The 144,179-nt window shown below is 39.9% G+C and overlaps 2 protein-coding genes across 8 annotated transcripts; both read right to left on the bottom strand.

Moving 5' to 3' along the window:
* Nucleotides 1–5,283: 5,283 nt before the first annotated feature.
* LOC124112471 (sucrase-isomaltase, intestinal-like) lies at nt 5,284–29,383 on the bottom strand. Its single transcript, XM_048391536.1, has 25 exons — nt 29,262–29,383; nt 26,158–26,302; nt 25,397–25,474; nt 24,899–25,115; nt 24,099–24,262; nt 23,558–23,726; nt 22,832–22,928; nt 21,940–22,058; nt 21,560–21,685; nt 21,055–21,186; nt 20,378–20,515; nt 19,323–19,442; nt 18,219–18,303; nt 16,791–16,920; nt 14,739–14,875; nt 14,322–14,356; nt 13,577–13,708; nt 12,891–13,039; nt 11,536–11,620; nt 9,734–9,790; nt 9,173–9,297; nt 8,379–8,467; nt 7,347–7,396; nt 6,374–6,529; nt 5,284–5,816 (listed from the first exon to the last, which is right to left on the bottom strand). The coding sequence occupies exons 2-25, from the start codon at nt 26,292–26,294 to the stop codon at nt 5,757–5,759; spliced, it is 2,787 nt and encodes a 928-aa protein (XP_048247493.1). The 5' UTR covers nt 26,295–26,302; nt 29,262–29,383; the 3' UTR covers nt 5,284–5,756.
* A 15,656-nt stretch (nt 29,384–45,039) lies between these two features.
* LOC124112470 lies at nt 45,040–140,609 on the bottom strand. 7 transcript variants are annotated; one of them, XM_048391428.1, is made up of 30 exons: nt 140,507–140,609; nt 139,768–139,863; nt 132,908–132,940; nt 132,356–132,457; nt 128,618–128,668; nt 127,501–127,602; nt 123,763–123,813; nt 122,646–122,747; nt 118,908–118,958; nt 117,791–117,892; nt 116,447–116,497; nt 115,802–115,903; nt 114,337–114,387; nt 113,691–113,792; nt 112,972–113,022; nt 112,326–112,427; nt 111,601–111,651; nt 63,698–63,799; nt 62,224–62,274; nt 61,159–61,260; nt 59,685–59,735; nt 58,620–58,721; nt 57,091–57,141; nt 56,444–56,545; nt 54,675–54,725; nt 54,080–54,181; nt 52,809–52,859; nt 47,366–47,455; nt 46,720–46,737; nt 45,040–45,137 (listed from the first exon to the last, which is right to left on the bottom strand). In XM_048391428.1, coding segments are annotated over exons 1-30 (2,154 nt in total). In that variant the 5' UTR covers nt 140,586–140,609; the 3' UTR covers nt 45,040–45,135. The 7 variants fall into 7 exon arrangements, with proteins under 7 accessions (XP_048247385.1, XP_048247386.1, XP_048247390.1 ...); XM_048391429.1 differs by having other exon boundaries at nt 45,055–45,134; XM_048391433.1 differs by lacking the exons at nt 115,802–115,903; nt 116,447–116,497 and having other exon boundaries at nt 45,108–45,137.
* Between the last annotated feature and the right edge of the window lie 3,570 nt (nt 140,610–144,179).

Raw genomic sequence — 144,179 nt, 5'->3', positions numbered from 1 at the left:
CTGGCATCTTTCCTAGCCTGCAAGATGGCTCGTGCCAAAGTCCATGGGCGTCATGAATCACAAGTTAATCACAAGAACCCGACAAGGAATGAGTTATTCTGATAAGTACAATCTCGATCACTTAAACTAATGATTGTAGTACGAGATCGTTTGAACATTTGTGACAATATATTCACCCTGCAACATTCTTGTTGACAATGCTGCTCCAAATTGTAGGGACGTTTAAGCCTAGATTCACACGATAGATCGTTTACTTTAGAAAACCTTATATCTGTTCAATTGAAAATATATCAAACGCATTTAAGTAATTGAAAAAATCATCTCTATCGATCATATATTGTTTATGATACAGATCATATACAGTAAACTACAGTTATAACGAACTCACAGGGTCCACTAATTTAAATGCGTTATAACAGTAGCTCGTTATAAGCATATGTGCAGGATATACACAGCAATTGTCCTGGTCCAACAAACAGTACGTTACCCATCAGTTCGTTATAAGCTTGTTCGTCACAAACGTAGTTTACTGTATTTGTTTAAAGATCGTTATTTGTAGTATACCAAGAATTAAAAAGCTTCAGTATGCACATTAAAAAGCAGAATCAATTATACTTTCAAACTTTAACTCAATCTTAAACGGAAATAACAGATTCTGTAAAATACATATGTAAGAATTGGAAAGGCTTGACGTCTATACGTGACAGAATCATGATCAGCGTGGAGAACCGGTCCCTCAAGGCGGGTAAATTTGATCCAGTGACTTTTATCACATAGTTAATGTGATCCAGTGACCATGCTGTTTGACTCAGCTGATGGCCTGATATCGTTGGATTTGATCGTTGTGCCCTGTATTGTGTGCGGCAGTACAGCAACAATAGCATAGATAAGGGGTTCTACGCCAACTTATGTAAAAGGAGACACAATTGATCTGACCCGTGAAGATTCCGGGGTAGAATAGGTCTTCAGCAACCCATGCTTGCCGTAAAAGGCGACTATGCTTGTCGTAAAAGGCGATTAACGGGATCGAGTGGTCAGGCTCACTGACCTGGTTGATGCATGCTACCGATCCCAATTGCGTGGGTCGATGCTCATGATATCAATCACTGGATTGTCTGGTCCAGACTCGAATATTTTACAGACCGCCGTCATATAGCTGGAATATTGCTGAGTGCGATGTTTAACATCAAACAAACAAACAAACTAAAATGTTATCATACAACATACGATAAACCAACAGAGAGCCTGACCACCCAATCCCGTTAGTCGCCTCTTACGACAAGCACAGTCGACTTTTACGACAAGCATGGGTTGCTGAAGACCTATTCTACCCCGGATCTTCACGGGTAAGACAACATGTAATACATGAAAGAATATAATTTTTAATAACGGCGGTCCTTAGTATCTTGAACATATGAACATCGACAATTTGCAGAACGGTAGTCTTTGTTTTCTGGAATATATAAACAATTGAATATCGACATTTCTCAGGATGGTATTCTTTATACTGGAAGATAAGATAGCTACGCGATAACTCGCAAAGAACAAGGACGAACGAAGCGTGGTCGGGGAGCCTAGTGGTTAAAACGCTCGTCACGTAGAAGACCCGGGTTCGACATTGGTACAATGTGTGAAGCCCACTCCTGGTGTCCCCCGCCGTGATATTGCTGGAATATTGCTAAAAGCGGCGTTAAACCATACTCACTCTAACAATAAAACATTGTTCTATCATGACGTCATTTCTGGAGATTCGTACATGCGCTCGCAACTTGATGACGTCGTAAATTGGACGATGTTATTTTCGAGGGAAGTGTCCAGTGAGTTGTTCCCCATAGATGAAGCTGGGCAACGTAGATCAACGCATAGGCCGAACTATCGCATTCATAAGTGGGCGAGATATCACAATAGGTATTGGGAGAAAAGGTACAGATAATCGAATTGTAAATTGTGCGAATATCTGTGCAATACCAAACGTAATCCCCTGTTAATAGAATGGGGGTCATCATTATTTAAAAACGGGTAAATGTTTTCAAAGCGTTTACATTTTATTGACATAATTTAATTGGCTGTATAAAATGTTGATATTTAACAGAAGAAATAAACGACTCGTGGTCGTTGTTTATCGTACAATAACACACTGCCGGGAGATCAAACCACTCGGGGGTGCGCCTGTAAACAATGCGAATGGAACTAAACATGATGAATGTTGCAAAACAAATTCCATCAATAGAAAACGATTTGTTGAAAACTAAGCTCCGTCTAAATGTTGAATTATTTATGTTGCATGTTTCAAACGGCTATATTCCGTGTGAGGGTCACGTGTAGCCTTCAAATGTTCACACTTGTTAATTCATATAGTACTATGACACCTCCTTGGGTATTCTCCTTGAGTATTTGAATAACTGAAAATAGATATTTTGTAGGGAGATAACCTTTATAATAGAAAATGATAGCTATATGAGGATTCCGGTTTAGAATACGTCCTCAGCATTATATGCTGGTCGAATGAAGGGCCTAAATTAATCTCGTGGTCAACCTCGGCGGCGTGGGTGGATGTTCACAATCACTGGGTTGTACGGTCCAAATTCGATTATTTACATATAGCTGGATTACTGAAACAAACACATTAATAGTCATCAAAAAGATATTTTGATAAAGGCGAAGGTATAAATATTGAATGGATTTTATCGTTTATGTTATTGTTTTAGTCTAGGTCTTCCATATGTCAGGTATATTGAAGACTTAGACTGAAACAATAACGCAAACCATAAAATACAATGAATATTTGTACCTTCGGCCTAATCAAAAGGTCTTTTTCATGACTATTAATGTGCTTGTTCTTTAACGTGTTTTAATCTACGTCTTCAATATGCAAGGATCCGGGAAGATCCTTGGTAGAATAGGTCTTCAGCAACCCATGCTTGCCGTAAATGGCGACTTCGCTTGTCCTAAGAGGCGACTAACGGGATCAGGTGATCAGGCTCGCTGATTTGGTTGATCCATGTAATCGTATCCCGATTGACTTGATCGATGCTCATGATATCAATCACTGGACTGTCTGGTCCAGACTCGATTATTTACAGACCACCGTTATATAGCTGGAGTATTACTTAGTGCGGCGTTAAACAACGAACAAACAATGTGCCAGGTATCACCGAGGCGGTAGGTTAGCTTTCTACATGAAAGCTAGCACTATAAAACCATAAATCTGGACTAGTACAAGCGGTTATTAAAGCACGCACGCGCACATTCATGCACGTGGCTATACAAGTAGAATAATCTTGACTTATCAGACTCAATCATTTAAAGGTCACCGTCATAGACCTGGATGTTTGCTCAGTGCGGCGCTAACAGCAAACATACAAGTGCATTTAGGCCTGTGACATAATTCATCCATACAGTACTGGTCCCTGTTGAATAAGTGTGTGAATTGTGTACTCCAAAATCATAAATAATACAGTATCGTGGCGTGCGTTATTTAGTTATGGCCTGATGAGAGCCGTACGTGGTACGAATTGAAAGTGCTTGCCAATCAACAATACCGTATTCGACTAGCTGGAACGTGTCTTTCTGAGCAGATTCTGAGAGCAACATGCACGCTTTTAATGTTACGGGTAACCACAAAAGCAAAACGGGGCTACAGGCGTTCGTCAGTTCTTTTAGACCGCCTCCGTGGTCTAGTGGTAGAGCGTCCGCCCGGAGAGCGAAAGGTCAGAGAATCGAACACCGCACATCCCTCTCTCCGGGCGGACGCTCTACTACTAGACCACGGAGGCAGTCTTTTCTACGCCGACCTGTAGTCAGCAAAAAACATCGTTTTACCACGACGACATGTAATCTGCAACATGACAGTTATACCACGCCAACTTGTCGTCAGGAACATTGCAGGAATATCACGCCAACTTGTAGTCAGCAACATTACAGTTATACCAAGCCGACATGGAGTCAGCAACATTATAGTTATACCACGCCGACTTGTAGTCAGCAACATTACAGTTATACCACGCAAACGTCTAGTCAGCAACATTTAAGTTATACCACGCCGACCTGTAGTCAGCAACATCACTGTTATACCATGTCGACCTGTAGTCAACGACATTATAGTTATAAAACGATTTGGTGGAGGTACTGTCATGGTGTGGGGAGCCATATCCTACACGGGTAGATCACAGTTAGTGGTTGTCCATGGCAATCTTACAGCAAACCGATACATAGACCAAATTCTGCAAGAGGGGGTGTGACCAGGTACTGACCATGACGCCCCCTTGTGGCTACACATGTGCAATGACTGACCTGAATTAATGCTGACATATAGTCAACAACATTATAGTTCTACCACGCCGACTTGTAGTCAGCAACATTATAGTTATACCACGCCGACATGTAGTCAACAACATTTTAGTCATACCACGACGACATGTAGTCAACAACATAATGGTTATACCATGAGGACATGTAGTCAACAACATTATAGTTATACCACGCCGACTTGTAGTCAACAACATTATAGTTATACCACGCCGACATGTAGTCAACAACATAATAGTTATACCACGCCGACATGTAGTCAACAACATAATGGTTATACCACGCCGACTTGTAGTCAGCAACATTATAGTTATACCACGCCGACATGTAGTCAACAACATTATAGTTATACCACGCCGACTTGTAGTCAGCAACATTATAGTTATACCACGACGACATGTAGTCAGCAACATTATAGTTATACCACGCCGACATGTAGTCAACAACATTATAGTTATACCACGCCGACATGTAGTCAACAACATTATAGTTATACCACGCCGACTTGTAGTCAGCAACATTATAGTTATACCACGCCGACATGTAGTCAGCAACATTATAGTTATACCACGCCGACATGTAGTCAACAACATTATAGTTATACCACGCCGACATGTAGTCAGCAACATTATAGTTATACCACGCCGACTTGTAGTCAGCAACATTATAGTTATACCACGCCGACATGTAGTCAGCAACATTATAGTTATACCACGCCGACATGTAGTCAACAACATTATAGTTATACCACGCCGACTTGTAGTCAGCAACATTATAGTTATACCACGACGACATGTAGTCAACAACATTATAGTTATACCACGCCGACTTGTAGTCAGCAACATTATAGTTATACCACGCCGACATGTAGTCAGCAACATTACAGTTATACCACGCCGACCTCAGATCAGCGCCGTGAAGTCCAGCAAGAAATACAACAAGAAATACAGCAAGAAATTATAACTCCGTCACTTCTTCTTGGTTAGAAATTAATTTATTAGAATATCTACAGAAACAATTGCTTTCTTTTACATGAAGCATGCTTTCGGCACCGGGCTTCAACTTAACATATACTAAACATTCTGAGATAGAGTATGCCCATATAAGGATATGACGTCATGGAGAGTGTTGATTGGTGGGACACAAGCGGGATGGTTTATGTCCTCTTGTATCACATGAAAGTACCACAGAGTGTTATCTGCGAAAAGTGCATAAATGTTCCACACACCTGGAATATTTGACTGTAATACAACCGCTAATAGGTCACTAGGATAATGCATGTTTGCATATTTCGTGGTTTCTGTAGAGGGGAGGGATGAATCATAGATTGAAACAAGTTGCTTTGATGGAATCCGATATGTTCGAAGCCGGTGGTGATTCCGTTATTGAGGCGACAACTGGTTGGCTGACTCGTGTTGGAAGTGAAGCCCATGTCTGATTGGCTACTACTACCACGTGATGGTGTGGTTGGCGGTGAGGGTCATGTTCAAGTTCAGTAGCTGAATGATCTGTGGATGGAGAGTGTGAGATGAAGAAAAGATCGTGTGTCAAACGAATATACGTATAATTCCATACCGTTTGTTTTAAATGTCTTGATTTCTATTCTGTATTGTATTCATACCAATATAAAATATCATTTGTTGTCATTATGAATCACATAAGTTCATCAAATCTTCCATAATATTATTTTTGAGGTGCTAAACAATATTTACCCACTCTATATGTGTGTGTGAAATAAAACTATTTGAAGTAAACTGCCGGGCAAAAGAAAGTAATCACTTTTAAATTGGATTAGACCAAAACATGAGAAACTTTATCAAAACGTCACTAGGCTGAAAACACTGCAAATTTAAGATCCAAAACACAACTATAATTCCCGTATGAAATACATCATCATCGAATAACTATTTCATATTTGTTTCATTTTTAGCGACCATCAAACATGGGTGTATGTTTTCCTTTGACAGACACTTATGTTTTACCCAATTTGACCTAATTTATTGAAAACAAATATAGTTATATATATTACTCTGCATGTACGAAACATGACATCCACGGGACTCACCGCGTATGACTGCCTGATGTTGGTGACGGGCACCTGTTCCCCGTCCAGCGTGACGGTCAGTGGGATGGTCTGGAGGCCGTAGATGTCCAACATGTCCAGCGGTGGCAACGCTGAACCCGACCCTGACACTGCCGGCCCAACGTGTAGTTCACCAGCCTGCAGAAACAAACACGTCCATGATTCAGTCTTGGCTCACCAAATATACTCCACCGACTACAAAAACCCGTCCAGTTTAGTCCCGAGTCACTTCCGCTGTTGAGACACAAATGTGGTTGTATGTGTCCTGTACTTAATACACAGGCCGGAAGCTCGGAAGGGTGGTCAGGAGGCCGTAAAAGTTAAAACAGATGCCTAGTTTCTCTATTTATAGTCAGGTGATAGCGGCATATCTAGCGCATAGAAACAGACTGCCGATTTTCAGATATTTTCCACAAAAGAATGTGGCAGTCAAAGTCTAAAATTAGACTATGTATTTTAAGTTCGAGAAACTTCTTGTATTTGTCCATTTCTTAAAAAGTAATAACCGTATGAGATAAAAAGTATAAGATAGGTTACACCGCAAAACATCTCTTAGAAAGGTGGCCGATTTGATAGTGTTGTTTCCTGTATTTCTACGTCACTTCCTGTTGCCTTAAGATCGGGGTGTGTTGCTGGCAGACATGGGATATGAATCACGGATCAGGCAGCCCACAAAGATGAGAGATTTTACTGGCGCTTCACTAATAATGTCGCCCTGATCTGCTGGTGGCCGTCCGCTCTGGATTTATTTTCAAGTTGGCTGCATAGTTTGTACTGTGATTGAATATAATGCGCCTCACATCACCGAGGTGCAAATCTCCATGTCCTTATGCCCAGGTATCAAGTTTTGATTCTGTATCTACATGTATGCACAGGGATTATATATTCGATCTGAGATCTATTGGTTAACCAATTGATATGACATATGGAGAGTTACTGATCATCAACAACCTACCTTGGTCATACCGAACTTGATCAGTGAATACTGTTTATTCTCGTATGTATCTGAAAAGGTAAATATATCACTTGTTTTTATTTACGTTAACTTACATGTCAAATCTAAAATCTAATGTAGACAGACATTTAGCATACTCTGTGCTCTATATCCTAACGCGTATTGTGAGACCTCTGAAGACAGACATTTAACATACAGCGTGCTCCATACCCTTACGCGAATTATGAGGCCTTAGAGAAAGGGTTTCCCCTCTGAAGCGTGAGGTGCGTTTGGGTAAAAAGTTCGCTTTTGACGGCACAAGTCTGGGTTTAGTTCCAAGGGGGCACAACGTGTGGAGACCATTCCTGGCAATATTGCTTGAGTGTTACTACTATCCACAGGCGCCACGGGTTGCCACGTGGTGTTAGTCGGTACAATTCGCTGTACAGAGTTACGTCCCTCAGATATACCAGAATCCGATGGTCGTTTGTTCGATTCCCACATTCTTCCTAATAATTCTTGGTATGTGCGCACCATACGCGTGCCCGTCGCTTGTACCAAGTGGTAAGTATCTAAAACCTGCATCACGTTGGGATTCACTGACACGTCGTGATACAAAACAAACAGACTGAGAAAAGTAGCTCTTGTACTCACTTCTTCGCAAGGTTAACTTATATGCAAGACAGTACACACGTCCGAAGCGTATCACTTTACCTATCTTCTCCCCGTTATCCGAGAACAACCTCACCTATCTTCTCCCCGTTATCCGAGAATAACCTCAACTATCTTCGTCCCGTTATCCGAGAACAGCCTCACATATCTTCTCCCCGATATCCGTGAACAACCTCACCTATCTTCTCCCCGTTATGCGAGAAGAACCTCACCTATATTCTCCCTGTTATGCGAGAACAGCCTCACATATCTTCTCCCGGTTATGCGAGAACAACCTCACTTATCTTCTCCCCGTTATCCGAGAACAACCTCACCTATCTTCGTCCTGTTATCCAAGAACAACCATACCTATCCTCTCCCCGTATGCGAGAATAACCTCACCTATATTCTCCCCGTCATCCCAGAACAACTCTCCATGTGCCCTTCCTTCTTGGTCTAGGGCAACAATGGCGCCCATCTTGTTCTGTCGGCTGCAATATGAAACAGAGCGATCTAAAATACCCCTACACTTTTGTCAAGTATTCACGTTTGCTTGAAGGGTAAACAAGTATACATGTTTGTTGGACACAGGTATTAAAATTAATAGATCTTGTCCATGTAAAACTGGCTTGTGTTTAAAATTTAACTTGATTATTTGAAATTTAAGATAATAAATCCATATTAATTTTATATTATTCTCTATCTATCTGGATTTGTCTACGGTCGGCGGGGTAGCCTTGTGGTAAAGTCATTGCATCACTACGCCACAGTCCTACTGGGGGCAATATGGAAGCGCGTCTTGGTGTCCACCGCCAGTACTTAAAGCGGCGTTTAACTCAACTCACTCATCCACATCTGATACTTGCATCACTTTCTATCTGCATATAGCTATTTCTCTAGACCCGTGAAAATCCGGGTTAGAATAGCTCTTCAGGAACCCATACTTGCCGTAAAAGGCGACTATGTTTGTCGTAAGCGGCGACTAATGGGATCGGGTGGTCAGGCTCGCTGACTTGGTTGATGCATGTCATCGATCCCAAATGCGTGGATCGATGCTCATGATATCAATCACTTGATTGCCTGGTCCAGACTCGAGTATTTACAGACCGCCGTCATATAGCTGTAATACTGCTGAGTGCGGCGTTAAACAACATACCAACTATTTCTGTAAATCGATTAATTTTCACAGATCAGACCTGGCGTGTGTTGTGTTTGCCGGAACCTGCCAGGGAATCACGTGCCCACCTCGGACGTGAAGGTTGAATTTCTCGAGCGGTGTGTAAAGGTCAAGGTGATCTTTTTTCACCGCTACCTTTTCACCCTATTAAAAGTGAAAACATCGACACGCAGTAAAAACATTTTGCTCCGAAGAGCGTCATTACAGTTATTTGTCACTATTTTAATCTTTAAACAAGTTGTATGATTTATCATAATGCTTCTAGTTGTACGCATTTGTTTTGCAAAGAAATGAACACGCCCTGAACAAGCGTGGAGAAACAATACCCCACAAGGGTCGTACTTACAGCACTTACATGCACGGGGCGTATGAAAAGTGAGGTTCGGTCGGACATTGTACTCCATGCCTAAAAGCTTACGGAAAGTTACGGAAAGGGACGAAGTGGTGGCGAATACTTACGAAGGTTAGCGATGGCGTCGTGTGACTTCAATCTGGAGCACACGGTACTGCACGTTATACAGGTAGTTGTGGGGGAACTAAAGTTAACGAAAGTTATCACAATGATGTATTCGTGACTTACCTTGAAGTAGTCATACCAGTTGGCTTCTGGGAAATATGCTTTCACGGATGTCTTGCCCTGGAGATATGATAACAAGTCAGTAACGTTTATGATTTGCTTGAGTACACCTATAAATGACACGCGTCTTCAAATACCGTCAGTACTATACAGAGCTGGTAACGTTCAAAAACACACCATTTCGTTTACAGTGATCCATCATATATAATGTTTATCACTATTTTGTCTCGTACAACCAAATGGAATATCAACAACACACAGAATTACACAAATATACTGATGAAAGTAAAAAGGGGACATATATAATCATAATCGTTTTTGGAAATGACATCCCGTATGTTTCTCGAAGATGATCACGTGATATCAGCATGTTGCCGTGCATCATGTTTGTTGTGAGGCACTTCTGGCCCAGTCGTCGAGGGAGCTGCAATCCGCAAAATTACGTCCATTCACAGTTCTGTATCTGCCGATCATGGGTTAGAATCCCCGATACACCCTTATTATGATCGCCCGTGGGCACACTTGCCGTCCACATCAGAGTACGAATGTCTCCAACCTACATGTATATAAGTCCACTTTCCACCCTTGCTGAACTAGGCTGGAATTACGGATGGATGAACGTGTCGATGCATAGTTCAATCAAAATCGCCTAAGGAAATCTCCATCCGTTTCATGAACAACATGGCGACTGCAGTACTTGTAAAACATGTGTACCTTCAACTGGCACGGACAGATTTATTGCAAATCTTTGCATGTTATTTTAATCAAGGTGATTTGATGCACTTTGCGGGGTAAAACCCGTTTTCTTACAATATAGATTTTTATTATCGATCAGATCGGTTTGATTTGGCGCCGTTTTGTTAGAAGCAAATACAAGTGATATGAGCGATGGAATATGATTTGTCAGTAGGAGGGACTTAGAAGGGACACAACTCGTAAGAGCCATTGGCGGTGCTACGATCGAATAACGGCATTCCAGCCTACTTTGACAAGAGAAGGAAACAGGACATTTACAACTCCATTGCCTCGGGAATATGTCGAATCCCGGTTCGTCCAGTTAATGTTTCTGGTTCTGTCAGCACCATACCCGTAAACATGGGTTTCGCCAAAGTGGTAAACCTCTGATACCTGCTTCACTCCGGGTTTTCCTCCCACATGGAATAATGTTCAAAGCGGCGTTAAAACCCACTCACTCACTTATTCAACTGGCACGTGATGATATAACCGAAATACTTTTCAAACCGTCGTTAAGCCTACTTACTCTTGCTTCTTGAAACGATACATGTATATTTAAACTCTATCCAGCTATATTTCTATGAATCACTCAGTTCTATCAGTATTTACATCTGTCAATGTTGTTTGTGTTTACGTTAATCACATGCTTCTCTCGTTTCCTGGGATCCAAGTTGGTGTTGTTAGCTATGTTAGGTTACCTCGTACAGGACGGGATCCCAGTATGTGTTGTGTTTACATGTTGTTAGCTATGTGAGGTTACCTCGTACAGGACGGGATCCCAGTTGGTGTTGTGTGTACATGTTGTTAGCTATGTGAGGTTACCTCGTACAGGACGGGATCCCAGTTGGTGTTGTGTGTACATGTTGTTAGCTGTGTGAGGTTACCTCGTACAGGACGGGATCCAAGTATGTGTTGTGTGTACATGTTGTTAGCTATGTGAGGTTACCTCGTACAGGACGGGATCCCAGTTGGTGTTGTGGGTACATGTTGTTAGCTGTGTGAGGTTACCTCGTAAAGGACGGGATCCAAATTGGTGTTGTGTGTACATGTTGTTAGCTGTGTGAGGTTACCTTGTACAGGACGGGAGACACGAGTAGTGCAGAGCCCAACAGGAATTGTTCATCAACACTCAGACAGACTGGGTCGTCGGGAAACCTGTATAACACACAGCATTCAGACAGACTGGGTTGTCAGGAAACCCGTATAACACACAACACTCAGACAGACTGGGTCTCCAGGAAATCTGTATAACACACAACAATCAGGCAGACTGGGTCGCCAGGAAACCTGTAAAACACACAACACTCAGACAGACTGGATGGTCAGGAATACTGTATTACACACAACACTCAGACAGACTGGGTCGCCAGGAAACCTGTATAACACACAACACTCAGACAGACTGGGTCGTCAGAAACCTGTAAAACACACATACTCAGACAGACTGGGTCGCCAGGAAACCTGTATAACACACAACACTCAGACAGACTGGGTCGTCAGAAACCTGTAGAACACACAACACTCAGACAGACTGGGTCGCCAGGAAACCCGTATAACACACAACACTCAGACAGAGTGGGTCGCCAGGAAACCTGTATAACACACAACACTCAGACAGAGTGGGTCTTTAGAAATCTGTATAACACACAACACTCAGACAGACTGGGTCGCCAGGAAATCTGTATAACACACAACACTCAGACAGACTCGATGGTCAGGAATACTGTATAACCCACAACACTCAGACAGACTGGGTCGCCAGGAAACCTGTAAAACACACAACACTCAGACAGACTGGGTCGCCAGGAAACCTGTATAACACACAACACTCTAACAGAGTGGGTCTTTAGAACTCTGTATAACACACAACACTCAGACAGACTGGGTCGTTAGAAATCTGTATAACATACAACACTCAGACAGACTGGGTCGTCGGGAAACCTATATAACACACAGCATTCAGACAGACTGGGTCGTCAGGAAACCTGTATAACACACGACACTCAGACAGACAGGGTCGTCAGAAACCTGTATAACACACAACACCTAGACAGACTAGGTCCTCAGGAAACCTGTATAACACACAACACTCAGACAGACTGGCTTGCTTAGGAAACCTGTATAACACACAACACTCAGACAGACTAACACACACATATTAAGTTAATACTTTTGAGTAAGTTGTGTTCAACTTCTCTTTCATACAGTTTAAGGCTCGGATAAGTATAACTCTGCTCCTAAACATATTGCTCTTGTCTTATAAGCGTAGGTTCTTATTTATAATATTCATCTGCCGCTGCCCGTTTCAGAAAGTTATCGTAGCGCTGCGACTGTTTAAGTATAGGCGTTACGGTAGCAGTAGGGCCACGATCACTTCCCGCAGGTCCCAAGTCTATATGCTGTGACTGTTTGTGTTAGCACTTACTCGAACAGTAGCGGCCTCATGACGGTGTCTCCCCGCGCATGCGCATTGTGCATGAGCGTGTAGAAGTAAGGAAGCAGCCTGTAGCGGGTGACCAGTGCCTCCTTTGCCAGTCGGATGAATCGGGCGTCCCAGGCAGCGGGGTCTTGGGGCTGAGGGAGAGACAGGCGTAGTTTGTTATTGAACAAAACTGAGAATGAACACAAAGTTACCAGAATTTACCGGAATAATTTATATTTTCTGCAAAATAAATGAGATGCAACCCGCTCGCACACACACACACACACACACACACACGCAGGCACGCAGGCACGCACACGCACACACACACACACACACACACACACACACACACACACACACACACACACACACACACACACACACACACACACACACACACACTTCCCCTCGAATATCAGATGGTTGGTCCATATCTGTGTCGTTATTCGTGACTTATGAATCATACCACAACGGTGACATTGGCAAAAAAAAGAGTTTGTGTCAAGCACATCAAACGCTGTTTTTCTTTCATCATCTCGTCCTTCATTTAGTATATTTGAAATTAAACCCATATTATGAAAGAAAATAAGTATATATAATAATTGTGGACAACCAAGGTTACATTATTGTATGTACTGATCGAAATGGAAAAAAAAACCCACCAACATCCTATGGCCAGCACCCACCTTAAAGATGTGAGGGGCGTCCCCGAGGGCGTTGTGGTTGCGGGCGAAGGGGTAGAAGGCGCCGAGCTGATGCCACCTGACACACATCTCATACTCCGCCTCGTACCAGAACCCGCAGATGTCCGCGCCGTTCTGCAACCAAAGGGGAGATAACTCTCTCATGGAGAACACGTCAATGCCGGTTTGCCGGTGTAACGATAATAATTGACTTGCTGCCTGCACAATAACTGGATGGAATTTTGAAACCCGGCTTTGACAGAGACTAGACTGCCATACTGACGTTCCTCAGGGCGTGTACATGTAGAAACACAGGTGCTGACACCATTCAGCATTGGGTTGGTTTGTTGTTTAACGCCGCACTCAGCAATATTTCAGCTATATGACGGCGGTCTGTAAATAATTGAGTGTGGACCAGACAATCAAGTGATCAATATCATGAGCATCGATCCACGCAATTGGGATACGATGACATGCATCAACGAACTCAGCGAGCCTGACCATCGATCCAATCCCGTTAGTCGCCCCTTACGACAAGCAAAGTCGCCTTTTACGGCACGCATGGTCATGGGCTGCTGAAGGCCTGCTCTATCCCGGATCTTCAGGGGTCTCAGCATTGGGAGACTCATTGGACATTATCTGGTGCTGGTCGCTTTATACGAAGGTTGAGTTCGTGTTCACGATCCTCGAGTAAACAGGTGCATTTGTAATGGAAACAGTTAATAGTGTGTAAATCAAGAGTTCTTACCAACGAAAAGCCGAAAAGCCCGAACTCTAGGATACCTGGAGATAATACAAAGATATTCAAATACTTCCAGTGATCCAGACACCTCAGATGGATAATTTATGATATTAGTAGGGAGGGAGTGATAGGGAGAAGATAAGGAGTGTGCCATCTCATCATAGGACGAGCGTCATTCCGTCACATCCATCTAGCCAGGGATGTTTCAAGCCTTGACGTATGACCAGCCTCTCGAATGTCAACCCGTCACGTATAAATAACCATCGATGATTTAATACCTGACGTTCGACTAGCCAGAAGAGTGTAACGCTGTGTAGTACGACTAGCCACTAGAGTACGGTTATCCAGTGTTTCAACCCACTCAACCGACAGCTATATAGTTTAGTTATAGTTATAAGCGATGGCGTTTAACCCGTGACATACCGATAATAGACCACTTCATCTGTTCCCAGCGGGCCTGGTTGTCCCCCATCCACTTGGTGGCGTACTTCCCCGTCCCCGCAAAGGATGATCTGGTCATCGTCCACGGCCGCTTGCCGGGGAACATACTCGCCAAAGCACTGCATGGAAACGACATTCATCAACAGGGAGACAACTCATTTGTACGTGCGTATGTCCTGTTTACTCACGTGTATGTCTGTATGTCATGTGTATTTACTTGTATGTATGCTTGTCATGTGTACTCACTTGTATGTATGTATATCCTGTATGGTCTGTTTACTGACTTGTATGTCAGTATGGCCTGTTTACTCATTTGTATGTGTGTATGTCCTGTTTACCCACTTGTCTGTCTGTATGGCCTGCTTACCTACATGTCTGTCTGTATGTTCTGTTTACTCACTTGCATGTCTGTATGTCCTGTTTACTCACTCGTATGTCTGTACGGCCTGTTTACTCACCTGTGTGTCTGTATGGCTTGTTTACTCACTTGTATGTCTGTATGTCCTGTTTACTCACTCGTATGTCTGTATGGCCTGTTTACTCACTTGTGTGTCTGTATGGCTTGTTTACTCACTTGTATGTCTGTATGGCCTGTTCACTCACGCGTATGTCCTGGTACTCACTTGTATGTCTGTATGGCTTGTTTACTCACTTGTATGTCTGTATGGCCTGTTCACTCACGTGTATGGCCTGTTTACTCACTTGTAGGTCTGTATGGCTTGGTTACTCACTTGTATGACTGTATGGCCTGTTTACTCACTCGTATGTCTGTATGGCCTGTTTACTCGCTTGTATGTCTGTATGGTCTGTTTCCTTGTATGTCTGTTTGGCCTGTTTACTCAAGTGTATGTCTGTATGGCCTGCTCACTCACTTGTATGTCTGTATGGCCTGTTTACTTGTATGTCTGTATAGCCTGTTTACTCACGTGTATGTCTGTATGGCCTGTTTACTCACTTGTATGTCTGTATGGTCTGTTTACTTGTATGTCTGTATGGCCTGTTCACTCACGTGTATGACTGTATGGCCTGTTCACTCACTTGTATGTCTGTATGGCCTGTTTACTTGTATGTCTGTATGGCCTGTTTACTCACGTGTATGACTCTATGGCCTGTTTACTCACTTGTATGTCTGTATGGCCTGTTTACTCAAGTGTAAGTCTGTATGGCCTGTTTACTCACTTGTATGTCTGTATGGCCGGTTTTTCTTTTATGTCTGTATGGCCTGTTTACTCACGTGTATGTCTGTATGGCCTGTTTACTCACTTGTATGTCTGTATGACCTGTTTACTCAAGTGTATGTCTGTATGGCCTGTTTACTCACTTGTATGTCTGTATGGCCTGTTTACTCAAGTGTAAGTCTGTATGGCCTGTTCACTCACTTGTATGTCTGTATGGCCTGTTTACTTGTATGTCTGTATGGCCTGTTTACTCAAGTGTATGTCTGTATGGCCTGTTCACTCACTTGTTTGTCGGTATGGCCTGTTTACTCAAGTGTATGTCTGTATGGCCTGTTTACTTGTATGTCTGTATGGCCTGTTTACTCAAGTGTATGTCTGTATGGCCTGTTCACTCACTTGTATGTCTGTAAGGCCTGTTTACTTGTATGTCTGTATGGCCTGTTTACTCAAGTGTATGTCTGTATGGCCTGTTTACTCACTTGTGTGTCTGTATGGCCTGTTTACTCAAGTGTAAGTCTGTATGGCCTGTTTACTCACTTGTATGTCTGTATGGCCTGTTTACTCACTTGTATGTCTGTATGGCCTGTTCACTCACTTGTGTGTCTGTATGGCCTGTTTACTCACGTGTATGTCTGTATGGCCTGTTTACTCAATTGTATGTCTGTATGGCCTGTTTACTCATTTGTATGTCTGTATGTCCTGTTTACTCACTTGTATGTCTGTATGGCCTGTTTACTCAAGTGTATGTCTGTATGGCCTGTTAACTCACTTGTATGTCTGTATGGCCTGTTTACTCACTTGTATGTCTGTATGGCCTGTTTACTCAAGTGTAAGTCTGTATGGCCTGTTCACTCACTTGTATGTCTGTATGGCCTGTGTGTGGGCATACAGACTGTGGACGTTGTAGTGGCTGTCGAGGTGGTGTCTTGAATCCATGCAGAGAGTCTTGTCATACATACGCCCGTCCTTTCCGCGGCCCAAGATGTCTGCAATGATTACATTATTATCCTATGCTGTAAGGCGGGTATACCATATTACGGGTTGTTCCACTTGCTTGGGGCGTTTTGCGGGTTGTTGAACTTACTTGGGGCGTGTGGTGGGTTGTTCCATTTACATTGGGTGTATGGCACGTTTTTCCACTTACTTTGGGTATATGGCGGGCTGTTTCCCTTATTTGGGGTATATGACGGAGTGTTCCACTTATTTGGGGTATATATCGGGATGTTCCACTTACTTGGGGTATATGTCGGGATGTTCCACTTACGTGGGGTATATGTCGGGATGTTCCACTGACTAGGGGTATATGACGGAGTGTTCCACTTACTTGGGGTATTAGTCGGGATGTTCCACTGACTAGGGGTATATGACGGAGTGTTCCACTTACTTGGGGTATTAGTCGGGATATTCAACTTACTAGGGCTATATGACGGAGTGTTCCATTTACTTGGGGTATATGTCGGGATATTCCACTTACTAGGGCTATATGACGGAGTGTTCCATTTACTTGGGGTATATGTCGGGATATTCCACTTACTTGGGCTATATGACGGAGTGTTCCATTTACTTGGGGTATGTATCGGGATGTTCCACTTACGTGGGGTATATTTCGGGATGTTCCACTTACTAGGGGTAAATGACGGAGTGTTCCACTTACTTGGGGTATGTATCGGGATGTTCCACTTACGTGGGGTATATGTCGGGATGTTCCACTGACTAGGGGTATATGACGGAGTGTTCCACTTACTTGGGGTATTAGTCGGGATGTTCCACTGACTAGGGGTATATGACGGAGTGTTCCACTTACTTGGGGTATAGGACGGGATATTCCACTTACTAGGGCTATATGACGGAGTGTTCCATTTACTTGGGGTATATGTCGGGATGTTCCATTTACGTGGGGTATATGTCGGGATGTTCCACTGACTAGGGGTATATGACGGAGTGTTCCACTTACTTGGGGTATTAGTCGGGATGTTCCACTGACTAGGGGTATATGACGGAGTGTTCCACTTACTTGGGGTATAGGACGGGATATTCCACTTACTAGGGCTATATGACGGAGTGTTCCATTTACTTGGGGTATATGTCGGGATGTTCCATTTACTTGGGGTATATGTCGGGATGTTCCACTTACTTGGGGTATATGACGGAGTGTTCCACTTACTAGGGGTATATGTCGGGATGTTCCACTTACTTGGGGTATATGACGGGGTGTTCCACTTACTAGGGGTATATGACGGAGTGTTCCACTTACTTGGGGTATATGACGGGGTGTTCCACTTACTTGGGGTATATGGCGGGTTGTTCCACTTGTTTTTCTCACACCCGTCTACAGATCCGGGGATAAAACTTGACGGTTCGTTCATGTCCTGAAGAATGTATGAATGGGCACTTTACTTCGTAACATTGAAACCGTCATGTAAGCAAATCAGCTATAATTTCTCACTCACTGTTCCAGGATAAATGCCGTAGTACAGTTGCTACATCACAAAATACATCACACCACTCAAGCTAATGGTAACAATACTGGTCTATGTGGATGCCAGAACTCTGTGTGTTCTATGTGAAGTCTCTGGCCCAAGTACCGAGTCTATGTGGATGCCAGAACTCTGTGTGGTCTATGTGAGGTCTCTGGCCCAAGTACCGAGTGTATGTGGATGCCAGAACTCTGGGTGGTCTATGTGAAGTCTATGTGGTGTTGTAAATAGTCGACATCCATACACAGTAGTGTTAAAGAAACTGCATCCTATTGAGATGAATACTTGAGATTTGCTTCCTACATTTAAGGAACATTGTACATTTTAAGGTACAATTGAACATCCTTTTTACGTATATTTCAAAGAGCGTCATACGATTCCAGCGTTGTTTGATCAGGGTTACAGCATTCCCTGCCTTAGTCAGGTATTATGGTAGACATGTGGAGGACATTTCCACATCTGAGGCATCAGTGACCAAACCCATGTCCAAATGAATTCCCCATTTTCCCCCTTTTACCATATGTTTCCCCGTCTGTTCAGATGGACATTTGGCTGTGCGTGTGTTTGTGTCACCGGTGGGGGCAGGAATCGCTCATGTTTTCGAGGTCTCTTGTTATCATCGTTAGTGGGGCATAGTCGGAATCTTACAGTGCCTTTATTTACAGCCAGAGAACGACAAGAAAGAAGTTGTTTTCAAGCTACTGAGATGCGTGAGTGGCTGTATAATTGTCTGATATGAAGTTCTGAAAAGGATCTGATTATACATGTAAATTGGAAAACATGAAGTTTATTTCACTAAAAGACCTATGTTTTAAACCCAACAACAGGGAGGGGCATTCGAAGGTCAAGTGGGGTCACTGGGGCCCCCAGCCCATTATGGGGAGATAATATGGTTGCATTGCACTACTCACGATCCAGAGGGCATCAAACAAGATACTCTCCTTGTTACGGAAATACCGTGCCCACTTCTCCCACCAGGCCTCCGTCTTTGGGTTGGTGAAGTCAGGGTACCCGGTGGTGCCTGGCCATACCTGAAACAACGGCACACAACTGAGTTGGTAACACACAGCAGTCACCCACCTCATCTCACGATGAGTGAGTGATTGAGTTGGGTTTAACGCCGCTTTAAACATTATTCCTGTTATATCGCGGCGTGTCAGCTTAATGTGGGAGGAAAGCCCGAAGTGATGCAGGTCTCAGACGTTTACCACTTCGGTGAAACCCACGAACACGTGTATGGTGCTGACAAACCTAGAAACATAATCGGGGCGAACCGGGATTCGAACCCACAATCATAGGTTTCTGGCGTGTCCAAGGGACGCAACTCTGCACAGCGAATCGCGGCGCCTTTGACGACTGGGCACAGCCATTTGCGGCGCCTTTGACGACTTGGCCACCCGTACCCTCTCACGATGACACCAACTATAATACGTACGATACCACGTGAGCGCACGCGTGCATTTTATTACGCACACCTGTGTGCATTTGGTATGTGCCTGTGTAAGCTCTTTGTGCGTGTGGGTGTGTGTTGATGTGTTGGTGTGTTGGTGTGAGTGTGTGTGCTTGTGTGTGTGTCTTTTTAGTATGTATTGTGTTGTGTATATTATTATTATCAGTATCATTTTATTTATTTTTTCATTTTTTTATCATTTTTTTCATGTCTTACGATATGTATTTTAATGTTCATGTCTTATAAGCCCAAGAAGGCTGGAAATATATTTATGTCTTGTATGTGTTTATATGTAAATGCCATCTTAAGACAAATAAACAATTATCACTATACACGACAACCTGATCCATTTTAATCACCTCTCATGACAATCTGAAGCTAACCTATACCAGTTCATGGGTTACGAAAGAATAGGCTGTCTCCAGCTATATCTCCTGAGAATAAGAGTAAGACTGCCGGCAAATCAAGGGTGCTCCGTTGTTTCAGCCATTACAAGTGACCATCCCACATACATACTTCGGCTATGAGGGGGCCTGAGTTGTTCGGAGTCATCACCAGCACCCCCTCCCTGACGCCGTCGTTGAAGACGTCGTAACCGGGACTATTGTTTTGTATGTCTCTGCTGATGTTGGGGTCGTTGCCCAGTCCAGGGTCCTGCAGAAGAAATGCGAGTATATTGTGATATGTGTTTTTAACAAAGTTACATGGGACTATATATCTAGACGAGTAGTTAGGAGATATCGACATTGCTCAATACTAAAGTTATGCTAATCTCCTCCTTCCTTAACTCCTACAATTGTGACGCGGACGTCACGCTGGAGGAGTATGACGTCATAATACATGGATACTTCCGTGACAACTGAATCCGCCTCGTTAGCAATGTGGAGAAAAGTCAGTTAAATTATAGTACATTAAAATAAATATATGTTACACTGTTGATAATAAATGTGGTATCGAGTTTTCCCTGCCGAATACACAATTTTAATCACCACCATGTCACGTGCACTCACAACGAAGACAAGTCTTGTAACGGTAAACAAAGTCACCACGATGACAGGTCTATTCATAACAACGACGCGTGTACCAACCAGGATGACAGGTTTACACAACACGACAACACGTGTACTCACAACGTCGACACGTCTACTCATCGCGATGACACGTCAAACCACCAAGACCACACGTCTACTCACCACGATGACAACGAACTTCTGGTTGTGGTCGTGAAGGTCCCTCACGAGGTCCGGGAGTCCGTCGAAGGTGTCGCGGTCGTAGCTGAAGACGAACTTGTTGTACATGTATTCCAGGTCGGCCCACTGGGCGTCCTGCGGAGACAGAGACGGATCAATTTGACATTTGGACATATCGATTAGGCAGATCGCCTCCCTATAAAATGACATTGTCCCTACTGTCATCAGTCGCTTTACATATAGTAATAGCATCAACATCTGTTGACTTCACAATATCGTCATCGCTATCATCATCCTCCTCATCATCATCATAACTATCAGCCAAATGTTTGTTTTGCATGACGGTACCTATCACCAACAACGTCGTTATTAGCATCATCATCACACTAATTATTATCATGTATATCATCATTGTCTTCATCAATAAAATATCAGCAATATATCCATCATTGTCATAATTATTACTATCATCATCGTTGTCATCACCATTATTGCTATTATTACTCACATATGGTATCCCGGCTTCCCTGTTCCTGTCGATGACCACCCTCAGGTCGGTGATGTTAGTGTAGCCCCAGCGGCAGAGGTGGAAGCCCAGCGTCCAGTAGGGGGGCATGACGGGTCTACCCACAGCCTATACACATGACATAAGCATCATATTGTAACATAATACACAAAGTTATATACAAGAAAACACTAAATGTGAATAAACGATATCTTTTTCATCACACATACAATACAATATAGCACTACAGTGACTTCAAATGTAATATTAGAAATTGGAATCACAAATTGTATAAACGTGGGGATTCTTTTCTGACTTAACGGGCGCTTTAACTACTAGGCTACCCCATTGACAGGAGTAAGCGACAATTTAGGTTCAGATACCTCCGTGTACTGTTGTACTGCCTCCCCAGGTGAGGGGCCGAGGAAGATGTAGAAGTCGAGGACGCCGCCGATAGTTCTAAACGTGATGGCCGGGTGTGGAGACGGCTGCAGGAACACCTCTGTTGAGAGTAAGGAAGTCGTTAAACAATAAGTAGATCAACAGGGCGACCTGCTAAACAGTATCAAACCCGTGGGAGGTGAACCTGTGGTTGAGCACCGGCTTACGCCACACGTTCAATCAGTCACACCATTGGTGAGTAGTAGTAAGCATAAGTCTCATAGGAAATATACATTTCCCTCTTCTTTTACGACGTACATTGGATATGTTTTAACACAAAACGTTGGACAAAATATTTCATTTTTTTCTTTGGGACAAAGGGATATTTGGAATGTGGCAACTACCACGGGAATATAGTGTTTTGATTAAAATGACGAATGTTGGGGCTTTCCTACCCTAAAACGTCCCTGGATTTCTTCTTATTAAAGTTATGAAAATTTGAGAGTGAGTTTTTTCATAATAGATAGTATGGGTGTTTGATATATGCTGAACCTCAAAACAACCCCTATTTCTTAAGCGTGTACTCAGGTAGTCGTGTCACTTGTGTGTTTGACATCAGGGCTTATTTTAATTTGGTGTTCGATGGTAATAGAAAAAAAATCATTACAGCAACTACGGTTTTAACGAACACGCTTATAACGAGCTGACGGATATAACGAACTATTTTTTTGGTCCTGTCTATTTGCTGTATATATTCCGTACATTTGCTTACAACGAACTACGGTTATAACGAATTAAAATTAGTGGTCCCTTTGAGTTCGTTTTAACCGTAGTTTACTTGTTTTGATCAGAACATAAAATATTTTCATCATTCATAGAAAATGTGTTTCTTACCCATGGCGTTGCTGTTCTTGAGGAAGACCATGTGGGCACTACCGCCGTCCTCCACGTTCATGTAGGTGGGGTGAGCGCCGTACAGGTTCCACCCATCCTGGAAGTAATGTGCCCCATTATAACGTTACATATCTGCGTTATAGCGTGTCACGAACGCCTGTACACGCACGTTACTTCGTGGCACAGTCTGCACATATTCCAAAGATATTAATTATGTTCACATTAGTTGTGCAGAAACAAAATACTGTGAACTCGCAGCTGGAAATTCGCAGTGCAGAGTTGCGTCCCTTGGTCACATAAGTCTGCACGTATTCCATAGATAATAATTATGTTCACATTAAGTTGTGCAGAAAGAAAATACTGTGAACTCGAAGCTGGGAATTCGATGTGCAGAGTTGCGTCCCTTTGGCACACTAGAAACCTATGATTAGTATGGTGGTCGAGATGGGACATCGCTTTCTCGCCTTCGTCTCGTGCTATCGCTTTCTCGTCTCCTGTTATCGTTTACCCGTCTCGCGTTATCGCTTTAGCGCTTTCTCGCTGCCCCTCTCGGCCACCATAGATTCGACCTGATTATGTTTCTAGGTTTGTCCATGGTTGTGGCTTTCAAGCGTTAGAGCTGAAAACATTCCCCTGAAGCAATAAGCCAGAGCTTTCATAGAGCTAAAGCTGTCGTAAGTAGACGATAAACTAGAACAATCGTTGTTCAGCGGACCTACGACTTACAACGGGCGCGACATCCCTGGTGAAGATGCTCCACGTCTTCCAGCTGAGGTCATGGCGGAGTTGGCGATGGTTGTGTTCTCCGAAGCCGTACACGTTGTCGGACGCCAGGCGGGTGGTCAGCTGCAGGTACTGGTCGGAGTAGACGAACCCTGGCAGAGTTGTGTTGAATCTGGAGACGGATGAGGAGACATTGAGATATCTTACACAGGAGAGTGCAGGAGATATATGCATTACGGTGTAACTGCCTAGGAACTGGACATGATACAATAAGGCATATAGCACAGTTGGATACGGAGATGTCTCAGATGAGGCTTTGATATTACTACCGCACATGACAGAGAAAGAGGTAAATTAGCTTCTGGTCCGATTGAGATTTGAAACCTCTGATTGACCAGTCGGAATCGATTATTCCAAAATTCATAGAAGAATGGAGTTGGGTACAGTTTCCTGTTGCTGAAATAACAGCTACATGTTTGACGTTTGTATGAAACGTGTTTAATCAACAATACCAATGTGTAGAGGTTTGCCTTTTCTGACTCACACTGTCTGGTTGTCAGACGTCCGGGTGACGAGGACGCCAAACACGGGATCATCCACGATGGTCACGTTGTACAGCCGCGATGTCTCGCTCGCCTTGGTGCTAGGAGACGCAATGTTCAGAACGCTATCCGGTATCTCCCATCTTGTCCCATTCTTGGGATAGAACTGGGGGAAAATCACAGGAGCATAGTACATGTGTGGGTCACACGTGTGTAGGTTTGAAGTGGTTGTTGAGATAGTTACCATGTTTCTAATTATTGCGTGAGTGAGTGAGTGAGTTCGGTTTAACGCCGCTTTTAACAGTTTTCCAGTTATATCACGGCGTGTCATCTTAATGTGGGAGGAAAGCCCGAAGTGATGCAGGTCTCAGACGTTTACCACTTCGGTGAAACCCACGAGCACGGGTATGGTGCTGACAAACCTAGAAACATAATCGGGGCGAACCGGGATTCGAACCCACAATCATAGGTTTCTGGCGTGCTCAAGGGACGCAACTCTGCACATCGAATCGCGGCGCCTTAGACGACTGGGCCACCCGTGCCCCCTTCTAATTATTGAGAGACAGTAAGCTCATAAAGTTCTACATTTACATTAAGCTAAAGGGGGGCACGGGCGGCTTTATCTTCGAGACAACAGTACGTTCGACACATCAAAGTTCGACACATCGGTGTTTGACTGGATATGTATATTACCAATGGGTGTATACCAATGGGCAATATTCGTTCGTAATATATAGAATCTTCCATACATCATTGCATAAGCGTATTCCAGAAAGTATCTATGACGAAGTCGTCAACGTACCCTGAACCTGAGGCGGGCGTCGGTTTGGAACTCCACGTCGAGGTAGATGTTGTCAATAGACGCCGACCCATTCAGGTACTGAGGATGAGGTGTCCGCGCCAGTTCAATGCGCATGCCCATCGGTGTCTCCTTCACGTCACCCACAATCCTGTAGCCATATCCAGCGGGGAACTTGCACTTGGGGGCGCGGTCGTCAGACACCGGTGCCCATACACAGCTGTACGGAAAGAGAGTCCAAATGGAGTATGGGTCTTTATTAGTGTGAACGCGTGACATAACGCCACCTTGAACTGTAGCTCAGTCATATAATGCTCAATCATTTTAAGTTAAAGGAAATATTTAGATCTTATATTTTTCAATATAATCATTCATTATATGTCATCATCAATGATTTTAATATCTGGTCATAGAAGTATGATTATTTATGCAGTTGAATTATGTATCTCTGAAAATGTAGCCTATGACTGTATTTGAGCCTATTTGAATCCAACTACATACCCCCTTGTTTTGCACTTCTCCTCTGAAGCGTCAGACTCTGGATGACAATCAACGATGACATCTGAACGCTTGCGGATCCTGAAACGAATCAACCAAACGCAGACATTGCAAGAATAATCGTTACCCGGTAAACATCTGAGGATCTTACTTAAGCACCATCCACAGACTACTTCGCTAGTGTTTGTTTGGTTTGTTGATGGTTGTTTAATTCCACATTCAACAATATGCCAGCTATATGAGGGTGTAAATAATCAAGTCTGGACCAGACAATCCAGTGACTGACAACAACTTAAAATTCTACGCTTTATCTGGGCAACACACTTTCTTTCATTCGTATACAAAAGCCGGGACATTGATACTTTGAGCAACGATCCATGTAACTCTGAAACGTTGACGTGCAACCCACCACCCGATCCATTTGGTCGCCTTACAACAAGCATGGGTTGTTGGGGAGAGGGAAAACAAAGTGGACGTGACCGTGAAAAGGAACTGGAGAGTGAAAGACAGAGAAAGTAACGAGTAACGACTTAAGTGGAGGAAAAGGAGATGGGGACAAAAGCTGGCACAGAGAAGGGGTGAAGGAAAGAGTATTAACAGAAGAGACGGAGAGAGAAGAGGAGGTAAAATTGGGAAGGGAAAAGGGATGGGGAGAAATTAGGATAAAAGGGGAAAAGAAAATAAAGGTGTGAAAGAATATATTTGAAGGACCGCGGAAGTGACGGAAGGAGACAGGAGTGTTAGAATATGATTGAGGCACCTACTCGGCTGGTTTTACTTCCTCCTTTGTGAAATTACGGACGAGTCCCACAGTGGGAGCGACAGCCAGGCACACGACAAGGAACCCAGCAAACGCGATCTTCCTCTTGGCTGTGGAGCCCCCAACAGCATTGCCAGTCATATCTCAACCTGAAACATAAACAGGAGTTCTTGTAATGAGATACAGCAGACCCGTTGACGTAGTCTTGTAGTGAGATGTAACAAAGACCCGTTGACGTAGTCTTGTAGTTAGATGTAACAAAAACCAGTTGACGTAGTCTTGTAGTGAGATGTTACACAGACCCGTTGACGTAGTCTTGTAGTGAGATGTAACAAAGACCCGTTGACGTAGTCGTTATGAGATGTAACAAAGACCCGTTGACGTAGTCTTGCAATGAGATTTAACAAAGACCCGTTGACGTAGTCTTGTAGTGAGATGTAAGTAAGACCAGTTGACGTAGTCTTGGAGTGAGATGTAACAAAGACCCGTTCATGTAGTCTTGTAGTGAGATGTTACAAAACCCATTGACGTAGTCTTGTAGTGAGATGTAACAAAACCCGTTGACGTAGTCTTGTAGTGAGATGTTACAAAACCCGTTGACGTAGTCTTGTAGTGAGATGTAACAAAGACCCGTTGACGTAGTCTTGTAGTGAGATGTAACAAAACCAGTTGACGTAGTCTTGTAGTGAGATGTTACAAAACCCGTTGACGTAGTCTTGCAATGAGATTTAACAAAGACCCGTTGACGTAGTATTGTAGTGAGATGTAACAAAGACCCGTTGACGTAGTCTTGTAGTGAGATGTAACAAAGACCCGTTGACGTAGTCTTGCAATGAGATTTAACAAAGACCCGTTGACGTAGTCTTGTAGTGAGATGTAAGTAAGACACGTTGAGGTAGTATTGTAGTGAGATGTAACAAAGACCCGTTAACGTAGTCTTGTAGTGAGATGTAACAAAGACCCGTTGACGTAGTCTTGTAGTGAGATGTAACAAAGACCCGTTGACGTAGTCTTGTAGTGAGATGTAACAAAGACCCGTTGACGTAGTCTTGTAGTGAGATGTAAGTAAGACCCGTTGACATAGTCTTGTACTGAGATGTAACAAAGACCCGTTGACGTAGTCGTGTTGTGAGATGTAACAAGACCCCTTGACGTAGTCTTGTAGTGAGATGTAATAATGACCCGTTGACGTAGTCTTGTAGTGAGATGTAATAATGACCCGTTGACGTAGTCTTGTAGTGAGATGTAACAAAGACCCGTTTACGTAGTCGTTATGAGATGTAACAAAGACCCGTTGAGGTAATCAATAACCTTGAACATGACGTTATATCTCATATCACATACACCTCTGCTTGACTACGTGCCACTGGACAAGCTGCTACTGTTGATTTCGGCTCACGTCAGGAATGTGTTATCATGGAGCACCTGTATTTATCTAAATTGGTGCACAACAACTACTTCGGTGCACATGTTAAGATGACCTTATGATGACCTGATTTACCTCTTATCTTCAAAGGTAAAAGGGGCGCTGGCGCAGCCTAGTTAAACAGTTTATAGTGTTCCATATGATGTTATTGCTAGTATATTGCTAAAAGCGGGTAAAGCCAAACTTACTGACATTCAGTATCTCGAACCTAGCGGGACCGTGTTGCAACCTCGAGATATCCGGAATTTTGAGATACCTCACAGTTACGCGAAATGATTATATGCGCTTCTCATTACTGTGAATGAGGCAGATGCCAACTTCGAGATAAAGGTTCAAGGTTCGAGATAACGCCATGTATTGTTTATCTCGATTTTGAAAAAGCGGTTTGGGACCGAGAATATGTTCGAGATATCGATACCTTAAGACAACGGGATCCGACTGTGTATATAAATATTAAACTTGGTCGACAATTTGCTTCCTCTAGTATACGCTATCCGCGTTATAATGATCAGTATGTCTAACTAGTTACAAGTTCACACATGGTGATCGGTATTCGATATGAAATAATTTGTTATTTCATATTTATTTATTGTCAGGCTAACCTATGATGTACAAAGGTGTCATCGAGTCATTTGTTCGGCCATTTCGTTTAAGCGTTGACCAAATCGGGGTTTCCATGCCTTGTTAATAATATCATATTTTCTATGAAAAGTTCACGCGTCCCAGTAACCGCAAATCCATTGACATATAATCAGGTATTCGTTCTCGATTAGTTTGGTAAACTTGCCAATGAACAAATGAAGAATGAAAGAATGAATCAATCAATCAGAAGAAGTACGAATTTGCTTTTCAGTAAAACAAATCCACCACAAGTGTCATGCAACACGTGTTTTACACAGACACAGTTAACAAATGCATCCCCGTGCATATGCAAGATATCTATCTACTTATCTAGTGGTACTACAAGTGGGTACAAAGAGACTTCTTGACAACAGACAAGATGGATAGTTGTTGCTATGACAACGTGCACGCGCCTCTTCGGAATCCAGGATGAGGGATACAAGGGTTGTTCAGGTGCATTTTTCATCTCAGATGTTCAGAGGCATGTATAATGTCAGCGTATATGAATACAGGTGAATCCTGTCGACATGCAGATGAAGCACACCTCGTCGTGCCCTTTAGGTATAACTCGTACAAGCATTACACAAGACACTGTTCTGCGTGTATATCCCCGCGACATAGACACACTGAGGGCTTGTGGCATGGCAGTCACTTACCTTGTTGTATACCGGCTATATTACACGGACGGTAGACCCCCTGGTGGCGTTGTGGTACGACAGTCACTTACCTTGTTGTATACCGGCTATATTACACGGACGGTAGACCCACTGGTGGCGTTGTGGTACAAGAGTCACTAATCTTGTTGTATACCGGCTATATTACACGGACGGTAGACCCACTGGTGGCGTTGTGGCACGACAGTCCCTTACCTTGTTGTATACCGGCTATATTACACGGACGGTAGACCCACTGGTGGCGTTGTGTCACTTACCTTGGTGTACAACGGCTATATCTGTTGGGCGTTGTGGCATGGCAGTAGACCCACTCGTGGCGTTGTGTCACTTACCTTGGTGTATAACGGCTATATCTGTTGGGCGAGAAAAAAAATCCTTTTGGAATACCTTTCAGTCTCGGCTCAGCCGGTCGTAGTGACGTCGTGGTGTGGAGCAATGCACTCCCAAACCCGGTGTGTTTGTCAGTTAACATGTTCTGACATACGACCCTCGCTATACTGAAGCAATGCTGCACAGCCTAAAAAATAATGCTATAAATAATGTACATAAAATCAATTATAAATAAATAATGTAGTGACATAACTACAGCAGTGAATAAACAAGGCCTTTGTAGAAAGTGGTCAAATGTAGCATATGTTATATGTTATATATCACGCATTGGTCCTCCACTTAACACTCGGTGTCAGGGTAACCTATAAGAAGTATATAAAGGTTCTCGTCAGTTGTCATATGTGTCTAACAGCTGCAGTTATAGAATATATGTTATATTTGGGACAACACTTCATAGTAAAGTACAAATTCGAGTACTTTTCGTCGATTAGATGCCTTACACTGAGAAGTGTTGGTTCGAATCCCGGATGGTACTCAAAAAGTATCAGAATGTATACTTTACTAAGAAAGTGTAATCCCCAAAATAACATATATTCTATAACTGCAGCTCTTAGACACATATAACAACTGACGAGAACTTTTTATATACTTCTTATAGGTTATCATGACACCGAGTGATAAGTACGGGACCAATGCGTGACCTGACTGCACAGTCCCTGCCCGTTGTTGTCATGTATTGGTTTTGACAATCGTGATTGTATTATTGCTCCCTTTAACATACATGGATCATGCTAGCCGGGTTGCCTGCGTGGACACACAGGCCTCATGTGTCTCATCCGCATCCCGCTGCATCCAGGAGCCTCGGGCCACACACCTCGGTAGCTGATCAGGAAACACGACGTGACGGTAATAATAGTTCTAGCCTGGCAACCATCCAATTGCATGTCAGCCACATGCTCCTGTACATATGTCAGACCAGATTGGACCACCTCCTTGGACTAGTGGTAGAGAGCGGAAGGTCCGGTGTTCGATCCCGGCCTCGTCATACCAAAAGACGTTTAAAGATGGTACTTGTTGTTACCCTGTCTGGCGCTGGGTATTAAGGGGTTAAAACAAGGACTGGTCGGCTAGGAGTCAGTATACTGTGTTTGAGTGGGGTATTCATGTGTAACTGCGGCATGGTATCTCAGTGAGCTAGCACTATAAATCGGCATCAGTCCGGACTACTCCAAGAAGCCACACACACACACACATACGTGCACGCACGTCGCTTTAGAAGTGCAATAATCTTGGACGCGACAGTGGACATTTTTTAGATCCCTGGACGCAACGTATATTTGAGGCAGCCGCCATTTCAATAATGGCATTTATTTACGGTTTTACGGTATAGAGTCACCCAGGTCAGGAACTGGGCCAGCCGCACCTTTTCCCTCTGCCGGTTTCAAATCTGCATGTGTATTTGTTACTGTTATCCTTGAGATCCAATATACTCACTGACAACATTTTTTAGGTACACACTTTAGATATCATGAATACACAATGTATTTGATTCAAATCGAGATGGTATAATTATTATCCTGTTTTTAATAAATTAACAAAACATCGTCAATCAATACAAGGCGATTTCCGGTAAATAATACTCCAAACAATATAAATATATATGTTATAAATGTTAAGCTGTTTATGCTGTATGTTTCAAACGGCCCTGGTCCGTGTGAGCTTCACGTATAGCCTTCTAAAGTACATCTTAGTTTAGTCATGGTCATGCTGTTCTATGATAAATCGACAAACTAACACTACATTTGTCACATTCTACATGGAGGTGTCAGCCATTTATTAGCGGGTTCCTGAGTTCCACATCGGCTGTGAGAGAATATTTCATAAAAAGCAATAACGAAAATAGGTCTTCAGCCAGCCATGCTTGACGTAAGAGTCGACTATGTTTGTCGTAAGAGGCTACTATGTTTGTCGTAAAAGGCGACTATGTTTGTCGTAAGAGGCGACTTTGTTTGTCGTTAGAGGCGACTATGTTTGTCGTAAGAGGCGACTATGTTTGTCGTAAGAGGCTACTATGTTTGTCGTAAGAGGCGACTATGTTTGTCGTTAGAGGCGACTATGTTTGTCGTAAGAGGTGACTACGTTTGTCGTAAGAGGCGACTATGTTTGTCGCAAGAGGCGACTTACGAGTGGTCGGGCTCATTGACTTGTCATCGTATCCCAATTGCGTATACGTAGATCGATGCTCATGATGTCAATCACTGGACTGTTTGGTCTAGCCATATAGCTGGTACATTGGTGAGTGTGGTTTAAAACAACAAACAAACAACAAACAAAGCAATAACATGTTTTTCAATTAATTCAAAGTAGTGAATAGGGACTACTGTTTGGTAGTATTAATTGGAGTGAGATAACACAACGTGAAGCCTTTTTCAGCTACATCACGGTGTGTCAGCTTAATGAGGAAGACATGACCGACATGACACATGTCACACGTGTTTATCGTATCATCCAGGAGAATTGGTTATTGGTCATATTCAGGGCGAATCTGGGACCTGAACAAATGGCCAGCGGATCCTGGCGCTGCTAAGGGACACAACTATTTACACATTATGGCGCTCTACGCCACCAGGTTACAGGCATATGTGATTCCATACCCTATATAGCATATTCATAAATTTTGAAAAATACACATACAAAGATGTCTACGGATTTAGGTACTCTTCATACACATGGTATGAGTGAGTGGGTATGGTTTTACGCCGCTTTTAGCAGTATTGCAGCAATATCACGGCGGGGGACACCAGAAATGGGCTTCATACATTGTACCCATGTCGGGAATCGAACCCCGTCATCGGCGTGACGAGCGAACGCTTTAACCACTAGGCTACCCGACCGCCCTCATACACATGGTCCACAATTACAATTGTACAGATCCAACTGCAGAAGTCATCTAACTGAAGTATAACATATTTTGGAGAGGGAAGAATGTCAAGAAGGATGCTAAAACAAATGTATTTACACCATCACCATCCCGCCGACAAATCTACACTTCAACACAAATTTTCTTTTAAGCATTTGCATCAACAGTAAGGATGTTTATTAAGCGAACACATATAATTTATTTGACTAACATCAAGTTGGGGAATAGTGAGTGAGTGAGTGAGTTGGGTTTAACGCCGCTTTTAACATTATTCTAGTTATATCACAGCGATCAGCTAAATGTGGGAGGAAAGCCCGAAGTGATGCAGGTCCCAGACGTTTACCACTTCGGTGAAACCCACGAGCACGGGTATGGTGCTGACAAACCTAGAAACATAATCAGGGCGAACCGGGATTCGAACCTACGATCATAGATTTCCGGCATCAGCAGAACAGCTTGTTGTAACTGTATAGACATGTCTCGCTAGCTGTCCAGTTGAACACGGTCATTCCCCTGTTGTAAATACTGTTGAAGGCGGCGTTTAGCCAAACTCATTATCAGTCAGATATTCACAGATACTTTCTGAGACCAACACTTACAGAGTTGCCAGTATGACAAATCAATCGTATTCCACACTCTCCACATTCTACGAATCTATTGTCCCGATTCTTTGCACTTGAACTTTATAAATAAGAAATATCATGCCTAAAGTACACGTTCGCACGACATAGTTCAACCAACTAAACGATACTCTTTAACCAGTAAATATTTAAGATGTCGTGCCTGATTTGTATGTCAATGTTTTGATCTGTGACACTTAATATTTTAACTTCATACAAAGAGTGGTCAAGTGGTCAATACATCGATGTTGTTCGCACGTATCCGTTAAGGTAAAAACCTTGGAGATAGGTGTCCAAAGCGTATGCTCTCTGCACCTACAGTCATGGGCAGAGCCACCATTCTTACACGGCTTTTGTTTCATATTGTTATACATGAAACCATGTCAGCAAGGATGACGTTACCTGGTGCTACGGGCATCTTGTTATGTAAAGATAAATGTGGAGGTATCAGTGGTTGCGACGGTGTCATCTTCTTCTGGGAGCTACTCCGGTGCGACGTCTTCGCAGGCCTGGCTCATCACGTCCAGATGTCAGACGGGAAAAGGTTCAATGTCACCGCAATGGCAAACGTAATTATTGTTGAATGATAATTTTATTTGGATTTGAACATAAATATTGAGTATGTATTATATAAAATGTGTTTCTGTTGAAGAGTTCAAATAAAAAGAGAGCATGCAATAAAGATTTAGGACTTCATTTTTACGAGACAGTGAAATACATGCGTATTGTACTAGCAGGATCAGCCAGTCTTGAAAGACTCTTCTGTTATCGTGGGCCTCCAACTCCCATATCAGGACATACCATCCCATCATATATTAATCTAAAGATTTATATGCCATTTGTTATTTTGTTTGATTGTTGTTCGGCACATATTATGTTTTGTAAATGTAAATTTTCTGTTTTTAACACAGGTATGTAGTGGAAAATGTCCTGTGAAGTCCCGAGGCATTGCCACACGGAGAGGGTTATGCGCATGCGTGACACCTGGTACTGCCGTAAACACGGTTACCAGAAGCAGAAGTGCAGCTGTCACGATAACACGCTTTCGGGCTGGTAAGTGGGCTGGAATATTGCTGAGTGAGGCATCAAACAAACAACACTCATACTAAAGTACTCATTACTCAGTATGGTAGGTAGCAACCATGTTGAAGTCGTTGGTTGGTTGGTTGTTTCACGCCGCACTCAGCAATCATCCAGCTATATGACGGCGGTCTGTAAATAATCGAGTCTGGACCAGATAACTCAGTGATTGACATCATGAGCATCGATCAATGCAATTGGGATACGATGACATGCAACAACCAAGTCAGCGAGCCTGACCATCCGATCCCGTTAGTCGCCTTTTACGACAAGCATAGTCTCCTTGTACGGCAAGTATGGGTTGCTTAAGACCTATTCTACCCCGGAATCTTCACGGGTCTGTAGTCATTAATAAAGGAGCGATAACAACCGAAAGAATGAAACACAAATCACTTCGTCGCTTTCGTCGTTTTGATATTCAAGTTTAATGGGAAACTGGTTTGTGAATGAAGTTCAGTGTAGATTTTAGGCTAACGATACAAATAACGAACTTATAATTATATATATGTTTACCTTATATACCGGAACACCTAAACATTGCAATACGTATCGTTTGAGAAGCGTTTTACAGTATGCAGGTACACATAAAATAACTTTCTAGTTGCTGTTGCAGAGTTCCAGAACTATAAACACTCGTCCAGAATACGAGGTAAGTCTGGATCCTTTGTTTTTTCTGATGAGTAAATATTAATCATGAACGGAAAGCAGGATAACATCGGTGAATCTGAATGTCAATGGTGTCATAAACTTTTATTAAATTACTGTCGTCATTGGCATTTCTCTTCGTTGACTCCATATCCAGCTTATCCAATGTTGTGGCTCTATTTTATAAATACGGTTTTCAAGACGATGTTGTTCAACATATAAGGTGCTTACGTTCCTAAGACTGTATGACAAGAGGGATGACTAATCTTGATCTTTCCAACAGTCAACTTTCCCTTCATGTCTAGCAGTATTCCAGCAGCTATAGACTTTGGTGTTTATATTTCATAACTTTTGAGGTACAATCGAGTATGCTCTTTCTACGAAGATTTTAAAGAGCGTCAAACGCTTGATCAAGGTTACAACATTCAATGCCCCAGTAACGCTTTCACAAAGTTTTATGGTAGACATGTGAATGACCTTTCCAAATTCCATCAGTGACAAAAATAATTCCCTATTTTGACTTATGTCAATATGTTCCCGTGTTTCATCAGGTGAAAATGTGACTTCCTTTGCATGTGTTTGTGCCTGTGCTACTACTGGGGCAGAATACGGTCACCTTTCTGTAATCATATATAGCTATTCCATAGTAAAACGTTGGGCAGCTATTTTAAAGGCTGGGATGACAAGCCTTGATGATGACCCTAGGTCTGCATGTGTCTCAACTTTAAGATTCGATCAAAGAGATAGAAAGACCTACACTGTCAGATAGCACATATTATCATTGCTGAACTTGAGGAAGTCACAGGAATAAGCCACGGATCCACTGAACTAGTAATTATGAAAATTTACAGATGAATAAGACATCTGCTCGTTGGGTGCCAAAGTTTCTAAATTCTGATCTCCACTTGCAAAGGCTGCTGTGCGACAATGTCGGTACGAAGAACTTCCCCACCCTCCATACTCGCCAGACCAAGCACCAAGTGAATTCCACCTGTTTCCTAAACTGAAAGAACACCTTCATGGAAAGCACAAGGACGACAACGATGACCCCAAAGACGCCGTGAATGTTTTTTTCAGGCTTCAGTAAACTTCTTCCTGACTGGAATTGAAAACGTAGCTTCATCATCGATATGAGAAGTGTATTGAAAAGTAGAGAGATGATGTTAAAACTAAAATTAAAAACACCCTTAAAATTTTGGGCTTTGTTTGTTAGGCTTAGGACCTTTTGACCAGCCCTTGTATAAAAATGACACAACAATACTTGAAACCCCTCCACCCACCATCCACCACCCACATTTGCAGTGATATGGCTGAAGTAAATAACCATTGATTGTATTCAGGTGTAACCGGGAGTAGGAGGCAACATTCCTCGCAAAAGGTTCTCACAGTGTCCCTTACAAACACGTCAACACCAGTCCAACCCACCAGCGCCATGTACGCCCTCCACCTTGGGTCTTACAAGTGGGAGACTATTGGTCAGTTTGAAGGAGCGGTGGTCAGTGTGGACTATTCCGATAATGTTCTCTATCGATGTCAGAAACACCCCAGCGGGTTGTACAAAACCATTCTAAAGGCTGGGAAGTTCGACATGATATCTGAAAGACGACTGTCTTCTGGTAAGAGAATACTAAGCACAACTACTATCCTCTTTATTCTAAGTCTGACCCTTTGCGTTTTTTAAATAAGGTTTATTGCTTCTTAACGAAACCTAGTACATGCACATTTTGTATGTTTTTAAATAAAATGTATTTTTTAATTTTGGGTGGGTATTTGACACAGCCTCTTTGCGACAAGGTCATCAATTTATGGATTGAAATGTACCAATTATGGTTACAAAGACGCATTCTTTTGACGGTAAATGTAAAATTGCTCTTGAGTAGAGTTTATGTCCACCGAAAGATTACAATATCGATTCAGTTTGTGTTGATTAAAATTTTATTTTCACACATAAATAAGAACAATACGCTTTCGCAAGTGCATTATCATGTAGATACCATTCGGCACAAAAAAACCTTCAGAAACTTCCAACATCTTATAATATCAAAAATGTGATATACAAATGTATAGTTACAGTTTACCGTTTTCTTTACAAGGACCCTGTTTTGACGTTGCGGGATTCCCCCACATTTCCACGGTGCTGTTCTTCAAGAACAAGGGGTTGTGGCGATACAATGAGGAGGTGGACACAATGATGCAGTTTCCCTTTTCTGTTGACGGAAAGGAGTCTGACGAGCGGATCGTAGCTGACAAGAAAAACTTGTTGGTGACATTAATACGTTTTTCTTAGATGTTTACGACGATGCATCCGCGTGAAGGATTGTGTTCCCTAGCCCTGGCATGATCCGCTGGTCATCGCTTGGAATTCCAGATTCGCTCCGATAATGAACCCTGCACCATGGCCGTGCTCAGAAATAGATTACTCACAGTGATAACTTCCAACAACCTTTTCTCGCTCATTAAGCTCAAGGGGCGTAAAGCCTACTATTTCATTTAAACGTTCAATAAGAACATAATAGTCGTAATTAATATAATGTGCCAATGTGCATATACAAGAGATTTGAATTTAAGCAAGTTTAGCAAAGTTTGACCTTACATGGGACTTGTGGGAATGGAACATTCATAGCACACCATGATTCCAAGATTAAAATTGGTCCCATGAACCTATGCCTTTGGTCAGATTCGAGAGAATGTATCGGGTGGACATGCTTGGGATTTCAGGTCATTGTACGGCGAATATTATTCACTGTATGGTCTGGTTTAGATTACAGCATGTTGTATTATTAAACTTCAACACCAGTGAATAGTTAGTCTCAGTTTTTTGCCGAGACAGATACCATTGGGAGTAAAAGGGAAAATAATATGAATGGATCGCTGAAAATCAGTGATGTCAGCAGGTGTTCGCTAAAACGTAAATGTGTTCTGATTTGTGTCGAGAATTTCTGCCTAGTACGGCGTTAACAGCAATCAATAAATGTATTCACTTGTGTTCCAGAGTGTTCTACTTGTATTCCCGGGTCAGAAACATCGTGATGAAGATGGACCTGAACGGAACACAACTGCTGACCTTCAGAATTCCAGCCCCGATCAGCGAAATGGTCATACTTCAACGTTCAACAAGTAGGCTCAGTTTTTGTACTGTGGGGTGTACAATTATCCTGTAGCGGCTCTTTGTGGACACACATAAAAGTCTAAGCAACCACAGATCACAGTGATTACTCATTCAGTTCTCAGCTTCAATGTTACCTGTCCTGAATCATCTGAATAATACTAATTCTAGTGAATGTTTACATCGCCGTCATCAATATTCCAGCTTCATCACGGCGATCTGTAAGTATTTGAGTCTGGGGTCGGCGGGGTAGCCTAATAGTTAAAGCTTTTACTCGTCACGCCAAAGACCTGGGTTCGCTTCACGACATGGGTACAATGTGTGAAGAACATTTTTAGTGTCCCCCGCCGTGATATTGCTGTAATATTGCTAAAAACGGCGTAAAACCATACTCACTCAACCACTTGTCTCGATCAGACAAATCAGTTAATGAAATAGTTACGCCATTATCATTGGTTTCAGAAAATACCTTCTGGTACATCTATATGAACGACATGAAGACTATGACGGGTGGAAGTCTCCGACGTGGTTTGCAGGCGTTTAAACGCTTTACATGGAAAACGATTACAGCATTTGCATTAACGGAATTCAAGATACTTTTGGCCCATAACAGGTGAGGCACTGCCATGTGTTTCATTGCAACTATTCTTTTGCAAAGGTAGTATCGACGGCCTTGGGGATACGTAGAGGGCTCTTCGCTAATTACATGTTAATTTTTAAGTTTACAATTTCATGAACAGGACAACTGAGTTGACGAGCTGTGACAAACATTGAAGTGATTTATTCATATGTATGCTGTTATTGAGGTTAGTTTGAAAACCACAATGTCATTGAATGTAGTTAGAAGAACTTAAGTGAAATATCCATTTTGTCTTTTTCAAAATAAATGTAGTAACTTTATTTCATCACATTGTGAACCTGTCTATTCAATCTCATGACTTGCCTCACTTTGACCATCATGGCTAATCACACTGGCCAACTTTAGCCTTCACACTTGACAGGTGTTACCGCTAGGGCAGGACATAGAGTCAACTTCTCGGAAACAACTGGTACAGATATATATGATTTTGCTTTTAATTTCCATATGAGAATGTTCAATCGTTGGGAACAAAAATGAAATGCCCGTCGAGAAAAGAAGTAGAAACTGTGATCGTTACTTTTACATGTGAGGTAACAACGCTTTACTGGTTGCCTGTTTAGACACCTTTACCGTTACTATGATATTGTATAAAAACGTGTTTGTTTGTTTGTTGTTTAACGCCGCACTCAGCAATATTCCAGCTATATGACGGCGGTCTGTAAATAATCGAGTCAGGACCAGACAACTCAGTGATTGACATCATGAGCATCGATCAATGCAATTGGGATACGATGACATGCAACAACCAAGTCAGCGAGCCTGACCACCCGGTCCCGTTAGACGCCTCTTACGACAAGCATAGTCGCCTTTCACAGCAAGCATGGGTTGCTGAAGTCCTATCCTACCCCAGATCTTGGGGTCCGTTACTTATAGACAACAGTACTTAACACGCTGTCCGCACAGACACTGTGTCTCTACCTCTCTTGAACAATGCTTCACAGAATGCCAGTACAGGCACAGTGCCTGTTACGTATAGGTAACAATGCTTCACAGAATGCCAGTACAGGCACAGTGCCTGTTACGTATAGGCAACAATGCTTCACAGAATGCCAGTAAAGGCACAGTGCCTGTTACGTATAGGAAACAAGGCTTCACAGAATGCTAGTACAGGCACAGTGCCTGTTACGTATAGATAACAATGATTTACAGAATGCCAGTACAGGCACAGTGCCTGTTATGTATAGGCAACAATGCTTCACAGAATGCCAGTACAAATACAGTGCCTGTTACGTGTAGGCAACAATGCTTCACAAAATGCCAGTACAGGCACAGTGCCTGTTACGTACAGGCAACAATGCTTCACAAAATGCAAGTACAGGCACAGTGCCTGTTACGTACAGGCAACAATGCTTCAGAGAATGCTAGTACAAGCACAGTGCCTGTTACGTATAGGCAACAATGCTTCACAGAATGCCAGTACAGGCACAGTGCCTGTTACGTATAGGCAACAATGCTTCACAGAATGCCAGTACAGGCACAGTGCCTGTTACGTATAGGCAACAATGCTTCACAGAATGCTAGTACAGGCACAGTGCCTGTTACGTATAGGTAACAATGCTTCACAGAATGCCAGTACAGGCACAGTGCCTGTTACGTATAGGCAACAATGTTTCACAGAATGCCAGTACAGGCACAGTGCCTGTTACGTACAGGCAACAATGCTTCACAACATGCCAGTACAGGCACAGTGCCTGTTATGTACTGGCACCAATGCTTCACCGAATGCTAGTACAGGCACAGTGCCTGTAACGTACATGCAACAATGCTTCACAGAATGCTAGTACAGGCACAGTGCCTGTTACGTATAGGCAACAATACTTCACAGAATGCCAGTACAGGCACAGTGCCTGTTATGTACTGGCACCAATGCTTCACAGAATGCTAGTACAGGCACAGTGCCTGTAGCGTACAGGCAACAGTGCTTCACAGAATGCCAGTACAGGCACAGTGCCTGTTACGTACAGGCAACAATGCTTCACAGAATGCCAGTACAGGCACAGTGCCTGTTATGTATAGGCAACAATTCTTCACAGAATGCCAGTACAGGCACAGTGCCTGTTACGTACAGGCAACAATGCTTCACAGAATGCCAGTACAGGCACAGTGCCTGTTATGTATAGGCAACAATGCTTCACAGAATGCCAGTACAGGCACAGTGCCTGTTACGTGTAGGCAACAATGCGTCACAGAATGCCAGTACAGGCACAGTGCCTGTTACGTATAGGCAACGGTGTTTCAGAGACTGTGATCATTACTTATAGACAGCAATGAGTAGACAGACCGCCATCAGACGAGGATACAAGTATGACTCATTTACAGACACCCCCCACCATCCACCCCACCCCACACCCCACACCCCACACATACACCTGTTTTGTCGTATGATCGAGGTTGTTCTCTGGCGTTGACGTCAAGGTTACATTAGAATGTTGTTGTTTCAGGTCCATCAAAATTTGGGACCTGAGGACTCTTCACTCTCAAGTATCAGTTAAATCATTTGATACAGAAATGTCACAGCCATTTTCAAATCTTAATTTTCTTGATGCATAGAGTGAGTGAGTGAGTTGGGTTTAACGCCGCTTTAACAGTATTCCAGTTATATCACGGCGTGTCAGCTTAATGTAGGAGGAAAGCCCGAAGTGATGCAAGTCTCAGACGTTTACCACTTCGGTGAAACCCACGAGCACGGGTATGGTGCTGACAAACCTAGAAACATAATCGGGGCGAACCGGGATTCGAACCTACAATCATAGGTTTCTGGCGTGCCCAAGTGACGCAACTCTGCACAGCGAATCGCGGCGCCTTAGACGACTGGGCCACCCGTGCCCCCTCTTGATGCATAGAAGAGAATGGATTTCAATAAAGATATAACATTGTCATCTTTCAAGAATATGGATTTTGTATAGATTTGTTTTTTTTACATTTGCTAATGTGTGACTATAATTATTGGAACGTACAATATGTAGGAGGAGGTTCATTATTTATTTGTGGATGAAGTGACGGGGGTGCCATGCCAACAGGATTTCCCAGCAATGACTCATAATGATCTTCATTAATAAAATGCAATAGTGGAACTTCGTCTTTCAGTATTTATCTGTACTATGACTGTGCTCGTGTGGCCCACAGGGCTGAGGCAGTATACTGTGTTGTGCAATGTTGCGTGTTAAGGGTTTCACTATTCAAGAATCTACGATTCGCCCTTAGGCTTCGTGTTTGTCAGCGCCAAAACCATGCGCGTGGGTTTCACCAAACACATACCACTGTTGTTGCTTGCAACTGTCCTCCCACATTAAGCTAAAATGACGTTAGTTTCCTCTTGTAGTGAAGCCATTTGAATTTGCGGTCGTTTGATGTCCTTTTGCGTTATGGAGACATAATTGTATTTATTGAATATTTAGGTTCACGTGATATGTTGAATCAAGTAGGCTTATGACCATCCTATCACTTAACAAAACACGCGAACTTAGATTTTGCCGAGAATATAAATCTCAAGTATGTAGAAACCAGTCGACGTATTCGGGCACCTAAATAGACCCGTGAAGATCCGGGGTAGAATAGGTCTTCAGCAACCTATGCTTGCTGTAAAAGGCCACTATGCGTTCGCAAGAGACGACTTACGGCATCGGGTGGTCAGGCTAGTTGACTTGATCGATGCATGTCATCGTATCCCAATTGCGTGGATCGATAATCATGATATCAATCACTGGCATCTTTCCGTGACCTCGTTTGACTCAGCTGATGACCTGATAACGTTGGATTTGATCGTTGTGCCTTGATATGTATTGTGTGCGGCTGTACAGCAACAATAGCATAGATAAGGGGTTCTACGCCAACTGATATAAAAGGAGACACAATGGATCTGACCCGTGTAGATTCCGGGGTAGAATAGGTCTTCAGCAACCCATGCTTGCCGTAAAAGGCGACTATGCTTGTCGTAAAAGGCGATTAACGGGATCGGGTGGTCAGGTTCGCTGACCTGGTTGATGCATGCCATCGATCCCAATTGCGTGGGCCGATGCTCATGATATCAATCACTGGATTGTCTGGTCCAGACTCGAATATTTTACAGACCGCCGTCATATATCTGGAATATTGCTGAGTGCGTTTTAAAACAACAAACAAACAAACAAACTAAAGTGTCATCATACAACATACGATCAACCAACAGCGAGCCTGACCACCCAAAACCCGTTAGTCGCCTCTTACGACAAGCACAGTCGCCTTTTACGACAAGCATGGGTAGCTGAAGACCTATTCTACCCCGGATCTTCACGGGTAAGATAACATGTAATACATAAAAGAATATATAACGGCGGACCTTAGTATCTTGAACATATGAACATCGACAATTTGCAAAACGGTCTTTGTTTTCTGGAATATATAAACAATTGAATATCGACATTTCTCAGGATGGTATTCTTTATACTAGAAGATAAGATAGCTACGCGATAACTAAGAACAAGTAGGAACGAAGCGTCGTCGGGTAGCCTAGTGGTTAAGGCGTTCGCTCGTCACGCCGAAGACCCAGGTTCGATTCCCGACATGGGCACGTGTGAAGCCCACTTCTGGTGTCTCCCGCCGTGATATTGCTGGAATATTGCTAAAAGCGGCGTTAAACCATACTCACTCTTACAATAAAACATTGTTCTATTATGACGTCATTTCTGGATATTCGTACATGCGCTCGCAACTTGATGACGTCGTAAATTGGACGATGTTATTTTCGAGGGAAGTGTCCAGTGAGTTGTTCCCCATAGATGTAGCTCGGCAACGTAGATCAACGCATAGGCCGAACTATCGCATTCATAAGTGGGCGAGATATGACAATCGGTATTGGGAAAAAAGGTTCAGATAATCGAATTGTAAATTGTGCGAATATCTGGGCAATACCAAACGTAATCCCCTGTTAATAGAATGGGAGTCATCATTATTTAAAAACGGGTAAATGTTTTCAAAGCGTTAACATTTTTTTGACATCATTTAATAGGCTGTATAAAATGTTGATATTAAAATAAGAAATAAACGACTCGTGGTCGTTGTTTATCGTACAATAACACACTGGCGGGAGATCAAACCACTCGGGGGTGCGCCGGAAACAATGCGAATGGAACTAAACATGACATGCAAAACACATTCCATCAATAGAAAACGATTTGTTGAAAACTAAACTTCGTCTCAATGTTGAAATGTTCATGCTGCATGTTTCAAACGGCTGTATTCCGTGTGAGGGTCACGTGTAGCCTTCAAATGTTCACACTTGTTAATTCATATAGTACTATGACACCTCCTTGGGTATTCTTCTTGAGTATTTGAATAATTGAAAAAGGATATTTTGTAGGGCGATAACCTTTATAATAGAAAATGATAGCTAGTGAGGATTCCGGTTTAGAATAGGCCCTCAGTATTATATGCTGGTCGAAAGAAGGGCCTAAATTAATCTCGTGGTCAACCTCGGTGGCTTGGTTGATGTCGTGCCATCGTGCACCAACGGCGTGGGTGGATGTTCACAATCACTGGTTTGTCTGGTCCAAATTCGATTATTGAGACATAGCTGCATTACTGAAACAAACACATTAATAGTCATCAAAAAGATATTTTGATAAAGGCGAAGGTATAAATATTGAATGGATTTTATCGTTTATGTTATTGTTTAAGTCTAGGTCTTCCATATGCAAGGTATATTAGACTTAGACTGAAACAATAACGCAAACCATATAATACAATGAATACTTGTACCCTCGGCCTAATCTATTAAACCGGCATAAATCTGGACTAGTACACGCTGTCACTAAAGCACGCACGCGCACATGCATGCACGTGGTTATACAAGTAGAATAATCTTGACTTATCAGACTCAATCATTTAAAGGTTACCGTCATAGACCTGGATGTTTGCGCAGTACAGTACAGCAAACATACAAATGCATTCAGTCCTGTTTCATAATTCATCCATACAGTACTGTCCCTGTTGAATAAGTGTGTGAATTGTGTACTCCAAAATCATAAATAATACAACAGTATCGGGACGTGCGTTATTTAGTTATGGCCTGTTGAGAGTCGTACGTGGTACGAATTGAAAGTGCTAGCCAATCAACAATACCGTATTCGACTAGCTGGAACGTGTCTTTCCGAGCAGATGCTGAGAGCAACATGCACGCTTTTAATGTTGCGGGTAACCACAAAAGCAAAACGGGGCTACAGGCGTCCGTCAGTTCTTTTAGACCGCCTCCGTGGCCTAGTGGTAGAGCGTCCGCCCGGAGAGCGAAAGGTCCGGGGTTCGATCCCCGGTCGCGTCATACCAAAAGACGTTAAAAGATGGTACTTGTTGTTACCCTGTCTGGCGCTCGACATTAAGGGGCTAAAACAAGGACTGGTCGGCTCGGAGTCAGTATACTGACAATATTATGGTATATTGTTTGTTTTGTTTATTTATTTGTTGTTTTACGCCGCTCTCAGGAATATTCCAGCTATATGACGACGGTCTGTAAATAATCGAGCCTGACAAGCATAGTCACCGATTCCGGCAAGCATGGGTTGCTGAAGACCTATTCTCTTCCCGGATCTTCACGGGTTCATGTTTGAAGTAACCCTACCTTTTGCTTCAGTGGACAACATCGCTGAAGCTCACATCAGACTGGGTTTAGCAGAAATTCGTATTGGGATTGGCAGAACAGTGGGTGGTTCGAGACTGAAGCCTATTCTCAAAATGCTGACGAGACATACTCTTATGACGGATAGGCTGCACTGCCGCCCAAGGTCTTTGTGACATTCACTCGGTAATCGACTTCATCTCAGTCGTTGTGTCATACTGAACAAGGCATAGTAGTGCTACCTTTTTATTCACATGAGTGTTTATACAGACAATGACGCGTGATCTCGGGCTTCGTACTCTGTGTCGGTTAATCCTCATCCTTGGAGTTCTTCTGAAAAAGAAAGAAATGGCTATCAGTTCGAAAGGTGAGTAGGCACAGATTGATAGGTTCTTCTCCTTATTTACAAGCGAACGTGGCAAAAATTAGACTGCTGTGATCATAAACATATTAATAATAAATTAAAATAATATATTGCACTGCATTCACCCATAGGTTTTGCTCTGGTGTTGTAGTATTACTGCGGTCAACAGTTATTTTATTTATACCGTTGGGTATTGTCACTGAACAGGACCCAATCATTCCATGCTGGTCATAACAGCCAACGTAAATAAGACATCGGGTGGGAAGAATGTGTACCGTGAGTCATCATATTCTAATGACTGGGATATTTGCTCATGATATCAGTCATATCTGTGCATTTTACAAGTACGATTATTAGCAGGCTGTAGCTGGATACTCGCAACAGGAACCTTGTTGCATGTACCATATGGTAATATGACGAAATCACCAATATTACCAGGGTGGTTTGAATATTTACCTCTATATTTCAGTCTGTTAGTATTCTGAAGAAATGACAAAGCAGCTGTCACTAGAGTAGGATGTCTAAGCATTCTGTAATACTACCTGTCTCACATAGGCTTTAATGTGTCGCAATAATAATTTGCATTCAGGTTTTACCCAAATGTGAAGCTAATAATCATGCTGAAAATAATTTGTTGTGGGTCACAAGAACAGATTTTGACTCTTTCAGTGAACAAACATGTCTTGGTGTGCTGACTAAAAATATATCTGTCAAGAAACGAAACTTCCAAGTTCCCACAACCCAGAACGTTAAATCGTCGGTCTTAAAGACATAATACTTAGCGATCGTGTTTGTTGTCCAACCATATTGCCAAACATACGAACGTTATCTCTACAAAATGTACATATATGTTTCTGTCATCGCGAAATAATCCTTCTCACAAACTCTGTTCACTCTGAATTATGCTTATCATTAACACTGACCACTCAGACAATTTTTTATCACAAATACTGATTACTCAGAATAATGCTTATCACAAACACTGTTAACTCTTAATAATGCTTATCACAAACACTGTTAACCCTGAATAATGCTTATCACAAACACTGTTAACTCTGAATAATGCTGATCACAAACACTGTTAACTCTGAATAATGCATATCTCTCTTACGGTCATGTATTCATGTCATCACAATCAATGTGGTTCTATTGTGACTGTAAGATGTTTCGATTTTCAATCATCAAGGATAAGGTATCAAATAGGAAACACAAATTCTACTCTTTGTTATAATTTTCATTCTGTCAAACCTATTTATTCAAATTTATTTAATAGTTTAATTCGCAAAACAACATATCAGATTCTTGCCAAATGTGGTAATATCAGTGATATATCATTTAGCTACTATTTCAAGAATGAATCATTTCCTCTTAACCCTGTGGGTACCGATTCCAACATCTGAACTTGGGACCTTTAATTTTAAAAGGGTGTTGTGCATTTGTGTTTAGCTTTAACACATCACACGACACCTTGCCTCGATGAAAGGCTGAACATACCCAGATGCCTCTCTATAATAGAACCCATGAAAGATAAATAGATATATTTTTACTTACATTGAGTGACTATAACATCTGAAAAGATAAAATTGATGTTATGAAAACACGGAGCATATTAATTAGGTTGTTTGATTTTGTTAGCATATTGCCACAAGTCTAAAGAATAATCAGCCTGACACAGATCTATCAATAGATTATCACCAAGTACACATCTTGGTTTTTAATTGGTTTGTATGTTTAGCCCAAGCAAATGTGTTTATGTTGACTGAATCAAACCTGTGTAAACATTAACATTTTGCAATTTCCATGTTAATGCATTTAACATAACAGAAGAGAACGCACAAACACATCACGTACAGAGCAAATAACTTCTTTCTCTAACTTTTGTGGTACAGTAGCCTAATGATAAAAGAATTCCTCGTCAGGCTGAAAGCTCACCTTTGATCCCCTTTTTTGTTTTGTCAGTCTGAGGATCTAATTATTCATAAGATCAGTTTGGCATTTTCACCTGAAACCCAGTTCTTTATTACATATATGCATGGCAAAACCGTTGTACCCTTGTTACACGCGTTGCATGTGTCATCTAATATTTATACATTCGGGCCCAAACCACTTGGACACTACAAACCTATATTGTTGTTGTGTTATAGGTATATCAAAGCATTATACACACGTTTTAGTTTTAAAAGGACGAATTACTTACTGGTACAGCACACCTGCTGTCCAATTGGACACTGTCTTCCAGGTAGAACTGCTATGGGAGGACATCTGTTAGGCAAAACACACGAGCACGCTGAAAGGAGCATTTTCATAAAAGACAATTCATTATGTTGAAGCTAAATGGGAAGTATAATCTCAATATATCGCTTTAACTGAAAAACAAGTGAATTTAAACCAAACTGATTCAAACTACATTACATATTGCAGAATAAAATGTACTGCTCAGTGTTTTGATCAATACAATTGAAATACCCCCGCTGTTCGAGCGAAATTAGTTATACCAGGGTTTGGAGGTTCCATGGTATTACCTTACCAACATCTACGATTATGAGGGAATAACCGAAAGATATTCAACATTTCCTTTTTGAAGATCCGCGAACCATATGTGGGTGGAAACATATTAACAAGGTAAGATGATGTTTGAGGGACGAACATACATATGTGTTCTATTTCTTCCCTGTTAACAACTGACAACTGGTAGTCTAGATCACGTACTTTGAGTACCCACCTGACAAGTGTAAATTGGTAGTCTAGATCATTTTTGTTGAAGCCTCGGTGGCTGAGTGGGTTAGATCGCTGACTTTGTGTGCTGGCGATTAGGTGCCTCATTAGTTACATTTGACCACTTTCTAAATGGCATTGGGTATTCATAGCTTTCGGCCATGGGAGCCGTGCCAATTTACACTTGTCAGGTGGGTACTCAAAGTACGTGATCTAGACTACCAGTTGTCAGACTTTCATTTTTGTGGAAGCCTCGGTGGCTGAGTGGGTTAGATCGCTGACTTTGTGTGCAGGCGATTAAGTGCCTCACCCTGGCAGGTGTGGGTTCGAATCCCGGACGGGACTCAACCCCAAAAAGTACTAGAATCTGTACTTTACTAAGAAAGTGTTATCCCAAATATTACATTAGTTGCTGTCAGTTGTTTGCATGGTTTGTAATTGATGTGTGTCATACGTTAGCTGTTATTTCTGTTTCATTATCATTTCCCTATTTTATTTGAAGATAAAGGATAGTACTTGTTGTTTCCCTGTCTGGCGCTCGGCCTTAAGGGCCTAAACTGAGGAGTGGTCGGCTCGGCTCGGCTCGGCTCGTTTAACTGCTGCATGGTATCTCAGTAGGCTCGTACCATAAACTCGTCATTGGCGGGACTAGTACAAGCAGCCACACATACACACACGCTATATATAAATGCAATAAGTTTGGACGCGACGTTACATTGGGAATTACATTTGACAAGATTTTTGTCACAGATGCGTCAAATTTGTAAATGTCTTCCAAATGCCTGCCATAAAAATAACTGTTGAAAGTTTAGTAAGACCTGCGTGTTTAACCCTGATAAACAGCGTTGAACAAGAGTCGTATATATATTGTGCTCATTGAAATCCTTGTAGAAAGAACATGCTTGACTGTAAAGACCGGACCTGCTGGAATATTGATTGACAGTTGACATCATCGCTCTTCGAAGCGGTGTCTCTGGTCTCTATATTACCATTTCAAGTGGGTTAGTCAGTGGGGATTTGGATATTTGATCTTTATTTACAATATCAGATCATTCATATACCTGCAGCTTATATTATTCTGTAGTGTCCGGCGGTTCAATAAGAGGAAATGGTCCGTATTTTAAGAAGCGGCAGCAGAAGCAAAAAACGTGATGAGGTTCATGCGCTGTAGACATAATTGATGCTTACGAAATAAATCAAATGTTCTGTCAACACAAGAGCGTTGGTGATAGTTTTCAAGAAACAACAAAACATGATAATAGTGAACGGAAACGGACGAACAGGATAAGCAGTTAAACTACATAACAAACAGAAGACAGGAACAGAAGAACAAAAGCTTCGGTGGGGAATCGAGCATAGACTAGCATCCCGTTTTTTCCACAGTTCATTACTGACTCTGAAAAGTAGAATCGGACAGAGATGGAAGCAATATGTAGACAGGTTGAAAAATGAGTTACTGAGCTAAATAACCTTTGTTTTTGTTTGTTTGTTGTTTTAAACATGTCTGTCAATAATCAAGTCTGGACCAGACAATCCAGTAATTGACATCATGAGCATAGATCAATGCAATTGGGACACGGCGACATGCATCAACCAAGTCAGTGAGCCTGACCACCCGATCCCGTTAGTCGCCTCTTACGACAAGCATAATCGCCTTTAACGGCAAACATGGGTTGCTGAAGACCTATTAGAGAGCCCCACTCACTTTTTGTCTTGTTTCTTATATGTTTATGTTGTTCACTTGTTTGTATGTTTCTGCAGATCATTGCTGCTTTATTGGAGTGATTATGCAGGGTATTTCAACACCAGCTGAAGAACAATTTTGATATTGGAGATATATTCCTCAACGACTGAGCCTGTACTCATAAGAGGCACAAAACATTCACGTAGTAATGGCATGATTCAAGATCGTAGGTCGGGGGTATGAAAATAAAAGTTCAAAATATGAAACAAATCATTTTTTTTCCAAAAAATACTTATATCAAACTTTGCACTGCACCTCTCCTATTAGTATAGGAAGTGTTCCTTAAGTTTTAGTGAGTGAGTGAGTGAGTGAGTTGGTGTTAACGCCGCTTTTAACATTATTCCAGTTATATCACGGCGTGTCAGCTTAATGTAGGAGGAAAGCCCGAAGTGATGCAGGTCTCAGACGTTTACCACTTCGGTGAAACCCACGAGCACGGGTATGGTGCTGACAAACCTAGAAACATAATCGGAGCGAACCGGGATTCGAACCCACAATCATGGGTTTCTGGCGTGCCCAAGGGACGCAACTCTGCACAGCGAATCGCGGCGCCTTAGACGACTGGGCCACCCGTGCCCTCTTAAGTTTGAAAAGAATCCAGGGGGTAGTTCTTAGTTTCTAGGTTGCACCAATGTTGAAGTAAAAACATGTAAAAAACATATTTTAATTCTCTCAAAATCCACATATCAAGTAAAACTCAAAAGTATAAATCAAAATATTGCACCTCTCCTAATGATAAAGAAAGTGTTAATCAAGTTTGACTTCAACCTATGCAGTAGTTTTGAAGATATAGATCGCACACAAAATTGAAAGACGGTAGGACGGAATTCCTTGGTATAACTATATTACCCCGACCTTTTAGGTCGGAGGTATAATAATACAAGAGGACAGTTACACAAACACAGGACAAATACTGCTACATGATCAGCGCGATGAAAAACAACATAATGTTGCAAACATTCAGCTGTTGTGTCAATCCTGATAAACAGCAAAACATGTGAAATCATGATGGGCTTTAGAAAATAATTTTGATGAGGATCTGTATATGCAGTTTGGTAGTTCCAAAATGGACACAAAGGAGAGAGAGAGTTGAATTCATATGGATCCGACGCTGCCTTAAACACTTCAGGGCAGTTGACGTTGCCGTGAAGATAAGCACTAGCATACAGTGTCACACGTTCTTCGTTGCAGAACACTATGGATCATTTTTGAGTAACGAAACGGCTCATTAGCTTGGAAGGGAAAATATCATCAAACATGTACACACACCAATAGATAAGTATCTAGAGTCCAGAGCAACACAACACGGCTTTTCACCGTCGTGGAAAGGTGGAGAAAGATCTCAAAAAGTTAATTGAGGCGGACATTATGCAATAGGGTGGAAGGTGAAGCTTTCACATAGCCTATAGTTACACCACCAAAAAGGAACAGTGACAAGACTTATAAACGGGAGAAACATCATAGTCCTACGAAAATCACTCATAACTGAAACAGTGCAAAGGTCTTCTGCAAATTGAAAATCAGGGCCGGGCTTCCTCAAATACAATTACATCTAGAATTCCGGCAAATCACAACGTTTACTACACACATGGGATTGCACCGCTACAAGAGAGACAGCCTTGGAGTAACATCTGCCTCAGAAGTGTTTCACGAAGAGATGATCAATCATCAGAGACATTCCAAACCTAAAAAACAGCAGCGACGATATAATCATCTATGGCAAAACATGATGTTTTTGAAAGCAATTTTGTCAATACATACTTCGATCTCCAAACTACACAGAGATTGTTGACTCTAGTCCACGTAGACTCATTTTGACACAGGGCTACCAGGGGTTTAAAATGGCAACTGGGTTTCAATAGATACAGAATCAAATAGCAATAGAAGCACATGCTGTGGTGTTGTCCTTCAAGCCAAAACATGTTGGCAGAGAGTGAGTGAGTGTGTTGGGTTTAACGCCGCTTTTAACATTATTCCAGTCATATCGCGGCGTGTCAGCATAATGTGGGAGGAAAGCCGAAGTGATGCAGGTTTCAGACGTTTACCACTTATGTGAAACCCACGAGCACGGGTATGGTACTGACAAACCTAGAAACATAATTTGGGCCAACCGGGATTCGAACCCAAAATCATAGGTTTCTGGCGTGCCCAAGGGACGCAACTCTGCACAGCGAATCGCGGCGCCTTAGACGACTGGGCCACATGTGGCCCCTACATGTTTGTGGAGAACTACATTTCACAATAATCACAGACCATCAACACCTTGAACACATATGGCAGAAATCAAAAGCACAACAATGCTAAGAGCGATAGGAATGGATGATTCAACCCTATTAGATGACAACCCAGCAGACTACTTGTCCAGGCATTCACAACCGCAGGGTGCTGAAGTGCCCAAGAGATTGTAGTAGGTGTAGTGAGATGTCTCGCATGCCCGAGAAGATGTGGGATAATCTCGGCGCAGATTTATGGTAATCAGTGGTCACACCACGGTTAGTAACAAATGCCCCATAGATCAAGTAATTAAGTCTTTGTACCTATCGCTTTCTACCAAAATTTCAAAGAGCTTCTACTGACTCTAGCTTAGAGTTTTGTGATCAAGGGTACAACATTCAAGGCCTCAGTAGAGCTTTCAAAAACATGTCATTACATCCATATGTCACTACTGTTTATACAAGTCGAATACAATCATTTTAGTTCAACTGCATTTAACGCTATGAGAAAGATAGTATTTTTTTCTCCAAGATCCTCATTTTAATGCAAAGGATTGAGTGATTTTCGGAATTGAAGTGTAAGTGGACACAAATAGAATCGTTACATTCAATACCAGAGATTACGTGTCAATGTAACATGGCAGTTTTTCAAGGGTTAATGCAGTAGTATTTTAGCTGTAAAGTCGGATTTGTAAGTAAAGTCAGATATGTAAGTAAAACACGTTCTCACAATTGAACAAATCATACATGTTGTTGGTGTTCAACGAACAAATACTTCTTTCAAACTGATTAATGAAATATGACAGAGCAGATCCTGAGAATGAATCAAGTTAACTCAAATATTTCCTCAAAAGAAGATCTCCAATTGGTAAAACATGGTGACAATTTCAGATGGGCTTGACTTTCCTACTTAAACATAGTGGGTGGACTTTAACACAGTCAACTGCATATCTATTTAAACCACTTACGTTGAAGGGTCGTTGTTGCTAGTGTCGTTGTTGTTGCTAAAGTAAGGGCATCTGAAACAGTACAATTGTTGTCCTGAAAATACAGCTCTATTAAAGAAATAGAGTTTGCTCAACCGCCATGTACAGTTTAATAAGAATAGTTTTGCTGTGTACTATTATAGTTAAAGCACGAATGCACTTTCACCTGTATGCTTTGACGTTATAATAGTACAGGGCAAAACTATTCTTTGTTACAATATACATGGGGCTAGAGAAAACTTGATTACTTTTCTAAGATGCTGAAATTAAGACTCACCTTGTGTTTTATTAGAGGTTTACAAAGAATCCTGTAATAAGCGGTGCACTAAAATTAACGAACCGGGCTAACTGGCGGACTGTTACACCTAATTGCCTGCACCCTTACGTCTAGAGGCATATTTCTGTTTTAAACGCAACACAACACAAATAGAATGAGTTGTTTATTATTTAAATAGGTCCCACTTCATTATTCATTCAATGTGTGGTTGTCCATAAACACATGCAACAATAAGACTTTTTAAAGCCATGAAACAGTGTGCTTACCAAGCTGCTTGCGCAATATAGTACCGTTACCCGTAAACAAATGTCAATCCACGACCAGTGGCTTGTGCAACAGATGTCACCATGGGACAAAACATGGCATAGGAAGAGCAATAGCAGCTGTTTTGTTTGACTTGTGTATATTGCTAAAGGCCGTATGCTGATCAACAAGTGAACATGTGGCTATGAAACATTTCAAGGATTGCTCATTCCTTTGTCTTGAGAGACATACATAATTCGTAGCGCACAAACACCCTCCTCCTACAAGTCTTTTAATCTTAAAATGAAAAACATACCAGCCGACATATAAAGTATCCTTACGATTCACAATATGGCCAACACAAAGAACAATTATCGACAGGTTAATACATACAAACTAGAATTATGGCAAATTATATTATATTCGAAAACAATTGCTGTTTAATGACAATCAGTTTTTTGAAGTTCGCAAAATGACTTCCTTGACAGTTGGAACATAAAGGAGCAGATATTTACAAGTATTCTACATGTTTGTACGAATCGTTTTGCTTTCCTCTAAAATTACTAACATTTCCTTGATCACAGGATCCTAAAAAAACAAATCTGAAAATGGAAATGGACTTCCGACATCTATTTCTTCACATCATCAACCTTCCTTTGCGATTAACAGAAAATAGGTCACTCCCTAAGAAGAATGGCTATGTTTGGAGGTCAAACGAGGTCAGAATACTTACCGATACAGCAAACCTGACCACTTGAACACTGGCGACTAGGAATAATTCCAAAGGAGTTACAGTTACCAGCAACAGTACATGAGATTCCGGCACCAGTGCAGGCTGAAAGAAAACGTTCATCAAAGGAAAAAAATCTGTTTTCTTTTTCTTTGATGGAATGTCCTTTTCATATTTTGTCACTAATGTGGTGATCATGTACACTTTTTTTTTTTTTTGATGTAGTCCCACTTTATTTAAATTTAGAACCAAGCACTTAAGCATTCAGCTGAAAACGTGGTGTATTCAGAAGGCAATTAAAAAGATATGCCTAAATTGAAACCATTTACTAATAATGATACCCATATCTGAATTACCACAGTGTCTATTTTCTGGATTCTTTAAGTAACAATTGCATGTCAAGCCATCCGAAAAATATGTCCATCTACTATGACAGAGCAGATCCTGAGAATGAAACAAGTTAACTCAAATATTTCCACGAAAGAAGATCTCCATTTGGAAAAACATGGTGACAAATTCAGAAGGGCTTGACTTTCCGACTTAAACATAGTCGGTGGACTTTACCACAGTCGACTGCATATTAATTCATACCACTTACGTTGAAGGGTCGTTGTTGCTAAGGTCGTTGTTGTTGCTAAAGTAAGGGCGTCTGAAACAGTACAATTGATGTCGTGAAAATACAGGTCTATTTAAGAATTAAAGTTTGCTCTATCCACATGTACAGTTTAATAAGTATATGTTTGCCATGAACTGTTATAGTTAAAGCACGAGTTCAGATGCACCTGAGTGCTTTGACGTTATAATAGTATAGGGCAAAACTATTCTTTGTTACAATATACATGGGGGTAGAGCAAACTTGATTACTTTTCTAAGATGCTAAAATTAAGACCCACCTTGTGTTTTATTAGAGATGGGTTTACAAAGAATCCTGTATTGAGCTGTGCACTATAATCGACGAACAGGGCTAACTGACGGGATGTTCCACCTAATTGCCTGCACCCTTACGTCTAGAGGCATATTTACGTTTTAAAGACAACACAACACAACACAACACCACTAGAATGGGTTGTTTATTATATAAATAGGTCCCACTTCATTATTCATTCAATGTGTGGTTGTCCATAAACTCATGCAGCAATAAGACTTTTTCCAATTTAATTTTTTATATTAATTTCCTTCAATTTCATGTAACTCGAAACATTCCACAAGTGCACTGTGTGGTTGAGCTAACATGTAAACATAGCTGAAGTTCGGTGTTGCTGGTTATTTTGAGTTGAGTTGATTTGTACAAGTTTCAACTTTGTTTTCGCCACTAATGTTAGCAGACTGCAGCAACTGCAAGCCATCAAACAGTTTGCTTACCAAGCTGCTTGTGCAACATGATACCGTTACCCGTACACCAACGTCAATTCACGACCAGTGGCTTGTGATATGAAGTCACCATGGGACGAACATGGCATAGGAAGAGCAACAGCAACTGTTTTGTTTGACTTGTGTATATTGCTAAAGGCCGTATGCTGATCAACAAGTGAACATGTGGCTATGAAACATTTCAAGGATTGCTCATTCCTTTGTCTTGAAAGACATACATAATTCGTAGCGCACACACACCCGCCTCGGACAAGTCTTTTACTCATAAGGTGAAAAACATACCAGCTGACATATAACACGTCCTTACGATTCACAGGGGGCATGGGTGGCCCAGTCGCCTAAGGCGCCGCGATTCGCTGTGCCGGGTTGCGTCCCTTGGACAGGCCAAAAACTTATGATTGTGGGTTCGAATCCCGGTTCGCCCAAATTATGTTTCTAGGTTTGTCAGTACCATACCGGTGCTCGTGGGTTTCACATAAGTGGTAAACGTCTGAAACCTGCATCACTTCGGGCTTTCCTCCCACATTAAGCTGACAAGCCGTGATATAACTGGAATACTGTTAAAAGTGGCGTTTAAACCCAACTCACTCACTCACTCATTTACGATTCACAATATGGCCAACACAAAGAACGAATATAGACAGGTTTATACATACATACTAGAAATATCGCACATTTTATTATATTCAAAAACAATTGCTGATGAATGACAATCAGTTTTTGGAGGTTCTCAAAATGACTTCCTAGACATTCGGAACATTAAGGAGCAGATATTTACAAGTATTCTACATAATTGTATGGATCGTTTTGCTTTCCTCTAAAACTATTCTCCATTCTTTAAACAATTGATCATAAAAACACAAATCTGAAAATGGAAATGGAGTCCCGACATCTTATTCTTCTCATCATCAACCTTCCTTTGCGATTAACAGAAAATAGGCTATGCCCTAAGAAGAATGGCTATGTTTGGAGGTCAAACGAGGTCAGAATACTTACCGATACAGCAAACCTGACCACTTGGACACTGGCGACTAGGAATAATTCCAAAGGTGTTACAGTTACCAGCAACAGTACATGAGATTCCGGCACCAGTGCAGGCTGAAAGAAAACGTTCGTCAAAGGAAAAAAATCTGTTTTCTTGTTCTTTGATGGAATGTCCTTTTCATATTTTGTCACTAATGTGGTGATCATGTACACTTTTTAAAATAAAACAGTTAGGCGATAATCCTACTGTGTTTTGAAATTTGATGTAGTCCCACTGTAGAATAGATACCTCTTTATTTAAATTTAGAACCAAGCGCTTTAGCATTCAGCTGAAAACGTGGTATATTCAGAAGGCAATTAAAAAGATATGCCTAAATTGAAACCATTTACTAATAATGATACCCATATCTGAATTACCACAGTGTCTATTTTCTGGATTGTTTAAGTAACAATTGCATGTCAAGCCATCCGAAAAATATGTCTATCTACTTTGACAGAGCAGATCCTGAGAATGAATCAAGTTAACTCAAATATTTCCTCAAAAGAAGATCTCCAATTGGAAAAACATGGTGACAAATTCAGAAGGGCTTGACTTTCCGACTTAAACATAGTCGGTGGACTTTACCACAGTCGACTGCATATTAATTCATACCACTTACGTTGAAGGGTCGTTGTTGCTAAGGTCGTTGTTGTTGCTAAAGTTAGGGCATCTGAAACAGTACAATTCATGTCGTGAAAATACAATTCTATTTCAGAAATAAAGTTTGCCCTAACCCAACGTACAGTTTAATGAGTATATTTTTGCCGTGAACTATTATAGTTAAAGCACGAGTGCACTTGCACCTGAGTGCTTTGACGTTATAATAGTTCAGGGCCAAACTATTCTTTGTTACAATATACATGGGGATAGAGCAAACTTGATTACTTTTCTAAGATGCTGAGATTAAGACTCACCTTGTGTTTCATTTGAGATGGGTTTAAAAAGAATCCTGGAATGAGCTGTGCACTAAAATCAACGAACAGGGCTAACTGGCGGACTGTTCCACCTAATTGCCTGCACCCTTATGTCAAGGGGCATATTAACGTTTTAAACACAACACAACACAACACAACACCACTAGAATGGGTTGTTTATTATTTAAATAGGTCCCACTTCATTATTCATGCAATATGTGGTTGTCCATAAACTCATGCAGCAATAAGACTTTTAATTACTTTCAAGTTTTTATATTAAAATGTTTCAGTTTTATGCGACTCGAAACATTTCACAAGTGCACTGTGTGGTTGAGCTAACATGGAAACATAGCCAAAGTTCGGTGTTGCTGGTTATGTTTAGTTGAGTTGATTTGTACAAGTTGCAACTTCGTTTTCGCCACTAATGTTAGCAGACTGCAGCAACTGCCAGCCATCAAACAGTGTGCTTACCAAGCTGCTTGCGCAACATGGTGTCGTAACCCGTAAACCAGCGTCAATCATCGACCAGTGGCTTGTGATATGATGTCACCATGGGACAAAACATGGCATAGGAAGAGCAATAGCAGCTGTTTTGATTGACTTGTGTATATTGCCGAAGGACGTATGCTGATCAACAAGTGAACATGTGGCTTTGAAACTTTTCAAGGATTGCTCATTCCTTTGTCTTGAGAGGCATGCATAATTCGTAGGGCAAAAACAACTGCCTCAGACAAGTCTTTTACTCTTAAAGTGAAAAACATACCAGCTGACATATAACGTATATCCTTACTACTCACAATATGGCCTACACAAAGAACAAATATAGACAGGTTTATACATACATACTAGAAATATGGCAAAGTTTATTATATTCGAAAGCAATTGCTGTTTAATGACAATCAGGTTTTGGAAGTTCTCTAAAATGACTTCCTTGACAGTAGGAACATTTAGGAGCAGACATTTACAAGTATTCTACATGTTTGTATGGATCGTTTTGCTTTCCTCTAAAATTATTCACAATTCCTTGATCACAGGATCATAAAAAAACAAATTCGAAAATGGAAATGGACGTCCGACATCTATTTCTTCACATCATCAACCTTCCTTTGCGATTAACAGAAAATAGGCTACGCCCTAAGATATGAGGTGAAATGGGGTTTAACGTCGCGACCAAGATTATTACGCCCTAAGAAGAATGATATGTTTTGAGGTCAAACGAGGTCAGAATACTTACCGACACAGCAAACCTGACCACTTGGACACTGGCGACTAGGGATGATTCCAAAGGTGTTACAGTTACCAGCAACAGTACATGAGATTCCGGCACCAGTGCAGGCTGAAAGAAAACGTTCATCAAAGGAAATAGATCTGTTTTCTTGTTCTTTGATGGAATGTCCTTTTCATATTTTGTCACTTATGTGTTAAGAATGTACACTTCTTCACAAAAAAACAAGAGATTACATCATCTGTTCTTTAGTTTTCAGATGACTCCCTTTTAAAAATGTCAAAGCTACATAAGGCTTTCGAATGAATGTTCATAAGAACCTTCTTGGGAATGTGAAGAAAAACTCGAAAGCCCTATATTTTTATATGCACTACCGTGCCTGAAGAATGATCATCAGAACTTTTGTTAGAATTATGGGACTCTTATATTCATGCTGGGCTTTAATATTATATTTTTCAACTCGTGAAGATCCGGGCTAAAATAGCTCTTCTGCAACCCATGTTTGCCGTAAAAGATGACTATAATAGTCACAAGAGGCGACGAAAGGGATCTGGGGGTCAGACTCGCTGACTTTGTTGATGCATGTCATCGTGTCCCAATTGCGTTGATCGATGCTCATGATATCAATCACTAGATTGTCCGTTAGAGACTCGATTATTTACAGACAGTGGTCATATAGCTGCAATATTGCTGAGTGTGGCATTAAGCAAGAAACAAACAAATATTATATTTTTGTGCATTCAGCTGAAAAACTGGTATATTCAGAGTGCAATTAAAAGTATATGCACAGATTGAAACCATTTACTGATAATGATACTTCTTTCTGAATTACTACAGTTTCTATTTACTGGATTGTTTAAGTAACAATTGCATGTCAAGCTATCCGAGAAATATGTCCATCTACTATGACAGAGCAGATCCTGAGAATGAATCAAGTTAACTCAAATATTTCCACAAAAGGAGATCTCCCTTGGGGAAAACATGGTGACAAAGTCAGAAGGGCTTGACTTTCCTCCTTAAACATAGTCGGTGGACTTTACCATAGTCGACTGCATATTAATTCATACCACTTACGTTGAAGGGTCGTTGTTGCTAAGGTCGTTGTTGTTGCTAAAGTTAGGGCATCTGAAACAGTACAATTGATATCATGACAATACAGCTCCATTTAAGATATAAAGTTTGCACTACCCCCATGTACAGTTTAATAAGTATAGTGTTGCAATCAACTGTAATAGTAAAAGCACGTGTGCACTTGTACCTGAGTGCTTTGACGTTATAATAGTTCAGGGCCAAACTATTCTTTGTTACAATATACATGGGGGTAGAGCAAACTTGATTACTTTTCTAAGATGCTATAGTTAAGACTCACCTTGTGTTTTATTAGAGATGGGTTTACAAAGAATCCTGGAATGAGCTGTGCACTAAAATCAACGAACAGGGCCAACTGGCGGACCGTTCCACCTAATTGCCTGCACCCTTATGTCAAGGGGCATATTAACGTTTTAAACACAACACAACACAACACAACACCACTAGAATGGGTTGTTTATTATTTAAATAGGTCCCACTTCATTATTCATGCAATATGTGGTTGTCCATAAACTCATGCAGCAATAAGACTTTTAATTACTTTTAAGTTTTTATATTAAAATGCTTCAGTTTTACGCGACTCGAAACATTTCACAAGTGCTGTGTGTGGTTGAGCTAACATGGAAACATAGCCGAAGTTCGGTGTTGCTGGTTATGTTTAGTTGAGTTGATTTGTACAAGTTGCACCTTTGTTTTCGCCACTAATGTTAGCAGACTGCAGGAACTGCCAGCCATCAAACAGTGTGCTTACCAAGCTGCTTGCGCAACATGGTGCCGTAACCCGTAAACCAACGTCAATCATCGACCAATGGCTTGTGATATGATGTCACCATGGGACAAACATGGCATAGGAAGAGCAATAGCAGCTGTTTTGTTTGACTTGTGTATATTGCCGAAGGACGTATGCTGATCAACAAGTGAACATGTGGCTTTGAAACTTCAAGGATTGCTCATTCCTTTGTCTTGAAAGGCATGCATAATTCGTAGGGCAAAAACAACTGCCTCAGACAAGTCTTTTACTCTTAAAGTGAAAACATACCAGCTGACATATAACGTATATCCTTACTACTCACAATATGGCCTACACAAAGAACAAATATAGACAGGTTTATACATACATACTAGAAATATGGCAAAGTTTATTATATTCGAAAGCAATTGCTGTTTAATGACAATCAGGTTTTGGAAGTTCTCTTAAATGACTTCCTTGACAGTAAGAACATTTAGGAGCAGACATTTACAAGTATTCTACATGTTTGTATGGATCGTTTTGCTTTCCTCTAAAATTATTCACAATTCCTTGATCACAGGATCATTAAAAAAACAAATTCGAAAATGGAAATGGACTTCCGACATCTATTTCTACACATCATCAACCTTCCTTTGCGATTAACAGAAAATAGGCTACGCCCTAAGAAGAAGAATATGTTTTGAGGTCAAACGAGGTCAGAATACTTACCGACACAGCAAACCTGACCACTTGGACACTGGCGACTAGGAATAATTCCAAAGGTGTTACAGTTACCAGCAACAGTACATGAGATTCCCGCACCAGTGCAGGCTGAAAGAAAACGTTCATCAAAGGAAATAGATCTGTTTTCTTGTTCTTTGGTGGAATGTCCTTTTCATATTTTGTCACTTATGTGTTAAGAATGTACACTTCTTCACAAAAAAACAAGAGATTACATCATCTGTTCTTTAGTTTTCAGATGACTCCCTTTTAAAAATGTCAAAGCTACATAAGGCTTTCGAATGAATGTTCATAAGAACCTTCTTGGGAATGTGAAGAAAAACTCGAAAGCCCTATATTTTTATATGCACTACCGTGCCTGAAGAATGATCATCAGAACTTTTGTTAGAATTATGGGACTCTTATATTCATGCTGGGCTTTAATATTATATTTTTCAACTCGTGAAGATCCGGGCTAAAATAGCTCTTCTGCAACCCATGTTTGCCGTAAAAGATGACTATAATAGTCACAAGAGGCGACGAAAGGGATCTGGGGGTCAGACTCGCTGACTTTGTTGATGCATGTCATCGTGTCCCAATTGCGTTGATTGATGCTCATGATATCAATCACTGGATTGTCCGGTAGAGACTCGATTATTTACAGACAGTGGTCATATAGCTGCAATATTGCTGAGTGTGGCATTAAGCAAGAAACAAACAAATATTATATTTTTGTGCATTCAGCTGAAAAACTGGTATATTCAGAGTGCAATTAAAAGTATATGCACAGATTGAAACCATTTACTGATAATGATACTTCTTTCTGAATTACTACAGTTTCTATTTACTGGATTGTTTAAGTAACAATTGCATGTCAAGCTATCCGAGAAATATGTCCATCTACTATGACAGAGCAGATCCTGAGAATGAATCAAGTTAACTCAAATATTTCCACAAAAGGAGATCTCTCTTGGGGAAAACATGGTGACAAAGTCAGAAGGGCTTGACTTTCCTCCTTAAACATAGTCGGTGGACTTTACCATAGTCGACTGCATATTAATTCATACCACTTACGTTGAAGGGTCGTTGTTGCTAAGGTCGTTGTTGTTGCTAAAGTTAGGGCATCTGAAACAGTACAATTGATGTCATGACAATACAGCTCCATTTAAGATATAAAGTTTGCACTACCCCCATGTACAGTTTAATAAGTATAGTGTTGCAATCAACTGTAATAGTAAAAGCACGTGTGCACTTGTACCTGAGTGCTTTGACGTTATAATAGTTCAGGGCCAAACTATTCTTTGTTACAATATACATGGGGGTAGAGCAAACTTGATTACTTTTCTAAGATGCTATAGTTAAGACTCACCTTGTGTTTTATTAGAGATGGGTTTACAAAGAATCCTGGAATGAGCTGTGCACTAAAATCAACGAACAGGGCTAACTGGCGGACCGTTCCACCTAATTGCCTGCACCCTTATGTCAAGGGGCATATTAACGTTTTAAACACAACACAACACAACACAACACCACTAGAATGGGTTGTTTATTATTTAAATAGGTCCCACTTCATTATTCATGCAATATGTGGTTGTCCATAAACTCATGCAGCAATAAGACTTTTAATTACTTTTAAGTTTTTATATTAAAATGCTTCAGTTTTATGCGACTCGAAACATTTCACAAGTGCTGTGTGTGGTTGAGCTAACATGGAAACATAGCCAAAGTTCGGTGTTGCTGGTTATGTTTAGTTGAGTTGATTTGTACAAGTTGCACCTTTGTTTTCGCCACTAATGTTAGCAGACTGCAGCAACTGCCAGCCATCAAACAGTGTGCTTACCAAGCTGCTTGCGCAACATGGTGTCGTAACCCGTAAACCAACGTCAATCATCGACCAGTGGCTTGTGATATGATGTCACCATGGGACAAACATGGCATAGGAAGAGCAATAGCAGCTGTTTTGTTTGACTTGTGTATATTGCCGAAGGACGTATGCTGATCAACAAGTGAACATGTGGCTTTGAAACTTCAAGGATTGCTCATTCCTTTGTCTTGAAAGGCATGCATAATTCGTAGGGCAAAAACAACTGCCTCAGACAAGTCTTTTACTCTTAAAGTGAAAACATACCAGCTGACATATAACGTATATCCTTACTACTCACAATATGGCCTACACAAAGAACAAATATAGACAGGTTTATACATACATACTAGAAATATGGCAAAGTTTATTATATTCGAAAGCAATTGCTGTTTAATGACAATCAGGTTTTGGAAGTTCTCTTAAATGACTTCCTTGACAGTAAGAACATTTAGGAGCAGACATTTACAAGTATTCTACATGTTTGTATGGATCGTTTTGCTTTCCTCTAAAATTATTCACAATTCCTTGATCACAGGATCATTAAAAAAACAAATTCGAAAATGGAAATGGACTTCCGACATCTATTTCTACACATCATCAACCTTCCTTTGCGATTAACAGAAAATAGGCTACGCCCTAAGAAGAAGAATATGTTTTGAGGTCAAACGAGGTCAGAATACTTACCGACACAGCAAACCTGACCACTTGGACACTGGCGACTAGGAATAATTCCAAAGGTGTTACAGTTACCAGCAACAGTACATGAGATTCCGGCACCAGTGCAGGCTGAAAGAAAACGTTCATCAAAGGAAATAGATCTGTTTTCTTGTTCTTTGATGGAATGTCCTTTTCATATTTTGTCACTTATGTGTTAAGAATGTACACTTCTTCACAAAAAAACAAGAGATTACATCATCTGTTCTTTAGTTTTCAGATGACTCCCTTTTAAAAATGTCAAAGCTACATAAGGCTTTCGAATGAATGTTCATAAGAACCTTCTTGGGAATGTGAAGAAAAACTCGAAAGCCCTATATTTTTATATGCACTACCGTGCCTGAAGAATGATCATCAGAACTTTTGTTAGAATTATGGGACTCTTATATTCATGCTGGGCTTTAATATTATATTTTTCAACTCGTGAAGATCCGGGCTAAAATAGCTCTTCTGCAACCCATGTTTGCCGTAAAAGATGACTATAATAGTCACAAGAGGCGACGAAAGGGATCTGGGGGTCAGACTCGCTGACTTTGTTGATGCATGTCATCGTGTCCCAATTGCGTTGATCGATGCTCATGATATCAATCACTGGATTGTCCGGTAGAGACTCGATTATTTACAGACAGTGGTCATATAGCTGCAATATTGCTGAGTGTGGCATTAAGCAAGAAACAAACAAATATTATATTTTTGTGCATTCAGCTGAAAAACTGGTATATTCAGAGTGCAATTAAAAGTATATGCACAGATTGAAACCATTTACTGATAATGATACCTCTTTCTGAATTACTACAGTTTCTATTTACTGGATTGTTTAAGTAACAATTGCATGTCAAGCTATCCGAGAAATATGCCCATCTACTATTAATCAAGTTAACTCAAATATTTCCACAAAAGAAGATCTCTCTTGGGAGAAACATGGTGACAAAGTCAGACAGGCTTGACTTTCCTACTTAAACATTGTCGGTGGACTTTACCATAGTCGACTGCATATTAATTCATACCACTTACGTTGAAGGGTCGTTGTTGCTAAGGTCGTTGTTGTTGCTAAAGTAAGGGCATCTGAAACAGTACAATTGATGTCATGACAATACAGCTCCATTTAAGATATAAAGTTTGCACTACCCCCATGTACAGTTTAATAAGTATAGTTTTGCAATCAACTGTAATAGTAAAAGCACGTGTGCACTTGTACCTGAGTGCTTTGACGTTATAATAGTTCAGGGCCAAACTATTCTTTGTTACAATATACATGGGGGTAGAGCAAACTTGATTACTTTTCTGATATGCTGAAATTAAAACTCACCATGTGTTTATTAGAGATGGGTTCAAAAAGAATCTTGTAATGAGTGGTGCACTAAAATCAACGAACAGGGCTAACTGACGGGCTGTTCCACCTAATTGCCTCCACCCTTACATCTCGAGGCATTTTTACGTTTGAAACACAACACAACACCACTAGAATTGGTTGTTTATTATTTAAATAGGTCCCACGTCATCATTAGTCACTCAATGCGTGGTTGTCCGTAAACACATGCAGCAATAAGACTTTTTAAAATGTAAGTTTTTATATTAAAATGCTTCAGTTTTATGTGATTCGAAACATTCCATACGTGCATTGGGTGGTTCAGCTAACATGTAAACATAGCCGAAGTTCTCTGTTGCTGGTTATTTTGAGTTGTGTTGATTTGTACAAGTTGCAACTTTGTTTTTTAGCCACTAATGTTAGCAGACTGCAGCAACAGCAAGCCAAGAAACAGTGTGCTTACCAAGCTGCTTGCGCAACATGGTACCGTAACCTGTAAACCAACGTCAATCCACGACTAGTGGCTTGTGATATGATGTCACCATAGGACGAACATGGCATAGGAAGAGCAACATTAGTTGTTTTGTTTGACTTGTGGATATTGCTGAAGGCCGTATGCTGATCAACAAGTGAACATGTGGCTATGAAAGTTTTTAAGGATTGCTCATTCCTTTGTCTTGAGAACATACATAATTCGTAGGGCACAATCACCCGCCTCGGACAAGTCTTTTACTCTTAAAGTGAAAAACATACCAGCTGACATATAACGTATCCTTACGATTCACAATATGGCCAACACAAAGAACAAATATAGACAGGTTTATTGACCTTTTACACACTTCGCTACTTCCGGTTTGAAAGCGAGGCTTTGAGAGCAGAAGGTGAAGGCTGGATAGCACATGAAACACATGGAGATGTCGACAAGGCACGCAATCGGGACAAACTGTGACAATTTAACCTTCCTGGTACATTTATCGTAAATATTGAAAATTGTTCTTAATCTTATCATTAACAAACTATTCAACTGTTATCTGGTCTCCTTACCGATGTAAATTTGAGTCTCGCCATTCTGTTGTGATTTCATTTTAAAATATCCATGACCACCTGGTAACTCCCAGTGCAGTTTATGGTAGCTGAACAGACTTAATACAAATGCTACTGAGATCTTGTAAGAATTATTCATTGTTTACAGAACATTAAGCCAAACTATTTATTGTGAGTTTAAATAACTTTGCGGGTTGTATTTGAAGTCGAAATATTGACCTTTTGACCATATCTAGATATATGTCAGAAACTAACTAAATTGATATGTTGATATAATGTATCAAATTGTAACCTACTGAGAATTTACAATCGTAACAAATCAGAATTTAACATCAGTTGCGTATTTGATGTAAATTGTAATGGACTCCAATAAAAAAATTAGACCTCTAGATCTACTTGTGCTGTCCATATTGTGAAAGTTGTTATTTTGATTCTCAATGTTGACAGATTAGATACCATGATGTGTAATATTTCAACTGAATTATTACATAAAAGGTGTTTAAATATTTGAAGTATAGTACAGTTTGATCTGCAATTTTGTTAACAATATTTCTATCAAAATTATATTTACTTTACTGTACCAAATTAATTATGTCATGAAATGAACAAAACCCCGCTAATTTATGGCCAGTAAATGTTCAATCTACATGTGATCTTTATATAATTTACACAAACAGATAACTCTTTAACAGTTTGTATTCAAATATTTCATATGCATAAAATGATATTGACATTACTATAAACTTCAAGTATAAAGAGAATTATTTTTAATTCCAATGCGTATTGCAATCATAACTCATTTATTCTCTTTGTTTAATTGTGGAAACCATCTGGCTTTATGTCCACAAACATGTTTTGAAACTTTAAAAAGAAAATGATTTCTTTTGTGTAAGCAATTGCCATGTATTATTAATTATTAATCATATCAATTTATATGTAAGAATATAGATGTGCTTACTGTGTCATTTTGCAATAATTATATTGTTATGATGTTATGCTTTACTATTGTTAACAATCTTTAGAACTTTAGTTTATTTCAATCAAGTCTAGTGGTGTGATCATTTTTATAATTTTTATAATTCAATCAAAACGAGAAATTAAATAAAAAATAAATACAAGGAAGAAATTTGTTTTCCTTGTCAAATAACGATGATAGCATGAATTTATATCATATTGTGATGTGACAAAGTTACTATTTTCAAGTCACGATATCAACTTTAGTAAACAACAAGAAGAGATAAACGTTTTATTTGACAAAATAAATCCAAGTCTTATATTTTCTTTGTGATCTTCATGACCTTACCATAGTGTCAATGATGCAGACTGACTGTAGGGATGACAAAACGTGATATTTTACTGATTTCAATAAAAATCTTATTTTTTTCACTCTAGTGAAAGTATGTTTTCAGCATGGTCAGACTAAACAAAGTATGTCATGATTAAATACATACCGGTAATACAAATATCAAAACGTGTTTCATTAAAACAAGAAGCTTTCTGCTGACAGTAACACACTGGTTACAATGTGCGTCCTGTCAAAGGACGAGGAAGTGAAAAGCCATTTTCTTTCAATCATCAAATGTGTTTCCTGTCACATTTCACTTAAATAGGACGAGGAAGTGAAAAACCTTATTCACTCACAAAACAACATGGCCAATATTTATCAGACACCAAAATAGGACATTGTACCATTTGTTTACAAGCAAGAAATTTATTTTCTCCTGGAATTGAATCAGGTGCTTTTGACTGACAAAGACACCCGGTCCATGTTAAGTTTTGAAAACTTATATTGTGAGAAATAAAGACATGAAAATTTCGGTTTGTGTTTCTTTGTTAAATATAAAAAATCCAGATTGTTCCATCAACATAATTTTTACGATACATATATTTTATCTTGGCTCGATTACCAATTGAAGTTGATTCTTTTTTATCTTTTGTTATTTTAACTGTACTCATATCTGATCAAGACATTTTCAAAATATTCAGGATAAATGTATTGGTAGCTTCCTTTTGATATACAATTACCTATCATCATACAGGGTTAGGTGAGGGTGTTCAAGAAGTTGGTGGTTGTATCAATTCTTATATTTCTTCAATTTCATGCATTATTTATATTTATCAATTTTTAGTTTCCTTTTAACTTATTTTAAACAGTTCACACATTATTACTTTTGTCGTGCACGGTGCAATCTCAATCGGCAATAATCAGTTAAGTAAGTGATGTTTGAAGAACAAGTAAAGTATCATCTGTCATTGTACACACTGAATAGAGTTATCGCCCCTTCTGAATATTTATTTTGACACACGAATTATTTGGTGAACTAATTTCATTTACATCGTAATATGTTAAGATGAAACTCATAGCAGAAAAAGTGTCTTTTGTCAACTGGACTCATGGCAAAACGATAGTGCGTTGTGCAGCAAACACCACTATGAAACGTGAAATAAATATGATCGACGATCTCGAGTTCGCCAAGCCACACACTGACTGAGCAAATTTGCAAAAGTACACTGACGTGTTTCATGTCATGCGGTTCATTTGCAATACAAAACTTCTGTCATTGAACGTACTGTCACATATTGTACCTATATGCCGACGAGGTTATGATAAAACAATCTATTTCTGAAATACGTATCTCGAAATGCACCTTTCGATTCACATCCGGGATCCTGACAGCAAAATGCTAATACCAGTGTATTACAGGCATATTTTAGTTGGACCTCATGATAAAAGGTGAAATATTAGATACAGAGGATACCATTTTTTGTTTGTTTGAAATGTCCATGAGAGAAATGCACAACATGCTGTCTGTTCCCTATCAGCTGATGCGACTCACACTGCATTGAGCTATGCTCTGCAAGCCTCGTTTTCGATCCAAGATGCGAAGTGTGAAAAAGGTCAATACATACATACTAGAAATATGGCAAATTTTATTATACTTATATTTGAAAACAATTGCTGTTTAATGACAATCAGTTTTTGGAAGTTCTCAAAATGACTTCCTTGACAGTTGGAACATTAAGGAGCAGATATTTACAATTATTTCTTCATGTTTGTATGGATCGTTTAGCTATCTTCTAAAATTATTGACAATTCCTTGATAATAGGATCATGAAAAACAAATCTGAAAATCGAAAAGGACTCCCGACATCTATTTCTTCTCATGAATGGCTATGTTTTGAGGTCAAACGATGTCAGAATACTTACCGACACAGCAAACCTGACCACTTGGACACTGGCGTCTAATAATAATTCCAACAGGGCTACAGTCACTTTCGACAATACATGAAATTCCGGCACCAGTGCAGGCTGAAAGAAAACGTTAATCAAAGGAAATAGATCTGTTTTCTTGTTCTTTGACGGAATGTCCTTTTCATATTTTGTCACTTATGTTTTCAGAATGTACACTTTTTCCCAAATCAAGACATTCCATCATCTGTTCTTTAGTTTTCGGATGACTCCCTTTTAAAAGTAGGTATAAACAAAAACAGGCTTAATATGAATGCCCATTAGAACCTTCTTGGGTTCGTGTAGAAAAACTCGAAAGCCCTATATTTTTATTTGCACTACCGCGCCTGATAGTTGGGCGGTTAAGGCAAAAATTGTGCACTTTGGGTTAAAAGCACCAAACTTGGCACACTTATACATTGAACCACTCCAAACATTTCTGGATATGGATCCATCTCAGCAGCGCCCCCTGGTGGGTGAAAATCCAAGATGGCCAAAAACATTTTGAGAATCATGGGACTTTCATTTTCATGCTGGGCTTTATTATTAGGATTGGTCTTCAGCAACGCATGCTTGCCATCAAAGGTGACCATGCCTGTCGTTAAAGGCGACTAACGGGATCGGGGTTGTCAGGCTCGTTGACTTGGTTGATGCATGTCATCGATCCCAATTGCGTGGATCGATGCTCATGATATTAATCACAGGATTGTCTGGTCCAGACTCGTTTATTTACAGACCGCCGTCATCTAGCTTGAATACTCCTGAGCGCGGCGTAAAACAACAAAAACCAAACAATACCATACAACTTACATTGAAGGGTCGTTGTTGCTAGGGTCGTTGTTGTTGCTAATATAAAGACATCTGAAACAGTACAATTGATGTCATGAAAATTGTGCTCTATTTCAGAAAAAAAGTTTGCTCTACCTCCGTGTGCAGTTTAATAAGAATAGTTTTGCCGTGTACTATAACAGTTAAAGCACGAGTGCACTGCGCCTGAGTGCTTTGACGTTACAATAGTTCAAGGCAAAACTGTTCTTTATTACAATATACAAGGGGGTAGAGCAAACTCTTTTTCTTTTCTAAGATGCTGAAATTAAGACTCACCTAGTGTTTTATTAGAGATGGGTTTTAAATTAATCCTGTAATGAGCAGTGCACTAAAATCAACGAAAAGGGCTAACTGACGGGCTGTTCCACCTAATTGCCTGCACCCTTACGTCAAGAGGCATATTTATGTTTCAAATACAACACAGCACCACTAGAATGGGTTGTTTATTATTTAAATAGGTCCCACTCCATTATCCATTCAATGTGTGGTTATCCCTAAACCCATGCAGCAAAAAAAAAAGAAGTTTTTATATTGATTTGCTTCAATTTTATGTGACTCGAAACATTCCACAAGCGCATTGTGTGATCGAGCGAACGTGTAAACATAGCCGAAGTTCGGTGTTTCTTGTTATTGTGAGTAGAGGTGTTTTGTACAAGTTGCAACTTTGCTTCCGCCACTTACGTTAGCAGGTTGCAGCAACTGCAATCCATTTGTCTGCTTACCGACCTGCTTGCGCTACATAATACGTAAACCAACGTCAATCCACGACCAGTGGCTTGTAATATGATTTCGCCCTGCGACGACAATGGCATAGGAAGAACAACAACAGCCGTTTTGTTTGACTGGTGTATATTGCTAAAGACTGTATGCTGAGCAACATGTGAAAGGTGATTATGACATCTTTCAAGGATTGCTTATTCCTTTGTCCTGAGAGGCATACATAATTCGTAAGGCATGAACGCCCACCTCGTGCAAGTCTTTTACTTTTACATTGAAAAACATACAAGCTGACATATAACGTATCCTTAGAATAAACGATATTATCAAGACAAAGAACAAATATAGACAGGTTTATACATACAAACTAGAAATATGGCAAATTTCATTAATTTAAAATATATAAAATAGTTTAATATTTTCACAATTCTTTGATCACAGGATGATAAAAAAATCAAATCTGAAAATGGAAATGGAATTCCTGCATCTATTTCTTCTCATCATCACCCTTCCTTTGCGTTTAATAGATAGTAGTTCACGCCCTGGAAAGAATGTCCATGTTTTGAGGTCAAACGAGGTCTGAATACTTACCGCCACAGCAAACCTGACCACTTGGACACTGGAGACTAGGAATAATTCCCATGGGGTTACAGTTACTGGGGACAACACATGAGATTCCGGAATCAAAGCAGGCTGAAAGAAACGTTCATCAAAGGATATAGATCTGTTTTCTGGTTCTTTGGCCGAAATGTCCTTTTCATATTTTACCACTAATGTGTTCAGAATATGCACATTTTGACAAAAAGGAGACATGAAATCATTTGTTTTTAAGTTAGTGGATGACTCCCTTTTCAAAAAAAAATCAAAACTACAACAGGCTGGCTGATTTGGTTGGAATACGACAACTAGCATCAACCAAGTCAGCGAGCTTGATCACCCGATCCCATTAGTCGCTTCTTACAACAAGTATAGTCCCCTTTTATGGCAAGCATGGGCTGTTGAAGACCTATTCTTCCCCGGATCTTCATGGGTCTCAAGTTAAGCGACAAAAAATGTCCATCTAATATGACCTAGCAGATCCGGAAAACGAATCGAGTTAAAGGAATATTCAACTCCAAAACAAATCTAATTTATACATAATTTAAATAATTTTTATTGTAATTATTTTGTATTAGTTTTTAGCACACAGTATATCCAGCAAGTATTTTGTCATGCACGAATACTACCGTTGGCCTCTGGCCTCCGTTCGCCACTGTGTATGCATATTGTGGTTCCGTTTAGAAAGAAATCGATTTTTCTTCTCACATTGGTATAAATATCATAACACATTCAAACTTTTCATTTCCAACAAGCACATGTCTTTCATATGTCATTCTACAAATACCTGACAGACACAACTTCAACATCCCTTCAACCCTGAAGGGATGCGAAAATAAAGGGGTTAGTGCCAAATAAGATGCAGCAAATATTGCGAGAAAACCCCAAACAACAAAAACAATTTCTCAATAACAAGTATGTATCTAGAATATAAATAACAACAGATTTTTTTATTCTGCTTCACATGTGTTTTCAGTATTTATATGTTGTGGTCATAACATTACTTATGTAAAAAATCCACGAACGGACAGGTGAATTCGATAAACATTCTAGAATGTGATACAAATTACAGGTAGGGCAGGCAAGAATTTCGAACACCCATTTTGACCCCATTTTAAGTTCTTAGTTCATCACATGAACATAATGTTCGGGTAATAATTCATGGTTACATTGATCTTCATATACTCTTACTTTGCACACAACAATCGCTGACACTGCAACGTGGCCAGCGCTAATATTCTTCTTTTCACGGGTGGCCCAGTCGACTAAGGCGCCGCGATTCGCTGTGCAGAGTTGCGTCCCTTGGACACGCCAGAAACCTATGATTGTGGGTTCGAATCCCGGTGCGCCCCGATTATGTTTCTAGGTTTGTCAGCATCATACCCGTGCTCGTGGGTTTCACCGAAGTGGTAAACGTCTAAGACCCGCATCACTTCGGGCTTTCCTCCCACATTAAGCTGACACGCCGTGATATAACTGGAATACTGTTAAAAGCGGCGTTAAAACAAACTCACTCACTCTTTTCACTGAATTTACAGAAATGTACATTATTTTAGTTCAGAGTGTTTCTGTAAATATTCACACTCTGGATTTTCATGTGGTGGTTGGCTAGTTGTAAAGAATGCGAAGAAACCGAATTTATAATTTGATTTCAAGTAAATACTTTGCAGTCTGACGGTAACGCCTCAGGTCTGAGGGTATAGGTAACAGTAAGCATGCACAGTTAGTGCGTTTGAAAAACGTGAAGTCAAAATAAGCTGTAACAAAATAAACAATCTGCAATAAAAGATAACAAATATTAGGTTTCTTGCGTGAAACTTGCTCAAGAAGTCTCGATAGTGTATAAAACAGCATAAACCGGCAACTTAACAATGACCTACACATTACCAAACGATGACAAATTTCATCATAGATTATTTATTTGGTATACGCATGGTGAACGTAAATTATGAAGTCAATGGACCTTGATAACTACATGTTACGTTAATAATATATATATTTGTAACAATAACGTGAAGCCTCCGTGCCTGCTAGTCAATGTATCGGGCGCTCTGCCACCTATGCCCTTGTACAGCATATGTTGTCCGTACGATATGATGACATGTAAGACATATAGTTGCGAAGTCCTAATGAAGAGTGATGCACCCATTGCAAACTCGTAGTTAATTAGAAAATACAATCTCCCACTCCCCGCAGCAGAAGCATTGATCAGATGAAGTCATGGTAATGCAATGCCCACACTGACACCAATCGGTGCTACCACGGCCCTCATCGCGATCCCGTCGACTGTCGCTAACATGATGCGACAACAGAACACCTTACTCCTAACCTTCTTCGTTCTTGGGTTCAAACGTACGATTGCAGAATTAATAAATTTGCTATAACTTTTTTGAAGGTTACGCTAAGGGTATATCAATCAAGGGAGATAAGTTTCGATCACATAGGAGGTAACTCTCTCTGGAGCTCCTGATACCTGACAATGATTTTGGAAGTTTACATGTGTGTGCAAATGACGTCACAGGTCTATCTAATATGGCGACTTCCAAGCAATCGGAAATTGTGACGTTTCTCATCTAATATTTCGAAAAAGTGAAAGGAGTCTTCATAATGATTTTTTAGTTTTAGTGTGGATGCATTTTATATACTTTTTGTTAATTTTCAATGGATTATCCCTTTAACTGAAATGTTTCCATAAATTATAATCTATTTTTGCAAAAGCATAACGACAAATTCAAAAGGGCTTTTTTTCCCTACATTATCAGGTCACCTTAACCATACTCAGCACATTATCTCATAAACTTACGTGGAATGGTTGTTGTTGCCAGAGTAAAGGAATCTGAAACAGTGAAATTGATGTTATAAAAATACACCTCTAGTGTTTTATAACGGTTTACAGTTAAAGGTATTTCTCATTGCTTATAGTGAGCCAGTCAAGTCTTGCTTTTTTTTACTTAAAACCTGTTCACAATATATATGCATAGAGGGTGCTTACGTATAGATGCTATTCTTTCAGACGGAATGTAGTTTCCTGGAGCCGTTGTTTGGGAGTGTATACGACTTAATCGTTTAAAATGCATTTAGAAGTGATACACATTAGAAAGAGAATTTGTTCTTTATTATGGGTAGCTTTGGAGTATATGTGAGCCAGAGTGAGTGAGTTAATATTTAACATCGCATCGGCATTATTTCAGCCATATAGCGACGAGACCAAGTTAATATTTACAATTTGGTTATAAATGCAAATGTTAATTTGAATTACAAGTTGTGAAACATGTTTCAGAATAATATATATAGAAACAATTCATGAAACATATTTGAGCATAACAACATTATATATACAGTTTTAAGACACAGGCTATTGGCCACCAGTAACCAAAGCTAGGCCACCCCACTGATCATGAGGATCATGGGGACTTACAGTACCTCTGCTACCTGCATTATACCCCAACAGGATTTACGTGATCACTCCGCTACTGGTGGTTGTGAACAATACTAGGCAATATCAAAATATACTCAGCAATGAGTTGGCTTAAATACACTGGTTGATTATAGTTACATCGATTATGATAGGATTACGTATCACACATGGGGACAATAATTTTACGATACTTTAACCCCCTGGACAGGGCCTTCGATTAAGTCAGAAGATAATAGTATCACACCAAATTTAAAAACAAGCATTTAATCATTCACATACATATTTAAAATTTATTATGCGGACCAATTTCTTTCATATAGCTGATAATAGATGACACGGGAAAAGAGATCGTTCAGATTTACGCTTTGATAATATGAATCCCTTGCGATTGCAAAGTCCACACAGTCAAGCAATATATGCTTGACGGTCAACCTTTCATCACAAGGGATACACTTAGCAGGTTCATCCACATCTGTCTTAAGCAGATATTCGTGTGTAAACCGACTGTGGCAAATACGACATCGTCGTAAAACGACCTCGTCATGTCTTGACTGACAACCTAAGTAGGTATGACCGATTGTTGGTTTTAATTCGTGACGTTTACTGCTTCCTACTTGGGTATACCACCTCTTTTGCATGTGATCCCGAGTATAACTTTTAATTGTTGGTTTGAAATCGCTTTGCGGGATTAATAGTGGAGATAACGGTTTGTCAAGAGCTGCTTTAACTGCAGCATCGGCTTTTGAGCTACCTATTATGCCTACATGACTTGGCAACCAGCAAAAGACGATGTCACATTGGCCAGTAGAAGATCATTAAAAAGTTCTAAAATGTCTAGGATTATTGGGTGATTTGAGGAGACACTTTTCAGTGCCTGTAGGCAGGATAATGAATCAGAAAAGATGATGAAATTATCAAGTTTGATATAGGCCTAAGCTGTAAAGATAGCTTTGGCCTCAGCAGTAAAAAATGAACTAGAATCGGGTATTCTTGAGGAGACAGTTCTGGATCCAATGATGGTGGCATCATTGGACCCGTCTGTAAAAATGGATCTGTGAGAATTGTATTTTGAACGTAATTGGTTATATGACTGTTGATAAACCATAGAATTTGTTTCGGAATTTTTGAGCTGAGTGAGGCTAAGGTCTACCTCTGGCTTTACCATCTACTAGGGAGGAGAACCAGAAGAAGATGCTATAATATTTAAATCTATTTTAGCTGCGGTGATGTGTAGTTGAATTCTGATACCAAGTGGCGGAACCAGGTTTGATAGATGTCGAAACAGGTTTTCATATTGAGCGTGGAAAACACAATTGTTCGCTGATTTTAATTTATTTGAGTGAAATTTCGTTATCGATTGCAGTGAGAGTTTTATGGGGCTCTGTTCGGTTGAGGCTCATCAGCCTCCACATAGAAACTGTCCATGGGAGGTCCTAAAAGCTTCAAGACAGAGCCTTAGGCCTTGATGGTGAATAGGGTCTAATATTTCTAAATTGCTTTTGCGGGCTCCACCATAGACAATGGAACTATCGTCTAGTTTGGAGCGTATTTACAATCTGTACAAGTGAAGGAGGATTGTCTGATCACCTCCCCAGTCGGAATTTAAAACGACTTTTAACAAGTCGAGAGCCTTCAGGCACTTTGCCTTTAGATATTTGATGTGTGGTAAAAATGTGAAAGGACAGTCATATACGATGTCCAGGAATTTGGCCTTGATAGGAGTAGCATCTAAAAATATACCTGGATCCTTGTGAGGTTTGTATTTGCGACAAAAGTGAATACAGTTGTTTTTGATTTAGAAAATTTGAAGCCGTTTTCGTTCGCCCATTTTTTAATTTTGTTAAGACAGAGCTGTAGCTGTCTTTCTATTGTATTGATATTCTTACCACAACAAGAAATGTCGAAATCGTCCACAAAAAATGAACCATCAACGTTATTGTACTATTAATTTTGATGCTGAAAAGTGTAACTGATTGTATGCTGCCTTGAGGGAAACCCTGATCTTGATCGAAACGATCAGACAGGGTAGAGCCCACTGGAACTTGTTGTTTAAAAATTGAGATATGAACTGAGGTAATCTGCCCCTCAATCAAAATTCATGCAAATCTTAAAAATACCATGTTTCCATGTTGTATCAAATGCCTTCTCGCGATCAAAAAAGATTGATACAACCTGTTGTTTGTTGACAATGGAATGTTTAATAAACGATGTTAACGCACCAAATGGTAAATGGTACTTCTGGTGTTTTTTCGGAATCCACACTGCATGTCACTCAGGAGGTTATTGGTCTCCAGGTACCAGACTAATCGATTGTTGACCATGCGGTCCATGGTTTTACAAACACAGCCAGTTAATGATATTGGACGGTAGTTGGATGGATCTGTGTGATCCCAGAATAGGAATAAGTTTAGCATTGTGCCACGAAGGAGGAAAATTTTCGGATGTCCATATTTCATCAAATATATTCAGTAACGTTTCCTAACATGAACCGGGGAAGTATTACAGGAGCTGAGGGCCAGAGGACCAAAGGCCTAGAAGTTATGGACCTCTACTAGTGGCCTTTGGTGTTTGCAGCTGTTCTCTCTGCGGCTTCTTTTTCAATAATTTCTTTTCCCTGTTTGTAAGTTTAGCAATTTCTGGTTCTGGTTCTGTTTCAGGAGTTAGAGTCTGAGACTCAAATTATGTTTTACAGGGTTTTTTTGGTTTTGGGTAGGCACTGACGAAGGTGTCACAGCTGGTTTATGGAGTGAAGCAATGGGAAGTGGCTGAACAGACTTGACCCATGTCAGATCAGTCTGGCAGTCGATAGAGGCAGTAGTGACAGGAGGACGAGAGACAGCAGTAGAAGAAGACAGAGTAGAAATGGTTGTGGTAGGACCCACAACCCTCTTCTTAGCTTCGGGGTAAGAGACATTTTTTTCTGTTTTGACTTTTCCACACCGGACAGAAATTATAAGAATTCATATGGTTCTCACCGCTGTTTGCACACTTCACATCCTTCCTGCAGTCAGTGGCAGAACACTTCCAAGTCATAACGCTTGGCAGGTATAGCACTGGAGTGGATTGGGGATATACACCTCCACTCCGATGTTACAATAACCAGCTTTAATAGATTCAGTGATAGTCGCTCGGACGAAAGTGAAGAGGTAGGTGTTGGTCAGTTGACCACACAATCCTTCTTTACGGTGAATCGTTTGACCGCTGAGACAGACTGTTGGACAAGTTCCTTTGCTATATCTTTCTTCGGACATGTCGGACAGGCAGATGGCTCTGTCACGGACAATGCCCTTACATGAGTTCAGTGTCTTGTGCACTGAGACAACAACAAATTTGGATATTGACAAACTCATTTGAATTGAGAAGATTGACAAATTGTTGTCTCCGTGCACATTCCACAAGGAGAGAGCCAGAACGAAGCTTTGTGGGATTTGTAAACTCTCCGCAGATACCAATGATACCTTTGGAGGTAGCAAATGGATTGAGTTTGATTGGTTCTGTCTCTAAAGCTTCTCTAACCAAGAAATGTTGCCAATAGTCGAATCGAGTGGGCGTAGTATTTTCAACAGTCTCTATATGTCCTCTTTATGAACCAGGGTGATGGGAAGCCATGTTGAAAGGACAATAATTCTGCACCCCTTTTCCCCACCCACCAGGGAGTGTCTACAAGGACAGTCTTATGCTGCAGATGATCTCCAAGTTGGGGATAAAGGGGTGGTATACTCCAGCAAATTTGACACGAAGAGCTATAGCCTTCTACCAAATTAATTGGTCAGGCTGGTTCGGCCCTTGACAATCAATTGGAGAAGTACAGAATTCGGAGGTAAGCATCACCAGATTGGCCCATGAGCCACCGCCTTCTGGGCATAGGTGAGTGAGTTGGGTTTAACGCCGCTTTTAACAGTATTCAAGTTATATCGCGGCGTGCCAGCTTAATGTGGGAGGAAAGCCCGAAGTGATGCAGGTCTTAGACGTTTACCATTTCGGTGAAACCCACGAGCAGGGGTATGGTGCTGACAAACCTAGAAATATAATTGGGGCGAACTCTGCACAGCGAATCGCGGCGCCTTAGACGACTGGGCCCCCCGTTCCCCCTTCTTGGCATAGGGCTCTAAGCAAGTTTTATACATTGATAGATATGATATATACATTTAGAATACGTGTATTTTTAAATAGCAAAAGTGTGCGTGAAATATTTTATGCACTGGGCATGACATGACATGACATTGATAGAATCGGGCCCATTCTACTATCCGTCTTGGCAAAGTTAGGGTCGAAGTGGTGTTTTGGACTAAGGAGCACTATTGCCGGTGTGACATTGAAAATGGACCCGCGTTGAAAAGTGACCCGGGAGTCAGTATTCAACGTTAAAAACATACCCGGTCTCAATTTTCAACAGAGCAGGGTCAATTTTCAACAGTTGAAAAGTGACCCTGTCAGCTTACCAAGTCGTTAAATAGTGACCCGGGCCTCGCGTTGAAAAGTGACTCTGTTGAATTGTGACTTCTAGTGTAAATAAAAAGATCTAATGTTATAATCGACGAAATCTTTTTTAGTGTCTTTATCCGGGTGTTTCTGAGTACGTATCTGTCAGCTGGCATCAGTTGTTTTACGTACATGTATGTCTTTTTGAGTGCGGTAGAGAGAAGGGTGGAGGCGTTTCATGTTTTATTAAAACGGGAAAAATCCAGATTCAAGATTTACTGGCCAAAACTATAGATCTATACAACCCAGAATCCATCTACCTTTCAATCTTCATTTTTGTTAAGATTTAATTAATAAACAAAGTACTTTTAAGAGCGGATATCAAAACGTTTTGAGCCTCACTAACTTACAGTTGAAATTCTGGTTAAAGTTACAAATATTTTTCAACGTAGTACCATTCCAGATTCACACACTTGTTTCATCTGGTTTTCCAATCATTAATGCCCGATATAAAGCCCAGCCGTCAATTGTTGTCGTCCTCAAATCTTCAACCCCGCAGGTGCTTTTTCAATTTAGGGGACAAGTGCGAATCACTGGGGGCTAGATCTGTAGGTCACAGTTCGAACCCACATTCTCGAAAAGCATCCATCACAACCCAGCTGGCGTGTACTGGTGCGTGGTGTTGTTAGACAATCTAAAACAGGTACCAGTATTTGGGTATTCTCCATTGTTTTGTATAGAGTCGCTTAATGTGGTAGACAATGCTCGTCGTTATCTACTTATTACAAGTGTTTTAGGCTCAAAGCATTTGATAACGTCCACATTTCCAAAATTCATTGTGCACTTTTGAAATTCGGCAAAATTCACAGATATTACAACACTTTACTGAAGTCTTGGAAATAGTGCTGGTTTTGTTTCTTTTCATTTAATCGCGCACACCACTTTTCACAATTAAAACAGGCTTTTATAGGAATTGTGTGTAACATCATTCTCAATTTTTTAAACGAGTTCAATATCTTTGATTATGTGATTTTTCGAAGAGTTACCTTCATTGCCACACCGATACGGACACAGTTCACTGACTTAATAGAACATTGCCCTTTCAGCTTTCTTATCTTGAAATGCCTATAGTATGCAGATGTGTCTTTGATCTTTACCTTTGTGTGATCTATTAAGTGTTTGACCTTTTTAGAAATAGTAAAAAAGTTTAATCTTTTGAAAACAATCTTGGTATTTAGCTGTTGGCGAGTCTGGTAACTTCCATCGCTCGGCCTGCACTTTTGTTTCACGTTGCAAATTATGGTAGTGGTCATTGTAGCATATGTGATCAGAAACTTCTTGGTATTATAATACAAAACTATGCATTTCTGATTTGCTTCATCCGCCTTACATAAACCGCTATTCCAAATTCGATGATGATGATGAGATCCACCCTTCCAACAGAGATGCTGATAACCCAGTTAACACAGGGGGTCCAGGCAACGTTCACAAGGGAAAATTCCAATATATACAAAATATACAATTTTGTATATTTGGTATTTCCAAAACTATACAATTTTGTATATATGGATAGATTTTACCACTGCTTTATTGAATCTTTTGAGCTCGTAAGAGGTATTCTTGCGGTTTGAAAATATTACTGATGTTACCGAACAGTATTATTGCACGTGACAATAATACGTTAATACTATTTTCATTATGGCAACTATATTTGGAGTGTTATGGAATAATTTGTATTTCTTTATGTTGACAGCATTTTACATAAGCAATAGAACATTTGTGCAGATTTTAGTAACAGATAATACCGCTGTCTTAATTAGATCGCGGTTTGAAAAAGCACTGTTTGTATAACGAAAGGCTGCCGCTGTTTTAACTAGGTCGGGGTTAGAAAAGCACTGTTTGTATAACGAAAAGCTGCCGCTGTCTTAACTAGGTCGGGGTTAGAAAAGCACTGTTTGTGTGGGGAAAGGCTGCCGCTGTCTTAACTAAATCGGGGTTAGAAAAAACACTGTTTGTATAGCGAATGACTGACGCTGTCTTAAATAAATCGGGGTTAGAAAAGCACTGTTTGAATAACGAGAGGCTGTCGCTGTCTAAACTAGAATAACCAATAAACGAAATAGCAAGAGAGTAGCCTTTTAGCGATTGTCACGATCATTGCAAAATAATAGATAAAAACACAATGAATTTAAAATTGTACAAGGAAACATATATATAGGAAACACATTGTTGGAATACATTCCTATTATATTACGTACACGACATTAGTTCTGGAGTTTTCAAAGTAAAATTGAATATATATGTTTCTGTGATTTCATGTAATGGTGATTCTAAATATAAAATATTGGTTGATATTGTTTGACAAACAGTTGTACACACCGTACATTTTGATACTTCTACTTAAGGATGTTTGTTAAGTCAATTGACATGCGTTCATTGTAAACAAGGATCATTAGTGTTAAAGGATTACTAAGTTTGTCATCCAGTATAATGCACTTCCACGATTAGCATAATTAGAACAGAGTTTGTAATTAGTTACATCCAGACTCCAGTAAATCAAGGCAGCTACATCAGTTGAGAGTGTGAGCAACTGAAGAAGAGGCGAGCAACTCAATGTGATTTATGAATTAGTGGAATTTTAATAAATAAACGAACGCCTGTCGCATAAATGCATTCGAACATTGAACACGCACAATCGCAGATTTCTATCGTACATTTGAGGGTGAACGTGAACGAAGCCGTGCAGGATGCTTAACAGCGATTTGTCTTCGGGCACACAGTGAGCTCAGGTGAGTTTATTAATGATGATATTTTCATTCATTCATAGATATGGCGATCATGAGCGCTGACACTATATGTGTTCGCAATAGAACATTTGGAAGACTAGACACATACTGATTCACTATATGACAACATCAAATCCAGTATTTGTTTAATGCAACAGGTTTAAAGCATTCAAAGTTGTGCATTATTATAAAATACAATGTGTGTCGCTTCATCTTCCATGTCAAATACATTAATGATTTGTTTTAAATATAATTTGATATTACTATGACTTTTACATTATAACTAAAATTATGGAGTCTTGCATGTCGAGCCAACAAACTATTGTACATATTATTCACAATGGGATTTCTGTTTACTGTGTTTGCGGTGGGGTCCAGACAATTCCCCAAATGGACAATTCCAAATACTACTGCGTAAAATATTTATGCTGTTTTTGAGAAAATTAGCAAATGGATGAAAGCAAGTAAAATTGAATCCAGAGAAAACAGAAACTTTTCTATTTCACGTTAAATTAAAGTCTTCCCAAGTACAAAACCTAATCTTAAAATGAAAGGAATTAATATTCATGACTTTGGGAATAATATTTCAGTCATATTCTGATATTGACGATAGAGTTAAAAAGGAAATCCCAATGATTAATTGCCTTAGAAGTCTTAGATACCTTTCTGGTGTCCACCGCCGTGAACCATACTCACTCACTCAGTTAAATAACTCCTTTCACATAAATCGTTATGAACAAGCATGTAATGCCCATATTTGGGTTAATTGTACCAAGAACAAGAATTAATCCTAGAATGTTTACACTAAGATTCATTTCGGACGCTGAACTAATGCCGATGAGACGTTAAATTTTAACTTACTCACTCAATACGGACTATACGGACTATTTGTGGAGCGATAAGGGGTACAGGCCACGAGAAAAGTTATAGAGAAACTAACACAGTCATTACACCTTTTACAAGATGGAAAACACCTTTGCTGTTAGTAATTACATTTATAGAAATCGAACCAATATACAGGCTATATGTTGTAGAACAGAATGCTATGCCAAGTTATTCCTACCTGATACCATTAATAATTGGAATAGTCATCTGATATAGAGGATTATTAAATTTGGACGGTGTTACTTATATACAGTTAAGCCATGATACCAGATTTTGTCACATAACCCTTTATCGCCTCGGACTCGGTTGTAGTGATGTAAACTTCCATCGGCTTAGTAGACAATATATTAAGAAACGATTCGCCTTTCCATTCTAAAGGCTAAGTGAGTTTATATTCAGTGGTTTATGAGAAACAATTTGTCAATTTAGCTATTTTGAAATCAGTCCATGTACATCCTACGTTCGGGTGAATTTGCACTAATGTTATAACTTAAGAATTAATTCATATTTTAAGACACGTATTAAGTATTAAACAGTGAAATAGCTTTTCTTAGTAATTGAACACCTTTCCATCGACCGCACCAAACTGTTGACCAATTGTTTTCGTTCTGTTTTAATGTATATATGTATTATTTAATACAATTTGTATATAGGAAGCTTGGTGGGGACTTTTGGGATATAAGAAATGAATACAGACTGCCATATTGTCTGAATGTCTTAACAATCACCGGGTGTGACAATGTAGACAGGATATTATTCAGGTTTCTGATAATTACTCAATGAGCATACTGGGTATTGGTGCCTTGGGATATTAATGTAACAGTTTGGTATCAGAGGAGATTGATAGTGAACTTTTAGTACCAGTTAGATATGATATCTATATGACTTCTTTCTGTTTGACAAAGGATTTAGGGTTTATGTGTGGGAAATCCTTTCACACTGATGGACAAAAGTCACTCAACCACTTCATGTATTCTACTTCAAATAAGATCAGAACACGTGTATAATTATAACACCCTCAGGATACCAATAACAACGAAATGTACATATTAACAAATATGACCAACATTATTATTTCATGATAATGTAGGTGGTCATGCATGTAATTATAGCTATATAAACATATGTTTAATTCAGTTTGTGTGAAGTCGGTCATAAATACAAGAAACAGTTGATTCTGAAATTCTTTAATCATGTACTTTTAAGTATATTTTCCCAATATTATATTATCCCCAAAAGGGCAATTATATTCATGTTATATAATTCAGTCATTTTTTGAATACGAATTACGTAACATTTAAGCTCCTTTGATTTTATAAGACCAATGTTGTTGTTACAGACCCAGGGACTGACCAGGTTCATTAATGTCATAAAAGTGCTGGGACATAATGTGGTGGCAATACATTCTCTAATTAACACCTGTCACAAAGGGACGGGCCATTTGGGTTTGTCTTCAGGGAATGTGTTATGCAATGTGTGTATTCACGAAATAACATTCAACAAACTATGTACTTAGTCGGGTGATTTCACTATTTTTTCCCCCAAAGATCAAAGATTAAAAACAGTTATCAAGATTTAATATCCATATCTTCAGAAATACTTAATCTTAACTTTGAAACTGCCATCTTGATGTATTATTCTGTATTGAATGACGTTAGATATGTGCTCCTATACCGCCGCTGGTGTCTTAATTTTCGAGAATTAAACATTTGGTTTGCATCCGACAATGCGCGTGCCAAATTATACAGCGTCAAGCTTTCAGAGCGCCAAATACGTTTTCCAAAGTAGAATTTAAGCAAAATGAATATTTATCAAGTTTCCTTTTGCTAGAACATATGAATGCTCTGGTGGTTTTTCAAAAAAATCTTCGTTCGCTCTGTTGTTAACAATATTAAAACAACAAGTACTATAAATTATAATACGGAAATATATTACATATTATTTCCGCATCCGGCTGCTCACAATTCAATGCTAGTAAACAATATTTGTGTCCCAGGGACTGAATACCAATTAGACCAAGTCACCTCTACAGACACTGACTCTCTCAAAGACAGCAAGGTACATTATACAGTTAATTGAAAACTGTAATCTCAAACATATCTAATGCTACTTCAACACTTTATCATATTCTTAGCAGTTGAATATTCTGTAAAATTGATATTAATCCTCTTAGTTTACAGCGACGATTCTTGCAGGCTATATAATGTAGGCACGGCCCGTTATGTATCATTCAATCTTTAGCTTTCTCACTTTCTTATAAAGGCATAATGATCGATAATCTCTTCTGTTGCAGTGTGAAATATTAATTTATTGTGAGTAAGGCTAATCCCTTTCTCCAGACATATAATTGATCACTCACCAACAACTGACAAGGGATTACTCCTCGTTAAGGCAGGACTAAGTGATACAGTATACTGCAGGTTAACGAGATTAATTAACTAATAAAGGGTTAAATGAGATTGTTTACTTAGAGTGTGATGTAATCCGTTTGATGTCGTATTACAAAGAGTGAATCTTCAAAAAGGCTAAGCATACCCAACACCACCGGTAGCACCTGGCATTCACAAATAGTGTTGTTCTAACACATCAAGCTATAATACTGACACGTTGCTTAAGGGTTATCGGAATAAATTTGAATTTGATTTTCACATATTTTCCTCCTTTGCTCATGAGCATATACATGGCTATACATGCATATGCATTATACATTTGAAATGCAATTATAAATAAAGTTGTTGTTTTTCTTCAGAAGAGTCGTAACCGAGTCCTCGGGATACGCCATCGCAACCTTCCCGTCCAGAAGAAACAGAGGTAGGAGGACGCATTAAAGATAGCTCAGTTGATGTCCTCCGAGGAAAGTAACTATGACGAAGATGGCATAAAGATATTTTACAGTACGACCAAACAATTGCAAGTCGACGGAACTGCAGATGGCGAAGAGGCTCGCAGATGAGACATACTTGAAGAAGCACGACAGTACAGCAGCTTTCCCTAAGGCAAGACGTGTCAGTTGACCACCATCCAAAAACCCATTCCCTGACATGAAAAAGGATATGTCATGGGTCATTACCGAGTATGGAATCCCGTGGTGTGGTGTGGTGTGGTGTGGTGTGGTGTGGTGGGTATAACGTAATATATGTGGGTGGGTTAGTGACTGAATTTGCGGATGTGTGTGTTCGTGGTACTTCTATGGGGGTGTGATGTGTATTTTGTCTCGAAAGCCAAAATGGTTGGTTTGCTTAAATAGTGACACCTTAATCAACTATTCTTCTTCTTCTTTTTGTTCATTGTCAAGATGCTGTGTATTACTTCCCAGACTGCTGACATGTGTTATCATTTTTTATCTTCAAATACCACGATGTGCCCACTGATACCGTCATTATGTTGATTGCCTGATTGTTTAGAACTATCAGTTGCGATATATTATATGATTGCTTTGTATAACATCGGCATGCTGTTCACTTTCATTGGGACTGGATGCTTTGCACAATAGCCAGAGTATCTCACTGTTAATTATTTTTTTATCATTTGCATTTACATAAGTAAAGAACATATCAATTAAATCTGAATACGTCAATGTGTCAATTTCTTGTTTTAAAAGGTACAGGTATAAGTATTCATATTCGACTTCTTATCATTTGTATTTGTAAGAATTTTTTTTAATTTTCTTGTGCCTGTTGTACATTACATCTATGGTCGTAGTTTGTTGACTTTGCTAACGATATTAGGCTGAGCCCCAAGAAATGTTTTGAACATTTGATTGCATTTTAAGCAATTTTGTGCCGTTTGGACAATATTCATACCAACAAATGTAACAGTGGCAAAAGTCAAATAAACAAAGATGGCGGATGTAAAATTTCGGAGTTAAATCAGTACTTTTAACAAATCTGGAATAGTTTCTGCGCACCCGGCCACCTGGGTTCCAGCCACTAATGCCTATGTCCACTTTTGCCTACAGTTACTATTGCCTACAAAAAAATAAAGCAGCGTGGAATAACGCCTACACAATGAAAACAACATACCCATGCTAGGAATGAACTCTTTGAAATTTCTTTGAAATCATCAAATATCTGCTGGTGTATACTATATGAACTGATGCAATGATGCAGAAATGATGCACTGATCATCGCTGAAAATCACTGGTGCATGACTTTGTTTATTGTAGGCCGTAGGCATTAGTGGATGTAGGCATTAGTTGACGCCGCGGCCACCTGGGAGCAATACTGCCACAAACGTGCAATGTCCCTTTTCCCATGTTGAAGCATATTGAGAAAAGCATATCTTTGTACTTACTTATCTTTTGTAAAACATAAGACATTAATTCAACATATAACCCCTCTATGGGTTTTCGGACGCTGAATAAACATTCATAGTTTTTTCACCTGAACAACTGTAAAACATCTCATTCACTTATGACACAAAACTTTATCATAAAAAAGGTCATTATTGGAGTATTAACAATTTCTGTGTGACGCAAGGAGAGTATGTACTCCCGCTAACAGTGTGGAATACTAATTAAACATTCCAGTAATGTTACACGTCCATATATCATTTTTTTTTGTAACTTGCTGATACTATTTTGCACATACAAAAAACAATCATAGAACAATACATAGCAAATATCCTCCTTTGCCAACATATACAAAGAAACACAGTTCTCAATTTAAAACACTTCAATTTGCACATATATAATAATTATACACAAATACATAACAATTATCTCCCTTTACCAATATATACAAAGAAAACAAATTTGGATACACAATATATACAAATTTGTATATTTTTGTATATATCATCATTCCAATCTTGTATATGCTTTGGAAATATCATCGAATATATCGAAAGCATATACAAGCTTGTATAGATGGATTTTTTTTGCAGTGGTTGCATACGTAGGTTATTTGGTTACTATGTAGACTCCAAGTAACGTTCGTCTTATTGGCTGCTTTAATACATTGTAGCAATATTACGACAACGTTCTTACAACGTTGTGGGCACGTCCTTTTGTTGGCTGGTAACACTTGCAGTCCGTCCTTTCAGACCTTTGTCATGCATGAGATTAATGGTTTCTATTGAGTTCCACCGAAAACGCCCCCACGCATCGAATGTGAATGGTGCTTTTAATGTTATAGTTTTTTAACTAATCTTATTGATACTAACTTCTCACAATATTGTTTATTCGTCTGTGAAATGGGATTTCATATTTTGAAATATTACGGGGTTGAAGCTTGTATGTAAATATACTGAGTCAAATTAAAAACTTCGTATTTTTAAAAATAATCCCATATATGATATACAACGGACAAATGTATCAGAGAAGGTAATTTTTAATCATTAATGTCCAAAGAAGGATTTTAATTAATGGTGGTAACCATAATTTATTCCAAGCACATACGGTATTCAGTAATAACATCAACAGTCCAAAGCACGAGAATCTGATGGCACACAAGTTCAGTAGCGTGTATGGCCACCATGTACGTTGACAAATGCCACACAACGCCTCCACATGGACCTTGTGATGCTTGTGAACACATGATTGGGAAGACGACGCCATTGTTGCTGCAAAATGGTGCCAAGATCTTGCAAATTCTGTGGTTGGTTCTGGAGCGTGCGCAGACTTCTCCCAAGAGCATCCCAGACGTGTTCGATGGGATTGAGGTCGGGAGACCTTGACGGCCAGTCCATGACGTTGACTCCCGCATTCTGAAGGAAATACCTTGTCAAAATTGCTGTGTGGGGTCTGGCATTATCGCGTTGGATGATCTGACCGGGTCCATTTGCTGCCATAAAAGGCAGAAGTTCTGGTGCCAGTACCTGGTCGCGGTAAGCAGCAGCATTGAGGTTGCCACGGATGACAAGAAGCCTGGAACGTGCATTGCCACAGAAAGCACCCCACACCATGACACTTCCGCCTCGAAATCTGTCAACTTCCTCTACACAACACTGGGCGTAACGTTCATGACGGCGCCTCCACACCTTCGCCCTACCATCAGCAAATCGAAGATTGAATCGGGATTCATCACTGAAGACGACTTGATTCCAATTCCTCTGAGTCCATCGTAAGTGTCGCTGTGCCTTCAATTGACGTTGACGTCTGTTTAATTGAGTCTGTGTAATAAGGTGAGCAGTTCTCAGACGGTTTCGAACAGTTTGCGCACTCAGTCTACCCCTAAACAACTCATTTCTGGTTGATGTAGCCGTCAAAAATCGGTTACGGAGGTGACGTAAGACAATCTGACGATACTCTACATGTGACGTCACACGTGGTCGACCTGGCCGAGGGCGATCAGCGGTGGTACCCGTTTGCTGTAGTCAGCTACGGACGTTTCCGCGTGGAACATGCCGATGACACGTTCACGTTGCACATTTGAAAGGCGTGGCATGACAAATGGCCGTACAGACTTTAGTTTTCTTGTTTTTTCTGTTTTTTTTTTAATGACTGCTAACAAGTATGGCTGAAAACACGTGCGGTATTATGGCCACGTGACCAGTTGCACGTGAAAAAACACTTTTGCCACTATTGTGCTGTGCACATGATTTTGATCGATTCACCTGCACAAAAACGGGTGTTATCTGAAGACAATACGTGGTCATACTGTTTAAGTATACAATAAGGGCCTCCCTCTCTCTCTCTCTCTCTCTCTCTCTCTCACATACATACATACATATATACATACATATAATACTACATGTACCCTGCACCCACATACTTGCTCTAACATACGTGCACCCAAAGCCAAGTAAAACCCAATCAAACAAACTCAACAGACGTGCAAGCGTACGCAGAGGCAGTCACTGGGCGCTCAAAATAGCTGTACATGCACACACATTTCTGAAGTGAGTGAATGAGTGAGTTAATGCTTTACGTCACATCGGCAATATTTCAGCCATATCGTGACGATCATTTCTAAAGCCAGGAACCATGACAATTTGGACATGTATACGTTAACACACGCCTATAAATACGTTGCACCTCCAACCCTCATCCCGAACACACTGATAAATATTTGCACCAATTTAGGCATGTTGCCAATGTCTTCTGGAAAGCAGTCATAATTCAATGGAGTCACTTTTCAACGCGAGGCCCGGGTCACTACTTAACGACTTGGTAAGCTAACAGGGTCACTTTTCAACTGTTGAAAACTGACCCTGGTCTGTTGAAAACTGAGACCGGGTATGTTTTCAACGTTGAATACTGACTCCCGGGTCACTTTTCAACGCGGGTCCATTTTCAATGTCACACCGGCTCTGTCGCCCTCAACCACCAGAATCCCTTCCTCTGTCGACACAGGGTCGCAGCCCTTGGCAAACGGGCTGTCCAATTCGGTCGCATTTTACGACCAACACTGTGGTGCTGAGGACACATTCTTGTTTATCTTCCCCGGGTCCCCACGGGGACTATGAGCCAGAGAGCATATATATATACTCTTCAAAAAAAGAAACTTGACACTGACTTTCAAAATGTAATATCATGCGATTGTTTCAAAATAGGACACAGAAACCATAATTGAAACACTGTTTGAAGATCAATGTACACAATGTTCAAAACATTAATCGTGTCACCTAGACAGATACACGTACACGATACAGTTAATGTCACAGGGGTACAGAAAATGTCAGTATCGGTTGTGCCCAACAAGTGCATCAATCACCGCTTGACACCGACGACCCATAGATGCAATCAAGTTGTCAATAACACGCTGTTGAATGTGCTGCTATTCATGCTGAAGTGCATCAAGAAGCGCCGGAATTGTTTCTGGGCGGTGGTTTCTTTCTGAGAACGCGTCGATCCAACTCGTCCTACAGATGCTCAATCGGGGACAAATCTGGTGACGGGGCTGGCCAAGGTAATATCTGGTTGTGCTGTAAGAAGTCCTCACAAACACGTACAATATGCGGTCGAGCGTTGTCCTGCTGGAACTGTCCGCCATTAACGTTGACGTGAGGAAGAAGAACGTAAGGCTGTAGGATCAAGTCTCTGTAACGCACACCTGTCAATGCACCTGCCACATGCACGAGAGGCGTCCTACCACCATGATGAATTCCAGCCCATACCATGACCATACAAAATGGGACAACCTGCTGCACACAGTTGGGGGCGTAACGTTCACCCCGACGTCTGTAGACACGTGCGCGCCCATCAGCACGTGTGAGTACGAAACGGGGCTCGTCAGTAAACACGTGTGCACGTGCCCACCTAACCCACTGTTGGCACCAAAGCAGACGGTCCGCCAGATGACGTGGGGTCAATACATGACGTCGAATAGGTCTTCGTGCAAAAGTCCAGCCTCCCTCAGTCCGTTGCGTACCGTTTGATCTGATATTCTGCGTACCCCAGGGATCTGTGTGGTTGTAGACGTGGCTGTGGTAGTGCGGTCTCGGAGGTGTCGCAGCCTGATGTATCGATCTTGTGCTTGGGTTGTCACCCTTGGTCTTCCTGACCTTGGTCTGTCATCAACTCTGTTGGTGTTGTTGTATCGGGTCCACAGTGCGGAGATTGTCTGTCTGGATACGCCAAAGTGCCTGGCCACTTCTTGCTGAGTTGCTCCAGCTTGTAATCTCCCAATGGCGTTGTTCAGTTGAGCTGCATTCAGTCTTGGCATTCTGTCACCGCCTCTACTGCCGTTATAAGGACTGTATGAACAGCCGTTCATGTGGATTTTTATACCCATTCAGCAGGGGGCTGCATGCCTAAATGCAGGATCCTGTGCTGCACGTTCTTTACAGGCGGTTGCTTCCGACGAAGCTGTAAAATTGATCCCCAAACGCTACGTTTATGTGCTTTGCATGTGTTTTCGCGAATTATAGACACATCATCTTTCTGTTTGACTTATTTGGTTCTCATTAAATGTAATAATTTTAGATATTTGGCAAAAAGTGGTTTTACCTCTATATATATGCTCTCTTGCTCTTATGTAAGAACAACAAAATTAATAAGATAACAAAAGGTGGAAACTTAACAAGCGAAGCCACTATACAGTTGGCGCTGATAGGCGATTAGCTATAGACAATGGAAGTCAACACTTTACAGTTGGCAATGGGGGCGCCAGTTTTATGTTGGCTTCCCTTGTTTAGTTTCCACCTTTTGTTATCTTATTACTTTTGTTGTTCTTACATGTACATATATATGCATTCATTCACCTGATGAAGGAGCAAGCATATACTCCGAAACGTTGTGCTCCTCATAATTATGAAGTTGACATCCATAAATCCCCTTCCTTATGTGTATCACTACCAAATGCCTTTTAAAGGCTTATACACTCTCAAACAACGACTTCAAGAAACTACATTCTGTCTGAAAGAATAGCATCTATACATAAGCACCTTTTGTGCATATTTACTGTGACCAGGTTTTAAGGCTAAATATGCAACACACTATCTTTAAATCTTACCAAGATCTGTACACATATAATTTCCTCTATCTGTGAACACAAAATTTCTACAGTACAAATCTATGGACGCATGGTCACATGCACAAACAAGATACCCTGACACAATTATCCTTGTTATACTTATAGCAAATATATAGTAAAACGTACCATGGTAAAAGGTCTAGGTTAAATCACATAATAGATTAACTTCTAATACCAAGGAGTATCTTCAAACGTTAACTCCAAGGACATCAGAAACAAAGATTTATACAACAGTTTATACAGTTCATTTCTCTTAAAGTGAAAAAACACATTTGTCTAACTTACAACGTATCCTTAGGATTCACAATATTACCAACATATTAGACTAATATCGAAGCTCTATACACACTAGAAATATAATAGATTTCAAAATGTTCAACACCAATCACTGTAATGACAATCAGTTTTTGTTAGTTTTCAAAATGACAAATATCCTTCATGTTTGTATAGACCATTTAGTTTTCCACTATAATGATAAAAAAAACTTATCGCAGGATAATAAGAATATAGTTAACACTCTGGAAAGAATGCCACTGTTTCAAGGTCAAAAGAGGTCCGACTACTTACTGACACAGCACACCTGACCACTTGGACACTGGCGAGCAGCAATAATTCCAATGGAGTTACAGTTACTACTGGCAACACATGCGATCCCGGCACTAGTGCAGGCTGAAAAACACTTTCATCGAATTATTCGGGAGGTAATTAAAACAAGTATGTGTGAAAACCAACGATATGCACATTGGGAAATCATTTACTGATAATGATGAAACACTTACTTTATTTTACTTGATTGATTGAATAGCAATGTTAAGTTGTGTGACAAATATGTCGATCTGAGGAAAAACTTAAACTTCACAAAGTTGGAGAAAAATGAAATTGTCTGCCATGCTAATCATATTGTTGAAATGTGTTTTTTAGAGACGAAAACTATACTTTGGCTTGTAGTTTAATAAAAAATAATATCTGGCTTTGCAGCTGCAGCTGAAAAATATATCTGGTCTCAATTCAAAATCCCAGTCACCCCCCCTCACCCACGGTCGGTCCCAGAAGATGAATGAAGTAAAGTTATTTATCTATTGAACTTATTTACTCGAAGAACGAATTCAGAAGGGCTTACGTGGCGTGGTCGTTGTTGGTATAATAAAGAGATCTGAAACAGTACAATGGATGTTAGGATATTACAGCTCCATTCTTCAATGAGGACTTATATTTTGAAGATATTGTTTTTGTATATATTGTAATACATCTTTCTCATGCACTCTAAAACATTGACTCCAGAAACATATATTCCCCCAAAAGAATAGCATCTCTATATTAGAATGAGTGAATTAATATTTATAGTTATGTCGGCAATATTTCAGCCATATATTGACTATATCAAATCATACAAGACATACATAAAATAAACTAGATTTTCACAGATATAGGTGCAAAACAAGTAAATGACCATAGAACGTAACTATTAATAACAACACAATATAAAAGTGGGCTATATATCACTAGCAACCAAAAGTAGGCCACCATACTGGGGACCATGGGGACTCTCAGTACCTTTGCTACCTGCATGGACCCCAGCAGGATTGACACCATCCCTTTAAGCACTGGTGATTGTGGAGAAGGTTAGCCAAAGATTAAAACAAACACATTTTCTACGATTTAAACACTAGTATATATAAAGTACTTTGAATGATGTGGGATTACGGACCCTCGCAAGGGGACAATAATTTTACGCTACTTCAACCCCCATCAAGGGTACATCCATTAAAAATCTCAGTTCATAATCATATACTACCAATTAATACAATGTATAACTTTCTACATTAAATGTATCAGTTAATTCAATTTCCTTTGAAAATCCAAGAATTAAATGAGAACTTATGTTAAAAAGATCATTGTGTGATGAAACTTGAAATATGATCCCTTGTGATGGAAAAATCTATACAGTCAAGCACGACATGCTTGGCCGTGATTCTCTCATCACAAAACGGAGGATCCTCACCTTTCAATAAATACTCGTGAGTGTATTGGGAATGGGCAATACGACATCCTCTTAGAGTGACCTCTTCAAATCTGGACTGACATCCCAAGTAGGTGTAACCGAAATTTTATTTTATTTTATGTAACTTATTGATACCTTCTTGGGTGTCCCACTTCCTTTGCCTTAGATCTCTTACTTAATATCTAGTAGCAGGCTTATAATTACTCTATTGGATTAGAAGTGGCGTCACAGATTTGTTGAGCGCTGCTTTTGCAGCAGCATCGGCCATTGTGTTACCAATAATCCCAACATTGCTTGGTTACAAAAGACGATTCACATTGGCCAGTAGCAAGATCATTATTGTGTATGGTCACTGGACATATATCGAATGGCTTGAAGACAGGAAAAGAATACAAATATATGATGAACTGTTTATGTTTAGATCGGGTATGTATATATTGGAGAGCTGTTAAAATTGCGTTTGATTCTGCTGTAAAAATTGAACTGGCGTCTGGTATTCTTGATGATATGGTATTGGATCAAATGACAGTGGCACTAGCAACTGCACCACCGTCTGTAAAAATAGATTTGTAAGTGTTATAGGCGCCTCTTTATTCATTATATACTTGCTGATAAGGTAACTGATTTGTATCTGATTTCTTTAGGTTGGTTAACGTCAGATCGACCTGTGGCTTTCTAAACTGCCACGGAGGAGAAGACAAAATCTGTGTGGGAGATATAACTGTAAGGTTAATATTAGCATCAGAAATGACAGGTTTTATTCTTATTCCAAGTGGTGGAATAAGTGTTGTTTTGGGGTCATACAAATCCTCATAAGAAGAGTGAAAACACGTTTATATACATTGATTAGATGGATTGGAATAAAGTTTTGTAACATATTGCTATGCCATTTTAAGCAACGGTGTTTCAGGGATGGCTCTTCAGCACAAAAGTGAAAACAATTTGTTTTCGATTGCGAAAATTTAAAACCGTTTTCTAAAGACCATTTAAGTATTTTAGTTAGACATCATTGCAATTGTCCTTTGATTGTATGCATATTCTTACCACGACAAGATAGGTTAAGACCATCCTCAAAAAGCGATCCATCGAGTGAATCATTTCAAACTTAAGAGAGACTATTTATTTTAATACTAAACAAAGTCACAGACGAAATACTGCCTTGTGGGACACCATTTTGCAAACGCAGCTAGTCAATGGAGTTGGTCTATAATTTGAGGGATCGGTATAATCCCGTCCCGGTTTTGGTATGGGAACAACTATGGCATCACGCCATTATGAAGGAAACTTCATGTGATGTCCAAATATCGTCAAATAATAGCAAGAGAGTTTCTAAACAAGGTTCTGGTAAATGTTTCAGGAGTTGATAATTTATGTTATCAGCTCCAGTAGCAGTATCATGAGCTTGCCCAAGGGCAGTATGGAGCTCATGAATGGAAATATTTCATTGTAGTCCTCCCCATTTTCTGATTTGAAATAGACGTTTTTCATTTCCTGCTGATGTTGGAATATTTAAAATTAAGGTACAAAGGTAATCGAGGAAGATTGTGTTGCCAAAGTTTCACCCAGTTTATTAGCAATATCTGAACCACCACCAAGCAATTCATCCCCATTTTTAATAATGTGGATCCTCGATTTAGAACCTTTACCTCTGATCTTTTGGATCATGTTCCATACTTTGAACGTCGGAGTTCATGATTTTATTTTTGTAACATTTTCCTGCCAAGATTAGCGTTTATTTTGTTTAAATGTTCGCCTGGCTTTAGCACTCAACATTTTATATTTATTCAAATTATGGACCATAGGATGGCGACGAAAATGATGTTCAGCTTTTTGCCTTCCTAGCTTGTTTGCAGTCATTAGTAAACAATTGTTTACGGACTTCATGTGAATTCTGATTATGCACCCATGTCATATAAATAAATATTTTTAGTATCAGGCAACCAAACTGAAAATGTTTCTGAGAGGTAAGAAAGATTTACTCTTCACCACTGGACAGTTCTTGGCGTGATATTTGATGTGTAGTCCGAAACGAAAAGTATTTTGTCAAGTATTGCATATTTCTATTGACTGTCTGTCATTGCAGTTTTGCCTGGCAACAGAAACGGAGTGGGAAAGTGGCAATTTAGCAAACTTGGATATGTAAACAGCAAATATAATTAGGTTTTATTACATCTGAATGAAAGTTGAATCCTACTTGACCTGTGAAGAGCCGGGTTAGCGTAGATATTCAACAACCCATGCTTGCCTTTAGAGGCGACTAAGCTTGTCGTAAAAGGCGACTAACTGGATAGGGTGGTCAAGCTCGCAGACTTGGTTGATGCATGTCATCGTATCGCAGTTGCGTGGATAGATGCTCATGACGTCCATCGCTGGACTGTCTGGTCCAGACTCAAGACCGCCGTCATATAACTGGAATATTGCCGAGTGCGACGTTAACCCTCTGGATGCCGAGTTTTTTTTCTGACGCACATTTTCCTAAGATCGGAAAAGTGAAGGTTGTGCGAGAATTGCGCTCACGCGGCACTGGATCTACCTCTGGCTATAAAATTACGCAGAGATGAAGAATATTAAATTTCCTATTTGATGGTGTAAATTTAACTGTAAATATCAAACCGGTTTACAAAAAAAGACACTCCTAAGTGTTGTCCGAGAATATATTCTGCGTTGAAAAACAGTAAATTTCTCCGCTTTTTATCGTACACTGATAAAAGTACTGTGCGACAATTGTTTTAATTAAGAGGCTTTACGGAAACTGTGAGCGAACAAAATACTGCCAAATATCTGAAGGACATAACTACATATCAAATGGAGTTATATGCGTTTGTATAACGACATACATTCAATTCCAAAAATAGCATGCCGTAAATGACGAAAACTGCTTTTTCTCTATGACGTCAAAAGGTGACAGAGATTTCACACGTACAAAGAAAAGGGGACATAACTCCGCTATGCTTAGCTCTAGTTTGCTGTAACTCAGGTCACTTGGTGAGAATAAGCTGTGGGTAAGGACAATGTATTTTCGTGGTGTTTTGTTCAGGAGGAACCAAACTATTCCAACACAAATATCGATATTGAAACTGTACACGTTTAGTTATAAAATATACCCATAAGAAATTATGAAATCGTACTTCATTAAAAAGGAGTTAATAGAGAAATGGATGGCCTTATCTAACCTATAACTTAGTCCTTAGATTCCAACATTCTCCTGATTGTGTAAGTGTAATTTGACTAATGTTGCATCATTATTAATGGAGCACATGCCTTATCATCAAATGTAATGCAATACCCGAAAAATAACACGATTCCTTTTGACGTCATGGCTGGTTTCATGTCTTTGATAACGTCGGAGAAAGACGACACTTGTATTTTGATTAATATATATCTCCCCTAATTTTCTTTCATTGTATGGAAAATCTCGATGTGTGGAACGGAATTTTGACGCTTTTTCGACACAACATAAAATTACTGCTCTCACCAAGCTAATAATGTCTTGAATATGTAAACAATTAGATAGTTTATCGTGTATCTTAATTGGACAAGACACGCACCTGTTTAGCATAAATTTACGTAATAAAATTCCCAAAAGAATATTTCAAAACAACCAAACATATATTCAATATTGGACATATATTTGTTCATTATTATGTTATTATTTCTTACACAATAAAAGATGCAAAGAAAGCTCTATTGGTATAGAATTATCAGGATAATCGTATACGTTTGAACCAACGGGGTACCTGGCATGGGTTTTATTTTTATACATTTTACAATTCCTGGAGAAATAAAGTAAACTGTTTACTATCCTGTGATCAATATTGACAAAAGAATGAAACCATTGATTATACAATGAAAAACGAGAGGAATAATTCGTAAATTGTTTGTGACTAACGCGCACCTGGCGAATCATAAGATATCACTTTTCTCTGTATCTAACGACATAAAAGACAATTCCAAGACCAAGACATTATAGAAATGTGTGCATATATTTTACCGAAAAATATTATCCATTTTGTTGAAGTAATATAATCAGTTTTAGTTATAAAATAAAATGAAACGGCTATTCATGGACATTGGTTATATGATCTTATAATATTGACTTATTACACATCCAAAGAAATACGTACATGCTGCAGTTACATTTACACTTCATCTTGTAACACTTGTCCAAAGGAAATAAGAAATATCGTAGTCGACACTATAAACCTATCACATTCTTATGTAAACAATGTTCAAACAAACAGGAGATTATCAAAGGTTCGTTCATACATGTTGTGGCCTATATGTACGTATGATTTCGTTTTGAACATTGACAAATATCCAAAGTGAAATTAATTGTGTGAAAAAATGTATAAAAGACATGCAAAATATACACCATAACTGAAACTGTAAAGAGCATGATACAATGATCGTGTGCACTCTCATTCAAGGACCTTCACCTCAATGAAATTACCAAATATGTACAACAATGTTGACGTATGACATCACTACCTGTGACCCACTTTTACGAAATGGCGTGTACACTGTCAACAGTACGCGGGATTGTACCAGGGGACTTTCGTTGATTCAGGGATCGTATAAACATAAATGTGACATGTAAGTAATCAGAAACATTCTGACAATCTATGTACTGTTGTTTGTTGTCATAATTTTCATTGAAACAAACGAAAATAGTCAGAAATTCCGATAAATACCCTTGTCGTTGTGCGTGATTTTGCGTCAGTCATGGCGTCAACCAGAACGTTAACTTTGACAACTTCTGTTGAAAATATCAAATCATTGCAATGTATCTATTTGAAATTCCCTAATTCTTCCTACGATTCTCTTCCCATGCATATTCTGAAAATGTTGAGCCTATATCTTGAACGAATAGACGAATGGATAGCTCAAAATAGGAGAAAATTCTACACTGTGTAAAATCTGAATTTTGCTTTGTTTACATTTCAAACAAGTGCAGTTTTTCGAGGAAAGCGTTCGTTTTCACACCTAACATATTTTGCTTGATTTCATCCAGCCACTTTGTATTGGTGACAGAGACCATTGGTCATTTGATCCTCAAATGTATCAGGAATTCAAGGATGTGTGTATGGCAGCTAAGTTTGACATATACGCGATGTTACAGGCGCCTAATAACCGGTGCACCTGAAACGTAATTTTGTAAACACTAGCCAATATGGCGGAAAGTTCACTTCGGCGTTCGTGTTTGCGTATTTTCCAAAACATTCTAAACGATTCTCGGGTTATGGGGGACGTTTTGGAATGATCATTGGTGTTTTCATAAAAGACAGATACCCGTGATCACTAATATGCTATTTTTGTTCATTTAATTCATTTCTCCGAGTAGATATCCTAAATATAGATTTCAAAACATGCTGTAAATAACGCCGTGAGCGGTGATTTAGTAATGTGTAAAAAATGGCGACATTTACGAAGTACCTAATTTTCAGAGGTCATTTTTTGTACTTTTGCTTGGCCTAAAAAGCCAATGAATAATATCACAGAACAGGGAATCTCCCACCTTATTCAAAACTGTGATGTGTATTAGTGTGCATGATGTATGTTGAATTTTATTCGACTTCAAAGTGAGGGTTGTAGAGGAAGGACATATATGTCCCTCTGGCATCCAGGGGGTTAAACAACAAACCAAAACCAAATAAAGCATTGGCTTTGTTCAAATGTGCCTCGGTTCACCCAGCAGGGACTGGGTACCCTATATATGTGAGATGGATGTAAAAACCTTCTAATGCCCCTAGGCAGCTTGGGTGAAATACTCCTCAGGGTGTTGAGAATTATAACTGGAATGCAAACAACCCACTCTTTAGGGGAACAAAAAAAACGCATTTGTGTAGATACTAGTATCTGGATAAAAAAGAGACACGAAAGGACAGTAATTCTGTTTATGATATTGATTAACAGAAAATATTCAGATCTATTATTTGAAAAGAGAACTATAATCGATAATATCTAAATATGGTAAAAAGGTACGTTTATAAGCATGGTTATTGATATTATGATCATAAATTAGTGAGGTAGATTGTACTCTCTATTATCGTATGATAACCTTACAAACGTTATCTCTTATTCGATACCAGTAAACGTTTTGTTTTTTCGTTCAATGACGTTACACTGTGCATTTGTATTTGCGAAGGCTAATAGATGGCCAGTGATCTCCAGAAACTGTGAGTTGGTTGTATGGACAGGTGCACGTTGTTTGACCTCGTGTTTTGTAAAGTGGATGACGTCACATCAATACATGTCCCGCTATGTCACATCTGTCGTCTTGTGATGGGTAAGCAGTGCATATCACTTTTGGATTTGATGACTTTAGATATTGTTTGAAAGCCAGACAACTTCAGTTGAATGTTCTTTAATTAAGTTAAACCGTGTGAAGAAATAAGAAAGTTGTAACACTATTTATTTGTAACACTATATACGTTCTTTGAGACAGCGGCTTCAGCCGAGTGCGGATCAAAGCTGACTGACGACTAGGCATCACGAGAGTTAAATCTTACACAGATTAGTACACATGTAATAACCCTACCTGTCTGTGAATATGCTATAAAACAATACGTGACACCAACAAAGCGTAGACTAATGATTCACTAGAAAGACCGTACATTTTGACGATGTAATTTGTTTGACACATATGCTTATTAGATGGAACGATGTTTTCATCAAACAAAGCATGTAAGGGGTCATAAATTTTAAATTCTACGGCAACATACGATGCAGTCAGAGACCATCCTCGGGGTGGCAGGCCACGGATAACCAATAATCGACAAGACAACTGGATTCGAACAACACACCTACGAAATCGATTCCAGCCAGCAACAGTGACTGCAAGAAGCATCCCTGGCCTTCGACGAATATCTTCAAAAACCGTACGTCGCCGCCTCCGACGTGCAGGGATTGTCGCCAGAAGACCCGCCAAACGCCCCATTTTGACAGGAAACCACCGTCAAGCACGTCTACAGTGGTGCAGACAGCGTCTACGCTGGACGGCCATGCAGTGGGAACAAATTCTATTCACTGGCGAGTCTCGTTTTCACCTCAGCCACGGCGATTGACGGATTCGAGTGTACCGACGTCGAGGTGAACGTTACGTCATTCATTGTGTCATGGTAGAAGATCAGTATAGGTCTTCAGCAACCCATGTTAGTCGCAAGAGGTGACGGGGGGGATCAGGTGGCCAGGCTTGCTGACTTGGTTGATGCATGTCATCGTATCCACATTTCGTATATCGAAGCTCATGATGGCAATCACTGGATTGTCTATTCCAGATTTTATTATTTACAGATCGCCGTCATACAGGTGGGATATTGCTGAGTGCGGCAGTTGAACAAAATACAAAAAAAAACAACTTACCTAAACAGCACACCTGACCAATTGGACACCTTAAAGCGGTAAATATTCCTGCGGCATTACAGTTGCTAACACATGAGAATCCGGGAATTTCGCATGCTGAAATAATGACAAGAAATTGAGAACATATCTGATCGTGGGTCATTGTTTTTCACAAAACAAATAATTTTGAAATACCTTGCCTCAAAAAATCTAATACAACCAATGCAACAAAAACATGCTTCCTTGAACCTTAAGGAGTAATATAATTGGAGACCGACTATTTCATGTTCTTGTTGAAAGCCTGAAATATTTCTTAAAAAGTACAGTCTGTCCCCAAATCATGAAAAAAACATGAGGTTTTAAAAGAAAAACGATAATTTCAAGGAAATGAGAAAGTGATGAGTTGGTCTTCACACCACACTGAAGTTATCTCTGGTCGTGTCTGCAGGGGCGTAAGAGCTGAAACGTATGGGCAATGGAACCCATTTCTTCAGAATGACAAGCACATGGTTTTACCACTTGCCAACCTACCACGCTGGATGTGAAGCTTATAAATCAATATTTGGGCTCCAACCAAAGGAGAACACGATGCAATACTTGAGGTGAGATAGCAATGACTCACTATCTACAGCGAATGACATATAAACTTCTAGCTTGTCTAGCTTGTCTAGCTTGTCCGAATATCCAGTTAATGTCTCTCTGGCTAATGCAGTTACTTCCAAGTAGATGCGGCTCCGTATCATTACCTTGACCATCTACTCGTGTGAGAAATATTATCAGAAGAAGACAGCATATTTGAGCAACTGCCATTTCGAGTTTCGGCATGCATCCGCTCTTGAACAAGTACAGATTTCGTCTGCTATTGTTTTGCGTTTTGATTCATAAATAAACATGATTTTTTGTATTTCCCCTAAGGCCCCGTATGATCTTATCCATGACAACAATCCTTCATCTTTCAGTTCACTTACTATATTGTGTAATTATCACGTATTAATGTTTTATCTTTGTGGTGAGATGACTTTGATGAGAACATAAATACCACACCCCATCGCCCTTACATCTGATTTAGAATCATTTCTTGCAAGGAGATAATAACACAACAATTGTGTATTATGAGCAATCTCCCGCCCGATCGGTGAACTTTAATACACAATAAATCAAATCTATTCTTACCCGGAATACACACGGGGGCAATAGAGAACAACTCCTGACAAGGGACTATGGGGTAGGGGGCTGCGGTTCATGTTCAGGGGCCAATTTTCACGATGTAAGTGAGAGAGTTAAAATGTAACGTCGCATTATTTCAGCCGGGGGCGGTCGGGTAGCCTAGAAGTTAAAGGGTTCGCTCGTCACGCCGAAGACCCGGGTTCCATTCCCGACATGTGTGAAGCCCCTTTCTGGTGTCCCCCGCCGTGATATTGCTGAAATATTGCTAAAAGCGGCATAAAACCATACTCACTCATTCACTATTTCAGCCATATAGCGACTAACATGATGCAAATGCCGTTAGTTGAACGAATTTCTGTGTAATAATGGTGCTCATTAAAAGGCATAATCCTAACATTCGAGTGGACAGGTTTCGTCATACGGTTCAGTATATCCTTTGTGATGAAAGGTTCATCGTCAAGCATATATTGCAATTGCAAGGGATTCACATTATCAAACAGTGAATCTGAAAGATTTCTTTTCCTGTGTTAGCGGACAGCTCATCCTAAACTACTTGAAAGAAATTGGTCTGTGTCATAAATTTTAGATATGTATGCGAAAATAACTAATTGCTTGTTTTTAAGTTTGGTATGATGCTTTACAAAGATTATTGAAGGCTCTGCCCAGGAGCTTAAAGTACTGCATAATTATTGTCCCCCTGTGTGACAAGTACTTGCCATCATAATCGATGTAACTATCATCATCCAGTTATTTAAGCCAACTCATTTCTGAGAACTTCCTAATATTTGCTGGTATTGTGCACAACCACCACCAGCTCAGGGGATAACATAAATCCTGGCTGGGGTACCATGCAGGAATTTGAGGCACCATAGGTCCGCAGGCGATATAAATTCAAATCAGCCATCTTATGCCTCCAGGTTATTGCCAGTGTGGTAGATTATAGGAAATAAGTCAGGCGTAATTTGTGATATCAGCAAAATACTTCACATAAACTTGCCTCGGGAAATGAACAAGCGTATGGTGGTATATTGGGTTATGTACAAATGTCAAGTTGTTTAAGGATTATTGTTCAACGCTATTGTCAATGTATGTGTGTTCTGCACATAAAACAACCCTTATAGATGCATTCAGTAGCTGCAAACTGCGAAGCCATCCCACGACCAACTTAAGAAACAATACCGAAAGATATGGCTGCCAAGAAGGCAAAGGTTGCTTACACTGTATGTCTGTTTAAACTAGTAAAACAAATAAACATGCATGCAATCTTGGCACAAGTCAACTGTACTATTTTACAAACTATATACATAGCATCAGTAGTCGGCAAAGCCTCGGGTATTACCAAATTTAAAAACCCCTTCGGGGCGGTCGGGTAGCCTAGTGGTTAAAGCGTTGGTTCGTCAAGCTGAAGACCCGGGTTCGATTCCCGATATTTGTACAACGTGTGAAGCCTATTTCTGGTGCCCCCCTCCGTGATATTGCTGGAATATTGTTAAAAGTGGTGTAAAACCATACTCACTCACTCACTTAAAACCTCTCGGGTAGAATTTTCCTATCCTACACCCTGGGTATGAAAGAGTCTTATAATCATAGGACCGCCTCCTTGGTCTAGTGGTAGAGCGTTCGCCCGGAGAGCGGAAGGTGTGGGGTTCGATCCCCGACCGCGTCATACCAAAAGACATTAAAAGATGGTGCTTGTTGTTACCCTGTCTGGCGCTCGGCATTAAGGGGCTAAAACAAGGACTGGTCGGCTCGGAGTCAGTATACTGTGTCTGAGTGGGGTATTCATGTTAAACAGCGGCATGGTATCTCAGTGAGCTAGCACTATAAATCGGCATCAGTCCGGACTGATACAAGCAGCCACACAAACACACACACGTACATGCAGTCGCTATATAAGTGCAATAATCTTGGACGCGACGTTAAACACCATTTCACCTCACCTCACACCGTCAGTTCTTTATCTACAAGGAATGCACCAAGCCCCGATTAAACAATCGTCATCGAGTATTGGGCATGGTTAAAGCAGTTATGGTGGCAACACGGGTAGCGAGAGATCTACAGGTCTACAGGTTCACCCCACTAACTTATCCGTCTTAGTACAAACAGTGCGCAGGATTGACCAAGAAGCGGACGCCAACACGTGACGTCAATAAGTCAAGATAGGTTTATCGCCCGTTCTCACTTGCGTCAACGCCACCTACCAGCGTTAACCACTTCCAGACAAACATAACACAGATTATTGGAACATAACACAGATCTGTGTCAGTACACACAATGCATATACAGTGAACTACGATTATAACGAACATAAAGGGACTACTTATTTTAGTTCGTTATAACCGTAATTCGTCATAAGCATATATACAGCATAACTACAGCATATAGTCGGGACTAAAAAGTGAGTTCGTTATATCCGTTAGTTCGTTATAAGCGTGTTCGTTTTAACCGTACTTTACTTTATATGTAAGGGCAAATGCAACCGTTGGGCAATATTATGGTTTATTGTTTGTTTTGTTTATTTATTTGTTGTTTTACGCCGCAATCAGGAATATTCCAGCTATATGACGACGGTCTGTAAATAATCGAGCCTGACCATCCGATTCCGTTAGTCGCCTCTGACGACAAGCATAGTCACCGGTTCCGGCAAGCATGGGTTGCTGAAAACCTATTCTCTTCCCAGATCTTCACGGATTCATGTTTGAAGTAACCCTACCTTTTGCTCCAGCGCACAACATCGCTGAAGCTCACATCAGACTGGGTTTAGCAGAAATTCGTATTGGTATTGGCAGAACAGTGGGTGATTCGAGACTGAAGCGGTATTCTCAAAATGCTGACGTGACCTTCTTTTATGACGGATAGGCTGCACTGCCGTCCAAGGCCTTTGTGACATTCACTCGGTAATTGACTTTATCTCAGTCGTTGTGTCATACTGAACAAGGCATAGTAGAGCTACCTTTTTATTCACATGAGTGTTTATACAGACAATGACGTGTGATCTCGGGCTTCGTACTCTGTGTCTGTTAAATCTCATCCTTGGAGTTCTTCTGAAAAGAAAGAAATGACTGTCAGTTCGAAAGGTGAGTAGGCACAGATTGATAGGTTCTTCTCCTTATTTACAAGCGAACGTGGCAAAAACTAGACTGCTGTGATCATAACCATATTAATAATAAATTAAAATGATATTGCACTGCATTCACTAATAGGTTTTGCTCCGGTGTTAGAGTATTACTATGGTCAACAGTTATTTTGTTTTATACCGTTGGATATTGTCACTGAAACAGCCAACGTAAATAAGACATCGGATGGGAAGAGTGTGTACCGTGTGCCATCATATTCCAATGCCTGGGATATTTGCTCATGATATCAGTCATATATGTGCATTTTACAAGTACGATTATTAGCAGGCTGTAGCTGGATACTCGCAACAGGAACCTTGTTGCATGTGCCATATGGTAATATGATGAACTCACCAATATTACCAGGGTGGTTTGAATAGATACCTCTATATTTCAGTCTATTAGTATTCTGAAGAAATAACAAAGCAGCTGTCACTAGAGTAGGATGTCTAAGCATTCTGTAATACTACCTGTCTCACATAGGCTTTAATGTGTCGCAATAATAGTTTGCACTCAGGTTTTACCCAAATGTGAAGCTCATAATCATGCTGAAAATAATTTGTTGTGGGTAACAAGAACAGATTTTGACTCTTTCAGTGAACTAACATGTCTTGATGTGCTGACTAAAAATACATCTGTCAAGAAACGAAACTTCCAAGTTCCCACAACCCAGAACATTAAATCGTTGGTCTTAAAGATATAATACTTAGCGAGCGTGTTTGTTGTCCAACCATATTGCCAATCATACGAACGTTATCTCTACAAAATGTACATATATGTTTCTGTCATCGCGAAATAATTATGCTTATCATTAACACTGACCACTCAGACAATTTTGTATCACAAACACTGATTACTCTGAATTATTTTTATCACAAACACTGTTAACTCTTAATAATGCTTATCACAAACACTGTTAACTCTGAATAATGCTTATCACAAACACTGTTAACTCTGAATAATGCATATCTCTGGTACGGTCATGTATTCATGTCATCACAATCAATGTGGTTCTATTGTGACTGTAAGAAGATTCGATTTTCAATGATCAAGGACAATGTATCAAATAGGAAACACAAATTCTACTCTTTGAATTTATTCAAATTTATGTAATAGTTTCATTCGCAAAACAACATATCAGATTCTTGCCAAATGTGGTAATATCAGTGTTATTTAGCTACTATTGCAAGAATGAATCATTTCCTCTTAACCCTGTGGGTACCGATTCCAACATCTGACCTTTAATTTTAGAAGGCTGTTGTGCATGTGTGTATAGCTTTAACACATCACACAACACATTGCCTCGATGAAAGGCTGAAAATACCAAGAAAGATAAATAGATATATTTTTACTTACATTAACCGACCAAAGCACCTGAAAAGATAAAATTGATGTTATGAAAACACGGAGCATATTAATTAGGTTGTTTGATTTTGTTAGCGTATTGCCACAAGTCTAAAGAATTATCAGCCTGACACAGATCTATAAATAGATAATCACCAAGTACACAACAAATCTCGGTTTTCATTGGTTTGTTTGTTTAGCCCAAACAAATGTGTTCATGTTGACTCCATCAAACCTGTGTAAACATTAACATATTGCAATTTCCATGGTAATACATATAACATAACGTAACACATCATGTACAGAGCAAATAACTTCTTTCTCTAACTTTTGTGGTACAGTAGCCTTATGATTAAAGAATTCCTCGTTATGCTGAAAGCTCACCTTTGATCCCCCTTTTTGTTTTGTCAGTCTGAGCAGCTAACTATTCATAAGATCAGTTTGGCAATTTCAGCTGAAATCCACTTCTTTATTACATGTATGCAAAGCAAAACCGTTGTACCCTTGTAACACGCGTTGCATGTGTCATCGGATATTTATACATTCGGGCCCAAACCACTTGAACACTACAAACCTATATTGTTGTTGTGTTTTAGGTACACCAAAGCATTATACACACGTTTTAGTTTAAGAAGGACGGATTACTTACTGACACAGCACACCTCCTGTCTACTTGGACACTGTCTTCCAGGTAGAAGTGCTATAGGAGGGCATAAGCTGGGGCTAACACACGAGATGCCAGGTACAGAGCACGCTGAAAGTAAGCGTTTTCATAAAAGACAATTCATTATGTTGAAGCTAAATGGGAAGTGTAATCTAAATAAATTGCTTTAACTCAAAAATAAGTAAATTTAAACCAAACTGATTCCAATTTCACTACATAACATTTTGAAGAATAAAATGTAATGTCCATGGTTTTGATCAATACAATTGAAATACCCCCGCTGTTCGAGCGAAATTAGTTATATCAGGGTTTGGAGGTTCCATGGTATTACCTTACCAACATCTACGATTATGAGGGAATAACCAAAAGATATTCAACATTTCTTTTTTGAAGATCCGCGAACCATATGTGGGTGGAAACATATTAACAAGGTAAGATGATGCTTGATGGACGAAAATACATATGTGTTCTATTTCTTCCCTGTTAATCATCCACCTTACCTTCAAGCACAAACAAAACCTAGTAGTCTGATTTGTGAGTTACCATGATAATAGTGAACGGAAACGGTCGAACAGGAGAAGCAGTTAAACTTCATAACAAACAGAAGACAGGAACAGAAGAACAAAAGCTTCGGTAGGGAATCGAGCATAGACTAGCATCCCGTTTTTCCACAGTTCATTACTGACTCTGAAAAGTTGAATCGGATAGAGATGGAAGCAATATGTAGACAGGCTGAAAAATGTGTTACTGAACTAAATTACCTTTGTTTTTGTTTGTTTGTTGTTTTAATCATGTCTGTCAATAATCAAGTCTGGACCAGACAATCCAGTAATTGACATCATGTGCATCGATCAACGCAATTGGGACACGGCGACATGCATCAACCAAGTCATTGAGCCTGACCACCTGATCCCGTTAGTCGCCGCTTACTACAAGCATTATCGCCTTTTACGGCAAGCATGGGTTGCTGAAGACCTATTAGAGAGCCCTGCTCACTTTTTGTCTTGTTTCTTATATGTTTATGTTGTTCACTTGTTTGTATGTTTCTGCAGATCATTGCAGCTTTATTGGAGTGATTTGCAGGGTATTTCAACACCAGCTGAAGAACAATTTTGATATTGGAGATATATTGATTCCTTAGCGATTGAGCCTATACTCCTAAAAGGCACCAAAATATAACATAGTAATGGCCTGATTCAAGATCGTAGGTCGGGGGTATGAAAATAAAAGTTCAAAATATGAAACAAATCATTTTTTTCCAAAAAATACTTATATCAAACTTTGCATTGCACCTCTCCTATAAGTATAGGAAGTGTTCCTTAAGTTTGAAAAGAATCCAGGTGGTAGTTCTTAGTTTCTAGGTTGCACCAATGTTGAAGTAAAAACATGTAAAAAAACATATTTTCTCTCAAAATCCACATATCAAGTAAAACTAAAAAGTAAAAATCAAAATATTGCACCTCTCCTAATGATAAAGAAAGTGTTAATCAAGTTTGACTACAACCTATGCAGTAGAACCGGAAGAACGGATGGAAAGACGGACGGACGGACGGACGGAATTCCTTGGTATAACTACATGACCCCGCCCTTTTAGGTCGGAGGTATAATAATACAAAGGACAGCTACACAAACACACCGAAGAGGAATACTGCTCTAGGATCATCACGATGAAAAAAACAAAATGTTGCAAACATTCAGCTGTTGTGTCAATCCTGATAAACAGCAAAACGTGTGAAATCATGATGGATTTTAGAAAATAATTTGGATGAGGAATTGTATATGCAGTTTGGTAGTTCCAAAATGGACACAAAGGAGAGAGAGAGAGAGAGTTGACTTCTCTTCATATGGATCCGACGCTACCTTAAACACTTTAGGGCAGTTGACGTTGCCGTGAAGATAAGCACTAGCATACAGTGTCACACGTTCTTCGTTGCAGAATACTATGGATCATTTTTGAGTAAAGAAACAGCTCATGAGCTTTGAAGGGAAAATATCATCAAACATGTACACACACCAATAGATAAGTATCCAGAGTTCTTCAAAACAGTATTGGTAGACAGATCAAACTACACATAGACGAGACAGTGAATCCAGCAACACAACACGACTTTTCCCCTTTGTTGAAAAGTGGAGAAAGATCTCAAAAAGTTAATTGAGGCGGACATTATGCAATAGGGTGGAAGGTGAAGCTATCACATGCGTATAGCCTATAGTTACACCACCAAAAAAAAAACAGTGACAAGGCTTTTAAACGGGAGCAACATCATAGTCCTACGAAAATGAAATAACTCATGACTGAAACAGTGCAAAAGTCTTCTGCAAATTGAACCTTAGGGCCGGGCTTCCTCAAATACAATTACATCTAGAATTCCGGCAAATCACAACGTTTACTTCACTCATGGGATTGCACCGCTACAAGAGTGACAGCCTTCGAGTAACATCTGCCTCGGAAGTGTTTCACGAAGAGATGATCAATCATCAGAGACATTCCAAACTGAAAAAACAGCAGCGACGATATAATCATCTATGGCAAAACATGATGTTGCACTAGATGTGGTGTACCAGAGACTGGAGGACTCACAAGAGAAGATTCACTTTTTGAAAACAGTTTTGTCAATACATACTTCGATCTCCAAACTACACAGAGATTGTTGACGCTAGTCCACGTAGACTCAGAGCCATTTTGACACAGGGCTGTCAGGGGTTTAAAATGGCAACTGGGTTTCAATAGATACAGAATCAAATAGAAATAGAAGCACATGCTGTGGTGTTGTCCTTCAAGCCAAAACATGTTTGTAAGTGAGTGAGTCAGTGAGTTGGTAATCAGTGGTCACACCGTGGTTAGTAACAAATGCCCCATAGATCAAGTAATTAAGTCTTTGTACCTATCGCTTTCTAGCAAGATTTCAAAGAGCATTTACTGACTCCAGCTTAGAGTTTTGTGATCAAGGGTACAACATTCAAGGCCTCAGTAGAGCTTTCAAAAACATGCCATTACATCCATATGTCACTACTGTTTATACAAGTCGAATACAATCATTTTAGTTCAACTGCATTTAACGCTATGAGATGGATGGTATTTTTCTCTAATATCCTCATTTTAATGCAAAGGATTGAGTGATTTTCGGAATTGAGGGTGTAAGTGGACACAAAGAGAATCATTTATCTTTTGCCTGATGAATGATGACTCATAAGGCTCGATAATTTCTTGTGTGTTTTTCCAAGAAAAATAAATCCACAAACGTTCAATACCAGAGATTACATGTCAATGTAACATGGCAGTTTTTTAAGGGTTCATGCAGTAGTATTTTAGACGTAAAGTCAGATTTGTAAGTAAACCACGTTCTCACAATTGAACAGATCATATATGTTGTTGATGTTCAACGAACAAATACTTCTTTCAAACTGATTAATATAATGTGACAGAGCAGATCCTGAGAATGAATCAAGTTAACTCAAATATTTCCTCAAAAGCAGATCTCAATTGGGAAAAACAAGGTGACAAAGTCAGACAGGCTTGACTTTCTGACTTAAACATAGTCGGTGGACTTTACCACAGTCGACTGCATATTAATTCATACCACTTACGTTGAAGGGTCGTTGTTGCTAAGGTCGTTGTTGTTGCTAAAGTAAGGGCATCTGAAACAGTACAATTAATGTCGTGAAAAGACAGCTCTATTCAAGAAATAAAGTTTGCTCTATCCCCATGAACAGTTCAATTCAATAAGAATAGTTTTGCCTTGAACTATTATAGTTATAGCACGAGTGCACTTGCACCTGAGTGCTTTGACGTTATATTAGTTCAGGGCAAAACTATTCTTTGTTACAATATACATGGGGGTAGAGCAAATTTGATTACTTTTCTAAGTCTTTTACTCTTAAAGTGAAAAACATACCAGATGACATATAACATATCCTTTCGATTCACAATATGGCCAACACAAAGAACAAATATGGACAGGTTTATACATACATACTAGAAATATCACACATTTTATTATATTCAAAAATAATTGCTGTTGAATGACAATCAGTTTTTGGAAGTTCTCAAAATGACTTCCTAGACATTCAGAACTTTAAGGAGTAGATATTTACAAGTATTCTACATGTTTGTATGGATCGTTTTGCTTTCCTCTAAAATTATTCACAATTCTTTAACCAAGGGATCATAAAAAAACAAATCTGAAAATGGAAATGGACTCCCGACATCTATTTCTTCTCATCATCAACCTTCCTTTGCGATTAACAGAAAATAGGTCACGCCCTAAGAAGAATGGCTATGTTTTGAGGGCAAACGAGGTCAGAATACTCACCGACACAGCAAACCTGACCACTTGGACACTGGCGACTAGGAATAATTCCAAAGGAGTTACAGTTACCAGCAACAGTACATGAGATTCCGGTATCAGTGCAGGCTGAAAGAAAACGTTCATCAAAGGAAATAGATCTGTTTTCTTGTTCTTTGACGGAATGTCCTTTTCATGTTTTGCCACTAATGTGTTGAGAATGTACACTTTTTCACAAAAACATTTAGGAGATAAACCTACTGTGTTTTGAAATTTGATGTAGTCCCACTGTAGAATAGATACCTCTTTATTTTAATTTTGAACCAAGCGCTGAAAATTCAGCTGAAAACGTGGTGTTTTCAGAAGGCAATTAAAATGATATGCACAAATTGAAACCATTTACTGATAATGATACCCATTTCTGAATGACTACAGTTTCTATTTTCTGGATTGTTTAAGTAACAATTGCATGTCAAGCCATCCGAAAAATATGTCCATCTAGTATGACAGAGCAAATCATGAGAATGAATCAAGTTAACTCAAATATTTCCTCAAAAGAAGAGCTCTATTTTGGAAAAACATGGTGGCAAATTCAGAAAGGCTTGACTTTCCGACTTAAAGATAGTCCGTGGACTTTACCACAGTCGACTGCATATTAATTCATACCACTTACGTTGAAGGGTCGTTGTTGCTAAGGTCGTTGTCGTTGCTAAAGTAAGGGCATCTGAAACAGTATAATTGATGTCATGAAAATACAGCTCTAATTAAGAAATAAAGTTTGCCCTACCCCAATGTACAGTTTCATAAGTATATTTTTGCCTTGAACTATTAAAGTTAAAGCACGAGTGAACTTGCACCTGAGTGCTTTGACGTTATATTAGTTCAGGGCAAAACTATTCTTTGTTACAATATACATGGGGGTAGAGCAAATTTGATTACTTTTCTAAGTCTTTTACTCTTAAAGTGAAAAACATACCAGATGACATATAACATATCCTTTCGATTCACAATATGGCCAACACAAAGAACAAATATGGACAGGTTTATACATACATACTAGAAATATCACACATTTTATTATATTCAAAAATAATTGCCGTTGAATGACAATCAGTTTTTGGAAGTTCTCAAAATGACTTCCTTGACATTCAGAACTTTAAGGAGTAGATATTTACAAGTATTCTACATGTTTGTATGGATCGTTTTGCTTTCCTCTAAAATTATTCACAATTTTTTAACCAAGGGATCTTAAAAAAACAAATCTGAAAATGGAAATGGACTCCCGACATCTATTTCTTCTCATCATCAACCTTCTTTGTGATTAACAGAAAATAGGTCACGCCCTAAGAAGAATGGCTATGTTTTGAGGGCAAACGAGGTCAGAATACTCACCGACACAGCAAACCTGACCACTTGGACACTGGCGACTAGGAATAATTCCAAAGGAGTTACAGTTACCAGCAACAGTACATGAGATTCCGGTATCAGTGCAGGCTGAAAGAAAACGTTCATCAAAGGAAATAGATCTGTTTTCTTGTTCTTTGACGGAATGTCCTTTTCATGTTTTGCCACTAATGTGTTGAGAATGTACACTTTTTCACAAAAACATTTAGGAGATAAACCTACTGTGTTTTGAAATTTGATGTAGTCCCACTGTAGAATAGATACCTCTTTATTTTAATTTTGAACCAAGCGCTGAAAATTCAGCTGAAAACCTGGTGTATTCAGAAGGCAATTAAAATTATATGCAATAAATTGAAACCATTTACTGATAATGATACCCATTTCTGAATGACTACAGTTTCTATTTTCTGGATTGTTTAAGTAACAATTGCATGTCAAGCCATCCAAAAAATATGTCCATCTACTATGACAGAGCAAATCATGAGAATGAATCAAGTTAACTAAAATATTTCCTCAAAAGAAGATCTCTATTGGGAAAAACATGGTGGCAAATTCAGAAAGGCTTGACTTTCCGACTTAAAGATAGTCCGTGGACTTTACCACAGTCGACTGCATATTTATTCATACCACTTACGTTGAAGGGTCGTTGTTGCTAAGGTCGTTGTCGTCGCTAAAGTAAGGGCATCTGAAACAGTATAATTGATGTCATGAAAATACAGCTCTAATTAAGAAATAAAGTTTGCCCTACCCCCATGTACAGTTTCATAAATATATTTTTGCCGTGTACTATGACAGTTAAAACATGAGTGCACTTGCGCCTGAGTGCTTTGACGTTATAATAGTTCAGGGCAAAACTATTCTTTGTTACAATATACATGGGGGAGAGCAAACTTGATTACTTTTCTAAGATGCTGAAATTAAGACTCACCTTGTGTTTCATTAGAGATGGGTTTAAAAAGAATCCTGTTATGAGCTGTGCACTAAAATCGACGAACAGGGCTAACTGACGGCTGTTCCACCTAATTGCCTGCACCCTTACGTCTAGAGGCATATTTACATTTGAAACACAGCACAACACAACACCACTAGAATGGGTTGTTTATTATTTAAATAGGTCCCACTTCATATTTCATTCAATGTGTGGTTGTCCATAAACACATGCAGCAATAAGACTCTTTTCAAATTTAACTTTTTATATTAATTTCCTTCAATTTCATGTGACTCGAAACATTCCACAAATGCACTGTGTGGTTGAGCTAACATGTAAACATAGCTGAAGTTCGGTGTTGCTGGTTAGTTTGAGTTGAGTTGTTTTGTACAAGTTGTAACTTTGTTTTCCCCACTAATGTTAGCAGTTTGCAGAAACTGCAAGCCATGAAACAGTGTGCTTACCAAGCTGCTTGCGCAACATGGTACCGTAACCCATAAACCAACGTCAATCCACGACCAGTGGCTTGTGATATGATGTCACCATGGGATGAACATGGCATAGGAAGAGCAACAGCAACTGTTTTGTTTGACTTGTGTATATTGCTAAAGGCCGTATGCTGATCAACAAGTGAACATGTGGCTATGAAACTTGTCAGTGATTGCTTATTCCTTTGTCTTGAGAGACATACATAATTCGTAGTGCACAAACACCCTCCTCCTACAAGTCTTTTACTCTTAAAGTGAAAAACATACCAGCTGACATATAGCATATCCTTACGATTCACAATATGGCCAACACAAAGAACAAATATAGACAGGTTTATACATACATACTAGAAAAATCGCACATTTTATTATATTCAAAAACAATTGCAGTTGAATGACAATCAGTTTTTGGAAGTTGTCAAAATGACTTCCTAGACATTCGGAACATTAAAGAGCAGATATTTACAAGTATTCTACATGTTTGTATGGATCGTTTTGCTTTCCTCTAAAATTATTCACAATTCTTTAATCAAGGGATGATAAAAAACAAATCTGAAAATGGAAATTGACTCCCGACATCTATTTCTTCTCATCATCAACCTTCCTTTGCAACTAACAGAAAATAGGTCACCCCCTAAGAAGAATGGCTATGTTTTGAGGGCAAACGAGGTCAGAATACTCACCGACACAGCAAACCTGACCACTTGGACACTGGCGACTAGGAATAATTCCAAAGGAGTTACAGTTACCAGCAACAGTACATGAGATTCCGGTATCAGTGCAGGCTGAAAGAAAACGTTCATCAAAGGAAATAGATCTGTTTTCTTGTTCTTTGACGGAATGTCCTTTTCATGTTTTGCCACTAAAGTGTTGAGAATGTACACTTTTTCACAAAAACATTTAGGAGATAAACCTACTGTGTTTTGAAATTTGATGTAGTCCCACTGTAGAATAGATACCTCTTTATTTTAATTTTGAACCAAGCGCTGAAAATTCAGCTGAAAACCTGGTGTATTCAGAAGGCAATTAAAATGATATGCACAAATTGAAACCATTTACTGATAATGATACCCATTTCTGAATGACTACAGTTTCTATTTTCTGGATTGTTTAAGTAACAATTGCATGTCAAGCCATCCAAAAAATATGTCCATCTACTATGACAGAGCAAATCATGAGAATGAATCAAGTTAACTAAAATATTTCCTCAAAAGCAGATCTCAATTGGGAAAAACAAGGTGACAAAGTCAGACAGGCTTGACTTTCCGACTTAAACATAGTCGGTGGACTTTACCACAGTCGACTGCATATTAATTCATACCACTTACGTTGAAGGGTCGTTGTTGCTAAGGTCGTTGTTGTTGCTAATGTAAAGACATCTGAAACAGTGCAATTTATGTCATGAAAATACAGCTCTATTTAAGAAATAAAGTTTGCTCTATCCCGTTGTACATTTTAATATGAATAGTTTTGCCGTGTACTATGACAGTTAAAACACAAGTGCACTTGCGCCCGAGTGCTTTGACGTTATAATACTTCACTGCAAAAATATTCTTTATTACAATATACAAGGGGATAGAGCAAACTTGATTCCTTTTCTAAGATGTTTAAATTAAGACTCACCTTGTGTTTTATTAGAGATGGGTTTAAAAAGAATCCTGTAATGACTTGTGCACTAAAATCGACGAACAGGGCTAACTGACGGGCTGTTCCACCTAATTGCCTGCACCCTTACGTCTAGAGGCATATTTATGTTTTAAACACAACACAACACCACTAGAATGGGTTGTTTATTATTTAAATGGGTCCCACTTCATTATTCATTCAATGTGTTGTTGTCCATAAACCCATGCAGCAAAAAGACTTTTTCAAATTTAAGTTTTTATATTAATATGCCTCAGTTTTATGTGACTCGAAACATCCCACAGGTGCATTGTGTGGTTGAGCTAACATGTAAACATAGCTGAAGTTCGGTGTTGCTGGTTATTTTGTGTTGAGTTGATTTGTACAAGTTGCAACTTTGTTTTCGCCACTTATGTTAGCAGACTGCAGCAACTGCAAGCCATGAAACAGTGTGCTTACCAAGCTGCTTGTGCAACATGGTACCGTAACCTGTAAACCAACGTCAATCCACGACCAGTGGCTTGTGATATGATGTCACCCTGGGACGAACTTAGCATAGGAAGAGCAACAGCAGCTGTTTTGTTTTACTTGTGTATATTTCTAAAGGCCGTATGCTGATCAACAAGTGAAAAACATACCAGCTGACATATAATGCAGCCTTACGATTCACAATATGGCCAACACAAACACCAACCATAGACAGGTTTATACATACATACTAGAAATATGGCATATTTTATCATATTCGAAAACAATTGTTGTTTAATGACAACCAGTTTTTGTAAGTTCTCAAAATGACTTCCTTGACAGTTGGAACATAAGGGAGCAGATATTTACAAGTATTCTACATGTTTGTATGGATGGTTTTGCTTTCCTCTCACAATTCCTTGATCACGGGATCATAAAAAAAACAAATCTGAGAATTTAAATGGAATTCCAACATCTGTTTCTTCTCATCATCAACTTTCCGTTGCGTTTAACAAAAAAAAAAAGTCACGCCCTAAGAAGAATGGCTATGTTTTGAGATCAATCGAGGTCAGAATACTTACCGACACAGCAAACCTGACCACTTGGACACTGGCGACTAGGAATAATTCCAAAGGAGTTACAGTTACCAGCAACAGTACATGAAATTCCGGCACCAGTGCAGGCTGATAAAAGGAAACGTTCATCAAAGGAAATACTTCTGTTTTCTTGTTCTTTGACGGAATGTCATTTCATATTTTGTCACTAATGTGTTAAGAATGTACAACTTTTCACAAATCAAGAGATTACATTATCTGTTCTTTGAGTTTTCAGATGACTCCTTTTTAAAAAATGTCAAAACTACAACAGGCTTAATAATGAATGTCCATAAGAACCTTCTTGGGTATGTGAAGAAAAACTCGAAAGCCCTATATTTTTACATGCACTACCGTGCCTGAAGAATGATCATCAAAACTTTTGTGAGAATCATTGGACTTTCATTTTCATGCTAGGCTTTATAATTATAATTTTTAACCCGTGAAGATCCGGGCTATAATAGCTCTCCAGCAACCCATGCTTGCCATAAAACACGACTATGCTTGTCACAAGAGGCGACTAACGGGATCTGGTGGTCAGCCTCGCTGACTTGGTTGATGCATGTCTTCGTGTCCCAAATGCGTTGATCGATGCTCATGATGACAATCACTGGATTGTGTGGTCCAGACTCGATTATTTACAGACCTGCGTCATATAGCGGGAACATTGCTAAGTGCGGCTTTAAACAACAAGCAAAACAAATCTACTGGAAAAATCATGGTGACAATTCCAGAAGGACTTGATTTTCCTACTTATAAACATAGTCGGTGGACTTTACCATAGTCGACTGCATATTAATCCATACCACTTACTTGACCCCTGAAGATTCCAGGGTAGAATTGGTCTTCAGCAACCCATGCTTGCCATCAAAGGTGACTATGCTTGTCGTAAAAGGCGACTTACGGGATCTGGTGGTCAGGCTCGCTGACTTGGTTGATGCAAGTCATCGATCCCATTTGCGTGGATCGATGCTCATTATATTAATCACTGGATTGTCTGGTCAAGACTCGATTATTTACAGATCGCCGTCATTAAGCTGGAATACTGCTGAGTGTGGCGTAAAACAACAAACCAAAGCAAACCAAACCAAACCATACCACTTACGTTGAAGGGTCGTTGCTGCTAGGGTCGTTGTTGTTGCTAATGTAAAGGCATCTGAAACAGTATAATGGATGTCATGCAAATTGTGCTCTATTTCAGAAATAAAGTTTGCTCTACCTCCGTGTGCAGTTTAATAAGAATAGTTTTGCCGTGTACTATTACAGTTAAAGCACGAGTTCACTTGCGCCTGAGTGCTTTGACGTTATAATAGTTCAGGGTAAAACTGTTCTTTATTACAATATACAAGGGGGTAGAGCAAACTCTTTTACTTTTCTAAGATGCTTAAATTAAGACTCACCTAGTGTTTTATTAGAGATGGGTTTAAAAAGACTCCTGTTATGAGCGGTGCCCTAAAATCCACGAACAGGGCTAACTGACGGGTTGTTCCATCTAATTGCCTGCACCCTTACTTAAAGAGGCATATTTATGTTTTAAACAGAACCCAACACCACTGGAATGGGTTGTTTATTATGTAAATAGGTCCCACTTCATTATCCATTCAATGTGTGATTATCCATAAACCAATGAGGCAATAAAATAAAAAAAAGTGTTTATACTATTTTGCTTCAATTTTATGTGACTCGAAACATTCCACAAGCGCATTGTGTGATCGAGCTAACGTGTAAACATAGCCGAAGTTCGGTGTTTCTTGTTATTGTGAGTAGAGGTGTTTTCTACAAGTTGCAACTTTGTTTCCGCCACTCATGTTAGCAGGTTGCAGCAACTGCAATCCATCTGTGTGCTTACCGACCTGCTTGCGCTACATAATACTGTAACACGTAAACCAACCTGAATCAACGACAAGTGGCTTGTGATATGATTTCGCCCTGCGACGACAATGGCATGGGAAGAACAACAGCAGCCGTTTTGTTTGACTGGTGTATATTGCTAAAGGCCGTAACATGTGTAAGGTGATTATGACATCTTTCAAGGATTGCTCATTCATTTGTCCTTAGAGGCATACATAATTCGTAGGGCATGAACGCCCACCTCGTGCAAGTCTTTTACTCTTAAAGTGAAAAACATACCAGCTGACATATAACGTATCCTTACGATTCACAATATGGCCAACACAAAGAACAAATATAGACAGGTTTATACATACAAACTAGAAATATGGCAAATTTCATTAATTTAAAATATACTCTTCAAAAAAAGAAACTTGACATAAATGTAAAACCATTTTTTGCCGAATATCTAAAATAATTACATTAAATGAGAACCAAATAAGTCAAACGGAAAGATGATGTGTCTATAATTCGCGAAAACACACGCAAAGCACATAAACGTAGCGTTTGGGGATCAATTTTACAGCTTTATCCATACGCAACCGCCTGTAAAAAACGTGCAGCACAGGATCCTGCATTTAGGAATGCAGGCCCCCCTGCTGAATGGGTATAAAAATCCACATGAACGGCTGTTTATACAGTCCTTATAACGGCAGTAGAGGCGGTGACAAAATGCCAAGACTGAATGCAGCTCAACTGAACAACGCCATTTGGAGATTACAAGCTGGAGCAGCTCAGCAAGAAGTGGACAGGCACTTTGGCGTATCCAGACAGACAATCTCAACACTGTGGACCCGATACAACAAAACCAACAGAGTTGACGACAGACCAAGGGCAGGAAGACCAAGGGTGACAACCCAAGCACAATATCAATACATCTGGCTGCGACACCTCCGAGACCGCACTACCACAGCCATGTCTACAACCACACAGATCCCTTGGGTACGCAGAATATCAGATCAAACGGTACGCAACAGACCGAGGGAGGCTGGACTTTTTGCACGAAGACCTGTTTGACGTCATGTATTGACCCCACGTCATCTGGCGGACCGTCTGCTTTGGTGCCAACAGAGGGTTAGATGGACACGTGCAAGGTGGAAAAATGTACAGTAACTGTTAACTGACGAGTCCCGTTTCCTACCTACACGTGCTGATGGGCGCCCACGTGTCTACAGACGTCGGGGTGAACGTTACGCCCCCAACTGTGTGCAGCAGGTTGTCCCATTTGGAGGCGGGAGTGTCATGGTATGGGCCGGAATTCATCACGGTGGTAGGACGCCTCTCGTGCATGTGGCAGGTGCATTGACAGGTGTGCGTTACAGAGACTTGATCCTACAGCCTTAAGTTCTTCCTCACGTCAACGTTCATGGCGGACAGTTCCAGCAGGACAACGCTCGACCGCATATTGCACGTGTTTGTCAGGACTTCTTACAGCACAACAGCATCCAGACATTACCTTGGCCATCCCGGTCACCAGATTTGTCCCCGATTGAGCATCTGTGGGACGAGTTGGATCGACGCGTTCGCAGAAGGAATCCACCGCCTCAAACACTTCCGGCGCTTCTTGATGCACTTCAGCATGAATGGCAGCACATCCAACAGCGTGTTATTGACAACTTGATTGCATCTATGGGTCGTCGGTGTCAAGCGGTGATTGATTCACGTGGTGGGCACAACCGATACTGACATTTTCTGTACCCCTGGGACATTAACTGTATCGTGTACGTGTATCTGTCTAGGTGACACGATTAATGTTTTGAACATTGTGTACACTGATCTTCAAACAGTGTTTCAATTATGGACTTCTGTGTCCTATTTTGAAACAATCGCATTATATTACATTTTGAAAGTCAGTGTCAAGATTCTTTTTTTGAAGAGTATATTTTATGCACAGGGCATGACATGACCAGCCGATTGATAGAATTGGGCTCTCTGGCTCATATGTAAGAACAACAAAAGTAATAAGATAACAAAAGGTGGAAACTTTACAAGAAAAGCTAATATATAAGCGATTAGCTATAGACAATGGAAGTCTATTTTTTGTTCTTACATGTACATATATATGCTCTCTGCCTCATAGCTTTCATTCACCTGATGAAAGAGCAAGCATATACTCCGAAACGTTGTGCTCCTCATAATTAAGAAGTTGGCATCCATAAATCCCCTTCCTTATGTGTATCACTACTAAATGTCTTTCAAAGGCTTATACACTCTCAAACAACGACTTCAAGAAACTACATTCCGTCTGAAAGAATAGTATCTATACATAGGCACCTTTTGTGCATATTTACTGTGACCAGGTTTTAAGGCTAAATATGCAACACACTATCTTTAAATCTTAGTAAGATCTGTACACATATAATTTCCTCTATCTGTGAACAGAAAAAAACTCTAGAGTACAAATCTATGGACACATGGTCACATGCACACACAAGGTACCCTGACACAATTATCCTTGTTATACTTATAGCAAATAATCATATTAATATCATTCACTCAAGTAAAAGGTACCATGGTAAAAGGTCTAGATTAAATCACATTATAGATTAACTTCTAATACCAAGGAGTATCTTCAAACGTTAACTCCAAGGACATCAGAAGCAAAGATTCATACAACAGTTTATACAGTTCATTTCTCTTAAAGTGAAAAAACACATTTGCTAACTTACAACGTATCCTTAGGATTCACAATATGACCAACATAATTGACTAATATCGAAGCTCTATACACACTAGAAATATAACAGATTTCAAAATGTTCAACACCAATCACTGTAATGATAATCAGTATTTCTTAGTTTTCAAAATGACAAATATCCTTCATGTTTGTATAGACCATTTAGTTATCCACTATAATGATACAAAAATCCCTAATCGCAGGATAATAAAAATATAGTTAACACTCTGGAAAGAATGCCACTGTTTCATGGTCAAAAGAGGTCCGACTACTTACTGACACAGCACACCTGACCACTTGGACACTGGCGAGAAGCAATAATTCCAATGGAGTTACAGTTACCAGCAACAGTACATGAAATTCCGGCACCAGTGCAGGCTGATAAAAGAAAACGTTCATCAAAGGAAATACTTCTGTTTTCTTGTTCTTTGACGGAATGTCATTTCATATTTTGTCACTAATGTGTTAAGAATGTACAACTTTTCACAAATCAAGAGATTACATTATCTGTTCTTTGAGTTTTCAGATGACTCCTTTTTAAAAAATGTCAAAACTACAACAGGCTTAATAATGAATGTCCATAAGAACCTTCTTGGGTATGTGAAGAAAAACTCGAAAGCCCTATATTTTTATATGCACTACCGTGCCTGAAGAATGATCATCAAAACTTTTGTGAGAATCATTGGACTTTCATTTTCATGCTAGGCTTTATAATTATAATTTTTAACCCGTGAAGATCCCGGCTAGAATGGCTCTTCAGCAACCCATGCTTGCCATAAAACACGACTATGCTTGTCACAAGAGGCGACTAACGGGATCTGGTGGTCAGCCTCGCTGACTTGGTTGATGCATGTCTTCGTGTCCCAAATGCGTTGATCGATGCTCATGATGACAATCACTGGATTGTCTGGTCCAGACTCGATTATTTACAGACCTGCGTCATATAGCGGGAATATTGCTGAGTGCGGCTTTAAACAACAAGCAAAACAAATCTGCTGGAAAAATCATGGTGACAATTCCAGAAGGACTTGATTTTCCTACTTATAAACATAGTCGGTGGACTTTACCATAGTCGACTGCATATTAATCCATACCACTTACTTGACCCCTGAAGATTCCAGGGTAGAATTGGTCTTCAGCAACCCATGCTTGCCATCAAAGGTGACTATGCTTGTCGTAAAAGGCGACTTACGGGATCTGGTGGTCAGGCTCGCTGACTTGGTTGATGCAAGTCATCGATCCCATTTGCGTGGATCGATGCTCATTATATTAATCACTGGATTGTCTGGTCAAGACTCGATTATTTACAGATCGCCGTCATTAAGCTGGAATACTGCTGAGTGTGGCGTAAAACAACAAACCAAAGCAAACCAAACCAAACCATACCACTTACGTTGAAGGGTCGTTGCTGCTAGGGTCGTTGTTGTTGCTAATGTAAAGGCATCTGAAACAGTATAATGGATGTCATGCAAATTGTGCTCTATTTCAGAAATAAAGTTTGCTCTACCTCCGTGTGCAGTTTAATAAGAATAGTTTTGCCGTGTACTATTACAGTTAAAGCACGAGTTCACTTGCGCCTGAGTGCTTTGACGTTATAATAGTTCAGGGTAAAACTGTTCTTTATTACAATATACAAGGGGGTAGAGCAAACTCTTTTACTTTTCTAAGATGCTTAAATTAAGACTCACCTAGTGTTTTATTAGAGATGGGTTTAAAAAGACTCCTGTTATGAGCGGTGCCCTAAAATCCACGAACAGGGCTAACTGACGGGTTGTTCCATCTAATTGCCTGCACCCTTACTTAAAGAGGCATATTTATGTTTTAAACAGAACCCAACACCACTGGAATGGGTTGTTTATTATGTAAATAGGTCCCACTTCATTATCCATTCAATGTGTGATTATCCATAAACCAATGAGGCAATAAAATAAAAAAAAGTGTTTATACTATTTTGCTTCAATTTTATGTGACTCGAAACATTCCACAAGCGCATTGTGTGATCGAGCTAACGTGTAAACATAGCCGAAGTTCGGTGTTTCTTGTTATTGTGAGTAGAGGTGTTTTCTACAAGTTGCAACTTTGTTTCCGCCACTCATGTTAGCAGGTTGCAGCAACTGCAATCCATCTGTGTGCTTACCGACCTGCTTGCGCTACATAATACTGTAACACGTAAACCAACCTGAATCAACGACAAGTGGCTTGTGATATGATTTCGCCCTGCGACGACAATGGCATGGGAAGAACAACAGCAGCCGTTTTGTTTGACTGGTGTATATTGCTAAAGGCCGTAACATGTGTAAGGTGATTATGACATCTTTCAAGGATTGCTCATTCATTTGTCCTTAGAGGCATACATAATTCGTAGGGCATGAACGCCCACCTCGTGCAAGTCTTTTACTCTTAAAGTGAAAAACATACCAGCTGACATATAACGTATCCTTACGATTCACAATATGGCCAACACAAAGAACAAATATAGACAGGTTTATACATACAAACTAGAAATATGGCAAATTTCATTAATTTAAAATATACTCTTCAAAAAAAGAAACTTGACATAAATGTAAAACCATTTTTTGCCGAATATCTAAAATAATTACATTAAATGAGAACCAAATAAGTCAAACGGAAAGATGATGTGTCTATAATTCGCGAAAACACACGCAAAGCACATAAACGTAGCGTTTGGGGATCAATTTTACAGCTTTATCCATACGCAACCGCCTGTAAAAAACGTGCAGCACAGGATCCTGCATTTAGGAATGCAGGCCCCCCTGCTGAATGGGTATAAAAATCCACATGAACGGCTGTTTATACAGTCCTTATAACGGCAGTAGAGGCGGTGACAAAATGCCAAGACTGAATGCAGCTCAACTGAACAACGCCATTTGGAGATTACAAGCTGGAGCAGCTCAGCAAGAAGTGGACAGGCACTTTGGCGTATCCAGACAGACAATCTCAACACTGTGGACCCGATACAACAAAACCAACAGAGTTGACGACAGACCAAGGGCAGGAAGACCAAGGGTGACAACCCAAGCACAATATCAATACATCTGGCTGCGACACCTCCGAGACCGCACTACCACAGCCATGTCTACAACCACACAGATCCCTTGGGTACGCAGAATATCAGATCAAACGGTACGCAACAGACCGAGGGAGGCTGGACTTTTTGCACGAAGACCTGTTTGACGTCATGTATTGACCCCACGTCATCTGGCGGACCGTCTGCTTTGGTGCCAACAGAGGGTTAGATGGACACGTGCAAGGTGGAAAAATGTACAGTAACTGTTAACTGACGAGTCCCGTTTCCTACCTACACGTGCTGATGGGCGCCCACGTGTCTACAGACGTCGGGGTGAACGTTACGCCCCCAACTGTGTGCAGCAGGTTGTCCCATTTGGAGGCGGGAGTGTCATGGTATGGGCCGGAATTCATCACGGTGGTAGGACGCCTCTCGTGCATGTGGCAGGTGCATTGACAGGTGTGCGTTACAGAGACTTGATCCTACAGCCTTAAGTTCTTCCTCACGTCAACGTTCATGGCGGACAGTTCCAGCAGGACAACGCTCGACCGCATATTGCACGTGTTTGTCAGGACTTCTTACAGCACAACAGCATCCAGACATTACCTTGGCCATCCCGGTCACCAGATTTGTCCCCGATTGAGCATCTGTGGGACGAGTTGGATCGACGCGTTCGCAGAAGGAATCCACCGCCTCAAACACTTCCGGCGCTTCTTGATGCACTTCAGCATGAATGGCAGCACATCCAACAGCGTGTTATTGACAACTTGATTGCATCTATGGGTCGTCGGTGTCAAGCGGTGATTGATGCACGTGGTGGGCACAACCGATACTGACATTTTCTGTACCCCTGGGACATTAACTGTATCGTGTACGTGTATCTGTCTAGGTGACACGATTAATGTTTTGAACATTGTGTACACTGATCTTCAAACAGTGTTTCAATTATGGACTTCTGTGTCCTATTTTGAAACAATCGCATTATATTACATTTTGAAAGTCAGTGTCAAGATTCTTTTTTTGAAGAGTATATTTTATGCACAGGGCATGACATGACCAGCCGATATATAGAATTGGGCTCTCTGGCTCATATGTAAGAACAACAAAAGTAATAAGATAACAAAAGGTGGAAACTTTACAAGAAAAGCTAATATATAAGCGATTAGCTATAGACAATGGAAGTCTATTTTTTGTTCTTACATGTACATATATATGCACTCTGCCTCATAGCTTTCATTCACCTGATGAAAGAGCAAGCATATACTCCGAAACGTTGTGCTCCTCATAATTAAGAAGTTGGCATCCATAAATCCCCTTCCTTATGTGTATCACTACTAAATGTCTTTCAAAGGCTTATACACTCTCAAACAACGACTTCAAGAAACTACATTCCGTCTGAAAGAATAGTATCTATACATAGGCACCTTTTGTGCATATTTACTGTGACCAGGTTTTAAGGCTAAATATGCAACACACTATCTTTAAATCTTAGTAAGATCTGTACACATATAATTTCCTCTATCTGTGAACAGAAAAAAACTCTAGAGTACAAATCTATGGACACATGGTCACATGCACACACAAGGTACCCTGACACAATTATCCTTGTTATACTTATAGCAAATAATCATATTAATATCATTCACTCAAGTAAAAGGTACCATGGTAAAAGGTCTAGATTAAATCACATTATAGATTAACTTCTAATACCAAGGAGTATCTTCAAACGTTAACTCCAAGGACATCAGAAGCAAAGATTCATACAACAGTTTATACAGTTCATTTCTCTTAAAGTGAAAAAACACATTTGCTAACTTACAACGTATCCTTAGGATTCACAATATGACCAACATAATTGACTAATATCGAAGCTCTATACACACTAGAAATATAACAGATTTCAAAATGTTCAACACCAATCACTGTAATGACAATCAGTATTTCTTAGTTTTCAAAATGACAAATATCCTTCATGTTTGTATAGACCATTTAGTTATCCACTATAATGATACAAAAATCCCTAATCGCAGGATAATAAAAATATAGTTAACACTCTGGAAAGAATGCCACTGTTTCATGGTCAAAAGAGGTCCGACTACTTACTGACACAGCACACCTGACCACTTGGACACTGGCGAGAAGCAATAATTCCAATGGAGTTACAGTTACCAGCAACAGTACATGAAATTCCGGCACCAGTGCAGGCTGATAAAAGAAAACGTTCATCAAAGGAAATAGTTCTGTTTTCTTGTTCTTTGACGGAATGTCATTTCATATTTTGTCACTAATGTGTTAAGAATGTACAACTTTTCACAAATCAAGAGATTACATCATCTGTTCTTTAGTTTTCAGATGACTCCTTTTTAAAAAAATGTCAACACTACAACAGGCTTAATAATGAATGTCCATTAGAACCTTCTTGGGTATGTGAAGAAAAACTCGAAAGCCCTATATTTTTATATGGACTACCATGCCTGAAGAATGATCATCAAAACTTTTGTGAGAATCATTGGACTTTCATTTTCATGCTAGGCTTTATTATTATAATTTTGAACCCGTGAAGATCCGGGCTATAATAGCTCTCCAGCAACCCATGCTTGCCATAAAACACGACTATGCTTGTCACAAGAGGCGACTAACGGGATCTGGTGGTCAGCCTCGCTGACTTGGTTGATGCATGTCATCGTGTCCCAAATGCGTTGATCGATGCTCATGATGACAATCACTGGATTGTGTGGTCCAGACTCGATTATTTACAGACCTGCGTCATATAGCGGGAACATTGCTAAGTGCGGCTTTAAACAACAAGCAAAACAAATCTACTGGAAAAATCATGGTGACAATTCCAGAAGGACTTGATTTTCCTACTTATAAACATAGTCGGTGGACTTTACCATAGTCGACTGCATATTAATCCATACCACTTACTTGACCCCTGAAGATTCCAGGGTAGAATTGGTCTTCAGCAACCCATGCTTGCCATCAAAGGTGACTATGCTTGTCGTAAAAGGCGACTTACGGGATCTGGTGGTCAGGCTCGCTGACTTGGTTGATGCAAGTCATCGATCCCATTTGCGTGGATCGATGCTCATTATATTAATCACTGGATTGTCTGGTCAAGACTCGATTATTTACAGATCGCCGTCATTAAGCTGGAATACTGCTGAGTGTGGCGTAAAACAACAAACCAAAGCAAACCAAACCAAACCATACCACTTACGTTGAAGGGTCGTTGCTGCTAGGGTCGTTGTTGTTGCTAATGTAAAGGCATCTGAAACAGTATAATGGATGTCATGCAAATTGTGCTCTATTTCAGAAATAAAGTTTGCTCTACCTCCGTGTGCAGTTTAATAAGAATAGTTTTGCCGTGTACTGTTACAGTTAAAGCACGAGTTCACTTGCGCCTGAGTGCTTTGACGTTATAATAGTTCAGGGTAAAACTGTTCTTTATTACAATATACAAGGGGGTAGAGCAAACTCTTTTACTTTTCTAAGATGCTTAAATTAAGACTCACCTAGTGTTTTATTAGAGATGGGTTTAAAAAGACTCCTGTTATGAGCGGTGCCCTAAAATCCACGAACAGGGCTAACTGACGGGTTGTTCCATCTAATTGCCTGCACCCTTACTTAAAGAGGCATATTTATGTTTTAAACAGAACCCAACACCACTGGAATGGGTTGTTTATTATGTAAATAGGTCCCACTTCATTATCCATTCAATGTGTGATTATCCATAAACTAATGAGGCAATAAAATAAAAAAAAGTGTTTATACTATTTTGCTTCAATTTTATGTGACTCGAAACATTCCACAAGCGCATTGTGTGATCGAGCTAACGTGTAAACATAGCCGAAGTTCGGTGTTTCTTGTTATTGTGAGTAGAGGTGTTTTCTACAAGTTGCAACTTTGTTTCCGCCACTCATGTTAGCAGGTTGCAGCAACTGCAATCCATCTGTGTGCTTACCGACCTGCTTGCGCTACATAATACTGTAACACGTAAACCAACCTGAATCAACGACAAGTGGCTTGTGATATGATTTCGCCCTGCGACGACAATGGCATGGGAAGAACAACAGCAGCCGTTTTGTTTGACTGGTGTATATTGCTAAAGGCCGTAACATGTGTAAGGTGATTATGACATCTTTCAAGGATTGCTCATTCATTTGTCCTTAGAGGCATACATAATTCGTAGGGCATGAACGCCCACCTCGTGCAAGTCTTTTACTCTTAAAGTGAAAAACATACCAGCTGACATATAACGTATCCTTACGATTCACAATATGGCCAACACAAAGAACAAATATAGACAGGTTTATACATACAAACTAGAAATATGGCAAATTTCATTAATTTAAAATATACTCTTCAAAAAAAGAAACTTGACATAAATGTAAAACCATTTTTTGCCGAATATCTAAAAATAATTACATTAAATGAGAACCAAATAAGTCAAACGGAAAGATGATGTGTCTATAATTCGCGAAAACACACGCAAAGCACATAAACGTAGCGTTTGGGGATCAATTTTACAGCTTTATCCATACGCAACCGCCTGTAAAAAACGTGCAGCACAGGATCCTGCATTTAGGAATGCAGGCCCCCCTGCTGAATGGGTATAAAAATCCACATGAACGGCTGTTTATACAGTCCTTATAACGGCAGTAGAGGCGGTGACAAAATGCCAAGACTGAATGCAGCTCAACTGAACAACGCCATTTGGAGATTACAAGCTGGAGCAGCTCAGCAAGAAGTGGACAGGCACTTTGGCGTATCCAGACAGACAATCTCAACACTGTGGACCCGATACAACAAAACCAACAGAGTTGACGACAGACCAAGGGCAGGAAGACCAAGGGTGACAACCCAAGCACAATATCAATACATCTGGCTGCGACACCTCCGAGACCGCACTACCACAGCCATGTCTACAACCACACAGATCCCTTGGGTACGCAGAATATCAGATCAAACGGTACGCAACAGACCGAGGGAGGCTGGACTTTTTGCACGAAGACCTGTTTGACGTCATGTATTGACCCCACGTCATCTGGCGGACCGTCTGCTTTGGTGCCAACAGAGGGTTAGATGGACACGTGCAAGGTGGAAAAATGTACAGTAACTGTTAACTGACGAGTCCCGTTTCCTACCTACACGTGCTGATGGGCGCCCACGTGTCTACAGACGTCGGGGTGAACGTTACGCCCCCAACTGTGTGCAGCAGGTTGTCCCATTTGGAGGCGGGAGTGTCATGGTATGGGCCGGAATTCATCACGGTGGTAGGACGCCTCTCGTGCATGTGGCAGGTGCATTGACAGGTGTGCGTTACAGAGACTTGATCCTACAGCCTTAAGTTCTTCCTCACGTCAACGTTCATGGCGGACAGTTCCAGCAGGACAACGCTCGACCGCATATTGCACGTGTTTGTCAGGACTTCTTACAGCACAACAGCATCCAGACATTACCTTGGCCATCCCGGTCACCAGATTTGTCCCCGATTGAGCATCTGTGGGACGAGTTGGATCGACGCGTTCGCAGAAGGAATCCACCGCCTCAAACACTTCCGGCGCTTCTTGATGCACTTCAGCATGAATGACAGCACATCCAACAGCGTGTTATTGACAACTTGATTGCATCTATGGGTCGTCGGTGTCAAGCGGTGATTGATGCACGTGGTGGGCACAACCGATACTGACATTTTCTGTACCCCTGGGACATTAACTGTATCGTGTACGTGTATCTGTCTAGGTGACACGATTAATGTTTTGAACATTGTGTACATTGATCTTCAAACAGTGTTTCAATTATGGTTTCTGTGTCCTATTTTGAAACAATCGCATTATATTACATTTTGAAAGTCAGTGTCAAGTTTCTTTTTTTGAAGAGTATATTTTATGCACAGGGCATGACATGACCAGCCGATTGATAGAATTGGGCTCTCTGGCTCATATGTAAGAACAACAAAAGTAATAAGATAACAAAAGGTGGAAACTTTACAAGAAAAGCTAATATATAAGCGATTAGCTATAGACAATGGAAGTCTATTTGTTGTTCTTACATGTACTTATATATGCTCTCTGCCTCATAGCATTCATTCACCTGATGAAAGAGCAAGCATATACTCCATAACGTTGTGCTCCTCATAATTAAGAAGTTGGCATCCATAAATCCCCTTCCTTATGTGTATCACTACTAAATGTCTTTCAAAGGCTTATACACTCTCAAACAACGACTTCAAGAAACTACATTCCGTCTGAAAGAATAGTATCTATACATAGGCACCTTTTGTGCATATTTACTGTGACCAGGTTTTAAGGCTAAATATGCAACACACTATCTTTAAATCTTAGTAAGATCTGTACACATATAATTTCCTCTATCTGTGAACAGAAAAAACTCTAGAGTACAAATCTATGGACACATGGTCACATGCACACACAAGGTACCCTGACACAATTATCCTTGTTATACTTATAGCAAATAATCATATTAATATCATTCACTCAAGTAAAAGGTACCATGGTAAAAGGTCTAGGTTAAATCACATAATAGATTAACTTCTAATACCAAGGAGTATCTTCAAACGTTAACTCCAAGGACATCAGAAACAAAGATTTATACAACAGTTTATACAGTTCATTTCTCTTAAAGTGAAAAAACACATTTGCTAACTTACAACGTATCCTTAGGATTCACAATATGACCAACATAATTGACTATTATCGAAGCTCCATACGCAATAGAAATATAACAGATTTCAAAATGTTCAACACCAATCACTATAATGACAATCAGTATTTGTTAGTTTTCAAAATGACAAATATCCTTCATGTTTGTATAGACCATTTAGTTTTCCACTATAATGATAAAAAAAATCCCTAATCGCAGGATAATAAAAATATAGTTAACACTCTGGAAAGAATGCCACTGTTTCAAGGTCAAAAGAGGTCCGACTACTTACTGACACAGCACACCTGACCACTTGGACACTGGCGAGCAGCAATAATTCCTATGGGGTTACAGTTACTACTGGCAACACATCCGATCCCGGCTCTAGTGCAGGCTGAAAAAAACTTTCATCAAAGTATTCGGGGGGTAATTAAAACAAGTATGTGTGAAAACCAACGATATGCACATTGGGAAATCATTTACTGATAATGATGAAACACTTACTTCATTTTACTTGATTGATTGAATAGCAATGTTATGTTATGTTACAAATATGTCGATCTGAGATAAAACTTATACTTCACAAAGTTGGAGAAAAATGAAATTGTCTGCCATGCTAATCATATTGTCGAAATGTGTTTTTTAGAGACCAAAATATACTTTGGCTTGCAGTTTAATAACAAAATAATAGCTGGCTTTGCAGCTGTAGATGAAAATTTTATCTGGTCTGAATACAAAATCCCAGTCACCCCCCTCCCCCACGGTCGGTCCCAGAAGATGAATCAAGTCAAGCTATTTATTTATTTAAGCTATTTACTTGAAGGACAAATTCAGAAGGGCTTACGTGGTATGGTCGTTGTTGGTATAATAAAGGGATCTGAAACAGTACGATGAATGTCATGAAAATACAGCTCCATTCTTCAATGAGGACTTAAATTTTGAAGATATTGTTTTTGAATATATTGTAATACATCTTTCTCATACACTCTAAAACATTGACTCCAGAAACATATATTACCCCAAAAGAACAGCATCTCTACATCAGAATGAGTGAGTTTATATTTATTGTCATGTCGGCAATATTTCAGCCATATATTGACTATATCAAATCATACAAGACATACATTTAGAATATAAATCTGTCCACGAAGGACTGTAAAAGAACTAGATTTTCACAGATATAGGTGCAGAACTAGTAAATGACCATAAAACTTAACTATTAATAACAACACAATATAAAAGTGGGCTATATATCACTAGCAACCAAAAGTAGGCCACCATACTGGGGACCATGGGGACTCTCGGTACCTTTGCTACCTGCATGGACCCCAGCAGGATTGACACCATCCCTTTAAGCACTGGTGATTGTGGAGAAGGTTAGCCAAAGATTAAAACAAACACATTTTCTACGATTAAAACACTGGTATATATAAAATACTTTGAATGATGTGGGATTACGGACCCTCTCTCTCAGGGGGACAATAATTTTACGCTACTTCAACCCCCATCAAGGGTACATCCACTAACAATCTCAGTTCATAATCATATACTACCAATTAATACAATATATAACTTTCTACATTAAAATGTATCAGTTAATTCAATTTCCTTTGAAAATCCAAAAATTAAATGATAGCTTATGTTAAAAAGTTCACTGAGTGATGAAAATGAAATATTGATCCCTTGTGATGGAAAAATCAAAACAGTGAAGCACGGCATGCTTGACCGTGATTCTCTCATCACAAAAACGGAGGATCCTCACCTTTCAATAAATACTCGTGAGTGTATTGGGAATGGCCAATACGACATCCTCTTAGAGTGACCTATTCAAATCTTGACTGACATCCCAAGTAGGTGTAACCGAAATTTGATTTGATTTCATGTAACTTATTGATACCTACTTGGGTGTCCCACTTTTTTTGCATTAGATCTCTTACTTAATATCTAGTAGCAGGCTTATAATCACTCTATTGGATTAGAAGTGGCGTCACAGTTTGTTGAGCGCTGCTTTTGCAGCAGCATCGGCCATTGTGTTACCAATATTACCAACATTGCTGGGTTACAAAAGACGATTCATATTGGCCAGTAGCAAGATCATTATGGTGTTCTATGATTTCAAGACAAAATGAACGGTCACAGGACATATTTTTTATGGCTTAAAGACAGGAAAAGAATACAAAAATATGATGAACTGTTTATGTTTAGATTGGGTATGTATATACTGGAGATCTGTTAAAATTGTTTGATTCTGCTGTAAAAATTGAACTGGCGTCTGGTATTCTTGATGATATGGTGTTGGATCGAATGACAGTGGCACTAGCAACTGCACCGCCGTCTGTAAAAACAGATTTGTAAGTGTTAAAGGCGCCTCTTAATTCATTATATCCTTTCTGATAAAGTAACTGATTTGTATCTGATTTCTTTAGGTTGGTTAACGTCAGATCAACCTGTGGCTTTCTAAACTGCCACGGAGGAGAAGACAAAATCTGAGTGGGAGATATAACTGCAACAGAAATAGCAGGTTTTATTCTTATTCCATGTGGTGGAGTAAGTGCTGTTTTTTGGTCATACAAATTCTCATAAGAAGGTTGAAAACACTTTCATATGCATTGATTAGATGGATTGGAATAAAGTTTTGTAACATATTGCAATGCTCATTTTAAGCGACGGTATTTCAGGGATGGCTCTTCAGCCTCCACGTACAAAACTAAGTCTGGGTCTGTATGAGGCTTGTATTTCCCATAAAAGTGAATACAATTTGTTTTAGATTGCGAAAATTTAAAACCGTTTTCTAAAGACCATTTAAGTATTTAGTTGTCTTTTGATTGTATGCATATTCTTACCACGACAAGATAAGTTAAGACCATCCACAAAAAGTGATCCATCAAGTGAATCACTTCAAACTTTAGAGAGACTATTTATTTGAATACTAAACAAAGTCACAGACAAAATACTGCCTTGTGGGACACCCTGTTTTGCAAACGCAGCTAGTCAATGAAATTGGTCTATAATTTGAGGGATCGGTATAATCCCGTCCCGGTATTGGTATGGGAACAACTATGGCATCACGCCATTATGAAGGAAACTTCCTGTGATGTCCAAATATCGTCAAATAGTAGCAAAATAGTTTCTAAACAAGGTTCTGATAAAGGTTTCAGGAGTTGATAATGTATGTTATCAGCTCCAGTAGCAGTATCATGAGCTTGCCAAAGGGCAGTATAGAGTTCATGAATGGAAAATATTTCATTGTAGTCTTCCCCATTTTCTGATTTGAAATAAACGTTTTTTCATTTCCTGCTGATGTTGGAATATTTTAAATTTAGGTACAAAGTTAATCGAGGAAGATTGTGTTGCCAAAGTTTCTCCCAGTTTATTAGCAATATCTGAACTACCAGCAGCAATTCATCCCCATTTTTGAGAATGTGGATGCTCGATTTAGAACCCTTACCTTTGATCTTTTATATCATGGTCCATACTTTGGACGTCGGAGTTCGTGATTTTATATTTGTAACATATTTCTGCCAAGATTGGCGTTTATTTTGTTTAAATGTTCTTCTGGCTTTAGCACCCAACATTTTATATTTATTCAAATTATGGACCATAGGATGGCGACGAAAATTGTGTTCAGCGTTTTGCCTTCCTGGCTTGTTTGCAGTCATTAGTAAACCATTGTTTACGGACTTCATGTGAATTCTGATTATGCACCCATGTCATATAAATAAATATTTTTAGTATCAGGCAGCCAAACTGAAAATGTTTCTGAGAGATAAGAAAGATTTACTCTTCACCACTGGACAGCCATTGGCGTAAAAATTTGATGTGTAGTCCGCAACGAAAAGTATTTTGTCAAGTATTGCATTTTTCTATTGACTGTCTGCCATTGCAGTTTAGCCTGGCAACAGAGAAGGAGTGGGAAAGTGGTTAAAAGCGCCAGGCGAAGAAGCGCCTGGTGCTCAGATTGCATCCCCCTGGAGACTGGGTTGTTATTCAGGCTTGATTCAAAATCTGTTCACAAGTCTTTAGTGTTGTCACTACCCCTGGTGTATTGTACATACATCATGTGCACTCAAAAGAACCAAATCGTTCGATGGCAGATGACCAGATGGTGGAAACGTGAGTACGTACATACACCTGAAAGTGTCAATGCTTATGCTGTCAGCCTGAGCTTAGACCCGTGAAAATCCGGGATAGAATAGGTCTTCAGCAACCCATGCTTGCCGTAAAAGTCCTCCCACAGCCCAGTTGTATACTGTGCAATTTAGCAAACTTTGATATGTAAACAGCAAATATAGTTCAGTTTTATGTCATCTGAATATAAGTTGAATCCTACTTGACCTGTGAAGAGCCGGGTTAGCGTAGATATTCAGCAACCCATGCTTGCCTTTAGAGGCGACTAAGCTTGTCGTAAGAGGCGACTAACTGGATAGGGTGGTCAAGCTCGCTGACTTGGTTGATGCATGTCATCGTATCGCAGTTGCGCGGATCGATGCTCATGATGTCAATCACTGGATTGTCTGGTCCAGACTCGATTATTTACTGACCGGCGTCATTTAGCTGGATTATTGCCGAGTGCGGCGTTAAACAACAAACCAAAACCAAAAAAAGCCTAGGCTTTGTTCAAATGTATCTCTGTTCACCCAGCACGGACTGGGTACCCTATATATGTTAGATGGATGTAAAAACCTTCTAATGCCCCTAGGCAGCTTGGGTTAAATACTCCTCAGGGACTTCAGAATTATAACTGGAATGCAAACGATCCACTCGTTGGGGAACTAATAAAACCGCATGTGTGTAGATACTAGTATCTGGATAAAAAAGAGACACGAAAGGACAGTAATTCTGTTTATGATATTGATTAACAGAAAATATTCAGATCTATTATATGAAAATATAACTATAATCGATAATATATAAATATGGTAAAAGGTACGTTTATACGCATATTGATATTATGTTCATTTATTAGTGAGGTAGATTGTACTCTCTATTATCGTATAATAACCTTACAAACGTTATCTCTTTTTCGATACCAGCGAACGTTTTGTTTTTTTGTTCAATGACGTTACACTGTGCATTTGTATTTGCGAAGGCTAATAGATGGTCAGTGATCTCCAGACACTGTGAGTTGGTCGTTTGGACAGGTGCACGTGGTTTGACCTCGTTTTTTTGCCTCGTATTTTGTAAAGTGGATGACGTCACATCAATATATGTCCCGCCATGTCACATCTGTCGTCTTGTGATGGGTAAGCAGTGCATATCACTTTTGGATTTGATGACTCTAGATATTGTTGGAAAGCAAGACAACTTCTGTTGAATGTTCTTTAATTAAGTTAAACCGTGTGAAGAGATAAGAACGTTGTAACACTATTTATACCATGTATACATGGATATGCTATAATAAAATGCGTGACACCAACAAAGCGTAGACTAATGATGCTCTGGAAAAGACCGTACATTTCGAAGATCTAATTTGTTTGACACATATGCTTATTACAGACGTCAGCTTTCTGACGATATACGGAAGTGCACGGTTTGAGGGAACGATGTTTTCATCAAACAAAGCATGTAAGGGGTCATAAATTTTAAACTCTACGGAAACTGGAACATTCTTAATATGCTGCTCGTGCGCTCCATTACCTGAGCGTTCGTAGTATGTGCAGTGTGGTTCCAAACTTTTACATTCATCTGATAGGATATTCTATCCTTGCCATATCGACACTTGCACACTGATCCACTGACAGGGGTAAAGAACTCGATTAAAACCAAATTCATTGAAATTTATGTTGGCATTCTATATCCCTTTTCCCAATATTCATATATACTCAACAACAAAAGTTCCTGTGACACCAATATTTTAGTGTATTTTTCAAAACAAGTAAAGTTTGGTTTTCAATGTTGTAGTACATGTATGGAATCAAGTAACAAAAACGCAACTGCTACAGAAAAGCATGCATTCCGTGCAAAAGGTGACTTTTATGCAAGCCCCATGCATTTCACTACCTAAGAATTGGTATAAAAACATGTGCGTTAAAGGGATTCCATATGCATTGTTTAGCATCGTGCTGACAACAACCACTCAGAAAAACAACAAAATTACGCAATTATTCAACATTACGAAATGCCACGCCTGTCCGAAAAAGAGCGTCTGCGAGCCATTGGTATGCTTGAAGCAGGATTGAGTCAACGTGATGTTGTAAGACAATTTAACGTCCACAGAAACCCTATTTGCTGTTTATGGCAACGTAGGCAACAGACGAATGCAGTCAGTGACCATCCCTGGAGTGGCAGGCTACGCGTAACCAATAATCGACAAGACAACTGAATTCGAACAACACATCTACGAAATCGATTCCAGCCAGCAACAGTGACTGCAAGAAGCATCCCTGGCTTCGACGAATATCTTTACAAACCGTACGTCGCCGCCTCAGATGTGCAGGGATTGTCGCCAGAAGACCCGCCAGACGTCCCATTTTGACAGGAAACCACCGTCAAGCACGTTTACAGTGGTGCAGACAGCGTCTACGCTGGACGGCCATGCAGTTGGGACAAGTTTTATTCACTGTGGAGTCTCGTTTTCACCTCAGCCACAGCGATGGACGGATTCGAGTGTACCGACGTCGAGGTGAACGTTACGTCAATCATTGTGTCATGGAAGAAGATCGGTTCGGTGACGGCAGCGTTATGGTATGGGGTGGGATAGCAGCAAGAGAGAGGACCCGTTTGATAGTGGTAGAGGGAAATCTCAATTGACAGTGCTACCGCGACGCGATCATCGGCCCTGTTGTTCTACCGTTTTTGCGTCGTCATGGCCCAGGCATTACCTTTCAACATGACAACGCCCGGCCTCATATTGCTCGACTTTTTCGGGATTCTCTTCAACAAAACATCGTGAATGTCAATCCCTGGCCGGCTAGCTCCCCTGATCTCTCACCAATCGAGCACATGTGGGCTGAGATGGATCGGCGCCATCGACGTCTATCTAGGCGTTCCACAGACACTCCAGGAACTTCGAAACATGCTCCAGCAGATATGGACAGATATCCCACAGGACTTTGTGCGACGCCTGGTCCATTCCATGAGACGAAGATGTGTTGCTTGCATCGCAACCAGAGGTGGACACACGCGCTATTGATTTGTAAATTGACATTTTGGCATGTTCATGTTGTTGTTTTTTAAGAAATTTTCTGAAGTCAGTATGGCAAATTAAACCATTTGAACACTCCCAGGAGTCTCTTATCTGTTGCAAACCGAAATTGTTTCAGATTTGGTAAAAAACATAACTTTGCATTAAATCTTATTCAATGTCACAGGAACTTTTGTTGTTCAGTATATATCATTAGTGGACAAGTGTCCAAGAACTGCGAATACTTTAGAGCAATATGATATTATCTACGCAAACGTATAAATGTAAATACCTGCCTTTTGCAAAGAAACAAAGTCCTATTGCCATTACCGCTAACCGTGAAGATCAGTATTGGTCCTCAGCAACCCATGTTAGTTGCAAGAGGCGACTGAAGGGATCAGGTGGCCAGGCTTGCCGACTTCGTTGATGAATGTCATCGTATCCACATTTCGTATATCAAAGCTCATGATGGCATTCACTGGATTGTCTATTCCAGATTTTATTATTTACAGATCGCCGTCATACAGCTTGGATATTGCTGAGTGCGGCAGTTAAACAAAATACAAATAAACAAAACTTACCTAAACAGCACACCTGACCCATTGGACACGTGAGAGCGGGAATTACTCCTGCGGCGTTACAGTTGCTAACACATGAGATTCCGGGAATTTGGCATGCTGAAATAGTGAAAAGAAATTGAGAACAAATCTGATCGTGGGTCATTGTCGTTAATAATGTCTGTTTTTCACAAAACAGATAATTTTGAAATACCGTGGCTCAAATAATCTAATAAAACCAATGCAACAAAAACATGCTCCCCTGAACCCTAAAGAGTAATATAATTGGAGACCGACCATTTCATGTTCTTGTTGAGGGCCTGAAATATTTTTTGAAAAGTACAGTCTGTTCCCAAATCATAGAAATAACATAACTTGTCATCAGATTTTACAAGAAAAATGATAATTTCAAGGAAATGAGAGAGTGGCGAGTTGGTCTTCACACCACACAGAAGTTATCTCTAGTCGTGTCCGCAGGAGCGTAGGAGCTGACACTTACGGGCAATGGAACCCATATCTTCAGAATGACGAGCACACGGTTTTACCACTTGCCAACCTACCACGCTGGATGTGAAGCTTACAAATCAATATTCTGGCTCAAGCCGAAGGAGAACACGATGCAATGCTTGAGGTGAGACTGCAATGACTCACTATCTACTGCAAATGACATATAAACTTCTATATTTTCTAGCTTGTCCAAACATCTTGTTAATGTCTCTTTGGCTAACGCAGTTACTTCCAAGAAGATGCGGCACCGCATTACCTTGACCATCTACTCGTGTGAGAAATAATATCAGAAGAAGACAGCATATTTGAGCAACTGCCATTTCGAGTTTCGGCATGCATCCGCTGTTGAACAAGTACAGATTTCGTCTGCTATAGTTTTGCGTTTTAAATAATAAATAAACATGTTTTTTTTATTTCCCCTAAGGCACCGTGTGATCTTATCCATGACAAGTGACTACAACAATCCTTCATCTTCCAGTTCACTTACTATATTGTGTAATTATCACGTATTAATGTTTTATCTTTGTGGTGAGATGACTTTGATGAGAACATAAATACCACACCCCATCGCCCTTACATCTGATTTAGAATCATTTCTTGCAAGGAGATAATAACAATTGTGTATTGAGAGCAATCTCCCGCCCGATCGGTGAACTTTAATACACAATAAATCAAATCACCGGATCTATTCTTACCCGGAATACACACGGGGGCAATAGTAAACAACTACTGACAAGGGACTATGGGGTAGGGGGCTGCGGTTCATGTTCAGGGGCCAATTTTCACGAAGTAAGTGAGAGAGTTAAAATGTAACGTCGCATCGGCATTATTACAGCCGGGGGCGGTCGGGTAGCCTAGTGGTTAAAGCTTTCGCTCGTCACGCCTAAGACCCGGGTTCGATTCCCGACATGTGTGAAGCCCATTCTGGTGTCCCCCGCCGTGATATTGCTGGAATATTGCTAAAAGCGGCGTAAAACCATACTCACTCACTCACTCACTATTTCAGCCATATAGCGACTAACTCGATGTAAATGCCCTTAGTTGAACGAATTTCTGTGTAATAATGGTGCTCATTAAAAATCATAATCCTAACATTCGAGTGGACAGGTTTCGTCATACGGTTCAGTATATCCTTTGTGATAAAACTTTAAGGTTCACCGTCAAGCATATATTGCAAATGCACAAGGGATTCACATTATCAAACAGTGAATCTGAAAGATTGCTTTTCCCGTGTAAGCGGACTACTTGACAGAAATTGGTCTGTGACATACATTTTAGTTATGTATGTGAAAATAACTAATTGCGTGTTTTTAGATTTGGTATGATGCTTTACACAGATTATTGAAGGCTCTGCCCAGGAGGTTAAAGTTCTCAGTCTGCTAAATTATGGTTCCCCTGTACATGTGTGACAGGTAATTGCCATCACAATCGACGTAACGATCATCATCCAGACTCCATTATTTACAGACCGCCGTCATATGCCTGGAATATTGCTCAGTGCGGGGTTAAACAAAAATGTAGCCGACCCGTGAAGATCCGGGGTAGAATAGGTGTTCAGCAACCCATGCTTGCCGTTAAAGGCGACTATGCTTGTCGTAAAAGGCGACTAACGGGATCTGGTAGTCAGACTTGCTGACTTGGTCGATCCCAATTGCGTGGATTGATGTTCATGATGTCAATCACTGGATTGTCTGGTCCAGACTCGATTATTTACAGACCGCCGTCATATAGCTGGAATATTGCTGAGTTCGGCGTAAAACAACAACCCAACCAACCCACTATGTTTTCAGCCAACTCATTGCTGAGTACTTGTGAATGGTCTTCAATCGGGATTTAAATTCAAATCAGCCATCGTATACCTCCAGGTTATTCGCAGTGTGGTAGATTATACGAAATAAGTCAGGCGTAATTTGTGATATCAGCAAAATACTTCACATAAACTTGCCTCGGGAAATGAACAAGCGCATGGTGGTACATTGGGCTATGTACAAATGTGAAGTGGTTTGAGGATTATCTAGAATATATTTGTCAACGCTATTGTCAATGTATGTGTGTTCTGCACATAAAACGACCCTAATAGATGCATTAAGTAGCTGCAAAACTGCGAAGCCTTCCCACGACCAACTTAAGAAACAATACCGAAAGATATGGCTGCCAAGAAGGCAAAAGTTGCGTACACTGTATATCTGTTTAAACTAGTAAAACAAATGAACATGCATGAAATCTAGTCAACTGTACTATTTTACAAACTATATATATTGCATCAGCAGTCAAATTTGAAAAACCCTAGTGGTTAAAGCGTTGGCTCGTCAAACTGAAAGACCCGGGTTCGATTCCCGATATTTGTACAAAGTGTTAAGCCCATTTCTGGTGCCCCCTCCGTGATATGCTGGAATATTGTTAAAAGTGGCGAAAAACCATACTCACTCGCTCACTTAAAACACCTCGGGTAGAATGTTCCTATCTTACACCCTGGGTATGAAAGAGTCTTATAATCATCAACCCCAAAACGGGTACAAGCTTTAAATTTATTACATTTTTAAGAAAGTACTTTGGTGAGGTACCGGTTACTTATAACGCAAACATTATCCCAGCAGGGAGAAATATTGCAACAAAATGGTTATAAACTAGAACTGTCGTCAGAACGGCAGAGTAACATCCCTTGCTTGTGACAATAACTGTAGGAATAGATCTTTGGAACTTGTGTCCATAAATGGAGAAGATAACTCCAATCTATATATGTTATAGGGAATATGTATAATAAGAGAATATGTATAATCCCTGAAATTTTCAGGGAATATATTTAATGTCTGATTCACTCAGGGAATATACATAATCCCTACAATTTTCAGGTATAATACATATTCCCTGATTAAACAACAAGTTTCTTTAGACATGTTCCCTGAAATTTATTTTCAGGTTCTAATATAGCCATAAAGTTATATGAATTTCAGGGAATACACATATTCCCTGATTATACATATTCCCTATAACTTATATACGTTATTCACAATCCAACCATGAAGGGGTTCTCTGTACATGTACCAATGCAAGTGTGATTGATGTTGGTGCAGAACGTTGTGAGTAAATAATTTCTGTACAGACAACCCGATTCCAGTAAACCTTGGTTTCTTCATTCCAGGGGTACATTTTTAGTTTGTTTGTTTGTTTGTTGCTTAACGCCGCACTCAGCAATATTCCAGCTCATTGGTCTGTAAATAATCGCATCTGAACCAGATAATCCAGTGATCACATGATAATCAATTAACGCAATTGGGATACGATGACATGCATCAACCAAATCAGCGGGGCTGACAACTGAATGACGCTAGACGCCCCTTACGACAAGCATAGTCACCTTTTACGGCAAGCACGGGTTTCACGAGTCGGCTACATGTTTGATTAACGCCGCACTGAGCAATATTCCAGCTATATGACGGCGGTCTGTAAATAATCGAGTCTGGACCAGAAAATCCAGTGATTGGCATCATGAGCATCGATCCGCGCAGTTGGGATACGATGACATGCATCATCACACTGCACGGATTGGTTAATGCGTTTCGTGCATGCGCGATTTTGCGGATTGTTTTTTTAGATTTAATGTCACCACTATTTGACAGTGATTCATAAACACATTCTCGTGATAAGGTCGAAATCGTACAATGTCGCCAAAAATTATTGCACGTACTTGATCGGCACGCATTTCTCATTGACTAACATAATGATAACAGTAAGAATTTGGGTCAAACTAATTGGGAAAGCGCAATGCTCAGGAACGGCTGAGTATGGAAAAAGTTTTCGCAAGTTATATAATCGTCAAATACGCAAACTAATACAAACCTAAATAATTTGACGGCTTTCAATTCTTTTTGTATAAGGTAAATTGCGAAAACTACGTTTATTAATAATTTTAAGGTTCGTCCACTTTC

The sequence above is a fragment of the Haliotis rufescens genome, unplaced genomic scaffold (assembly GCF_023055435.1).
Source record: "Haliotis rufescens isolate VD_foot unplaced genomic scaffold, xgHalRufe1.0.p SCAF_9, whole genome shotgun sequence".
NCBI lineage: Eukaryota > Metazoa > Mollusca > Gastropoda > Lepetellida > Haliotidae > Haliotis > Haliotis rufescens.
Note: the sequence above shows the minus strand (reverse complement) of the source record. Positions and strands in the feature narration are given on the sequence as shown.

What these genes read in the sequence shown, in the direction of transcription:
- LOC124112470 (XM_048391428.1), bottom strand. Translation starts at nt 140,585, where the DNA reads ATGCCGAAACTCGAAATGGCAGTTGCTCAAATATGCTGTCTTCTTCTG. An exon ending in GGGTCAGGTGTGCTGTTTAG is followed by an intron (nt 132,941 to 139,767) that starts GTAAGTTTTGTT and finishes GTACTGTTTCAG; the next exon opens with ATCCCTTTATTATACCAACA. An exon ending in AGCAACAACGACCCTTCAAC is followed by an intron (nt 54,182 to 54,674) that starts GTAAGTGGTATG and finishes GTTTTCTTTCAG; the next exon opens with CCTGCACTGGTGCCGGAATC.
- LOC124112471 (XM_048391536.1), bottom strand. Translation starts at nt 26,294, where the DNA reads ATGACTGGCAATGCTGTTGGGGGCTCCACAGCCAAGAGGAAGATCGCG. An exon ending in CAAGAACAGCAACGCCATGG is followed by an intron (nt 22,059 to 22,831) that starts GTAAGAAACACA and finishes TACTCTCAACAG; the next exon opens with AGGTGTTCCTGCAGCCGTCT. An exon ending in CAGTACAACAGTACACGGAG is followed by an intron (nt 21,686 to 21,939) that starts GTATCTGAACCT and finishes TCATGTGTATAG; the next exon opens with GCTGTGGGTAGACCCGTCAT.